The sequence below is a fragment of the Tachyglossus aculeatus genome, chromosome 11, assembly GCF_015852505.1.
Source record: "Tachyglossus aculeatus isolate mTacAcu1 chromosome 11, mTacAcu1.pri, whole genome shotgun sequence".
In the NCBI taxonomy this organism is placed as follows: Eukaryota; Metazoa; Chordata; class Mammalia; order Monotremata; family Tachyglossidae; genus Tachyglossus; species Tachyglossus aculeatus.
Genome location: NC_052076.1, coordinates 15,170,887 through 15,292,782, shown reverse-complemented (window position 1 = coordinate 15,292,782; position 121,896 = coordinate 15,170,887). Strand labels below are relative to the sequence as shown.

Below are 121,896 nucleotides of genomic sequence, written 5' to 3'. Positions count from 1 at the left end.
ATTGATTGATTGTATTTTGTTAGTATGTTTGGTTTTGTTCTCTGTCTCCCCTTTTTAGACTGTGAGCCCACTGTTGGGTAGGGGCTGTCTCTAGATGTTGCCAATTTGTACTTCCCAAGCGCTTAGTACAGTGCTCTGCACATAGTAAGCGCTCAATAAATACGATTGATGATGATGATTTAAGCGCTCAAAGCATCCAACTGACAGGATGACTCTCGGAACCTTTCTCCCCCTCCTCACGAGTGTCGGGGGGTAGGAAGATGGGGGAGCACTTCCGGTTGGAACCGGAAGTGATCCCTGTTGGGACCGGAAGTGCCCCCCGGAATGGCGGTCGGGCGCGGCGCGGGGCGGCGGGTGAACGGGATGGCGTGGGGGGAGGCCCTCCTGGCGGTGGTGGCGGCGGCGGCGCTGGCCTCCGCCTCCCAGGGCGACAGGGAGCCCGTCTACCGGGACTGCGTGCTCAAGTGCGAGCAGCGGAACTGCTCCGGGCTCGCGCTGCGGCACTTCCGGTCCCGCCAGCCAATCTACATGCGCGTGGCAGGTAACCGCCATATCCCTCCGCGAGCCACGCCCCCTGGCGGCGGGACACGCCCCTTCTCCAACAGGCCACGCCCCCTCTTACAAGCCACGCCCCTTCAGCAACCGGCCACGCCTCCTCCGACAGGCCACGCCCCCTTCCAGTAACAGACCACGCCCCTTTCTCCAACAGGCCACGCCCCCTCCCTCCTTCCCCCTCCCCTCAGCACCTGTATAACAATCAATCCATCCATCAATCAATCAATCAATCAATCGTATTTATTGAGCGCTTACTATGTGCAGAGCACTGTACTAAGCGCTTGGGAAGTACAAATGGGCATCACATAGAGACAGTAGTGGGCTCACAGTCTAAAAGGGGGAGACAGAGGACAGAACCAAACATACCAACAAAATAAAATAAGTAGGATAGAAATGTACAAGCAAAATAAATAAATAAATAAATAGAGTAATAAATATGTACAAATATGTAAATATGTAAATAAATACAATCGTATTTATTGAGCGCTTACTGTGTGCAGAGCACTGTACTAAGCGCTTGGGAAGCCCAAGTTGGCAACATCTAGAGACGGTCCCTACCCAACAGTGGGCTTACAGTCTAGAAGGGGGAGACAGACAACAAAACAAAGCGTATTAACAGAATATATGTATACTCAATCATTCATTCAGTCGTATTTATTGAGCGCTTACTGTGTGCAGAGCACTGTACTAAGTGCTTGGGAAGTCCAAGTTGGCAACATATAGAGACAGTCCCTACCCAACAGCGGGCTCACAGTCTAGAAGGGGGAGACAGAGAACAAAACATATTAACAGAATATATGTATATTCAATCATTCATTCAATAGTATTGAGCGCCTACTGTGTGCAGAGCACCGTACTAAGCGCTTGGGAAGTACACGTTGGCTACATAGAGAGACGGTCCCTACCCAACAGCGGGCTCACAGTCTAGAAGGTGGAGACAGAGAACAAAACAAAACATATTAACAGAATATATGTATATTCAATCATTCATTCAATCGTATTTATTGAGCGCTTACATTTTTTTTGATGGCATTTATTAAGTGCTTACTATGTGCAAAGCACTGTTCTAAGCTCTGGGGAAGTTACAAGGCCATCAGGGGGCTCACAGTCTTAATCCCCATTTTACAGATGAGGGAACTGAGGCCCAGAGAAGTGAAGTGACTTGCCCAAAGTCACACAGCTGACGATTGGCAGAGCCGGGATTTGAACCCATGACCTCTGACTGTGTGCAGAGCACTGTACTAAGCGCTTGGGAAGTACACGTTGGCAACATAGAGAGACGGTCCCTACCCAACAGTGGGCTCACAGTCTAGAATGGGGAGACAGAGAACAAAACAAAACATATTAACAGAATATATGTATATTCAATCATTCATTCAATCGTATTTATTGAGCGCTTACTGTGTGCAGAGCACCGTACTAAGCGCTTGGGAAGTACAAGTTGGCAACATCTAGAGACGGTCCCTACCCAACAGCGGGCTCACAGTCTAGAAGGGGGAGACAGAACAAAACATATTAACAGAATATATGTATATTCAATCATTCATTCAGTCGTATTTATTGAGGGCTTACTGTGTGCAGAGTACTGTACTAAGCGCTTGGGAAGTACAAGTTGGCAACATCTAGAGACGATCCCTACCCAACAGTGGGTTCACAGTCTAGAAGGGGGAAAGACAACAAAACAAAACATATTAACAGAATATATGTATATTCATTCATTCAACCGTATTTATTGAGCACTTACTGTGTGCGGAGCACCGTACTAAGCGCTTGGGAAGTACACGTTGGCAACATAGAGAGACGGTCCCTACCCAACAGTGGGCTCACAGTCTAGAAGGGGGAGAGAGAACAAAACATGTTAACAGAATAAAATAAATAGAATAAATATGTACAAGTAAAATGTCAATAGATAGAGTAATAAATATGTACAAACATATATACATATATACAGGTGCTGTGGGGAAGGGAAGGAGGTAAGGCGGGGGGGGATGGAGGGGGAGAGGAAGGAGGGGGCTCAGTGTGGGAAGCCCTCCTGGAGGAGGTGAGCTCTCAGTAGGGCCTTGAAGGGAGGAAGAGAGCTAGCTTGGCGGATGTGTTTATTTATTTTATTTGTACATGTTTATTCTACTATAAACTTATTTTATTTTGTTAATAGGTTTGGTTTTGTTCTTTGTCTCCCCCTTCTAGACTGTGGGCCCACTGTTGGGTAGGGCCCGTCTCTAGATGTTGCCAACCTCGCAGTCTAGAATATATACATATATATGTTTGTACGTATTTATTACTCATTTTATTTGTCCATATTTATTCTATTTATTTTATTTTGTTAATAGGTTTTGTTCTCTGCCTCCCCCTTCTAGTCTGTGAGCCCACTGTTGGGTAGGGCCTGTCTCTAGAGGGTGCCAACCTCACAGTCTAGTATATATACATATATATGTTTGTATGTATTTATTACTCTATTTTATTTGTACATATTTATTCTACGTATTTTATTTTGTTAATATGTTTTGTTTTGTTCTCTGGCTCCTCCTTCTAGACTGTGAGCCCACTGTTGGGTAGGGACCGGCTCTAGATGGTGCCAACCTCACAGTCTAGAATATATATATATATATATATATATATATATATATATATATGTTTGTACGTATTTATTACTCTATTTATTTATTCTATTTGTACATATTCTATTGATTTTATTTTGTTAATAGGTTTGGTTTTGTTCTCTGTCTCCCCCTTCTAGACTGTGAGCCCACTGTTGAGTAGGGACCGTCTCTAGATGTTGCCAACCTCACAGTCTAGAACATATACATATATATGTTTGTACATATTTATTACTCTATTTATTCTATTTGTACATATTCTATTGATTTTATTTTGTTAATAGGTTTTGTTTTGTTGTCTGTCTCCCCCTTCTAGACTGTGAGCCCACTGTTGGGTAGGGACCGTCTCTAGATGTTGCCAACCTCACAGTCTAGAACATATACATATATATGTTTGTACGTATTACTCTATTTTATTTGTCCATATTTATTCTATTTATTTCATTTCGTTAATAGGTTTTGTTGTCTGTCTCCCCCTTCTAGTTTGTGAGCCCACTATTGGGTAGGGCCCGTTTCTAGATGGTGCCAACCTCACGGTCTAGAATATATATATATATATATATATATGTTTGTACGTATTTATTACTCTATTTTATTCTACTTGTCCATATTTATTCTATTTACTTTATTTTGTTTTGTTTGGTTCTCTGTCTCCCTCTTCTAGTCTGTGAACCCACTCTTGGGTAGGGCCCGTCTCTAGATGGTGCCAACCTCACGGTCTAGAATATATACATATATATGTTTGTATGTATTTATTACTCCATTTTATTTGTACATATTTATTCTATTTATTTTATTTTGTTAATAGGTTTTGTTTTGTTCTCTGTCTCCCCCTTCTAGACTGTGAGCCCACTGTTGGGTAGGGACCGTCTCTAAATGTTGCCAACCTCACAGTCTAGAATATATGCATATATATGTTTGTACGTATTTATTACTCATTTTATTTGTCCATATTTATTCTATTTATTTTATTTTGTTAATAGGTTTTGTTCTCTGTCTCCCCCTTCTAGTCTGTGAGCCCACTGTTGGGTAGGGCCCATCTCTAGATGTTGCCAACTTCCCAAGCGCTTAGTACAGTGCTCTGCACACAGTAAGCACTCAATAAATACGATTGAATGAATGAATAAATGAATCCCCATTTTACAGCTGAGGTCACTGAGGCCCAGAGAAGTTAAGTGACTTGCCCAAAGTCACACAGCTGACAAGTGGCAGAGGAGGGATTTGAACGCATGACCTCTGACTCCAAAGCCCAGGCTCTTTCCACTGAGCCACGCTGCTTCCCTATTAAGCGCTTACTATGTGCAAGGCACTGTTCTAAGCGCTGGGGAGGTGACAAGGTGATCAGGTTGTCCCATGGGGGGCTCACAATCTTAATCCCCATTTTACAGATGAGGTGACTGAGGCGCAGAGAAATTAAGTGACTTGCCCAAAGTCACACAGCTGACAATTGGCAGAGTAGGGATTTGAACCCATGACCTCTGACTCCAAAGCCCGGACTCTTTCTACTGAACCATGCCCTTTCTCCTCAGGCCCTGTGGGTCATGCCCCTGCCTCAACATAATAATAATAATAATAATAATAATTAGAATAATAATAGCATTTATTAAGCGCTTACTATGTGCAAAGCACTGGCACACCCCCTCTCCTCGGGCCACGCCCCTTTCTACTCAGTTTCCGTGGGCCATGCCCCCTTCTCCACAGGCCAAAATAATAATAATAATAATAATAATAATAATGGCATTTGTTAAGCGCTTACTATGTGTAAAGCACTGTTCTAAGCGCTGGGGAGGTTCCAAGGTGATCAGGTTGTCCCACGGGGGGGCTCACAGTTTTAATCCCCATTTTACAGATGAGGTCACTGAGGCCCAGTGAAGTTAAGTGCCTTGCCCAAAATCACCCAGCTGACAGTTGGCGGAGCCGGGATTTGAACCCATGACCTCTGACTCCAAAGCTCGTCCTCTTTCCAGTAAGCCACGCTGTATTAGTAATGATAAAAATATTGATGGCATTTGTTAAGCACTTACTATGTGCGAAGCACTGTTCTAAGCGCTGGGGAGGATACAAGGTGATCAGGTTGCCCCACGGGGGGCTCCCAGTCTTCATCCCCATTTTACAGATGAGGGAACTGAGGCCCAGGGAAGTGAAGTGATTTGCCCAAAGGCACACAGAGGACAAGTGGCAGTCAGGATTATGCTGCCAACTTGTACTTCCCAAGCGCTTAGTATAGTGCTCTGCACACAGTAAGCACTCAATAAATATGACAATGAATGAATAAATACAATTGAATGAATGAATGAATGAATTAGAACCCATGACCTCTGGCTCTTTCTACTGAGCCACATTGCTTCCTTAGGCCCACACACCACACCCCTCATTTTCAGGCCCCTCAAACCGACCGTACCTGCTTCTCCTCAGGCACCACAGGTCACACCCCTTCTCCTTAATAATTATAATAATGATGATGGCATTTGTTAAGCACTTACTATGTGCGAAGCACTGTTCTAAGCGCTGGGGAGCATACAAGGTGATCAGGTTGCCCCACGTGGAGCTCACAGTCTTCATCCCCATTTTACAGATGAGGGAACTGAGGCCCAGAGAAGTGAAGTGACTTGCCCAAAGTCACACAGCTGACAAGTGGCAGAGTCAGGATTATGTTGCCAACTTGTATTTCCCAAGCGGTTAGTACAGTGCTCTGCACACATTAAGCACTCAATAAATACGATTGAATGAATGAATACAATTGAATGAATGAATGAATTAGAACCCATGATCTCTGGCTCTTTCTACTGAGCCACATTGCTTCCTTAGGCCCACACACCATGCCCCTCATCAGTCATATTTATTGAGCACTTACTGTGTGCAGAGCACTGTACTAAGCGCTTAAGCCCTCATCTTCAGGCCCCTCAGACTGTGCCCCCTTCTCTTCAGGCACCACAGGTCACACCCTATCACCTCAGGCCCACAGGCCATGCCCCTTCTCCTTAATAATTATAATAACAATAATAATAATAATAATAATAACAATGGCATTTGTTAAGCACTTACTATGTGTGAAGCACTCTTCTAAACGCTGGGGAGGATACAAGGTGATCAGGTTGTCCCACGTGGAGCTCACAGTCTTCATCCCCATTTTACAGATGAGGGAACTGAGGCCTAGAGAAATTAAGTGACTTACACAGCTGACAAGTGGCAGAGCCGGGATTAGAACCCATGACCTCCGGCTCCCAAGCCCAGGCTCTTTCCACCGAACCACGCTGCTTCCTAAGGGCCGCAGGCCCTGCCCCTTCACCTCACGCCCCCTTCTTATTAAATACTATTAATAATGATGGCATTTGTTAAGCACTTACTATGTGCGAAGCACTGTTCTAAACGCTGGGGAGGATACAAGGTGATCAGGTTGTCCCACGTGGAGCTCACAGTCTTCATCCCCATTTTACAGGTGAGGGAACTGAGGCCCAGAGAAGTGACGTGACTTGCCCAAAGTCACCCAGCTGACAAGGGGCAGAGGCGGGATTAGAACCCATGACCTCTGGCCCCCAAACCCGGGCTCTTTCCACTGAGGCACGCTGCTTCCTTAGGCCTGCAGGCCATGCCCCTTCTCCTCAGGCCCGCAGACCACAGCCCCTTCTAAGCAGGTCATGCCCCCTTTTCCTTATTAATAATGATAATGATAATAATAATAATAATAATAATAATGGCATTTGTTAAGCACTTACTATGTGTGGAGCACTGTTCTAAGCACTGGGAAGGACACAAGGTGATCAGGTTGTCCCACATGGAGCTCACAGTCTTCATCCCCGAGGTCATGGGTTCAAACCCCAGCTCTGCCAATTGTCAGCTGTGTGACTCTGGGCAAGTCACTTCACTGGGCCTCAGTTCCCTCATCTGTAAAATGGGGGTGAAGACTGTGAGCCCCCCGAGGGACAACCTGATCACCTTGTAATCTCCCTAGCGCTTAGAACAGTGCTTTGCACATAGTAAGCGCTTAATAAATGCCATCATTATTATTATTATTATTTTCCAGATGAGGGAACTGAGGCCCAGGGACGTGAAGTGACTTGCCCAAAGGTCCAGCACCCAGGCTATGCCCCTTCTGCGTAGGCCCACAGGCCATGCCCCCTTCTCCTTATTAGTAATAATAATAATAATAATAATAATGGCATTTGTTAAACACTTACTATGTGGGAAGCACTCTTCTAAACGCTGGGGAGGATACAAGGTGATCAGGTTGTCCCACGTGGCGCTCACAGTCTTCATCCCCATTTTCCAGATGAGGGAACTGAGGCCCAGGGAAGTGAAGTGACTTGCCCAAAGTCACCCAGCTGATAAGGGGCAGAGGTGGGATTAGAACCCATGACCTCTGGCCCCCAAACCCGAGCTCTTTCCACTGAGGCACGCTGCTTCCTTAGGCCGCAGGCCACGCTCTTTAGTCCAGTGCTCTGCACACAGTAAGCGCTCAATAAATACGATACGATTGATTGATTGATTGATTGCAGGCCCCTCAGGCCACACCCTCTTCTCCTCAGGCACCACGGGCCACTCCCCCTTTGCGGGCCACACCCCCTTCTCCTCATTAGTAATGATAATAATAATAATAATGGTATTTATTAAGCACTTACTATGTGTGCAGCACTCTTTTAATCGCTGGGGAGGATACAAGGTGATCAGGTTGTCCCACGTGGCGCTCACAGTCTTCATCCCCATTTTCCAGATGAGGGAACTGAGGCCCAGGGAAGTGAAGTGACTTGGCCAAAGTCACCCAGCTGACAAGGGGCAGAGGCGGGATTAGAACCCATGACCTCTGGCTCCCTAAACCCAGGCTCTTTCCACTGAGGCACGCTGCTTCCTTAGGGCCGCAGGCCACGCTCCTTAATACAGTGCTCTGCACACAGTAAGCGCTCAATAAATACAATTGATTGATTGATTGATTGCAGGCCCCTCAGGCCACACCCTCTTCTCCTCAGGCACCACGGGCCACTCCCCCTTTGCGGGCCACGCCCCCTTCTCCTCATTAGTAATGATAATAATAATAATAATGGTATTTATTAAGCACTTACTATGTGCGCAGCACTCTTTTAATCGCTGGGGAGGATACAAGGTGATCAGGTTGTCCCACGTGGCGCTCACAGTCTTCATCCCCATTTTCCAGATGAGGGAACTGAGGCCCAGGGAAGTGAAGTGACTTGGCCAAAGTCACCCAGCTGACAAGGGGCAGAGGCGGGATTAGAACCCATGACCTCTGGCTCCCTAAACCCAGGCTCTTTCCACTGAGGCACGCTGCTTCCTTAGGGCCGCAGGCCACGCTCCTTAATACAGTGCTCTGCACACAGTAAGCGCTCAATAAATACAATTGATTGATTGATTGATTGCAGGCCCCTCAGGCCACACCCTCTTCTCCTCAGGCACCACGGGCCACTCCCCCTTTGCGGGCCACGCCCCCTTCTCCTCATTAGTAATGATAATAATAATAATAATGGTATTTATTAAGCACTTACTATGTGCGCAGCACTCTTCTAAGCACTGGGGAGGATACAAGGTGATCAGGTTGTCCCACGTGGCGCTCACAGTCTTCATCCCCATTTTCCAGATGAGGGAACTGAGGCCCAGAGAAGTGAAGTGACTTGCCCAAGGTCACCCAGCTGACAAGTGGCGGAGCAGGGATTAGAACCCATGACCTCTGGCTCCCAAGCCCGCGTGGCTCAGTGGAAAAGAGCCCGGCCTTTGGAGTCAAAGGTCATGGGTTCAAATCCCAGCTCCTCCAACTGTCAGCTGTGTGACTTTGGGCAAGTCACTTCACTTCTCTGGGCCTCAGTTCCCTCATCTGTAAAATGGGGATTAGGGCTGTGAGCCCCACGTGGGGCAACCTGATCACCTTGTAACCCCCCCCAGCGCTTAGAACAGTGCTTTGCACATAGTAAGCACTTAATAAAAATGCCATCATTAAAAAATGCCATCATTTCCAGTGAGGCACGTTGCTTCCGCCATGCCCCCTTTACAGGCACGAGACCCCCCCCGGCCACGCCCCTTCTCCTCAGACCCACAGGCCACGCCCCCTTCTTATTAATAACATTAATAACGATAGCATTTGTTAAGCACTTACTGTGTGCGAAGCACTGTACTAAGCGCTGGGGAGGATACAAGGTGATCAGGTTGGCCCACGTGGCACTCACAGTCTTCATCCCCATTTTCCAGATGAGGGCACTGAGGCCCAGAGAAGTGAAGTGACTTGCCCAGAGTCACCCAGCTGACAAGTGGCAGAGGCGGGATTAGAACCCATGACCTCTGGCTCCCAAGCCCGGGCTCTGTCCACTGAGGCACGCTGCTTCTTTTGGCCCGCAGGCCACTCCCCCTTCTCCTCAGGCCCCACGGGCCACTCCCCCTTCGCGGGCCACGCCCCCTTCTCATCATCATCATCATCATCATCAATTGTATTTATTGAGCGCTTACTGTGTGCAGAGCACTGTACTAAGCGCTTGGGAAGTACAAATTGGCAACATATAGAGACAGTCCCTACCCAACAGTGGGCTCACAGTCTAAAAGGGGGAGACAAAACCAAACATACTACAAAATAAAATAGAATCCATATGTACAAGTAAAATAAATAAATAGAGTAATAAATATGTACAAACATATATACATATATACAGGTGCTGTGGGGAAGGGAAGGAGGTAAGATGGGGGGAATGGAGAGGGGGACGAGGGGGAGAGGAAGGAAGGGGCTCAGTCTCCTTATTAGTAATAATAATAATAATAATGTTGGTATTTTTTAAGCACTTACTATGTGCCAAGCACCTTTCTAAGCGCTGGGGGGGAATACAAGGCGATCAGGTTGTCCCGCGTGGAGCTCACAGTCTTCATCCCCATTTTCCAGATGAGGGCACTGAGGCCCAGAAAAGTGGCGTGACCTGCCCAAAGTCACCCAGCTGACAAGTGGCAGAGCCGGGATTAGAACCCATGACCTCTGGCTCCCAAGCCCGAGCCCTTTCCACTGAGCCACACTGCCTCCTTAAACCCACAGGCCACGCCCCTCATTTTCAATCAATCAATCAATCGTATTTATTGAGCGCTTACTGTGTGCAGAGCACTGTACTGAGCGCTTGGGAAGTACAAGTTGGCAACATATAGAGACAGTCCCTACCCAACAGTGGGCTCACAATCTAAAAGGCCCCTCAGGCCGTGCCCCCTTCTCCTGAGGCCCCGCCCCAGGCCCCGGCTCCCCTCATCTGGCCCTTAGTGGCCCCATTTTTCATTTTATAATAATAGTATTTGTTAAATATTTACTATATTAATAATAATAATAATAATAATAATGGCATTTGTTAAGCACTTACTATGTGCAAAGCACTGTTCTAAGCGCTGGGGGGGAATACAGTGTGATCAAGTTGTCCCACGTGGGGCTCACAGTCTTCATCCCCGTTTTTACAGATGAGGTAACTGAGGCTCAGAGAAGCTAAGTGACTTGCCCAAGGTCACACAGCAGACTTGTGGTGGAGCCGGGATTCGAACCCACGACCTCTGACTCCTAAGCCCGGGCTCTTTCCACTGAGCCACGCTGCTTCTCCAAGCATTGTTATAAGCACTGGGGTAATAATAATAATAATGATGGTATTTTTTAAGTGCTTACTATGTGCCACGCACTGTTCTAAGCACTGGGGGGGGGGGGGGGGATACAAGGTCATCAGGGTTGTCCCACGTGGGGCTCACAGTCTTAATCCCCATTTTACAGATGAGGGAACTGAGGCACAGAGAATTGAAGTGACTTGCCCAAAGTCGCACAGCTGACAAGTGGTGGAGCCGGGATTAGAACCCACGACCTCTGACTCCCAAGCCCGGGCTCTTGCCACTGAGCCACGCTGCTTCTCTGGCATTTATTAAGCGGTTACTATGAGCAAATAATAATAATAATAATAATAATAATAATAATAATAATAATAATAATAATAATAATGTTGGCATTTGTTAAGCGCTTATTATGTGCAAAGCACTGTTCTAAGCGCTGGGGGGGATACAAAGTGATCAGGTTGTCCCATGTGGGGTTCACAGTCTTAATCCCCATTTTACAGATGAGGTAACTGAGGCTCAGAGAAATTAAGTGACTTGCCCAAGGTCACACAGCAGATGTGTGGCAGAGGTGGGATTCGAACCCATGACCAATTGCTGGGGTAGATACAGGAACAGATACAGAGAAGCAGTGTGGTTCAATGGTAAGGGCCCGATCTTGGGAGTCAGAGGTCATGGGTTCCAATCCCGGCTCTGCCGCTTGTCAGCTGTGTGACTTTGGGCAAGTCACTTCACTTCCCTGTTACTCAGTTACCTCATCTGTGAAATGGGGATTAACACTGTGAGCCCCACGTGGGACTACCTTATCACCTTGAATCCCCCCCAGCGCTTAGAACAGTGCTTTGCACATAGTAAGCGCTTAACAAATACCATTATTATTATTATTATTATTACAAGGTAATCAAGTTGTTCCACGTGGGGCTCACAGACTTAGTCCCCATTTTACAGATGATGTAACTGAGGCAGAGAGAAGTTGAGTAATAATAATAATAATGATGATGGTATTTGTTGAGCGCTTACTATGTGCTGGGCACTGTACTAAGCGCTGGGGGGGATACAAGCAAATTGGGTCGGACACAGTCCCCGTCCCACGTGGGCCACACAGTGTCAAATCCCCATTTTACAAATGAGGTAACTGAGGCACAGAAAAGAGAAGTGATTTACCAAAGGTCATACAGCAGACAAGTGGCGGAGCTGGGATTAGAACCCAGGTCCTTCTCACTCCCAGGCCTGTCCTATAATAATAATAATAATAATAATAATAATAATAATGGCATTTATTAAGCGCTTACTATGGGCAAAGCACTGTTCTAAGCGCTGGGGAGGTTACAAGGTGATCAGGTTGTCCCGCGGGGGGCTCACAGTCTTCATCCCCATTTTCCAGATGAGGGAACTGAGGCCCAGAGAAGTGAAGTGACTTGCCCAAAGTCACACAGCTGGCAATTGGCAGAGCTGGGATTTGAACCCATGCCCTTTGGACTCCAAAGCCCGGGCTCTTTTCCACTGAGCCACGCTGCTAATAATAACAGTAATTATTATGATGATGACATTTGTTAAGGGCTTACTCTGTGCTAGGCCCTGTACTAGAAGCAGCGTGGCTCAGTGGAAAGAGCCTGGGCTTTGGAGTCAGAGGTCATGGGTTCAAATCCCGGCTCCGCTAACTGTCAGCTGTGTGACTTTGGGCAAGTCACTTCTCTGTGCCTCAGTTCCCTCATCTGTAAAATGGGGATTAAAAAACTGTGAGCCCCCCATGGGACAACCTGATCACCTTGTAACCTCTCCAGCGCTTAGAACAGTGCTTGGCACATAGTAAGTGCTTAATAAATGCCATTATTATTATTATTATTATTATAGGACAGGCCTGGGAGTGAGAAGGACCTGGGTTCTAATCCCAGCTCCGCCACCTGTCTGCTGTATGACCTTTGGTAACTCACTTCACTTTTCTGTGCCTCAGTTACCTCATTTGTAAAATGGGGATTTGACACTGTGTGGCCCATGTGGGACGGGGACTGTGTCTGATCCAATTTGCTTGTATCCCCCCCCCCAGCGCTTAGTACAGTACCCAGCACATAGTAAGCGCTCAACAAATACTATCATTATTATTACTATTATTATTACTCAACTTCTCTGTGCCTCAGTTCCCTCATCTGTAAAATGGGGATTAAAAAACTGTGAGCCCCCCCGTGGGACAACCTGATCACCTTGTAACCTCTCCAGCGCTTAGAACAGTGCTTTGCACATAGTAAGCGCTTAATAAATGCCATCATTATTATTATTACTAAATGCTGGGGTGAATACAAGCAAATTGGGTTGGACACAGTCCCTGTCCCACATGGGGCTCGCAGTCAATCAATCGTATTTATTGAGCGCTTACTGTGTGCAGAGCACTGTACTAAGCGCTTGGGCAGTCCAAGTTGGCAACATATAGAGACGGTCCCTACCCAACCGTGGGCTCACAGCCTCAATCCCCATTTTCCAGGTGAGGTAACTGAGGCCCAGAGAAGTGAAGTGGCTTGCCCGAGGTCACCCAGCAGGCAAGCGGCAGAGCCGGGATTAGAACCCATGACCTTCCGATGCCCAGGCCCGTGCTCTGTCCACTACACCAAGCTGTCCCTCCCAGCCCCACGTCACCGAGGGAACAGCCCGGTCCGGAGGAGGTCCAAGAACTCTCGACTGTGAGCCCGCTGTTGGGTAGGGACCGTCTCTATATGTTGCCAACTTGGACTTCCCAAGCGCTTAGTACAGTGCTCTGCACTCGGTAAGCACTCAATAAATACGATTGAATGAATGAACGAACTGGGTTTTAGGGACGTGTTCCGATGAACTCTCCTTTCCAGGCTGGACCTGCCGGGATGACTGCCTGTACGACTGCATGTGGCTGACGGTCGGCCTCTACCTCCGGGACGGCTACGGCGTGCCTCAGTTCCACGGCAAGGTGAGTCAATCAATCAATCAATCGTATGTATTGAGCGCTTACTGTGTGCAGAGCACTGTACTAAGCGCTTGGGAAGTCCAAGTCGGCAACATATAGAGACGGTCCCTACCCAACAGTGGGCTCACGGTCTAAAAGGGGGAGACAGAACAGTACTAACCGCCGGGATGGATACAAGCACATGGGGCTGGACACAGACCCTGTCCCCCGGGGGGCTCGCTGTCTCGAGCCCCGTTTTACGGATGAGGAAACTGAGGCCCAGAGAAGTGAAGTGACTTACCCAGGGTCACACAGCAGACAAGTGGCAGAGCCGGGATCAGGACCCATAATCTTCTCTTGATTCCCAGGCCTGCTCCCTAACCCCTACGCCTTGCTGCTTCTCTAATCCCAGCTTTGCCACTGGCCTGATTTGGGGAAGGCCCTTAATCAATCAATCAATCAGTCGTATTTATTGAGTGCTTACTGTGTGCAGGGCACTGTACTAAGCGCTTGGGAAGTCCAAGCTGGCAGTCCCTACCGAAAAGTGGGCTCACAGTCTAAAAGGGGGAGACAGAACAAAACCAAACGTACTAACAAAATAAAATAAATAGAATAGATATGCACAAGTAAAATAAACAGAGTAATAAATATGTACATACATATATACAGGTGCTGTGGGGAAGGGAAGGAGGTAAGATCCTTAACCACTCAGGCCCTCAATTTCCTCATCTGTAAAATGGGGATCAAGTTCCGGCATTCCCTATCCTAGAGGTGGTGTGCAGGAGGGACGGTGTCGGCGCTCATTCCCTGTGTCCGCCCCGGTGCTGAGCACATAGTAAATGCTGAATAAATCATCATCATCATCAATCGTATTTATTGAGCGCTTACTGTGTGCAGAGCACTGTACTAAGCGCTTGGGAAGTACAAATTGGCAACATACAGAGACAGTCCCTACCCAACAGTGGGCTCACAGTCTAAAAGAGGGAGACAAAACCAAACATACTAATAAAATAAAATAAATAAATGCCGCAATGAACTAACTAGGAAAATCCAAATACCCAAATAGCCACTCTGAAGGAAGGCAGAGGACCCTAAGGAGTTGGAGGGTAGGTTGGGGATGATGAGGGTGGCATTTGTTAAGCGCTTACTATGTGCAAAGCACTGTTCTAAGCGATTATCCACGGATTTCATTTATCCAGCGTTCCCTCGGCCTCGTGGTTGGTCATTGAGGATCGATCGTACTTTCCGGCGGAGGAAAGGCCAGGGGTGGAGAGGGCAGGTAGATCCCGCCTCCTCCACTGATCAGCTGAGTGACTTTGGACAAGTCACTTGACTTCTCTGTGCCTCAGTTGCCTCATCTGCCAAATGGGGATTAAGACTGTGAGCCCCACGTGGGACAACCTTGTACCTACCCCAGCGCTTAGAACAGTGCTCGGCAGATAGTAAGCGCTTAACAAATACCATCCTTATTGTTATTATTATTATTCTTATCCCGCCGTGTCCCCGTAACCTGTGTCTCCCTTCCTTCCTTCCTTCCCAGTGGCCCTTCTCCCGGTTCCTGTTCTTCCAGGAGCCTGCCTCGGCCTTGGCCTCCTTCTTCAACGGCCTTGCCAACTTGGTCATGCTAAGTCGCTACCGCACCGCCGTGCCCGCCGCCTCCCCCATGTACCCCACCTGCGTAGCCTTCGCCTCGGTATGTGGGTGGGCCACCCCCTGCCCCCCGACGCTCCTCCGTCCCCCACCCCATTCCCGGCTCCCTAGCGCTTGGCTGCAAGGATGCACGAGTTCGGATTCCGGGGTGGGGGGCAAACGGGGAGGGATAACGGTCCCAAGAGGAAGAGCGGACGGAGTTGGGGGAGTCGGTTCTGAGGAGGAAAAAGCCCAACATCAACAAGTGGGGGGTCATACGCCGACCCTAGTCGTCGTCCGCGCCCACCGAACAGACCTTAACTGCCGCAAGAGAACGGTGAGTGAGACCTAAGGAAGAACTTTCCAACTGCCGTGGGGGGCTGAGCCCCATGTGGGACAACCTTGTGACCTCCCCAGCGCTTAGAACAGCGCTTTGCACATAGTAAGCGCTTAACAAATGCCATTATTATTATTATAAATACGATTGAGTGAATGAATGAATGAAATTCAGGGCACGTAGGACACCCAGGACATCCACAAGCTCAAGCGTGCTCCACTCAGGACACGTTTCACCCAGACCACCTAGGTTTACAGCTCAGGTCCGTCCCACCCACTGACCCCTCTTAGGACGGGGTTCATTCATTCATTATTCATTCAGTCGTCTTTACTGAGCGCTTACTGTATGCAGAGCACTGTACTAAGCGCTTGGAAAGTGCCTTACAACAATAAACAGCAGCATTCCAGCAGCGTGGCTCAGAGAAGCAGCGTGGCTCGATGGGAAGAGCCCGGGCTTTGGAGTCAGAAGCTCATGGGTTCAAATCCCGGCTCCACCAATTGTCAGCCGGGTGACTTTGGGCAAGTCACTCCACTTCTCTGGGCCTCAGTTGCCTCATCTGTAAAATGGGGATTAAGACTGTGAACCCCCACGTGGGACAACCTGATCACCTTGTAACCTCCCCAGTGCTTAGAACAGTGCTATGCAAATAGTAAGCGCTTAATAAATGCCATCATCATTATTATTATTATTATTCCCTGCCCACAATGAGCTGACTATCTGGAGGGGAGAGTCAGACATCAACACAAATAAATAAATGACAGGTATATACATAAGTGCTGTGGGGGTGGGAGGGGGGAATCAATCAGTCAATCAATCATATTTATTGAGCGCTTACTATGTGCAGAGCACTGTACTAAGCGCTTGGGAAGTACAAATTGGCAACATATAGAGACAGTCCCTACCCAACAGTGGGCTCACAGTCTAAAAGGGGGGAAGAAGTGGGGAAGAACAAAGGGAGCAAGTTAGGGTGGCACAGAGGGAGTGGGAGAAGAGGAAAAGGGGGCAGCCTCTAGTCTGGGAAGGCCCCATGGAGGAGATGTGCCTTCAAGAAGGCTTTGAAGGCGGGGGAGAGTAATTTTCTGTTGGATTTGAGGAGGGAGGGCATGCCAGGATTAGGGGCCGCTTTAGGTTTCCATTTGGGTGTTTTGCCCTGCATCCCCTTCCCCACCCTCATCACCTTGGTGTGGCAACGACGGCATCTGTGACACCGTCGTTACCTTGTTTCTCTCTGTCCCGGGCACAGTCCAGCCCGCCCGCGGGCCTAGAGCTGCCCTTTGCCCATTCCCGCTGAAAACACATCGTCCCCTCCCCAGCTGAGGATGTGGGAGCTATTTTTCCTCCAGACGAGGAGGCTGAGGGCAGGCTGCGAGTGTCCACGGGGCCCTTGTCAAGCTTGCCAAGGCCTGAACCGGCTTTGCCCCGCGTTTGCCCGGGGGCAGGGGGAAGGATGAGATGACCCTGAGAGGTCGGGGACCCCGTGCCCCTCCTCCGCCGCCGCCAGTCAAAGCGGTGTGCCGGGCTGGGCCCCTGTGGCCCGCTCTTGACCGCTGAGTTATTAATAACCGCCGGTCTCCGGCAGGGAGATCTGGCAGCTCCCTGGGCCCCATTTTAGCGCCTGGGAATTTCTGACTTCCTTCTGCTGCGGCGGGATTCCCGCGAGTTGGTTCTGCCATTGGCGGCTCCTGGCTTCGGAGTTCCCGTGCCCCACCTGAAACAGTCCCCGCTCCCACCCTGTTCCCCACACTCCCACGCCGCCTCCCAACTCCTGTTTCCTACCCTCCCCGACAACGTGGGAGTGGGGGATTCGAACCCAGAGCTGGGGCAGCTTCTTCCCAAGGGGGCCCAGCTATCTGGTCTCCTGCTGCGCTAGGGCTGACACTATGCCCCATCCTACCCCTGCTTAGCCCCCCCTTCAACCTCCTGCCGTGGCAAGCTGGGGGCCCAGGGAGCTGCCAGATCTAGCCTAACTCCCTCCTAGCCTCCAGACCTCCACTCTCCCCTCAGGCACCAAGCCCCCGGGCTTTGGAGTCAGAGGTCATGGGTTCAAATCCTGGCTCTGCCAATTGCCAGCTGTGTGACTTTGGGCAAGTCACTGAACTTCTCTGTGCCTCAGTTCCACCATCTGTAAAATGGGGATGAAGACTGTAAGCCCCCCGTGGGACAGCCTGATCACCTTGTAACCTCCCTAGCGCTTAGAACAGTGCTTTGCACATACTAAGTGCTTAATAAATGCCATTATTATCTTTTAGACTGTGAGCCCACTGTTGGGTAGGGACTGTCTCTATGTGTTGCCAATTTGTACTTCCCAAACGCTTAGTACAGTGCTCTGCACATAGTAAGCGCTCAATAAATACGATTGATGATGATGATGATGATGATGAGGCTCTCTGGTGCCCCTTGGCTGGGCAACCCACCTGCTGCTAAGTGGCCACCAGACCAGGCCGACAGACAGTCATCAGAGCCTCCCCTCCCCTGCAGGAATGAAATTCCAAAGTCATCGGTTCCCCAAACTGGAGAGTTATCTCATCCCGGCTCCGCCGCTCGTCTGCTGTGTGACCTCGGGCAAGCCGCTTAACGTCTCTGTGCCTCAATTCCCTCATCTGTAAAATGGGGATTAAGGCTGTGAGCCCTATGTGGGACAGGGACCGTATCCAACCTGATTATCTTGTATCTACCCCAGTGCTTAGTACAGTGCCCGGCACAGAGTAAGTGCTTAACAAATACTATTATTATTATTAAAAATACCATGATTATTAATGTTGTCCACTTAGCTGTGTGACTTTGGGCAAGTCACTTAACTTCTCTGTGCCTCATTTCCCTCATCCGTAAAACGGGGATGAAGACTGTGAGCCCCACGTGGGACAACCTGATCACCTTGTATCCCCCCCAGGGCTTAGAACAGCGTTTCAAACATAGTAAGCGCTTATCAAATGCCATTATTATCATTTATTTATTATCCTTGTATCCCCCCCCCAGTGCTTAGAATAGCGTTTCAAACATAGTAAGCGCTTATCAAATGCCATTATTATTATTTATTTATTATCCAACCCCTTGGCTCCATGCAGGGTTGACCCACCCTCCTCTGTGGCAGTGAGCTGGTTGCACGGTTCTCAACAAATTTTTTGGGAGAGGCACCCAGCTACCTTCCCACCACCCTTCCCTAGTCCTGGGGCTCCTACTTTGGGCCTGGGGCCAACCCTTACACCCCTGCACCCCCTCGCTCTTTACCCCTACCCTCCTGAACACCCCAGATTAGGACCACCAGGCCCCAGAGGTTCCCCCTATTTCAGATCTGAGTCTTCGCTTTCTCCCGGGCTGCCTGGCCTTCCAGCCCCAGCCTCTTTGATATAATCTGAAGAGGCGATAATCGGGACTCCTTCAGCCCCTGGCTGGACCTTGGGTTTGCATCTGGTGCCATCATCATCATCATCGATGGTATTTATTAAGCGCTTTCTAAGTGCCAAGTACTGTACTAAGCACTTGGGAGAATACCATACAACAGAGTTGGTAGGCAGGTCTCCTGCCCACTGAGCCCTGTGGGCCCTGCCCTGTGCAGCCTTTTTTTGTCGGCTGGCATTGCTCGACTCTCCCCCCGGGCCCTGGCTGTGCTGCTCCCTATCCCTGCCCCTCTCCTCAGGGCATCCGGCCTCCTTCCAGGTTGGTCAGGCCCAGCGGGGACATTCCGGTCGGCCTGAGGAATGTGGACAAATCACTTCCCTGTGCCTCGGTTACCTCATCTGTAAAATGGGGATTGAGCCCGGGAGCCCCATGTGGGACAAGGGATTGTGTCCAACTCGGTTCGCTTGTAAAAATAATGACGATGGTACTATGTGCAAAGCACTGTTCTAAGCGCTGGGGAGGTTACGAGGTGATCAGGTTGTCCCACGGGTGGGGGGGGGCGCTCACAGTTTTAATCCCCATTTTCCAGATGAGGGAACTGAGGCACAGAGAAGTGAAGTGACTTGCCCAAAGTCACGCAGCTGACAATTGGCGGAGCCGGGATTTGGAACCATGACCTCTGACTCCAAAGCCCGGGCTCTTTCCACTGAGCCACGCTGCTTCTCACTCAGTACAGTGCCTGGCACATAGTAAGTGCCCAACAAATACTGTAATTATTGATTATTATTATCCATCCGCCCTCTCCTGAGCCACGGAGCCCACGGCCCAAACCACCCCTGTCCTCCCGGGCTGAGGTCCCCGGCCCCAGCGGGGCGGGACGGGACTAGAAGACGAGACCGGCTGTTGGTTTAAAGACAGGGTCACGCGGAGACGCCACCGACTGCGCGATCAGAGGGCCCCCTGCCTCTCTCATAATAATGATGGCATTTGTTAAGCGCTTACTATGTGCAAAGCACTGTTCTAAGCACTGGGGGGATACAAGGTGATCAGGTTGTCCCACATGGGGCTTACAGTCATCATCCCCATTTTACAGGTGAGGTAACTGAGGCTCCGAGAAGTTAAGTGACTTGCCCAAGGTCACACAGCAGACGCGTGGCGGAGCTGGGACTCGAACCCATGACCTCTGACTCCAAAGCCCGTGCTCTTGCCACTGAACCACGCTGCTTCTCATGTCTTCTTCCTTCAGCCTAGATTGGGGTGCAGGGCCAGGGACCCCAGCCCGTTTCTTCCCTGGCCCCCCCGAGCTCCACTCAGGGCGGGCAGGACCAAGAGGCTACCCATCTGCACTTGTTCCCCTAGCCCATCCACTCCCTGTCCATCCCTCTACCGCCCTTCCTGCCCCGGGCCCATCTGGGGAGACCCCCAAGCTAGAAGAAATAATCATCATCATCACCATCAATCGTATTTATTGAGCATTTACTGTGTGCAGAGCACTGTACTAAGCGCTTGGGAAGTCCAAGTTGGCAACATATAGAGATAATAATACTGAAGGTATTTGCTAAGCGCTTACTATGTGCCAAGCGCTGTTCTAAGCCGCGGGGTAGACACAGGGTAATCAGGTTGTCCCATGTGGGGCTCCCACTCGTCATCCCCATTTTACAGATGGGGCCCAGAGGAGGGAAGTGACTTGCCCAGAGTCACACAGCTGATAAGTGGCGGAGCCGGGATTAGAACCCACGGCCTCTGACCCCCAAGCCCGGGCTCCTTCCGCTAAGCCACGCTGCTTCTCTATGCGTGGCACGTGGTGAGCCCCCAACCCCTCCCTCCTCGTCCACACCGGTGGAGTGTAGACCAGTCACATCTCTCCTCCCGCCCCCGCAGCCCCATTCCCCTCGCTCCCTCCTGGCTGGAAGAATTTTGGCTCTTTCCCAGAGATCCCGGGACCGTTTCGGCCCTGGAGAGATTAGGCAGGCCCGACCCCACCACCCCCGCGTCCCGGTTTGGGGATGAAGGAGGGGACTGGCAGGGCAGAGCCGTCCCTCCGCCTCCCTCGACCCCCCCAGTGATGGCTCCCTTCGCCCCGACAGGTCTCTCTTAACGCCTGGTTCTGGTCAACGGTGTTTCACACGCGGGACACCAGTCTGACCGAGGTGAGGCCTCTCTCCACCCCCCCGTCACTGCTCGGCCTCTAAGCAGCCCCCCGCGCCCCAGACGACAAGCGGGTCCGCCTCTAATCTCGAAACCCCCCTCTCCACAGAAAATGGATTACTTCTGCGCCTCGGCCGTGATCCTGCACTCCGTCTACCTGTGCTGCGTGAGGTGAGCTGGACCCACGGGGCGGGATGGGGGGACAGGGTCAGAGAGGAGACGGCCGGCCGGGGGGACCACGAGGGTCTCCCCGGGCCCCGGGCCGGTTCTGCCCCCAGGACCCTGGGGCTCCGGAGGCCGGCCCTGGCCAGCGCTTTCGGGGGCGTCCTGCTGCTGCTGTTAGCCGGGCACGTGACGTACCTGACCCTCGTCCGCTTCGACTACGGCTACAACATGGCAGCCAACGTGGGCTTCGGTGAGGCCGGGCGCGCGTGGGGCCGGGGGGCAGGCGGGAACACACATGTCAGTCGTCGTATTTATGGAGCGCTTACCGTGCTGCGTGCAGAGAAGCAGCGTGGCTCGGTGGAAAGAGCGCGGGCTTTGGAGTCAGAAGTCACGGGTTCAGATCCCCGCTCCGCCAATTCAATCAATCATATTTGTTGAGCGCTTACTGTGTGCAGAGCACTGTACTAAGCGCTTGGGAAGTCCAAGTTGGCAACCTATAGAGGCAGTCCCTACCCAACAGCGGGCTCACGGTCTAAAAGGGGGAGACAGAGATAAAAAAAACCCAAACATACTAACAAAATAAAATAAATAGGATATGTACAAGTAAAATAAATAGAGTAATAGATATGTACAAACATATATACATAGATACAGGTGCTGTGGGGAAGGGAAGGAGGTAAGATGGGGGGGACGGAGAGGGGGACGAGGGGGAGAGGAAGGAAGGGGCTCAGTGTGGGAAGGCCTCCTGGAGGAGGTGAGCTCTCAGCAGGGCCTTGAAGGGAGGAAGAGAGCTAACTGTCAGCCAGTTGTCAGCTGTGTGACTTTGGGCAAGTCACTTCACGTCTCTGGGCCTCAGTTACCTCATCTGGAAGTCTGTGAGCCCCACGTGGGACAACCTGATCGTCTGGTAACCTCCCCAGCGCTCAGAACAGCGCTTTGCACATAGTAAGCGTTTAATAAACGCCATCGTTATTATTATTACTAAGCACTAGGATCAGTACTATACAACAATAAACAGATACATCCGCTGTCCTCAACAAGCTTCACAGTGTAGAGGAGGAGACAGACATTAATATACATAAATTGGTGACAGATATGGAGGTAAGTGCTGTGGGGTTGGGAGGCGGGGTGAATAAAGGGAGCAGGTCAGGGTGATAATAATAATAATAATAATAATAATAATGGCTTTTGTTAAGTGCTTACTATGTGCAAAGCACTATTCTAAGCGCCGGGGAGGACACAAGGTCATCAGGTTGTCCCACGTGGGGCTCACAGTCTTTATCCCCATTTTCTAGATGAGGGAAATGAGGCATAGAGAAGTGAAGCGACTTGCCCCAAGTCACCCAGCTGACAAGTGGCAGAGCCGGGATTAGAACCCACGACCTCTGACTCCCAAGCCCGGGCTCTGTCCACTGAGGCACGCCGTGGCAGAGGAGGAGAGAAGGGTTTAGTTAGGGAAGGCCTCTTGGAGGAGGTGAGTGTGTTGGTGCATGTCTGCGCACCGCGGCACGTCCCTGCCGCCCCCAGGCCTGGTGAATCTGGTGTGGTGGCTGGGCTGGTGCCTGAGGAACGTCCCGCGCCTGCCCCACGTGTGGAAGTGCGCCGTGGTGATGGTGCTGCTGCAGGGGCTGGCCCTGTTGGAGCTGCTCGATTTCCCGCCCATCTTCTGGGTCCTGGACGCTCACGCGCTGTGGCACATCAGCACCATCCCCGTCCACGTGCTCTTCTACAGGTCAGCCCGGGCCGGGGGGCGGGGGGCTCCGCGGCCTAGCGGGAAGGGGCCCAGCCCGTGGCCCTCACTCTCTCCCTCCCTCCCTCCCCGCAGCTTCCTGGTGGACGACAGCCTGTACCTGCTCAGGGCAACCGAAGAGGGACTGAAGATGGACTGACGGGGCCTTGGCCGGAGCCCTTCCTCCCCTGCGGCCGCGCCCGGGCCCCGACGCCTGGGTTCCCTTTGGCTTCCTGACGTCGGACTACGGAGGCCGCCGTTCCCCCTCGACCCCCGACTGCCTCCCAGGGAAGACCCCCTCTCTGACCCCCTCTATGCCTTCGTGACGCTTCCGACTTCATCCGTGACCCGCCGACACCGGACTAAAGCCCGGGTCGGAAGAGGCCGGGGGACTTTTGGGGATTCGCGCAAACTCCTCTGCAGGCTTCCTCTGTGCTCTGCCTCCCAACCCCTCTCCCCCTCTCTGCCCACCTCCTGGTCAGGGGAGATCCTGGACCACTGGGGGAGACCCTGGACCATTAGGTGGCTGTAGGCCCTCGTCTTTGCTCCATGGCAGGGCCTGGGGAGGGGGCAACCCTTGGTCCCATCTACTGCCCCCCTCCTTGGGAAGCCCATCATCCCCCCGCTGTCGCCCCCCATCCTATCGGTAAGGCTGTCTGTTAATCGGGGAGACTGGGAAGCAGGTGGGTGTGAAGGGTGGGGTGTATGTGTGCCCAGTGGCCCCCTCCCATCTTGCTTCTAGCACCCCAGTCGACCCAATGCTGGACTTCACTGTCCCTGCGGGCTCCCCAGCACCTGGAGGGTCAGCTGGCACAATGCCAGTCAGGACATTTCCACCCCTGAGCCCCCCGTTTACCCCGCTGACCAGACAGTGCGGCAATACCCACTCCCACCCCCGGCCCAAGATGGGCCCGAGACCAGCTGCCCTTACCCCCTGTGCCCTCTCAGACTGGGCTCTGCCAGGCCCCCCCCCCTCACCGGGTCCCACCATAGTGCCAACCTTCCCGGGATTATCACCTGCCCTCCCCTCGTCCCCGGGCGGGGGTGCTGATTATACCGAGAGGAACACGGGCTCTGTTCCTCCGTGCCCCCAACCCTCCCGCCCGCCAAAGGTCACGTCTGTTTTAAGACGGGTCCAGTGTGGGCACAGGGCCATGCCAGAGCGGCCGGGCCTGGGCCCAGCTCAAGGTGACCCGCTTCTGCCCTCCCTCCCCCCTCGCGGTTGGCACCAAGGTCACAATCCAGCCCTGGGCCCAGGCAGAGGACCAGACGGGGATTTTGTGGGCAGCCACGGGCCGGCCCTCGCAAGCGCTGGAGACGGTTGGCACTGGCCATCAGACGCTAACCCCCTCCTCCTCCTCCTCCCAAGGGCAAGGGGACGGTTCGTCCGTCGGTCTGTCCTTCCCGAGGGCCTCCTGGGGGTCCGCATGGGTGAGAATAAAGGGCAGGACCCGCCGACCCCATCTCGTTCTCAACCAGCGGCCCACGGATCCAGTTTTCCTAGGGTCTGCTCCATCCCATATGGGTTGGGGAGTGGGCTGCGACCCCCGGGGGAACCCAGCCCTCCCCGGCTCGGGACCCCCTCCTTTTCTCCCCCAATCTTGCCCCCCAACCAACGGGAAAGGACAAGGAATAGGCTGGAGCAGAGCACAAACCTGTATTGAAGGATGCGCAGAGGTGGGAGGGGGCACGGCGGGACCCTCTCCCCACCTCAGGGCACCGCCCGCTTCTGAGCCCAAGCGAAGAAGACCCCGCGGACATCGTCGACCCCCGTCAGCAAACTGGCGGGCATCGAATAGGTGCGGAAATCCCGGATGCCATAGCCGCTGCGGGCCAGAGCCTCCCGGACCTCCTCCTCCTTGACGGGCACCACGGCCAGGCGGGCGGCGCCCGCCAGGTAGAAGGATTCCTCCAGGGCACCGATGAGGAGCAGGTGCCCGCCGGGCCGGAGCAGGGTGGTGATGTGGTCCAGGGCCCGCTGGAAGCTGGCCTTGTCCGGGCTCACCGCTTCCAAGCAGAAGGTGGACACCAGGGCATCCACGGGCACCACGCCCGCCCCCGCAGGGCCCAGAGGCTGGTCCTGGTGCACGTCGATGGGCAACACCCTCCTCACCCTCTCCCGCAGTTGGCGCTCCTTGTCCTGCCAGGTCTCACTGCGGAGGGTAAGAGGTTCCGTGAGCAGGGCGTGTGTTGCCGACTCGTACTTCCCAAGCGCTTAGTCCAGTGCTCTGCACACAGTAAGCGCTCAATAAATACGATTGACTGATTGACAGGACGTCCGGCCTCCCCTGGGGCATCACAGAGCTGGGCACCCCCTGCCCTCGGGGCAGTCTACCCTAAAAATAATGGTATTTGTAAAGCCCTTACTATGTGCCGAGCCCTGTTCTAAGCGCTGGGGTAGACACGAGCTAATCGGGTTGCCCCACGTGGGGCCCGCAGTCTCAATATTGGGGGTCAGAGGTCGTGGGTTCTAATCCCGCCTCCGCCACTTGTCTGCTGTGTGATCCTGAGCAAGTCACTTCACTTCTCTGGGCCTCAGTTCCCTCATCTGTCAAATGGGGACTAAAACTGTGAGCCCCACGTGGGAGCAGCTGATTACCCTGATTACACCTGATTACCACACACAGGCACACACTCTCTCCATCTTAACCGGGGCCCGGTGAGGTGGATCCAAACCCTGAACCAATGGCAGTCTCAGCTGGGCCCATGATTTCCTTGTATCCCCGCCAGTGCTTGGCACATAGCGCTTAACAAATACCACTATTATTATTATTATTAATAATAATAATAATTAGCGTGGCTCAGAGGAAAGAGCCCGGGCTTTGGAGTCAGAGTTCATGGGTTCAAATCCCGGCTCTGCCAATTGTCAGCTGTGTGATTTTGGACAAGTCACTTCACTTCTCTGTGCCTCAGTGACCTTATATGTAAAATGGGGATTAAGACTGTGAGCCCCCCGTGGGACAACCTGATCACCTTGTAAACTCCCCAGTGCTTTGCACATAGTAAGCGCTTAATAAATATTATTATTATTATTATTAATCCCCATTTTACAGATGAGGTTACTGAGGCACAGAGAAGAGGCTTGCCCAAGCAGCAGACAAGTGGCCCAGCCGGAATTAGAACCCACATCCTCTGACTCCCGAGCCCTTTCCATTAAGCCACGCTGATTCTCTGATAATGATGGTGCTTATGAAGGGCTTACTATGTGCCAGGCGCTATACTGAGCGCTGGGGGGTGGGAGGGAGATAAAGAAGCCAAGTTGGACACAGTCCCTGTCACCCTTTGGGGCCCGCAGCCTCAATCCCCATTTTACAGATGAGGGAACTGAGGCCCAGAGCAGCAAAGTGACTCATTCATTCAGTCAGTCGTATTTATTGAGCGCTTACTGTGTGCAGAGCACTGTACTAAGCGCTTGGGAAGTACAAGTTGGCAACATATAGAGACGGTCCCTACCCAACTCACAGTCTAGAAGGGACTCGCCCCAGGTCGCCCAGCGGACAAGTGGCAGAGCTGAGATTAATAATAATAATGTTGGCATTTGTTAGGTTTTTACTATGTGCCAAGCATGTTCTAAGCACTGGGGGGGAGATACAAGGTAATCAGATTGTCCCACGTGGGGCTTACAGTCTTCACCCCCATTTTCCAGGTGAGGTAACTGAGGCCCAGAGCAGTGAAGTGACTTGCCCGAAGTCACACAGCTAAGCGGCGGAGCCGGGATTAGAACCCATGACCTCTGACCCCCAAGCCCGGGCTCTTTCCACTGAGCCACACCGCTTCTCCCCGATTAGAACCAGGGCACTTCTGACTGCCAAGGCCGGGCTCTGTCGGCCGCAGGGTGCCGTGCCCACCCTCCCTGCCCGCGGTGCCCGGCGTCGCCCTCTCACCCCTTGCCCTCGATCAGGCAGACGTGGCGACTGTAGGGGCTCCAGTCGAAGGCCCCGGGGTCCTGGCGCAGCCAGGCCCACAGCTCCTGGCGATTCACCTCCAGAAAGTCCGTCATGGTGATGTCCTCGAAGTGGGCGCAGGCGCTGAGCAGCTGGTACACGGTGGGGCCGGAGCCCACGTCCAGCAGGCTGCGGCCTCGGACCTCCCCTGCGGGAAAGGAAGCCGGACGCCTGGACCCCGAACCCACAACCCCGTCCCCCGATAACAAATAATAATGGTATTTGTTAAGCCCTCTAGACTGGGAGCCCACTGTTGGGTAGGGACTGTCTCTATATGTTACCAATTTGTACTTCCCAAGCGCTTAATACAGTGAGTAAGCGCTCAATAAATACGATTGATGATTGATGATGCAAAGCCCCGTTCTAAGCACTGGGGTAGATACAAGGCAATCAGGTTGTCCCACGTGGGGCTCACAGTCCTCATCCCCATTTTCCCGATAAGGGCACTGAGGCCCAGAGAAGTGAATAATAATCATAATTTTGGTATTCGTTAAGCGCTTACTATGTGCAAAGCACTGTTCTAAGCGCTGGGGAGGATACAAGGTGATCAGGTTGTCCCATGGGGGGCTCACAGTCTTATTCCCCATTTTACAGATAATAATAATAATGATGGCATTTGTTAAGTGCTTACTATGTGCAAAGCCTAAGCGCTGGGGAGGTTACAAGGTGATCAGGTTGCCCCACGTGGGGCTCACAGCCTTAATCCCCATTTTACAGATGAGGGAACTGAGGCCCAGAGAAGTGAAGTGACTTGCCCAACGTCACACAGCAGACATGTGGCGGAGCTGGGATTCGAACCCGTGACCTCTGACTCCAAAGCCCAGGCTCTTTCCACTGAGCCACGCTGCTTCTCAGATGAGGGCACTGAGGCCCAGAGAAGTGAATAATAATAATTTTGGAATTTGTTTAGTGCTTACTATGTGCAAAACACTGTTCTAAGCGCTGGGGAGGATACAAGGGGATCAGGTTGTCCCATGGGGGGCTCACAGTCTTATTCCCCATTTTACAGATGAGGGCACCGAGGCCCAGAGAAGTGAATAATAATAATTTTGGAATTTAAGTGCTTACTATGTGCAAAACACCGTTCTAAACGCTGGGGAGGATCCAAGGGGATCAGGTTGTCCCATGTGGGGCTCACAGTCTTAATCCCCATTTTACAGATGAGGTAAATGAGGCACAGAGAAGTGAAGTGAATTGCCCAAAGTCACCCAGCTGACAAGCGGCAGAGCTGGAATTTGAACCCATGACCTCTGACTCCCAAGCTCGTGCTCTTTCCACGGAGCCACGCTGCTTCTCAAGAGAAGTGGCTTGACCAAAGCCACACAGCTGGTAGTGGCGGTGGAGGGATTAGAACCCGCAACCTCTGACTCCCAAGACCGGTCCCTTGCACTGATAATAATAATAATAATAATAATTGGCATCAATTAAGCGCTTACTATGTGCAAAGCACTGTTCTAAGCGCTGGGGAGGATACAGGGTGATCAGGTTGTCCCACGTGGGGCTCACAGTCTTAATCCCCATTTTACAGATGAGGTAACTGGGGCCCAGAGAAGTGAAGTGACTTGCCCAAGATCACACAAGCAGACATGTCTCTATATGTTGCCAATTTGTACTTCCCAAGCGCTTAGTACAGTGCTCTGCACATAGTAAGCGCTCAATAAATACGATTGATGATGATGATGATGGCATGTGGCGGAGCTGGAACTCAAACCCATGACCTCTGACTCCAAAGCCCGGGCTCTTTCCATTGAGCCACGCTGCTTCTCTAAATAGAGTAATAAATATGTACAAACATATATACATATGGAGCCCCGTTGGCAGCCCTTCTCGCTTGGGAAAAGTCCAAGACGATCATCTGTCGTCGCCCCGGAAGGCGGTGACGGTTGGAAGCCGGTCCTTAGCCCCCGAACGGCCCGCGTTCACCCCTAAGCCACGCTGCTTCTCAAACGGGGGGTGACTTTTAGACTGTTGAGCCCACTCTTTTAGACTGTGAGCCCACTGTTGGGTAGGGACTGTCTCTATACGTGGCCAATTTGTACTTCCCCAGCGCTTAGTCCAGTGCTCTGCACACAGTAAGTGCTCAATAAATCTGATTGTTTATGATGATGATGATGCCCAGTGCCCTCCCCGCCTAAGGTCTCACCGCTGGCGAAGGTCTGGGCCAGGCAGCCGAGCTTCCAGGGCCCGACGCCGTCGGGGCGGCCGAGGTCTCCCCGGGGAGGCCGGTAGTTGTTGACGAGGTAGGGCCGGGGCTGGAAGCCCTGGTAGCTCTGGGCCACGGCCTCCAGGCCGCTGCTGACCCCTGCGACGATGCCGCTCATGGTCCCGCTGGTCGCCCACCGACTCCCTGGACCTTTATAGCCCCGCTCCCACCCCCCTCCTGACCCCCGCGGGCCTTAGGCCCTTCCTAATGGGACCATTTCTCTCCCCAACAGCCGGCCCAGAGGAGGAAAGGGCAGCGTGGGGGTGATTTACGGCCTGCCACCGAAGGCCATCCGTCTCCCCTAACCGGGTTAGCGTCAGCGCCCGGACGGCTCGGCCTCCCGCCCTTCCCTGCCCGGGACACTCCGTCCTCTAGGCCCCGGCGCTCGCCCTGCCGATGGCCACCGATAGCCGCCTAATGCGGTTAGGTGGGGCGGGGGCTGGACGATAAGAGACCCCCGGCCGGTCCCTCCGGGCCCCCAGCCGCTTATCTCTGGCAGCGGGGCGGATGATGGATTCGGGGAGGGGGGTGAGATGGGGGACAGACCCCGGGACTGGAAGGAGAAGCGGGGGGGAGTGGAGGGGGACTGGGGACAGAAGCATGGCCTAGTGGAAAGAGCAAGGCCAGGGATTTAGAAAGTCAGGGGTTCTAATTCCGGCCCCGCCACTGTGACCTTGGACAAGTCACTTCAGGGACTTCATCTGGGAAATGGGGGTTGAGGCTGGGAGTCCTAGGTGGGGCAGGGACCGGGTCCAATCCTTTTGGCTTGTGCTTAGTACAGTGCCTGGCACATAGATCTTTAAAAATACCATTATCATTATTATTATCATTACTAATAATATTAATAATTAATAGTACTATTACTACTAATAACATTAATAACTAATAATACTATTACTACTAATAATAATGATGGTATTTGTTAAGCGCTTACTAAAGCACTGTTCTAAGCGCTGGGGAGGTTGCAAGGTAATCGGGTTGCTCCCCGGCGGGGGGCGCTCGCAGTTTTAATCCCCGTTTTCCAGATGAGGTAACTGAGGCACAGAGAAGTGAAGTGACTTGCCCAAAGTCACACAGCTGACAGTTGCTACTACTATCAATCAATCAGTCGTATTTAGTGAGCGCTTACTATGTGCAGAGCACTGTACTAAGCGCTTGGGAAGTACAAGTTGGCAACATATAGAGACAGTCCCTACCCAACAGTGGGCTCACAGTCTAAAAGACTACTACTACTACTACTACTACTACTACTACTACTACTAATAAGGGTTTCTGGCTCTCCTCTTTGTGGGGAGGGGTCGGGGGAGAGACCCCAGAGGGGGCCCCACAGGAGCAGGAATCCCAGAGACCAGAAGAAGAAGGAGAAGCAACGTGGCTCAGTGGAAAAAGCCCGGGCTTTGGAGCCAGAGGTCATGGGTTCGAACCCCGACTCTGCCAATTGCCAGCTGTGTGACCTTGGGCAAGTCACTTAACTTCTCGGAGCCTCAGTTACCTCATCTGTAAAATGGGGATGATAACTGTGAGCCCCATGCGGGACAATCTGATCACCTTGTATCCCCCCCCCCCCCGCCCCCAGCGCATAGAACAGTGCTTTGCACGTTCTAAGCGCTTAACAAATGCTATCATTATTATTATTATTAAAAAGGGTCTTTTCTCTGCCACCCCGTCCCCCTCCCACTCCCAACAGATCAAAATGCCTAGGTCCTAACTCTGGCTGCGGCCCCCTCAAATCTAGCCTTGTCCCCACCCCTCTCCAGCTCATCCACCGCCCCCCGATTTAGCTCTGCACACAGTAAGTGTTCAATAAATACGATTGATTGATTGATAGTAGTAGTAACTGTCAGCTGTGTGACTTTTGATCCAGAGAAGCTGTGACCTCCATCCCCAACCCGGAGCGGTTGGGCTGAGGCTTGGGGTGGAGGGTGGAGGGGAACAGCCAGGCGTGACCCTCCCGTCTCCTCTCTGTTCCCTCTGACCAGCGACTAGAAGAGGATCAAAAGGAGCGGTCCTCTTGAAGAAAAGTACCAGGCCCCCCCAGGACCACCTCGGCCCTTTCTGACCATTGACCCTCACGCTGCAGGCCAAGCCTGGTGGACTGGGAGAGCTGCCCAGGTTCAAGTAAAGCTGCGGAAAAGAGGAGCTCAAACAGGGGCCTGGGAGGGTGGGGGACCGGGGATCTATTCTATTTATGTATATATATATATACATACATATATATATATATATATATATATATATATATATGTATATATATATGTGTGTATATATATATGTATATATATGTATATATATGTATATATATGTATATATATATATAGAATATCTATTCTATTTATTTTATTTGGTTAGTATGTTTGGTGGGGGTGGAGGGGATCTATTCTATTTAGAGAGAGAGAGAGAGAGAATATCCTATTTATTTTATTTGGTTAGTATGTTTGGTGGGGGTGGAGGGGATCTATTCTATTTAGAGAGAGAATATCCTATTTATTTTATTTGGTTAGTATGTTTGGTGAGGGTGGGGGTGGAGGGGATCTATTCTATTTATATATATATAATATCTATTCTATTTATTTTATTTGGTTAGTATGTTTGGTGGGGGTGGAGGGGATCTATTCTATTTATATATATATATAATATCTATTCTATTTATTTTATTTGGTTAGTATGTTTGGTGGGGGTGGAGGGGATCTATTCTATTTAGAGAGAGAGAGAGAGAGAATATCCTATTTATTTTATTTGGTTAGTATGGTGGGGGTGGAGGGGATCTATTCTATTTAGAGAGAGAGAGAGAGAGAATATCCTATTTATTTTATTTGGTTAGTATGTTTGGTGAGGGTGGGGGTGGAGGGGATCTATTCTATTTATATATATATAATATCTATTCTATTTATTTTATTTGGTTAGTATGTTTGGTGGGGGTGGAGGGGATCTATTCTATTTATATATATATATAATATCTATTCTATTTATTTTATTTGGTTAGTATGTTTGGTGGGGGTGGAGGGGATCTATTCTATTTATATATATATATATATAATATCTATTCTATTTATTTTATTTGGTTAGTATGTTTCGTGGGGGTGGAGGGGATCTATTCTATATATATATATATATATATAAAAAATATCTATTCTATTTATTTTATTTGGTTAGTATGTTTGGTGGGGGTGGAGGGGATCTATTCTATATATATATATATATAGAATATCTATTCTATTTATTTTATTTGGTTAGTATGTTTGGTGAGGCTGGGGGTGGAGGTGATCTATTCTATTTATATATATATATATATATAGAATATCTGTTCTATTTATTTTATTTGGTTAGTATGTTTGGTTTTGTTCTCCATCTCCCCCTTTTAGACTGTGAGCCCACTGTTGGGTAGGGACCGTCTCTCTATGTTGCCAACTTGGACTTCCCAAGCGCTTAGTACAGTGCTCTGCACACGGTAAGCGCTTAATAAATACGATTGATTGCTTGATTGATTGATTGCCAACTTGGGCTTCCCAAGCGCTTAGTACAGTGCTCTGCACACGGTAAGCACTCAATAAATACGATTGATTGATTGATTGATCCAGAGAAGCCTCCTAGACATATACAACATCCGTGTACTGACGACTTGACCCCTGTCCACGTGTTTTGTTTTGTTGTCTGTCCCCCCCTTCTAGACTGTGAGCCCGTTGTTGGGTAGGGACTGTCGCTATATGTTCATTCATTTGTTCATTCAATTGTATTTATTGAGCGCTTGCTGTGTGCAGAGCACTGGACTGAGCGCTTGGGAAGTCCAAGTCGGCAACATCTAGAGACGGTCCCTACCCAACAGCAGGCTCACGGTCTAGAAGGGGGAGACAGACAACAAAACAAAACATATTAACAAAATAAAATAAATAGAATATGTACAAATAAAATAAATAAATAGAGTAATAAATACGTACAAACGTATATACATATATACAGGTGCTGTGGGGAGGGGAAGGAGGTAAGGCAGGGGGAGGGGGAGGGGGAGGAAGGAGGGGGCTCAGTCTGGGAAGGCTGCCAACTTGGACTTCCCAAGCGCTTAGTACAGTGCTCTGCACACAGTAAGTGCTCAATAAATACGATTGAATGAATGAATGAATGAATGTACAAGAATACGATTGAATGAATGAATGAACATGTCTATCATTTATTTATTTATGTTAATGTCTGTCTCCCCTCTAGACTGTAAGCTCATTATACGCAGGGAGTGTGTCTGGTACATTGTACTCGCCCAAATAGCGTGGCTCAGTGGAAAGAGCCCGGGCTTTGGAGTCAGAGGTCATGGGTTCAAATCCCGACTCCGCCAATTGTCAGCTGGGTGACTTTGGGCAAGTCACTTCACTTCTCTGGGCCTCAGTTCCCTCATCTGTAAAATGGGGATTAAGACTGTGAGACTGATCGCCTTGTAACCTCCCCAGCGCTTAGAACAGTGCTTCGCACATAGTAAGTGCTTTATAAATGCCATTATTATTATTAAATGCATAGTACAGTGCTCTGCACACCGTAAGTGCTCAATAAATACGACTGACTGACCGGCTGACGGCTACTCTACTCCCAGATCCTCGGTGGCAACTTCCCGCCTCCAAAATGGCTTGTGACGAGCCTTTGCTCAGGGCGAACCCCGGGGTCCTCTTCACCCGCCCTCTGACTGTGGCGCTCAGCTGCCCGAGGGCTCGGCCTGGCCCGCGATAATCATAACGATGGCATTTGTTAAGCGCTTACTATGTGCCAAGCACTGTTCTAAGCTCTGGTGGGGGGGGGGCATACAAAATAATCAGGTTGTCCCACATGGGGCTCACAGTCTTCACCCCCATTTTACAGATGAGGGAACTGAGGCACAGAGAAGTTAAGCGACTCGCCCAGAGTCACGCAGCTGACAAGTGGGGCTGGGAGGGGACTAATGGAGGAAGACAGGGCCAGTTCGGGAGTGGGGAGGACAATGCAAGGGGCCATGTGGAGGGTTTGGTCTAATTTGAGGGGTGGGGGCTCTGGGAGATAAATTTCCCGGGGCGCGGGGGGGAGTGTGCGGGGACTAGGATAAATGGAATAAAAAGGCAATCTCAAGGGCTGGATTAGGCAACAGCCTGCGGCAACAGGGAAGTTTCCATCGTGCCAGGACCCCGTTGCCAGGGCCTCGATCCGCCATCCCCCAAGCCCACCCCCTCCAGCCGCTCAGTCCGGGACATCTGGACAGATGTGTCCCCTATCCTCAACCCAGCTGCCAAGTCCAGTGAGGAGGGGCTGGAGGCCAGCGGTGGCCAGCTGGCCCACTTTCCCCCACCAGTTGGCTGGGAGACCCTGGGAGAACCGGTCCAGGGGTACGACGGGCCCTCTGGGGCTTTGGGTGGCAATGGGGGAGTTTTTGTTTGGGGGGATTTCTACAGCCTGGGCCCTCTGGATCTTTTTTGGAGGGGGTGAGAGGGTTAGGGGCTGGGGTCTCTGCAGTGTGGCTCCCGCGACTCTCCCCATTACCGGGCACAAAACCCGGTCCGGTCGGAACCGATGCAGGCGCCAGCCTCTTGGGCACCAACCTCTTGGACACCAGCTCTGTCCTCTCCGCATCCTTGCAGCAGCCTAGGAGGGTGTTGGCCCCAGTGCCAACCGGCCCCCAGGCACCGCTGGGCACCAACCTCTTGCTCAGAGAAGTTAGGTGGCTTGCCCAAGGTCACACAGCAGACATGTGGCGGAGCGGCATTCGAACCCATTACCTCTGACTCTGATATTGTACATATTTATTACTCTACTTTACTTGTACATATCTATTCTATTTATTTTATTTTGTTAGTATGTTTGGCTTTGTTCTCTGTCTCCCCCTTTTAGACTGTGAGCCCACTGTTGGGTAGGGACCGTCTCTATATGTTGCCAATTGGTACTTCCCAAGCGCTTAGTACAGTGCTCTGCACATAGTAAGCGCTCAATAAATCCGATTGATGATTGATGATGGACACCAGCTCTGTGCTCTCTGCGTCCTTGCAGCAGCCTAGGAGGGTCTTGGCCCCAGTGCTGTCTCCCCCTTTTAGACTGTGAGCCCACTGTTGGGTAGGGACTGTCTCTATATGTTGCCAATTGGTACTTCCCAAGCGCTTAGTACAGTGCTCTGCACATAGTAAGCGCTCAATAAATCCGATTGATGATTGATGATGGACACCAGCTCTGTCCTCTCTGCGTCCTTGCAGCAGCCTAGGAGGGTCTTGGCCCCAGTGCTGTCTCCCCCTTTTAGACTGTGAGCCCACTGTTGGGTAGGGACTGTCTCTATATGTTGCCAATCGGTACTTCCCAAGCGCTTAGTACAGTGCTCTGCACATAGTAAGCGCTCAATAAATCCGATTGATGATTGATGATGGACACCAGCTCTGTCCTCTCTGCGTCCTTGCAGCAGCCTAGGAGGGTCTTGGCCCCAGTGCCAACCGGCCCCCAGGCACCATCCTCTTGGACACCAGCTCTGTCCTCTCTGCGTCCTTGCAGCAACTTAGGAGGGTCTTGGCCCCAGTGCCAACCGGCCCCCAGGCACCGCTGGGCACCACCGATGCCAGGCAGCCAGTCTGCGGGCGGCCAGGGCCAGCCCTGGGACTACGGGGAGCCAGGGTGCCAGGCTGCCGGGCAGCCCCTTTCGCTCCTAGCCCTGAGCCCCTGCCCTGTTGGGCCGGCCCTTGTCAGCTCTATATTTAGACCCTGGCAGGGCTGGGGGCTGTTTACCAAGCTAGGCCCTTGAAGAGGAGGAGGAAGACAGGAGCCGGCGGGCTGGGTTGAGCGGTTTATTTGCAGGACTAACACAGTGAGTGGGGGGCAGCGAGGTCCCTCGTCTACTTCCAACCACCTCCCCCAGCCCCCGGGCTCTGCCAGCCACATCCTCCCTCCCACATCGCATTCCCAGCTCCTCCATTCCCTTCGGAAGCCTCGGGAGAGCTGCTCCCGGCCCCTGCCTCTGCCCTGGCACCCAGCCCCCGTCTCTCTGTCTCTGTCTCCTTCTGTCTCTCTGCAGGCACCAGGTGCCCGGCCCCCTCGTCTGAGCAAACTACAAAGCTTGGCGACCGGCCTCCGCGGCCCTGCTCCCCCAAGTCGGCGCTGGGCCCTGCCACGGCCAGGGTGGGCAGGACAGGGCCTTCTTCACCCGGGCACAGCGGCAGCGGGGCCCCTCCGCGGGGTCCCCCTCAGCCCCTCTGGGCCTCCTGGGACATGGAGCGGGACAGGGAGCGGTGCGGGGCGCCGGGCTTGGCGAAGCCAGGCCGGCTTGCGGGCACCACCGGGGGCAGCTCCTTGGTGATCTCCGCCATCTCGCGACGATCCGGGCACTGCCCGCCCAACGCCGTCTCCAAAGCCAGCAACCCCCGGACCGGCGTCGGCGTCTCCTCGCGCGCCTCCTTGCCCCCGAGGTGAGCGGGCTTGAAGATGGGCAGGGGCAGGAACCGCACGTAGGGCAGCTGGTACTCCTGCAGCCCCTGGCCCAAGAGGCCCAGCCGCATCACCATCCAAGGTGCCCACTGCTCCAGCACTTGGCATTGGCCCTGCTGGTGGTATGTCTCCCTCCGTTGGGTATCCTCCTCGTGCAAAGAACACCTGGGTGGCAGGTTGTGTGGGGGGTGGTAGGAGGGGGAGACAGAGAGAGAGACAGAGAGAGGCTTCAGGACCCCGGGTGGGGGCAACCCCCAAGGCTTCCCACCTCTCCCGCCATGAACCCTGGTTGTGGGGTCTGCCTCCCCAATGGGGAGACGTGGGTGAGAACCGGGCCTCGCAAAGGGGGGTTAGTTGGGGAGGGAGTGTGGGGGGGTTCAGGGGTGCTGCGTCCCGAGGACGGGGGCCCCCGCTCACCCTTCTTCCGGGCGCGTCGTCAGGCTCAGATCCTGCCACTGGGCCCAGAAGGCCTCCCTGCGCCCCGGGTTCTCCTCCGAAACCTGGCAGCTCAGCTCCAGTCCGGCCATGCCTGCTCTCTCGCTCCTCTGTCTGTCCAGCTGGCTGCCCTTCTCTACCTGCCCGTCCGTCTCTTTGCCCTCACCCTGCCCGCCCCCTTTAAATAGTCGCCCCCGCCAGCCCCCTGAGCCCGGTCACTCCCCCCCATCGCCCGTTGCAAGGTCTATTTTGGGGCCTGTTGGCGTCAGACCCTATATCGGCGTCTGGGACTCGTGAGGTGTGTGTGTGTGGGGGGCTCAGTCTGCCCCCCCATCTCTCCAGTCAGGGGTGGGACGGAGGGGGCTAACCCAGTGTCGGACCCCAGGGGTGGGGTGGGGTTCGGAACAGGGGCATTGCCAAGATGAAATGTAATACCGCCCGTGATTCGCTACCCTCTCCCCACCACACCCTGGCAGGCACCATCGTAGCTGGGCCCATGCCCACTTTCTGCCATCTCAAGCATCAGCCCCACTGTGCCCGTTGCGGCCCAGCTTCCTCCCATGACCCGCCCACCCGGCGATCAGGTTCAAAAACAAAGTCTGAAATAGTCATTCCCTGGACTGGCCTTTTTCCACTCTCTGACACCTCTTCTAGCAGCCAGGGCCACTCCTCGTCCCTGACCCCCTGCAAGGACCCAGGTGCTGCCCGTGCCCGTGGTGGAGCCAAGAAGGGGGGGCAGTTTTGCCCCCTGCCCGGGGCAGACTGGAGGGACCTCACCCTAGTTCAGCGATGCCCCCTGAGCAGTGGACGGGGATGGGACAATGCCCATCCTCTGCCCTCAAGGCGGGTTAATCCCCGTCTGGCCTCCGCGGGCACAGACGACCTTTCCCTGGCACTTTCCCTGCCCGGCAGCCAAGTGAGGGGCAGCAGCTGTTGCTCCATGGTGTGCCAGCACTGGGGGCCGCGGGGATTGGGGGAGGACGGGGGGAAGGCCCGGTGCCCAGGAGCTCAGCTTCCAGCCCCTGTTTGGGCGTTGGTGCCCCGGCCACAACCCACCCCTGAAGTGGATACAGCCACAAGCGTCGGCGGTTGGGGGATGGCAGCCTTCGCTTTGGAGGGCAGATAGAAGAGGCGGGTGCCCCTCGCCCCTGCCCCTTAGCCGGTCCCCCGGGCCCGGCCCTTCCTTGGGCTCGAAGCAAAAGGGAGCGCTGGCGGGTGCGTGGGCAAGGACCCGGGGCCTTGGCAGGGTCCAGGGAGAGAATGGGGACAGAGGGAACGTGGGAGGGGGATGAGGAATGGGGCAGTTCGCCCCACCCCCCAGCCACCCTAGTCCGTCCTTCCCCGACTCCCAGGCACGGGAACGAGGGTGCTCCGGGATCCGGACTCCCAGACCGTGCCGGGCCCCCCTCCCCCAGGGTCACCGGATACCTTTTCCGGTGCCGCCGCCAGGAAACGTGGTCACGATTCCCAGAACTAGGGCTCACAGCTGCAGGGGAGGGGGAGGGCAGGGAGGGAAAACGGGCGGGGGAGGGCCCGGCCCCCCCCCCACTGCACTGGCTGGGAGGCAGGAGAGCCGGCCCCATAAGGCGCAGAGTTTTAATCAGGTTGGGTTACAAAGTTCACCGGGACCCCTCCCCGTGTCCATGGAAAAAGGTCCCTGCCTCTTTAAATAATCACGGTAAAAAATATGCTGGTTGCGAGGGTGGGGGGCCGGTACTGAATCCCGCCCCCCACTCACTCCAGGTTAGGGGTTCCACGCACCCCTCCCCGCCCCCCGAGAACCGTATGGCACCGGGGGAACCCCAAATCAACACTGTGCAGGCGTTGGGCTCCAGTTCGGGGCTGGAGGGCCAAGTCTCTGCTTGAGACGGGGGAGGTCGCGGTGCCCACGCGGACCCGGGGTGGTGGGGGGGGCGGAGGATGGGGGTCCCCGGGCGGCCAAGGGGCGAGGAAAGAGCACCCGCAGGGGCGAGGAGGGGCTGGCTACGCCCGGGCACACATCTCGTTCACACGCTGCCGCAGGTGGAAGGCGAATTCAAACATGGTGGCCGCCAGGCTCTGGTGGATGAGATAGCGGGGCAGGTGGCCCTGGGCGGAGGGGGGAAGGGAGGAGGAAGTCAGCGGGCTGGAAAGGGTTAAATGGAAAATTCCCCTTCCCCAGCTCTCTCTGCTCCCCGGCTCCCTGCTAAGGGTGGTGATCGGGGTATTGCCCTGGGAGTAGGCCCGGATGGTAGCGGTAGCCAAAGAGGAAGTAGGTAAAGCCTATTTTGGCCCTATTGTTTAAAATAAATAATTACGGTACTTGATAAACGCTTACTATGTGCCGAGCGCTGTTTTAAGCACTGGGGTAGACACTCTGCACACAGTAAGCGCTCAATAAACACGATTGATTGAATTGATCAGGTTGGACACAGTCCCTGTCCCACAAGGGGCTCACACTCCTATCCCCGTTTTCCAGATGAGGTAACTGAGGCCCAGAGAAGTGACTCGCCCAGGGTCCCACTGCAGACATGTGCCGAAGCCGGGATTAGAACCCGGGTCCCCCGACTCCCACGCCCGTATTCTAGCCGCTAAACCAGGCTCTTTCTTGCCAGGCACTGCACTCGGCGCTGAGTTGGATACAAGATAATCAGGTTGGGCACAGTCCACGTCCCACATAGGGCTCACAGGCTTAAACCCCATTTTACAGAGGCCGTAACTGAGGCCCAGAGAAGGGAATGGACTTGCCCAGTGTCACACGGCAGCCGAGCAGCGGGGCTGGGTGTCGAACCCAGGTGCTTTGCTCTTTCCGCTAAGCCACGCGGCATCTCCTGCCCGTCCCTGGCACTTTCCGCCGCACTCTGCCCCTGCTGCTTGGAGGGGTGGCCTCTGGGTAGCCCCCCTACCCCATTACCTAATGAAGCCCCCTTACCTTCAGGTCGGTGTTGAGGATCCAGAAGAAGCTGCAGACCGAGGGGTTCCCGGATGACTTCAGCACGACAAAGCCTCCCGGGCCGTTCTCGCCCCTTAAGGGAGGAAAGTGGCAGAGCTGGGGGGGCACTGGACACCCCTCCCTCCCAAAGCTGCTGGCTCGGAGAGCCAGGCGGAGAGAGGGTGGTGGTCCTGGGAGGTAGGGGGCCAGCAGACGCCCCCCCCCAAGACACCTCTCCCAGTCCCGTGCGGGTCTGCCCTCGGCTTCAGGGTCACCGGCTCTTGCGGCACCCCTCCTGTTCCCCTAATCCTTGGCCAGACTCCTCCACTCTCCCAAGACGGGCCGCTGAGGATTAGGGGGATTAGGCCTCGGTGGGAGTGGTGAGAGAACACTGAGGCTCGGGGGTCAACGTCTGGGGGCGGAGGGAGGAAAGTGGGGAGCGAGAGGGGCCCGGCTCAGCCACAGTTTCAGGCTCCAACCGGATTCGCCTCCAGGAGCGGTCGATTGGGGAGACCAGACGTCGGGACCTCCGGTCGGACCGGCGTCCCAACTCCCCGCCCCATGGGCTGGAGGGTGCTGCCCAGGCAGGCTCTGCCCTGGGGAGCCGCACGAAGCTGGGTCCGGCCGCCTCACCTGACGTATTTGTGCAGTGGGGGCTTGGAGGCGTGGGTGGTGGCGATGCCCGACGACAGGTAGTGGTCTCGTCGCCTCTCGATGCGCCGCACGTTCACAAAATCCCTGCAGCGGCGTTGGGTGGGGGGAGTGGACAGAAGAGATCCGGACGGTGGGACGGGGGTGGGTCCCGGAGTCAACGGAGACCCTCCTGGGATCGGGTGAGGGACACCCTCCCCACCCCCTGGAGACTCCCCACTGGGGCCACAGCCCAAGGGATCCGACGTGATCTAGTGGATCCCACGCCGAACCAATGGGGAAGAGGCTGGCTGGCCGGGAACCTCCGGCCTTCTTGTGCCAGGTGGGTGGGGGCGGAGGACGAACCTGGGGGAGATGACCCCGCCGGCAGCGCCCGCCGACACGTCGTAGGAGATGAGTGTGTTGTCCTCCACCCGCTGCAGGATCTGGGGAGGATTGGGGACCGTACTGGTGGATGCTTTCCAACGCTCCACGCGGCAAAGCTGGGGCTCCCCGGGGCCCCCACCCCGCTCCCTCGCGGGCTGGGGATGGGCCTACCAACACCGCTGCATCCGACCTCCTGAGCGCTTGGTGCAGTGCTCCGCACACAGCGAGCGCCCACGCTGATGAGGACGATTATGATGCCGCCCTACCCGTGGTGCCCGCTCACCTGGCAGGCGACCACTGTCTTGTTCCAGAGGATCATCTTCTCGGGCTGCAGGATGACCTCTTGGTAGACCAGTTCCGCCGGGCACTGAAGGAAGGCCTGGGAGGGGAGGGGACCGGGAGAGGAGGCCGGAGGGGTCCTGGAGAGGCTGGGATTTGCAGACTCCCACATCTCGGAGAGGGGAAGGGGCCCAGCGCTTGGGTCTCCCCTCTCCCAGGGACCCTCAGAGATGTCCCGTGTATCTGGAGCCGAACGAGTGTCGGGGGAGAGGGCGACCCTGCTCCTCGGACTGCAGCCCACCCAGCCGGCTGGGGGGATGGAGTTGGGGGAGAAATAGGACCCCCCGCCCCATATGCCCCCTCCCGCACTGGGCCTCTTACCTTCAGGATGAAGGTCTTGCCATGGAATGGAACTTCAATGGTGTAAACAGTGTCCCCGTATTCCTGCACGATGGAAAGGGACACTGAACCCCAGGCCTGGCCGACTGCCGCCGTACACACACCTAACACACAAACACACACACACACAGCCCCCAGAACAGGGTGGGCAGGCCAGACAGCCGGCCACTGGGAGGGAAGGCAGGCGGGCTAGCTCAGGACCACCAAGGATCAGGCAAGGAGGGCATTGTGATGTTGGTTGCTCACACTCTCCCTCCATTCAGGGGTGGGCTGAGGGAAAGGGGAGGTGGGGAGAAGGGAGGGGAGGAATCACGAGAGGAGGGGGAAGAGGGAGGAAGGGGGGGGAAGAGAGAGAGAGGGAAGGGGGAAAAGGGAGAGGAGGAGTCATGGCTTGTTCCCTCCTCCAACTCCAGGCATCACCCCCCGGCCCACTCCCCACTTCGGGTGGTGACAATCACATTGTTCTTCTCGAATTTCCAGTTCTCCTCCTGGGCCAGGATCTGGTCCACCACTTCCATGGCCTCCTTCCCTTGCTGGACATATTCCCGCTCCTGTTAGCAAGAGAACCCCCAGCCCCCACCCGGGGGGAATCAGGGACGAGGCAGGAGATGGAAGAGGGGAGGGGGAAGATGAGGGGAACAAGTCACAGCTTCTCTGACACACGGATCCCCTTTCTGGCTCCGGGGGACAGGATGGGGCAGGGTTGGGGGAGAGCAGAGCTGTTTCCCCTGGGATCAGGCTGGGAAGTTGCAAGTCCAGGAGGCCGGAGTAGGGAAGGCTGGTGCTTGTCTGCACGGCTTTAGTAACCTCAAGCTACTCTTCTACTACAATGCAGCCCCACACTTTGCTCCTCTAATGCTAATCTTCTCACTGTACTTCGACCTCGTCTATCTCGCCGCTGACCTCTCGCCCTCTTCCTGCCTCTGTCCCGGAATGCCTTCCCTCCTCATTTCCGACAGATCAATCAATCAATCAATCATATCTATTGAGCGCTTACTGTGTGCAGAGCACTGTACTAAGCGCTTGGGAAGTACAAGTTGACAACATATGATGACTCTCCCCCACTTCAAAGCCTTATTGAAGGCCCATCTCCTCCAAGAGGGCTCCCTGTCTAAGCCCTCCTTTCCTCTTCTCCCATTCCCGTCTGCGTCACCCTAATTTGCTCCCTCTATTCATCCCCTTGCCCAGCCTCACAGCATATCTATAATTTATTTACTTCTACTAACGTCCGTCTCCCCCTCTAGACTGTAAGCTTGCTGTGACCAGAGAATGTGTGTTATATTGTTATACTGTCCTCTCCCAACCATTTAGTACTGTGCTCCGCATACCGTGAGCGTGAAATAAATATAATCGACTGACTGACGGGCTTCCCTGGCCAGCTGGCCACCTGGGCCGGGTAAAGAGATAGGGGTTGGGGATGGAAAATGGGCCACCCACCTTTTCCCCTCTGTCCCATGCCTCGTCAGCCCTCCACCCTCTCCCACCGTGTGAGGGCTGGGGTCTCTAGGGTCCGCGGAGAGACAGGAGTTTGGCCCGCCCCAGCCCCGTACCTGAGCGGTCAAGCTTTTCCTCCCGATGCCTTCGTCTTCGTCTTCATTGTCAGATCCTGGGGGCGAAGGGGAGGGCAGGGTGGCACCCCAGGGCTCAGAGCGGACCCAGTGCCACCCCCACCCGGCCCTTCTGTCCCCCTGAGCTCCCGTCCGGCTCACCTGCGAAGGACTCCGGGGGCGAGTAGAAATGTCCCTCCGACAGGGCTCCGGAGAAGAGCAGGGGGCCCCGGGCCGCCGCCGCCTGGGCCGCCAGGTACCCTGTAACACCAAGCCGCGGCCGCCTCGCTCAGTCACTCAGCCCGTCAGTCAGTCGATCGTATTTACCGAACGCTTGCTTGTACTGAGCGCTTGGGACGGTACGATATAACAACAGAAACGTTGTAGGGGGGGAGACGGGCGTTAATGGAAATAAATCAGTGACGGATACGAGCATAAGCACTGCGGCGCTGGGAGTAGGGATGAATCAAGGGAGGAGATCCGGCGGGATGCCCGAGGGAGAGGGGGGCCGAGACACCCACCCCCACCCCACCTGTGCGCCAAGGCCCCGTCGAGTCTGGGACCCTGGGTGTCCGTTGCCCCCCCGTCTCCCAGCTCACATCGCTCCTCCTCCGCCTCCTGCGTCAAGACCTTGAAGTCGAGGAACCAAGTCTCCAGCCAGGCGATGACAAAGGACACGATGGGCAGCAGGTAGCCGAAAGCCCCTTTGCTGAACAGCTGGGGACAGAGGTGGCCGGGGGCCGCGAGAGGCCTGTCGGTCAGTCAGTCGATCCTACGTATCCAGCGCTTACCCCGTGAAGAACACTATTCCGAGCGCTTGGGAGAGGACGCTATGACAATAAGGGGACACAATCCCTGCCCACAATGAGCTTCCAGTCTAGAGAGGGAGATCATCATCACCAATCGTATTTATTGAGCGCTTACTATGTGCACAGCACTGTACTAAGCGCTTGGGAAGTGCAAATTGGCAACATATAGAGACAGTCCCTACCCAACGGTGGGCTCCCAGTCTAAAAGGGGGAGACAGAGAACAAAACCAAACATACTAACAAAATAAAATAAATAGAAAAATATGGAACGCTTCACGAATTTGCGTGTCATCCTTGCGCAGGGGCCATGCTAATCTTCTCTGTATCGTTCCAATTTTAGTATATGTCCTGCTGTAATTTAATTATCCTAATTATAATTAATAAATTATATTATATACATTATTATATATACTTATATAATATAAATTAATCAATTACAGATTTGGACACAAGTGCTGCACGGATGGGAGCCACCGGAGGAAGCCCGGGGTTATGGGGGGGGGGGGGTCTCTCGGGGCTGACAGGAGAGGAAATGGGCTCAGTTTGCAGCAGAAGGGATGGAGGGTAGACCTCCCAAGACCTTCCTGATGGGTGGTAGGGGTGGGGGGATCCCTAGGGGCGGGTTTGGACTGGGAGAGGGTCTCGACCCGTGTCAGAGGGGCCGGGTGGAGACCCGGGTAGGGAAATCTGGGTTTTTACCCTGGGGGAAGTTGGCACAGTGAGCAGGATTGCGAAGGGGATACGAGAATGTGGAAAGCTGCTGAGCATTACCTCCCTTCTGCTTCCTTCCTTTTCTCTGCTCCCACTCCCTTCTGCATCACCCTGACTTGCTCCCCTCATCCGTCCCCACTCCCAGCCCCACGGCACTTATGTCCACGTCTGTCATTGATTTATTTCTATTAATGTCCATCTCCCACTACAGACTGTAAGCTCGTTATGGGCAGGGACGGACTCAATAAGCACGATTGACTGCCCAACTGTCTTCTGCTCCCAGCTCGTTGTGGCTAGGGAATGTGTCCATTGTACTGTCCTATTCGCCTTCCCAAGAGCTTAGTACAGTGCTCTGTACACAGTAAGCGCTCAGTAAATATGACTGACTCCTGTAATTACTTGCCTGGGCCCCTCCCACCACCGTTCCCACTCCCGGGTCTGCCACCTCCCCCAGGTCCGCCGCTGGGGTCTGGGCGACTTGGTCTAGTCGGGGATGGGGGGGCGGCGGCAAGGTTTGGGGGTCCCACCACCCTACTCGCCTTCCCCTGCCCCAAGCCTGGCCAGGCCCGGGCTCCCCGCCGTCTCTCAAAGCTCAGAGCCGGGCTGGGCCACTGACCTTGGAGAGGATGACCTTGACGATGAGGAAGGCACTGGACACCAGCGTGGTGATCTGGAGAGGGAGAGGCCGGCAGGATGGGCACCCCCAGACACTCCCCCGCAACCCCAGAAGCTGGTGGGGGGGTGGGGATGGAGACGGGGGAAGGGGACAGGAGGGGGGACGGTGGGGAGACGGGAATGGGTGGCAGCGGGAGGGGCAGAGGGGGCAAAGAGGGAGGCAGGGGGAGCAGAGGCAGGCGGGACTTCTTACCGCGATGACCCACCAGTGGCGGAGTCTCAGGACGGCGTACCCCAGCAGCAGGCCGGCGAAGCGGAAGAAGGCCAGGAGCTGGGACGGGACAAACCCCCAGAGAGGGATTTTCCCCCCATCGCGACCCCTCTCCACTCCAGAGACCACCAAAGGTTGAGACTCCCCCCCCACGAGTCTCGGCAAGGGTCCCTCCCCCAAGCCCCCAGCTGAGACTCCCTCCAGTATTCCTGTCCATCCAACCCCCACCCACCCGGTCCCTCCCAGCGGATTCAAGCTGGCCCGCCCTGTGCCCCCTCCCCAACCCGAGGCTCGTACAAAGATGTCGAAGAAGGACGTTTTGAAGTCGTAGCGGATGATTTCATTTTCCAGGTTCTTCTCGATCCCTGAGTTCGTCTGCGGGGATGGGCGTGGGGAGACAGGATGGAGATGAGTCAGTGGGCAGGGAGGCTCAGGGCCAAAGGTTGCCTCTCATTCCCAGCCCATCTCGGACCCCAGCCCCGGCCCTGCTTCCCTCTCCCAGGGTTGCTTACTACTGGCATGGGATGGGCTCAGCGGAAGAGGGAAAGAGGAAGAGAGGGAGAGAGGGAAAGAGGGAGAAAAGGAGAGAGGAGAGCAGGAGAGAGGGAAAGAGGGAGAAAGGGAGAAGGAAAGGGAAAGAGACCCTCATCTCCGGACAGGACAGGCAACGCCGTTCCCGAATATTCCCAGCAAGGGTCAAAGTTGGTGGCCAGGAAGCAGCATGGTCTAATAATAATAGTAATTATGGTATTTGTTAAGCCCTTACTATGTGCCTGGGCTTGGGAGTCATAGGTCATGGGTTCTAATCCTAAACCCAGGGTGGTTTAGTGGACAGCACAGGGGCCCGGGGCGACAGAAGGACCTGGGTTCTAATCCCACTTCACCACTTGTCTGGGTGACCTTGGGCAAGTCTGAGCTTCAGTTCCCTCATCTGTAAAATGGGGACTAAAACTGTCAGCCCCGTGTGGGACGGGGACAGTGTCCAACCTGATGACCTACCTACCCCAGTGCTTAGAACAGTGCTTGGCACACAGTAAGCGCTTAACAAGTACCATAATTATTATTATTATTATTCTACTCAGATCTCCACCAAAACCCTTCCTCCCCCCTCCTCCAGGAAGCCTTCCAAGATGAGCGCCCCGGCCCCTCGGCTACCTCCTAGACTTCAGGTCTTGTTTCAAGAACTATGTGCCTAAGCTCAAATGGATGTGTGTTTTGTGTGTGTTTGTGTGCGCACACACGCGTGTCCCATCTCACGCCCATCGGGCTGGTGGCCCCTTGAGGGTAGAAACTATCATCCCCCCCACCCATTTGTCCCTCTGCCCACGTCCAGTGTCCCTGAGTGGCCTAGTGAATACAGCCCGGGCGTCAGAAGGATCTGGGTTCTAATCCCAGCTCCCCCACTTGTCTGCTGTGTGACCTTGGGCAAATCACATCACTTCTCCGGGCCTCAGCTACCTCATCGGTAAAATGGGGATTTTAGACTGTGAGCCCGCTGTTGGGTAGGGACTGTCTCTATATGTTGCCAACTTGGACTTCCCAAGCGCTTGGTCCAGTGCTCTGCACACAGTAAGCGCTCAATAAATACGATTGATGATGATGATGATGATGATGACGACTGTGAGCTCTATTTGGGGATGTGGACTGCGTCCGACCTGATTACTTTGTATCTACCCCAGCGCTTAGAAGAGAGCCTGGCACATAGTAAGTGCTTAACAAATACCAAAAAGGACTCCTCCCTTCAAGGCCCTACTGAGAGCTCACCTCCTCCAGGAGGCCTTCCCACACTGAGTCCCCTCCTTCCTCTCTCCCTCCTCCCCCTCTCCATTGCCCCCGCCTTACCTCCTTCCCCTCCCCACAGCCCCTGTATATATGTTTGTACATATTTATTACTCTATTTATTTTACTTGTACATATCTATTCTATTTATTTTATTTTGTTAATATGCTTTGTTTTGTTGTCTGTCTCCCCCTTCTAGACTGTGAGCCCACTGTAGGGTAGGGACCGTCTCTATATGTTGCCAACTTGGACTTCCCAAGTGCTTAGTACAGTGCTCTGCACATAGTAAGCGCTCAATAAATACGATTGATTGATTGATTGATTGACTACTGCCTGGGCCACTTTGGGGTGATGCTTGTCCCAATTATGGGCAAGTGGGGATGGGGGGGATGAGAGAATGAGAATGGGAGAGCAGGAGGGGAGGGAGAGTTCTGCTGCCTGCAGTCCTCATCGGGAGGCATTGATTGGAGATGAAGAGATGGAAAGAGCACGGGATCGGGAGTCGGAGGACCTGGGTTCTAATCCCGGCTCTGCCACCTGACTGCCGGGTGGCCTGGTGAAAGTCACTTCACTTCTCCACTTCTCCAAAGTCACTTTGGAGAAGCGGCGTGGCTCAGTGGAAAGAGCATGGGCTTTGGAGTCAGAGGTCATGGGTTCAAATCCCGGCTCCGCCACTTGTCAGCTGTGTGACTTTGGGCAAGTCACTTCACTTCTCTGGGCCTCAGTTCCCTCAGCTGGAAAATGGGGATGAAGACTGTGAGCCTCATGTGGGACAACCTGATCATCTTGCAACCTCCCCAGCGCTTAGAACAGTGCTTTGCACATAGTAAGCGCTTAATAAATGCCATTATTATTATTATTACTCTCCGCCACTTGTCTGCTGTGTGACCTTGGGCAACTTATTTCATTTCTCTGGGCCTCAGTTACCTCATCTGTAAAAAGGGAACCAAGGACCAGTTCTCTTCCGCTTAGGCTGAGAGTCCCATCAGGGACAGGGACTGTGTCTGACCTCACTGTCTTGGGTCTACCCCAGTGCTTGGCACATAGTAAGCGCTTAACAAATTTTCTCAGGGGAAAGAGCACGGGCTTGGGAGTCAGAGGTCATGAGTTCTAATCCCGGCTCCCTCACATGTCTGTTGTGTGACCTTGGGCAAGTCACTTAACTTCTCTGAGCCTCAGTTACCTCACCTGTAAAATGGGGATTAAGACTGTGAGCCCCACGTGGGGCAACGTGATCACCTTGTATCCCCCACCCAGCGCTTAGAACAGTGCTTTGCACATAGTAAGCGCTTAATCAATCAATCGTATTTATTTAGTGCTTACTGTGTGCAGAGCACTGTACTAAACGCTTGGGAAGTACAAGTTGGCAACATATAGAGATGGTCATTCATTCATTCAATCGTCATCATTGCCATCGTTATTAGGCGGACCGATAGCCACCCTCTCGGTGGACATCTCTACAGGCCAGAGGTCAATCAATCAATCAATCGTATTTATTGAGCACTTACCATGTGCAGAGCACTGTACTAAGCGCTTGGGAAGTCCAAGTTGGCAACATAGAGAGACAGTCCCTACCCAACAGCGGGCTCACAGTGTAAAAGGGGGAGACAGAGAACAAAACCCAACATCCTAACAAAATAAAATAAATAGAATAGATATGTACAGGTAAAATAAATAAATAGAGTAATAAAAATGTACAAACATATATCATCATCAATTGCATTTATTGAGCGCTTACTATGTGCAGAGCACTGTACTAAGCGCTTGGGAAGTATAAATTGGCAATGTATAGAGACAGTCCCTACCCAACAGTGGGCTCACAGTCTAAAAGGGGGAGACAGAGAACAAAACCAAACATACTAACAAAATAAAATAAATACAATAGATATGTACAAGTAAAATAAATAGAGTAATAAATATGTACACACATATATACATATATACAGGTGCTGTGGGGAAGGGAAGGAGGTAAGATGGGGGGATGGAGAGGGGGACAGGGGGAAAGGGGGAGCGCTTACTATCATCATCATCAGTCGTATTTATTGAGCACTTACTATGTGCAGAGCACTGTACTAAGCGCTTGGGAAGTACAAATTGGCAACGTATAGAGACAGTCCCTACCCAACAGTGGGCTCACAGTCTAAAAGGGGGAGACAGAGAACAAAACCAAACATACTAACAAAATAAAATAAATAGAATAGATATGTACAAGTAAAATAAATAAATAGAGTAATAAATATGTACAAACATATATACATATATACAGGTGCTGTGGGGAAGGGAAGGAGGTAAGATGGGGGGATGGAGAGGGGGACGAGGGGGAGCGCTTACTATCATCATCATCATCATCAATCGTATTTATTGAGCACTTACTATGTGCAGAGCACTGTACTAAGCGCTTGGGAAGTCCAAATTGGCAACATATAGAGACAGTCCCTACCCAACAGTGGGCTCACAGTCTAAAAGGGGGAGACAGAGAACAAAACCAAACATACTAACAAAATAAAATAAATGGAATAGATATGTACAAGTAAAATAGAGTAATAAATATGTACACACATATATACATATATACAGGTGCTGTGGGGAAGGGAAGGAGGTAAGATGGGGGGATGGAGAGGGGGACAAGGGGGAGCGCTTACTATCATCATCATCAATCGTATTTATTGAGCACTTACTATGTGCAGAGCACTGTACTAAGCGCTTGGGAAGTACAAATTGGCAACATATAGAGACGGTCCCTACCCAACAGTGGGCTCACAGTCTAAAAGGGGGAGACAGAGAACAAAACCAAACATACTAACAAAATAAAACAAATAGAATAGATATGTACAAGTAAAATAGAGTAATAAATATGTACACACATATATACATATATACAGGTGCTGTGGGGAAGGGAAGGAGGTAAGATGGGGGGGCGAGGGGGAGAGGAAGGAAGGGGCTCAGTGTGGGAAGGCCTCCTGGAGGAGGTGAGCTCTCAGTAGGGCCTTGAAGGGAGGAAGAGAGCTAGCTTGGCGGAGGTGCTGTGGGGAAGGGAAGGAGGTCACCCGGTCCAGTCCCCTGTGCCCCCGCAGGAAGGCCCCTCCCCGGCCGCCCACCGCCCCGGGTCCCCCGGGCTCACGTTCAGCTCGATGATCCAGAGCAGCGAGATGAAGAGCAGGTCGAAGGTGACGAAGAGGCAGAAGGTGCGGCGCACGGCGGAGATTGCCTTGCTCTGGGCGGGCAGCAGTAAGCCGCGTGGAGAGAAGGTCCGGCTCTGGCCCTGGGAGTACGAGGTGCCCAGGGAGGCCACGGCGGGCAGGCTCCGCTCCAGGTCCCGCGGCGACGGTGCCCCGGGCGGCTTGCTCATCCTCCGGGCACCGGGGCTCAGCGGCTCATCTGGGCAGGCGACACGAGAGCAGAGGAGACTGGGGTGATGACGAGAACAACAGCAACAACAACAACAACAGACCTTCCTCTCCCCCTCCATCCCCCCCGCCCTACCTCCCTCCCCTCCCCACAGCACCTGTATATATGCCTGCACAGATTTATTACTCTATTTTATTTGTACGTATTTATCATCATCGGTCGTCTTTATTGAGCGCTTACTGTGTGCAGGGCACTGTACTGAGCGCTTGGGAAGTACAAGTTGGCAGCACGTAGAGACAGTCCCTACCCAACAGTGGGCTCACAGTCTAAAAGCCTGTATTTACTATTCTGTTTATTTTATTTTGTTAATGATGTGCAGCTAGCTTTGCTTCTATTTATTCTGATGACACCTGTTCACATGTTTTGTTGCGTTGTCTGCCTCCCCCTTCTAATAATAATAATAATTTTGGTATTTGTTAAGCGCAAGTCACTTGACTTCTCCGGGCCTCAGTTCCCTCATCTGTAAAATGGGGATGAAGACTGTGAGCCCCACGTGGGACAACCCGATTACCTTGTATCTGCCCCAGCGCTTAGAACAGTGCTTTGCACATAGTAAGCGCTTAACAGCTGTGTGACTTTGGGCAAGTCACTTAACTTCTCTGTGCTTCAGTTACCTCATCTGTAAAATGGGGACTAAAACTGTGAGCCCCCCGTGGAACAACCTGATCACCTTGTAGCCTCCCCAGTGCTTAGAACAGTGCTTTGCACATAGTAAGCGCTTAACAAATACCGACATTATTATTATTATTATTAACAAATACCAACATTATTATTACTATGTGCAAAGCACTGTTCTAAGCACTAGGACAACTTGATCACCTTGTATCCCCCCCCGCCCAGAGCTTAGAACAGTGCTCTGCACATAGTAAGCATTTAACAAATGCCATCATTATTATTATTATTACCCCAGTGCTTAGAACAGCACTTGGCATATAATGATGATGATGATGATGGCATTTATTAAGCGCTTACTATGTGCAAAGCACTGTTCTAAGCGCTGGGGAGGTTACAAGGTCAACAGGCTGTCCCATAGGGGGCTCACGCTCTTCATCCCCATTTTCCAGATGAGGGAACTGAGGCCCAGAGACGTGAAGTCACCCAGCTGACAACTGGCGGAGCCGGGACTCGAACCCATGACCTCTGACTCCAAAGCCCGGGCTCTTTCCACTGAGCCACGCTGCTTCTCATAGTAAGCACTTACATGCCATTAAAAAAAAAAAAACAGGCCTAGGAGACAGGAAGAGGGCATGTCCCTTTCACAGTGCTTGGCACATAGTAAGTGCTTAACAAATACCATAATTTTGGGTTTTTTTTTTTAATCTAAGCTTTTGCCCAGCCTCTTCCAGATCCGCACAATGATTTCTTCCGGCCCCCAGGTCCCACCTGATGGGGCAGAAGCATTGAGCTGTGTGGGGGTCAGGGAGAGAGCAGACCAGAGAGGGTCTCGCTGACCGGAGGAGGGTCCGACACCCGGCCCGAGGGTGGGCACGATGCTGTGCTGCAGGTACCTTCCTGCCCCTCTCGGACTCCTTTAATAACAATAATGGCATTTATTAAGCGCTTACTATGTGCAAAGCACCGTTCTAAGCGCTGGGGAGGTTACAAGGTGATCAGGTTGTCCCTCGGGGGGCTCCCAGTCTTCACCCCCATTTTCCAGGTGAGGTCACTGGGGCACAGAGAAGTTAAGTGACTTGCCCAGAGTCACACGGCTGACGACTGTCTCTATATGTTGCCAATTTGTACTTCCCAAGCGCTTAGTACAGTGCTCTGCACACAGTAAGCGCTCAATAAATACGATTGATGATGATGATGACTGTCAGAGCTGGGATTCGAACCCATGACCTCTGACTCCAAAGCCCGGGCTCTTTCCATTGAGCCACGCTTTAGTTGTTTTGTTTACGGTCTGACTCCCCGGAGTTCAGTGCAGCAGCTAGAGAAGTATGTTGCCAATTTGTACTATGTTGCCAATTTGTACTTCCCAAGCGCTTAGTACAGTGCTCTGCACATAGTAAGCGCTCAATAAATATGATTGATTGATTGATACGCTTTAGTTGTTTTGTTTACGGTCTGACTCCCCGGAGTTCAGTGCAGCAGCGAGAGAAGTATGTTGCCAATTTGTACTATGTTGCCAAGTTGCACTTCCCAAGCGCTTAGTACAGTGCTCTGCACATAGTAAGCGCTCAATATGATTGATTGATTGATTGATAGAGAAGGAGGGGGAGCACAGCCCAATCTTCCGCCCCGTCCTCACTCCCCCAGACCTCCCCATGAGGGGAAGGGGGTTCAAGGCGGGAAGCCTTCAGGGCGGAGGAGGGGCAGGATTCCCTTCCCTCACACACTAAGCTCCTCATCCAGCGCTTAGTGCAGTGCTCTGCACACTGTAAGCGCTCAGTAAATACGACTGATTGATCGACTGATTGATCTACCAGGCCCGTGGAGGTGAAACCATCACCGATGGGCCCGGAGAGGTTGAGAAATTTGGTCCGGGCACCTGGGCATCATCATCAATCGTATTTATTGAGCGCTTACGGTGTGCAGAGCACTGTACTAAGCGCTTGGGAAGTCCAAGTTGGCAACATCTAGGGACAGTCCCTACCCAACAGTGGGCTCACAGTCGAAAAGGGGGAGACAGAGAACAAAACCGAACATACTGGATTGCTCCCTGCCCTGCTTCCCACCCAGGTTTCCTCATCGGCTGCCCGACTGTCGCCGCCCTTGGCCCTGTTGCATCCAGGCGGGAAGAGGGCATCTCCCCCAACCCGCTGTGTCCGAGCCGTCTCTTACCTCACCCATTCTAACCGGCAAGCGTCTCTCCCGGGATTCCTGTCCCCTTCCGGGCACCCTGACGGCACGGCACCCTCGGCCCTTCCCGATGCCAACTCCGACCCCCCGGGAAAAGTCAGGGCTGGATGGAGCGGGCTGCCACCCCGGGTCCCGTGACCCCCGTCCCCGGAGGGAGAACAATGCCCGTCTGTGCCCACGCTCTCAACGTCCGGCCTCCCTCCCGCTGGGCTGGGGACGGGAGGGTTCGGCCGGACGTCTCCCCCAGTCAATCAATCAATCGTACTTATTGAGCGCTTACTATGTGCAGAGCACTGGACTAAGCGCTTGGGAAGTACAAATTGGCAACATATAGAGACGGTCCCTACCCAACAGTGGGCTCACAGTCTAAAAGGGGGAGACAGAGAACAAAACCACACATACTAACAAAATAAAATAAATAGAATAGATATGTACAAGTAAAATAAATAGAGTAATAGATATGTACAAACATATATACATATATACAGGTGCTGTGGGGAAGGGAAGGAGGTACGATGGGTACCTGCCTCTCCCTTTGGGGTCCCCAGATGGGACCCCAGAAGCAGGCGAGTTGCCAGCTGGTACCCAAAGAGGGGCACCGCTTGAGTGCAGGAGGATCCCTGAGGGCAAAGCCAAAGGCCCAGGGCTTGGTCACACAGCAAAGCTGTTGGTACGGAGGTCTTCTCTAAAACTACCAGCTTGGAACAAAGCCCAGCCTCCTGTGCGTAAATCAATCAATCAATCAATCAATCGCATTTATTGAGCGCTTACTGTGTGCACGGCACTGTACCAAGCACTTGGGAAGTCCAAGTTGGCAACATATAGAGACAGTCCCTGCCCAACAGTGGGCTCACAGTCGAAAAGGGGGGGACAGAGAACAAAACCAAAAATACTAACAAAATAAAATAAATAGAATAGATATGTACAAGTAGAATAAATCAATCAATAAATAGAGTAATAAATATGTACAAACATATATACATATATACAGGTGCTGTGGGGAAGGGAAGGAGGTAAGATGGGGGGGATGGAGAGGGGGACGAGGGGGAGAGGAAGGAAGGGGATCCTGTTCCCATCCAATCCCATCCCGTGGGAAGCAACCCGGCCTAATGGATCATCGAGGCTGGACTTGGGAGTCAGGAGGACCTGGGTTCTAATCCTGGCTCTGCCACTTCATTCATTCAATCGTATCTATTGAGAGCTTACTGTGCGCAGAGCACTGTACTAAGCGCTCAGGAAGTACAAGTTGGCAACATATAGAGACGGTCCCTACCCAACAGTGGGCTCACAGTCTAGAAGGGGGAGACAGAGAACAAAACAAAGCATATTAACAAAATAAAATAAATAGAATAAATATGTACAAATAAAATAGAGTAATAATTCCGTACAAACATATATACATATATATACAGGTGCTGTGGGGAGGGGAAGGAGGTAGGGCAGGGGGAGGGGGAGGGGGAGGAGAAGGAGAGGAAGGAGGGGGCTCAGTCTGGGAAGGCCTCCTGGAGGAGGTGAGCTCTCAGTAGGGCTTTGAAGGGAGTCAAAGCCCTTTGTCTGCTGTGTGACCTTGGGCAAGTTGCTACGCTTCTCTGGGCCTCAGTTAACTCGTCTGTGAAATGGGGATTAAAACTGTGAGCCCCATGTGGGGCGGGGACTGGGTCCAACCTGATTAGCCTATATCGATCTCAGCGCTTAGTACAGTGCCAGGAACATAGTGAGCGCTTTACAAACACCATTAAAAAAAAAATACAGTTCTCCAGAACCAAGCTCGTTGGCTACCACGCCCTATTGTCGCCTCTCTGACGCCCATCTGCTTGCCTGTCAGTCCTTCTGCCCTCCCCCACTGGGGATGTATGTGTGTGTATGTAATGGCATTTATTAAGCGCTTACAATGTGCAAAGCACTGCTCTAAGCGCTGGGGAGGCTACAAGGTGATCAGGTTGTCCCACGGGGGGGCTCACAGATTTAATCCCCATTTTCCAGATGAGGGAACTGAGGCCCAGAGAAGTGAAGTGACTTGCCCAGAGTCACACAGCTGACAGTTGGCAGGGCCGGGATTTGAACCCACGACCTCGGACTCCAAAGCCCGGGCTCTTTCCGCTGAGCCGCGCTGCTTCTCAATGAGGTACAGTGAGAAAGTTAGCCCCAGAGGAGCGGAGGGAGCGGGCTGGGATTGAGGAGAGAAGGGAGGTGAGGTAGGAGGGGGTGAGGGGAAGGAGGGCTTTGAGGCCAATACTGAGGAGTTTTTCATTGATATAATAATAATAATAATAATAATAATAATAATAATAATAATAATAGCATTTATTAAGCGCTTACTATGTGCAAAGCACTGTTCTAAGCGCTGGGGAGGTTACAAAGTGATCAGGTTGTCCCACGGGGGGCTCCCAGTCTTACTCCCCATTTTCCAGATGAGGGAACTGAGGCCCAGAGAAGCGAAGTGACTTTCCCAATTGGCTGACAATTGGCAGAGCCGGGACTGGAACCCATGACCTCCGACTCCAAAGCCCGGGCTCTTTCCACTGAGCTCCGCTGCTTCTCACGGAGGCTGACAGGCCACCACCGGAGATTTTTGAGGAAGGGGGGGTGAAGAGTCCGGAACCTGGTGACTCCCACCAGGGCCCCTGCCTGACCCTCAACAGGGAAGTGAACCCCGGAGGAGGAAGGAAGATGGGGGCCACGTTCTGGGCGTCCCCCCCACGTCCCCCCACGGGCCCCGTCTGTCCCCTCACCGTTTCCCGCGCCCGTGGACACGGTCCCCGGTCCCCCCCGGGCTCCAGGTTGGGCCAAAGGCTCGTGGGGAGTCACCAGGCTGGGCACGTGGGGGGGACGGTTGGTGGCCAGTACAGAGCCCAGCCCCCCCACTTCCAGGCCACATGACCCCCCCCGCCGCTCCTCGTCTCTGTGAGGAAGCTCGGAGGCAGAGGAATAAAGTCATCATCCCCGCTAGCCCACGGGGCCACCACTCACTTCCCCCCCAGCCCCGCAGCACTTATTCGACTGTATTTACTGAGCGCTTCCTGTGTGCAGAGCACTGTACTAAGCGCCTGGGACGCGCAAGTCGGCAACACATAGAGACGGTCCCTACCCAACAACGGGCTTGTGTCCATATACGTGAGCCCACTGTCGGGTAGGGGCTGTCCCTATATGTTGCCAATTTGTACTTCCCAAGTGCTTAGTACAGTGCTCTGCACACAGTAAGTGCTCAATAAATACGATTGATGATGATGATGGGGCACAGAGGCCAGGGCAGCGGTGGAGTGGCTAGCGGCTGGGACTGGAAACCCCCTTCTCCTGGCTTTTGGAGCCGTCCCTTTGGCCACCACTGGCAATAACTCACTTTGGGGGTGTACACGGAACCCAGATTACCCGGATCCTTTCCCACCGACCTCCTGAGCCCCCGTGGTGGCTGTGTGGAGCTCCCTCCCTCCTCAAATCTGCCAGGCAATGACTCTCCCGCCCTTCCCGGGCTTGGGAGTCGGAGGTTCTGGGTTCAGATCCCGGCTCCGCCACTTGTCAGCTGGGTGACTTTGGGCAAGTCGCTTCACTTCTCTGAGCCTCAGTTCCCTCATCTGTAAAATGGGGATGAAGCCTGTGAGCCCCACGTGGGACAACCTCATCACCTTGTATCCTCCCCAGCGCTTATGTTGTCAACTTGTACTTCCCAAGCGCTTAGTACAGTGCTTTGCACATAGTAAGCGCTCAATAAATATGATTGATTGATTTGCACATAGTAAGCGCTTAACTATGTTAGCTGTTATGTTGTTAGTATGTTTGGTTTTGTTCTCTGTCTCCCCCTTCTAGACTGTGAGCCCGCTGTTGGGTAGGGACTGTCTCTACGTGTTGCCAGCTTGTACTTCCCAAGCGCTTAGTACAGTGCTTTGCACATAGTAAGCGCTCAATAAATGTGATTGATTGATTTGCACATAGTAAGCGCTTAACAAATGCCATTATTATTATTATTCAAAGCCTTATTGAAGGCCCATCTCCTCCAAGAGGCCTTCCCTGACTAAACCTCCCTTTCCTCTTCTCCCACTCCCTTCTGCGTCGCCCTGACTTGCTCCCTTTACTCCGCCCCTCAGCACTCATATACCTATCTGTAATTTATTTCTATTAATGTCTGTCCCCCTCTCTATAATAATAATAATGGTGGTATTTGTTAAGCGCTTCCAATGTGCAAAGCACTGTTCTAAGCACTGTGGGGGGGGCTACAAGGTGATCAGGTTGTCCCACGTGGGACTCACAGTCTTAATCCTCATTTTACAGATGAGGGAACTGAGGCACAGAGAAGTTAAGTGGCTTGCCCAAGGTCACACAGCTGACAAGCGGTGGAGCCGGGATTTAGACCCATGACCTCTGAATCCCAAGCCCGCGTTCCTTCCACTGAGCCACGCTGCTTCCCTCTCTAGACTGCAAGCTAGTTGTGGGCAGGGAATGTGTGTCTGTTTATTGTTATAGTACACTCTTCCAACCGCTTAGTACAGTGCTCTGCACACGGTAAGCGCTCAATAAATACGACTGAATGAATGAATAACAGGGGCTGGAGGGTCTCAGAGTTAGTTGAGCCGCCGAAGAGAGACAATGGCCCCCGGAGAGGGCTTTTTGGGGGAGGCAGAAGGGGTGAATCCAATCTATTTTCACCATTCAGGGGGAGATGGGCAGGGGTAATAATAATAACAATAATAATGATAATGATGGCATTTATTAAGTGCTTACTATGTGCAAAGCACTGTTCTAAGCGCTGTGGAGGTTACAAGGCAATCAGGTTGTCCCACGGGGGGCTCACAGTCTTCATCTCCATTTTCCAGATGAGGTAACTGAGGCCCAGAGAAGTGAAGCGACTTGCCCAAAGTCACCCAGCTGACAACTGGCGGAGCCGGGATTTGAACCCATGACCTCTGACTCCAAAGCCCGGGCTCCTTCCACTGAGCCAGGCTGCTTCTCTAAGGTACCACAAAGGACTTGCCCAGGACCCCCTTCTCCCCCTTCCTGACTGTGAGCCCACTGTTGGGCAGGGACTGTCTCTATGTGTTGCCAACTTGGACTTCCCAAGCGCTTAGTACAGTGCTCTGCACACAGTAAGCGCTCAATAAATACGATTGATTGATTGATTGACCAGCCCACCCAGGCTGGGCACATGGGGCAGCAATTTTTTTAATGGTATTTGTTAAGTGCTTACTGTGGACCAAATGCTGTACTAAGCGCTGAGGTACACAATACTCCCCTTTTAGACTGTGAGCCCACTGTTGGGTAGGGACTGTCTCCATATGTTGCCAATTTGTACTTCCCAAGCGCTTAGTACAGTGCTCTACACATAGTAAGCGCTCAATAAATACGATTGATGATGGTGATGATAGGAGAAGCAGCATGGTCCAGTGGACAGTACAGTGCTCTGCACACAGTAAGCGCTCAATAAATACGATTGAATGAATGAATGAATAGAGCACGGGTCTGGGAGCCGGAAGGACCTGGGTTCTAATCCCACCCCACCACTTGTCTTCTCTGCGGTCCTGGGTAAGTCACTTCACTTCTCCAGGTCTCAGTTACCTCCTCTGTAAAATGGGGATTAAGACGGTGAGCCCCAAGTGGGACATGGACTGCGTCCAAGCCGATTTGCTCGTGTGTACCCCAGCGCTTAGTACAGTGCCTACCACGTAGTCAACGTATAACGAATACCACAATTATTATTATGAAATACAAGGTAATCAGGTTGGGCGCGGTCCCTGTCTCTCATGGGGTTTACAGTCTAAATAGTAAGCGCTTAACAAATACTATTATTATTATTATTATAGGATTGAATGAATGAATGGAGGCACACACACACACACACACTCAAACCCAGAGATACTCTCCTTCATTCAGTCATTCAATCGTATTTATTGCCAACTTGTCCTTCCCAAGCGCTTAGTCCAGTGCTCTGCACACAGTAAGCGCTCAATAAATACGACTGAATGAATGAACACACACATTCACACCCAGATACTCCCCTTCATTCCTTTACTCATTCATTCAATCGTATTTATTGCCACCTTGTCCTTCCCAAGCGCTTAGTCCAGTGCTCTGCACACAGTAAGCGCACAATAAATACGATTGAATGAATGAATGAACATACACACACACACCCAGAGATACTCTCCTTCATTCATTCACTCATTCATTCAATCGTATTTATTGCCACCTAGTCCTTCCCAAGCGCTTAGTCCAGCGCTCCGCACACAGTAGGCGCTCAATAAATACGATTGAATGAATGAATGAGCACACACCCACACACATTCCCACCCAGATACTCTCCTTCATTCCTCCACTCATTCATTCAATCGTATTTATTGCCACCTAGTCCTTCCCAAGCGCTCAGTCCAGCGCTCTGCACCCAGTAGGCGCTCAATAAGTACGATTGAATGAATGAATGAATGAATGAACACGCACATTCACACCCAGATACTCTCCTTCATTCCTTCACTCATTCATTCAATCGTATTTATCGCCACCTTGTCCTTCCCAAGCGCTTAGTCCAGCGCCCTGCACACAGTAGGCACTCAATACGATTGAATGAATGAATGAACACACACCCACACACATTCACACCCAGAGATATTCTCCTTCCTTCCTTCACTCACTCATTCAATCGTATTTATCGCCACCTTGTCCTTCCCAAGCGCTCAGCCCAGCGCCCTGCCCCCAGTAGGCGCTCAATAAGTACGATTGAATGAATGAATGAACACACATCCACACACATTCACACCCACTCTCCTTCATTCCTTCACTCATTCATTCAATCATATTTATTGCCACCCTGTCCTTCCCAAGCGCTTAGTCCAGCGCCCTGCACCCAGTAGGCACTCAATAAGTACGATTGAATGAATGAATGAATGAACACGCACATTCACACCCAGAGACACTCTGCTTCATTCCTTCACTCATTCATTCAATCGTATTTATCGCCACCTTGTCCTTCCCAAGCGCTCAGTCCAGCGCCCTGCACCCAGTAGGCGCTCAATAAATACGATTGAATGAATGAATGAACACACACCCACACACATTCACACCCAGATACTCTCCTTCATTCCTTCACTCATTCATTCGATCGTATTTATCGCCACCTTGTCCTTCCCAGGCGCTTAGTCCAGCGCTCCGCACACAGCAGGCGCTCAATAAATACGACTGAATGAATGAACACGCACATTCACACCCTGATGCTCTCCTTCATTCCTTCACTCATTCATTCAATCGTATTTATCGCCACCCCATCCTTCCCAAGTGCTTAGTCCCGCGCCCTGCACCCAGTAGGTGCTCAATAAATACGACTGAATGAATGAATGAACACACACATTCACACCCACAGACACTCTCCTCCATTCCTTCACTCATTCATTCAATCGTATTTATTGCCACCTAGTCCTTCCCAGGCGCTTAGTCCAGCGCCCTGCACCCAGTAGGCGCTCAATAAATACGACAATGAATGAATGAACACGCACATTCACACCCAGATGCTCTCCTTCCTTCCTTCCTTCATTCATTCAATCGTATTTATTGTCACCTAGTCCTTCCCAGGCGCTCAGTCCAGCGCCCTGCACCCAGTAGGCGCTCAATAAATACGACTGAATGAATCAACACGCACATTCACACCCAGAGACACTCTCCTTCATTCCTTCACTCATTCATTCAATCGTATTTATCGCCACCTTGTCCTTCCCAAGCGCTTAGTCCAGCGCCCTGCACCCAGTAGGCGCTCAATAAGTACGATTGAATGAATGAATGAACACGCACATTCACACCCAGATACTCTCCTTCATTCCTTCACTCATTCATTCAATCGTATTTATTGCCACCTTGTCCTTCCCAGGCGCTCAGCCCAGCGCCCTGCACACAGTAGGTGCTCAATAAGTACGATTGAATGAATGAATGAACACACACCCACACACATTCACACCCAGAGACACTCTCCTTCATTCCTTCACTCATTCATTCAATCGTATTTATAGCCACCCTGTCCTTCCCAAGTGCTTAGTCCAGCGCCCTGCACCCAGTAGGCGCTCAATAAATATGACTGAATGAATGAATGAACACACATTCACACCCAGATACTCTCCTTCATTCCTTCACTCGTTCATTCAATCGTATTTCTCGCCACCTTGTCCTTCCCAAGCGCTTAGTCCAGCGCCCTGCACCCAGTAGGTGCTCAATAAATACGACTGAATGAATGAATGAACACACACATTCACACCCACAGACACTCTCCTCCATTCCTTCACTCATTCATTCAATCGTATTTATTGCCACCTAGTCCTTCCCAGGCGCTTAGTCCAGCGCCCTGCACCCAGTAGGCGCTCAATAAATACGACTGAATGAATGAATATGCACATTCACACCCAGACACTCTCCTTCTTCAATCGCATTTATCAATCATATTTATTGAGCGCTTACTGTGTGCAGAGCACTGTACTAAGCGCCTCATTCCTTCACTCATTCATTCAATCGTATTTCTCGCCACCTTGTCCTTCCCAGGCGCTTAGTCCAGCGCCCTGCACCCAGTAGGCGCTCAATAAACACGATTGAATGAATGAACACACACATTCACACCCAGAGATACTCTCCTTCATTCCTTCACTCATTCATTCAATCGTATTTCTCGCCACCTTGTCCTTCCCAGGCGCTTAGTCCAGCGCCCTGCACCCAGTAGGCGCTCAATAAATACGACTGAATGAATGAATGAACACACACATTCCCACCCAGATACTCTCCTTCATTCCTTCACTCATTCATTCAATCGTATTTATCGCCACCTTGTCCTTCCCAAGCGCTTAGTCCAGCGCCCTGCACCCAGTAGGCGCTCAATAAGTACGATTGAATGAATGAATACACACCCACACACATTCACACCCAGATACTCTCCTTCATTCCTTCACTCATTCATTCAATCGTATTTATCGCCACCTAGGCGCTCCATGAATTCATTCATTCATTCATTCACTCACTCACTCCCGGAGCGCTCACTGTGTGCAGGGCGCTGGGCTGAGCCTCAGCTTGGTGTGTGTGTGTGTGTGTGTGTGTGTGTGTGTGTGTGTGTGTGTGTGTGTGTGTCCGTCCCGCCCGTCGGACCGGCTCGGGGTTCGGGGGGGCCGGAACCTCGGAGGCGGGGGGAGGGGAGAGGCACGGACGGACACACGGACGGACCGGACCGGACCGGAGGTGGGGGGAGGGGGAGGAGGAGGAGGAGGACGGCCCCGGCCCCTACCTGCTCCTCCTCGGGGTGACCGTCGGGCTGTGGTGTCGGTGTCCGTGTCCGTCGGGCGGTGTCCGTCGGCGCGGCGGCCCCGGGCCCCCGGCGTCCGGCCCAACCTCCACCGGAAGTCGCCCCGGGGACGGTGGGCGGGGGGGCGCCGCCGCCGCCACTTCCGGCAGCCCGCCCCTCCCGAGGAACGCGCCCCCTAGAGGACACGCCCCCAAGGGACACGCACGCTCCCTATAGGTCACGCCCCCCGCAGGACACGCCCCCTACAAGACACGCCCCCTGCCGGACGCCCTCCGTACAGGACACGCCCCCTTCGGGGCACGCCCCCTAAGGGCACGCCCCCTACAGGACACGCCCCTCCCGAGGAACACGCACGCTCCCTATAGGTCACGCCCCCCCGCAGGACACGCTCCCCATAGGACACGCCCCCTACAAGACACGCCCCCTGCCGGACGCCCTCCGTACAGGACACGCCCCCTGCACGGCACGCCCCCCTAAGGGCACGCCCCCTACAGGACACGCCCCTCCAGAGGAACACGCCCCCTACAGGACACGCCCCTTACAGGACACGCCCCCTGAAGGGCACGCCCCTACAGCGCATGCTCCCTACGTGACACGCCCCCTGCAGGACACGCCCCCTACAGGGCACGCCCCCGAGGGGCACGCTCCCCGCTGGGCACGCCCCCTGAAGGGCACGCCCCACGTGCCACGCCCCCTACAGGCCACTCCCCCTACAAGACACGACCCGTACAGGCCACGCCCCCTATGGGGCACGCTCCCTTTGAGTCACGCCCCCTGCCGGCCACGCCCCTGCAGGCCACGCCCCCTGCAAGACACGCTCCGTACAGGCCACGCCCCTATAGGGCACGCTCCCTTTGGGTCACGCCCCCTGCAGGCCACGCCCCTATAGGCCACGCCCCCCACAAGACACGCCCCGTACAGGCCACGCCCCCTATAGGGCACGCTCCCTTTGTGTCACGCCCCCTGCAGGCCACGCCCCCACAGGACACGCTCCCTTTGGGCCACGCCCCCTGCAGGCCACGCCCCTAGCCTATTAGCCCTATTGTAGTTCAGGGACTGTGTCCCACCTACGTGTACTGTGTCTGCCCCAGCGCTTAGTACAGTGCATGGTACGTGCAAAGCGCCTAAAAATTATTATTATTATTATTATTATATTTGTCCCAGGTCTGTGCTAAACCACCTAGAGCTAGAGCCTGGGCTGGCTGTTGGGAGAGGGACACAGAGTGAGAAGATTGAATTTGGACCCTGGTAGTAAGGGGCTGACAGTCTCATGGAATGGGGGAGACAGGAGGACAGAAGGAGACCTAAAGGCATAATAATAATAATAATAATAATAATAATAATAATAATAGCATTTATTAAGCACTTATTATGTGCAAAGCACTGTTGTAAGCGCTGGGGAGGTTACAAGGTGATCAGGTTGTCCCACGGGGGTCTCACAGTCTTCATCCCCACTTTCCAGATGAGGGAACTGAGGCCCAGAGAAGTGAAGTGACTTGCCCAAAGCCACACAGCTGAGAAGTGGCGGAGCTGGGATTTGAACCCATGACCTCTGACTCCCAAGCCTACGCTCTATCCCCTGAGCCACGCTGCTTCTCTAAGCATGTGATGCAAAGTGCTATTTTCAGAGAGAAAATACACCAGATGCACACGCGTACACAACACACACACACACACACACACACACACACACACACACACACACACACACACACACACACACACACACACACACACACACACACACACACACACACACACACAACCGAGCTTGTGACACCATTGGGAAAGAGGTCCTAGTTTGATGAGGAGGAGCAAAGGGTGCAATCCAGGCGGAGGGTATGGCTCGCTGGGAGCGGAGCTGAGGGAAGAGCCCAGGTCTGGGAATCGGAAGGACCTGGGTTCTAATCCTGGCTCCGCCTCATGTCTGCTGTGTGACATTGGGCAAGTCGCTTCACTTCTCTGGACCTCAGTTACTTCATCTGCAAAATGGGGATTTATGACTGTGAGCCCCACGTGGGACAGGGACTGTGTCCGACCTGATTAGCTTATCTCTAACTCAGTGCTTAGTACAGTGCCTAGCACGTGGGCAGGGAAAGTGTCTGCTAATTCTGTTGTAATATTTAATAATAATAATGGCATTTATTAAGTGCTCACTATGTGCAAAGCACTGTTCCAAGCGCTGGGGAGGTTACAAGGTGATCAGGTTGTCCCATGTGGGCTCACAGTCAATCCCCATTTTACAGATGAGGTAACTGAGGCACAGAGAAGTTAAGTGACTTGCCTGAAGTCACACAGCTGACAAGTGGCGGAGCTGGGATTTGAACCCATGACCTCTGACTCCAAAGCCCGGGCTCTTTCCACTGAGCCACGCTGCTTCTCTAAGTGTATTCCACTTTCCCAGGCTAATAATAATAATAATCATATTTATAGAGAAGCAGCGTGGCTCAGTGGAAAGAGCACGGGCTTTGGAGGTAGAGGTCATGGGTTCAAATCTCGGCTCCACCAACTGTCAGCCGTGTGACTTTGGGCAAGTCACTTCACTTCTCTGTGCCTCAGTTACCTCATCTGTAAAATGGGGATTAAAACCGTGAGTCCCCCGTGGGACAACCTGCTCACCTTGTAGAGCACCTTTTAGACTGTGAGCCCACTGTTGGGTAGGGACTGTCTCTATATGTTGCCAACTTGGACTTCCCAAGCGCTTAGTACAGTGCTCTGCACACAGTAAGCGCTCAATAAATACGATTAATTGATTGATTGATTAATTGTAACCTCCCCAGCGCTTACAACAGTGCTTTGCACATGGTAAGCGCTTAACAAATACCATCATCATCATCATGAAGTGCTTACTGTGTGCCAAGAACTGTCCTAAGCGCTGGGGTGGATACAAGGTTGGACACAGTTCCTGTCCCACATGGGGCTCACCGTCTTAATCCCCATTTCACAGATGGGGAAAGTGAGGCACGGAGAAGTAGAGTGACTTGCCCAAGGTCACACGGCTGACATGTGGCGGAGCTAGGATTAGAACCCACGTTCTCTGATTCCCAGGCCTGTGCTCTACCCACTAGATTACGCTTGCTACCCAAGCTGCGTATAGTGAGCGCTCAACAAGTACTTTTTAGACTGTGAGCCCAATGTAGGGTAGGGACTGTCTCTATATGTTGCCAATTTGTACTTCCCAAGCGCTTAGTACAGTGCTCTGCGCATAGTAAGCGCTCAATAAATACGATTGATGATGATGAAATACCACTGATTGATTAACAAATACCATATTAAAAAAGGGCAATCAGGTAGTCCTAATCGGGCCAGGGTAGCAGCAGAAAAAATCAGGTAGGAGGTGGGGGCGTCTGGGTTTGGTCCTTCTGTGATGTTATGGGCTCAAGCCCACCGTTGGGTAGGGACTGTCTCTATGTGTTGCCAACTTGTACTTCCCAAGCGCTTAGTACAGTGCTCTGCACACAGTAAGCGCTCAATAAATACGATTGATGATGATGATGACCATTCCCTTCTGCCAACCTTAGGCAGATAGCGGGAGAAGAGGCTGCCAGGTCAGAGGGGCACAACGGAGGTCCGGTGGGGTCGTCTGCTGGCAGACGGATGGCAGTGGTTCCGAGTTCAGGTCTGCACCACGAAGCCGTCTCATCCCAGGCAGAGGCTGTGTCCAAACTGATTACCTTGGATCTACCCCAGGCCTTAGAACGTGTAGTAAGCGTTCCTCACCCTGGGCTTCAAGGCTGTCCATCCCCTCGCCCCCTCCTACCTCACCTCCTTTCTCTCCTTCTCCAGCCCACCCTGCACCCTCCGCTCCTCTGCCGCTAATCTCCTCACCGTTAGGCCTCGTTCTCGCCTGTCCCGCCATCGACCCCCAGCCCACGTCCTCCCCCGGGCCTGGAATGCCCCCAATCCCTCTGCCCATCTGCCAAGCTAGCTCTCTTCCTCCCTTCAAGGCCCTACTGAGAGCTCACCTCCTCCAGGAGGCCTTCCCACACTGACCCCCTTCCTTCCTCTCCCCCTCGTCCCCCTCTCCATCCCCATCTTACCTCCTTCCCTTCCCCACAGCACCTGTATATATGTATATATATTTGTACATATTTATAACTCTATTTATCTTACTTGTACATGTCTATTCTTTTTATTTTGTTAGTATGTTTGGTTCTGTGTCTCCCCCTTCTAGACTGTGAGCCCGCTGTTGGGTAGGGACTGTCTCTATGTGTTGCCGACTTGGACTTCCCAAGCGCTTAGTACAGTGCTCTGCACACAGTAAGCGCTCAATAAATACAATTGATTGATTGATTGATAGTAAGCGCTTAACGAATACCATGCTCATCATCCTCATCACCCTTCCCAAGGCAGGGGGTCCCTTTCATCCAATGTCCCCAGAGCATTGGTCCCTAAAAACGGAGCCCACCTGCCTCCCCTTTCCCCCCCACTCTCCCACTAAAGCAAACTTGAAGGAGGGGGTCGTGGTTATTTACAAAGCTTTATTCCAGCTTCAAGCAGGGGCGGAGGCAGGGAGGAGCCCGCAGGGTTTGGCAGAAGGGCGAAGGCCGCGAGGCCCCGACTCCGCTGCCCCCACGGGCGGGACACGCGCGTCCGCCCCACGTATGCCCACGCAAACACACACGGCAGGCAGCATTCCTAATGTGTAAGCCCTCAAATAGTCCCCTCTCTCCCTCCCTCCCACCCCCCAGAGGGGCTTCGACGGGGGGGAAGTCTTCGGGACAAAGATGGACCTGGTTTGCTCTGGCTGAGGGGGTGGGGGGCGGTGCGCCAGTGGGGACCCCGGGGTTGGGAGTGGAGGCGGCCAGGAGCAAGGGGGTTCGGATCCGGGCGGGGAAGGGGGTTGGAAAGATCAGAGGGATGAGGCAGGGGGGTCTCGCAGCCGAGGGGCAGAGTAGGCCGCGATTCCCTGTGACGGGGCAGAAACTTCCTCCCACCTCCCTTAGAGTCCTGCCCGGCAGGGACCCTCACCCAAGAGGGTGGGAGAAGGGGGAAGCTTGTACAAGTTGTACTTCCCAACTGGTACTTCCCAAGTGCTAACTTTAGTACCTCCCAAGCGCTTAATACAGTGCTCCGCACACAGTAAGCGCTCAATAAATACGATTGGATGAATGAATGAAGGAGGGGCTGGGAGGAATAAAGTCTCCCCCCATCTGGAGTCAGGAGCCGCTGGTCCCCCTGCCTCATTTTAGCCTCCCAAGGGACCAGGAGGTGGGGAGAAGATGCAGGTGGGAGGCTGAGATGGGAAGCGGGCAGTGCCCAGGGGGGAAGAAGGGGAGGTGGAGGTGAGTGGCTGCGATGGGAAGCGGGCAGTGCCCAGGGGACGAAGGGTTTGTGTGTGTGTCGGGCCCGGGGCGGGTGGATGGGTGGGTGGATGGGTGAGTCTGGTGGGGTGCAGCCAGGCAAGCAGACAGACAGACAGACAGACAGACACCGGTGTCAGGCACGGGGGCTGAGGCAGGCAGCCCCTCCATCCCTCCTCTTCTGCCTTCCTTGAGGGGCGGGGGGCGGGGGGCCGAGGGGTCTCTACGTGCAGTGGGCCGGGAGGCGGTCTCCAGGGTCTGCAAGAGAAACGCGTGGGTGGGACCCGTCAGACCCTGATTCTTCCTCCCTCCCGCCCACGTCCGCTGATTCTGTCCTAGTGTACTCTCCCCCAAGCACTTAGTACACTGCTCTGCTCATTGTAAGCGCTCCACAAATACCACTGTTTGACTCGTCGATCGAGTCCATCGGGCTCCTCGGGTGTGCCAGCTTCCCCTCATTCTTTCAATCGTATTTATTGAGCTCTTACTGTATGCAGAGCACTGTACCAAGCGCTTGGGAAGTACAAGTTGGCAACATATAGAGACGGTCCCTACCCAACAGCGGACTCAACCTCCAGAGTGTCATGCCGCCTCACCACTCTGGGAAGGGCTTCCTTGCCCCCCCACACTCCCCAGGTGCCAGTTTCCCCTCTCTAATGCCAACCTGCATTATCACTCTGCGAGGGGCTCCCTGCCCATCCCGGCCCCCTGGGTGCCAGCTTCCTCTGTCGAGTGCCTTATCACTCTGTGAGGGCCTCCCTGCCCACCCCGGCCCCTTGGGTGCCAGTTTCCCCTCTCGAGTGCCATGGGGCCTTACCATTCCTCGAGGGGTTCCCTGCCCCCCCAGCTTCGGGGGCTCCGTCCTCCGGCTCATCCAGTGGAGGTGGGCGACCCCAGGACCCCTCCAGCCCCCGGCCGTAGGGAGTCGTCTGCCCATCTAGGAGGGGAAACGCAAAGCAAGGTGGTAAGACGGGGGTACCCTCTGTCTCTCAGAGACTTTCACCGCAACCCCACTCAACCACTCTGGGCACCCCTCCTTCCTCCGCTACTTCCAGTCAGAGACACCACCCTCCGCCAACTTGATCCCATCTGTAAGGTGGTAAATTCCTTGCGGGCAGGGGCTGTGCGTCCCAACTCCATTGTGCCATGATCACCCAAGCGAGTCTTGACCACGGCGGTGAGTGGTCAATAAACACCAGGGATTGATTGACTGGTGGGCTGGCTGTCCAGGGGAGTTCAGAGGTCCAGATGGTGGGCAGGGATGGCTCTGATCTGCACCGGGTCTGGCCCCTTCCGCAAACCCCCACCCTGAGCCAGTGGGGTGCAGGATCTGTAAGGTGAGTGATCTCCACACCGTTAGGCCTCGTTCTCGCCTGTCCCGCCGTCGACCCCCGGCCCACGTCCTCCCCCTGGCCCGGAATGCCCTCCCTCTGCCCATCCGCCAAGCTCGCTCTCTTCCTCCCTTCAAGGCCCTACTGCGAGCTCACCTCCTCCAGGAGGCCTTCCCACACTCAGCCCCCTCCTTCCTCTCCCGCTAGAACAGCGCTTAGAACAGTGCTTTGCACATAGTAAGCGCTTAATAAATGCCATCATCATCATCTCTGTATTACCTGTATATATGTTTGTACATATTTATTACTCTATTTATTTATTTATTTATTTATTTTACTTGTACATATCTATTCTATTATAGAAGAGATATCTATCTATCTATAGAATAGATATCCATCTATTCTATTTATTTTATTTTGTTAGTATGTTTGGTTTTGTTCTCTGTCTCCCCCTTCTAGACTGTGAGCCCGCTGTTGGGTAGGGACCGTCTCTATGTGTTGCCGACTTGTACTTCTCAAGCACTTAGTACAGTGCTCTGCACACAGTAAGTGCTCAATAAATACGATTGATTGATTGATCTCCCCCTCCTCCCCCTCTCCATCCCCCCCACCTTACCTCCTTCCCTTCCCCACAGCACCTGTATATATGTATATATGTTTGTACGGATTTATTACTCTATTTATTTTACTTGTACATATTTATTCTACTTATTTTATTCTGTTAATATGTTTTGTTTTGTTGTCTGTCTCCCCCTTCTAGACTGTGAGCCCACTGTTGGGTAGGGACCGTCTCTATATGCTGCCAACTTGGACTTCCCAAGCGCTTAGTCCAGTGCTCTGCACACAGTAAGCGCTCAATAAATACGATTGAATGAATGAATGATATATGTTTGTACATATTTATTACTCTATTTATTGATTGATTTTACTTGTACATATCTATTCTATTTATTTTATTTTGTTAGTATGTTTGGTTTTGTTCTCTGTCTCCCCCTTCTAGACTGCGAGCCCACTGTTGGGTAGGGACCGTCTCTGTATGCTGCCAACTTGGACTTCCCAAGCGCTTAGTCCAGTGCTCTGCACACAGTAAGCGCTCAATAAATACGATTGAATGAATGAATGATATATGTTTGTACATATTTATTACTCTATTTATTTCTTTTACTTGTACATATCTATTCTATTTATTTTATTTTGTTAGTATGTTTGGTTTTGTTCTCTGTCTCCCCCTTCTAGACTGCGAGCCCACTGTTGGGTAGGGACTGTCTCTGTATGTTGCCAACTAGTACTTCCCAAGTACTTAGTACAGTGCTCTGCACACAGTGAGCGCTCAATAAATACGATTGATTGATTGATTGATTGATTGATAGCCCGCAAACCCTTCCACATCGGGGACCACTAGAAGAGGGTAATAATAGGGCCCGGGGGAGGAGAGATGCTGAGATCCTCTCCACAGCTAATTCAGGCTTTCTCCAGCCCCCTCCCCAATCCCCCTCCTCCCCTTCTAGACTGTGAGCCCGTTGTCGGGTAGGGACGGTCCCTATATGTTGCCAACTTGTACTTCCCAAGCGCTTAGTACAGTGCTCTGCACACAGTAAGCGCTCAATAAATACGGTTGAATGAATGAATGAATATAGCTCCTTAATGAAGGCGCTCTTCTAAACTCCTTGTGGGCCGGGAATGTGTCTGTTTATTGTTGTACTGTATTCCCCCAAGCACTTAGTACAGTGTTCTGCACACAGTAAGCGCTCAGTAAATATGATTGAGGGAATGATTGGCACTTAGCCTTCAGGACTCTGACGCCTGAAGAGGTTTCAAGGAGACCCCTAGAAGACCTCATGAGAGGTGTTGGAACTGCTGAACTGGGAGAAGGAGAGGGGAAGAGATTGTGACCCTCGCTTCCATGGGATGGCCTCTTCTGCCTGTCCCTACAGCAAGCAGGATGGTGGATAGACTAAGGCAGAACTTGGTAATGGTGGTAGTTGCGGAATAGATGGGGGAGGAAGTTAATAGAAACTCCCACTAGCCGAGAAAGGACTGGTGGAGGGTCTCCCTAGGGCTAAAGACCCCGGAGGGGTAGGAGGAACCCAGATCTAATCTCCAGTGGTTAGCACAGTGCCTGGCACATAGTAAGTGCTTAAAAAATACCATAATTATTATTATCATCATTATAATATATATTATATATTATATAATAATAATTATTATTGTGTTGCCAATTTGTACTTCCCAAGCGCTTAGTACAGTGCTCTGCACACAGTAAGCGCTCAATAAATACGATCGATCATGGTGATTATCACTATTATTTGATCTTTGCTGCCCTCCATCACTTTCCTCATTGAATTGGTGATTTATGGAAATTTACGATTTAGAGAAGCAGCATGGCCTATTGGAAAGAGCACGGGCCTGGAGAGTTCCAGGACCTGGGTTCTAATCCCGTATCCCCCATTTGCCTGCCGTGGAACCTTGGGAAAGTCGGTTAACTTTTCTGGGCTTCCAATTTCCTCATCTGTAAAATGGGAATTCGATGCCTGTTCTCCCTCCTACTGTGAACCCCATATGGGGATTTATTATCTTGTATTCCCCCCCCAGCGATTAGCAGCATGGCTCAGTGGAAAGAGCCCGGGGTTTGGAGTCAGAGGTCATGGGTTCAAACCCTGCCTCTGCCAACTGTCAGCTGTGTGACTTTGGGCAAGTCACTTAACTTCTCTGGGCCTCAGTTCCCTCATCTGTAAAATGAGGATCAAGACTGTGAGCCCCACATGGGACAACCTGATCACCTTGTATCCCCCCAGCGCTTAGAACAGTGCTTTGCACATAGTAAGCGCTTAACAAATACCATTATTATTATCATAAGCCCTAAACAAATAACCCAGTTATTATTATTATCCGACTCCCTGCTGCATAGGCTGTGAGCCTCATGTGGGACAGGGACTGTGGCTAACCTGATGATGATGATGATGGCATTTATTAAGCGCTTACTATGTACAGGGCACTGTTCTAAGCACTGGGGAGGTTACAAGGTGATCAGGTTGTCCCACGGGGGGGCTCACAGTCTTAATCCCCATTTTAGAGATGGGGGAACTGAGGCACAGAGAAGTTAAGTGACTTGCCCAGTCACACAGCTGTCGACAATTGGCAGAGCGGGATTTGAACCCATGACCTCTGACTCCAAAGCCCATGCTCTTTCCACTAAGCCACGCTGCTCCTCTAACCTGATGATCTTGAATCTATTCCAGCGCTTAGAACTGAGCTTGGCCCATAATAAACACTCAATAAACATAGTATTATTCATTCAGTCGTATTTACTGAGCGCTTACCGTGTGCAGAGCACTGTACTGTACTGTGCAGAGCCCCCCCATGGGACAACCTGATCACCTTGTATCTCCCCAGCGCTTAGAACGGTGCTTTGCACATAGTAAGTGCTTAACAAATACCATCATTATTATTATTATTATTATTACTAAGCGCTTGGGAGGTACAAGTCGGCAACATATAGAGACAGTCCCTACCCAACAACGGGCTCACAGTCTAGAAACGGGCTCACAGTCTAGAAATTATTATCAATAGTATTAATAATCGATAATATTAATATCACCAGTTTTACTAGTATTAATAATAATTAATAATATTAATATCACTGGTACATATAGAGACGGTCCCTAGCCAACAACTGGCTCACACTCTAGAAACGGACTCACAGTCTAGAAACGGGCTCACAGTCTAGAAATTATTATCAATAGTATTAATAATCGATAATATTAATTTCACTAGTTTTACTAGTATTAATAATAATTCATAATATTAATATCACCAGTACATATAGAGACGGTCCCTAGCCAACAACTGGCTCACACTCTAGAAACGGACTCACAGTCTAGAAACGGGCTCACAGTCTAGAAATTATTATCAATAGTATTAATAATCGATAATATTAATATCACTAGTTTTACTAGTATTAATAATAATTAATAATATTAATATCACTGGTACCTATAGAGACGGTCCCTAGCCAACAACTGGCTCACAGTCTAGAAATGGGCTCACAGGCTAGGAATTATTATCAATAGTATTAATAATCGATAATATTAATATCACTAGTTTTACTAGTATTAATAATAATTGATAATATTAATATCACTAGTACATATAGAGACGGTCCCTAGCCAACAACTGGCTCACACTCTAGACACGGACTCACACTCTAGAAATTATTGTTACTAGTATTAATAATTGATAATATTAATATCACTAGTTTTACTGGTATTAATAATAATTAATATCAACATCACTAGTATTAATAGTAGTATTATTAATACTATTATTCTGATGAATTATTATTGCCTCCGGGGGATTTGGGTGGTGAGACTGTGAGCCTGTAATAATAATAATGTTGGCATTTGTTAAGCGCTTACTATGTGCGAAGCACTGTTCTAAGCGCTGGGGGGAGGGGCTACAAAGTGATCAGGTTGTCCCCCGTAGGGCTCACAGTCTTCATCCCCATTTTACAGATGAGGGAACTGAGGCTCAGAGAAGTTAAGCGACTTGGCCGAGGTCACACAGCAGACATGTGGTGGAGCGGGGAATCGAACCCATGACCTCTGACTCCAAAGCCCGGGCTCTTTCCACTGAGCCAGCCTGTAGTTGGGTAGGGGCCGTCTCTATCATGTCGACTTGTACTTCCCAAGCGCTTAGTACAGTGCTGTGCACATAGTAAGCGCTCAATAAATACGATTGAATGAATGAGACGGGTGAGATTGGAAGACGCCGGAAGCCTTCATTTCCCCATCTGTCCACTAGAGGGAACCGTTCTCCCCAGAGTGGAGAATGGAATAATAATAATAATAATAATAATAATAATAATGGCATTTATTAAGCGCTTACTATGTGCAAAGCACTGTTCTAAGCTCTGGGGAGGAGACAAGGTCATCAGCTTGTCCCACGGAGGGCTCACAGTCTTCATCCCCATTTTCCAGATGAGGTCACTGAGGCCCAGAGAAGTGAAGCGACTTGCCCAAAGTCACCCAGCTGCCAGCTGGCAGAGCCGGGATTTGAACCCACGACCTCTGACTCCAAAGCCCGGGCTCTTTCCACTGAGCCACGCTGCTTCTCTATGGAAGAGCGAGCGATTATTTTATTAGAGAAGCAGCGTGGCTCAGTGGAAAGAGCCCGGGCTTTGGAGTCGGAGGTCGTGGGTTGGAATCCCGGCTCCACCACAAGTCTGCTGTGTGACCTTGGGCAAGTCACTTAACTTCTCTTAGCCTCAGTTCCCTCATCTGTAAAAATGGGGATTAAGACTGTGAGCCCCACGTGGGACAACTTGATCACACTGTATCCCCCCCAGCGCTTAGAACAGTGCTTTGCACATAGTAAGCGCTTAACAAATGCCATCATCATCATTAATGATGTGCATAGAGCTATAATTCTACTGATCTATTCTGATAATAATAATAATAATGGCACTTGTTAAGCGCTTACTCTGGGCGAAGCACTGTTCTAAGCGCTGGGCGGGATAAGTGCTCCATCCCCACACCACCTGTATATATGTTTGTACGTATTTATTACTCTATTTATTTATTTTATTTGTACATATTTATCCTATTCATTTTATTTTGTTAAGGTGTTTTGTCTTTTTGTCTGTCTCCCCCTTCTAGACTGTGAGCCCACTGTTGGGTAGGGACCGTCTCTATATGATGCCAATTTGGTCTTCCCAGGCGCTTAGTATAGTGCTCTACACACAGTAAGCGCTCAATAAATACGATTGAATAAATGAATGAATGAATAAGCGCTGGAGAAGCAGCATGGCTCAGTGGAAAGAGCCCGGGCTTGGGAGTCAGAGCTAATGGGTTCAAATCCCTGCTCTGCCCAGTGTCAGCTGTGTGACTTTGGAAAAGTCACTTAACTTCTCTGTGCTTCCATTATCTCATCTGTAAAATGGAGATGAAAAGACTGTGAGCCCCACGTGGGACCACCTGATCACTTTGTAACCTCCCCAGCGCTTAGAACAGTGCTTTGCACATAGTAAGTGCTTAATAAATGCCATTATTATTATTATTATTATCATTGGTATGATTACAAGGTGATTACAAGGTGATATTATTATTATTATTATTACAAGGTGATTAGGTTGTCCCATGTGGGGCTCACAGTCTTTATCCCCATTTTACAGATGAGGGAACTGAGGCACAGAGAAGTGCAATGACTTGCCCAAGGTCACACAGCAGACAATAATAATAATAATGATAATAATGATGGCATTTATTAAGCGCTTACTATGTGCAAAGCACTGTTCTAAGCACTGGGGTAGATACAAGGTCATCAAGTTGTCCCATATGGGGCTCACAGACTTAATCCCCATTTTCCAAATGAGGTAACTGAGGCCCAGAGAAGTTAAGTGACTTGCCCAAAGTCACACAGCTGACAAGTGGCGGAGTCGGGATTAGAAGCCATGACCTCTGACTGCCAAGCCCGGGCTCTTTCCACTGAGCCACGCTGCTTCTCTGATGGTACTGACACCCGCCTACTTGTTTTGTTGTCTGTCTCCCCCTTCTAGACCATGAGCCCGTTGTTGGGTAGGGACCGTCTCTATGTGTTGCCGATTTGTACTTCCTTAGTATAGTGCTCCGCACATAGTAAGCGCTCAATAAATACAATTGAATGAATGATGATTCCTCTGCCCTTCGCTCCACCGCATGTGCGAGGCCCTGGTCGGTCTTTTCATCCATCCCCCTGACTCCAGAGCAGAGCTGACTTAATTCGTTCCATCGCATTTATTGAGCGCTTACCGTGTGCAGAGCACTGTACTAAGCACTTGGGAAGTACAAGTTGGTAAACCCTCCCAGCAAATGAGTCTCCTTAATGTGGACGACCCAATCCACCCATTTCACCTCGACCCACAACGCCTCTCCTACCTCTTGGCTAAGAAGTCCTTCCTGCCGTCTAACCTCCCTCCACTTGAGCCTCAGCCCATTTTCTCCTGGCGGATTCTCGGGTTGGGGGATTAGGAGCCCATGGCTAGAGGCGTGGGGGATGATGGAGTGGTATACGATCTCTTTATTCATCCCCCTCCGGGCCCCACAGCACTTATGTCCAGACCTGTAATTTATTTATATTAATGTCTGTCTCCCCCTCTAGACTGTAAACTCGTTGTGGGCAGGGAATGTGTCTCTTTATTGTTATATTGTACTCTCCCATGCGCTCAGTACAGTGCTCTGCACTCAGTAAGCTCTCACTAAATACGTTCGACTGACTGGGTAGGGAGCATCCAGCAAACAGGCCATCTCTGAGGAATGTCAAAGCCCCTTTCAGGCGAACACGGAAACTCCCGGGGCTTTGGGAAAGGGATGGTCCGGCGTCCTCAAGGAAACCCAGGGGTCCCATCTGGCATCTCCCAGCTCACCGGGCTCGCTGCGAAGCTTGATGACCTCTCTCTGGCTGGAGTCATCGTCGTCCTCTTCCTCCTCCTCCTCCTCCTCCTCCTCCTGGCAGCCCCGGCTCTCTGCCTCAAGTTCCTCTTCGTCCTCAGCCGTCAGGGTGCCAATCGACTGCAGGTGCGACTCCGCAATGCGCTGTACGGCTGGCGTGTGGAAAGTATACAGGAGGCATCATGGCTTAGGCCTCGTGCCCTCTCCTTGCCCCTCCCCGGATATCCAGAGCAGGGGTCAAGGCGGGCCCGGTGACCACTTCTGTATCCCCAGGCCCCCGCCACCCTCCCCCTGGCTTCACTCTGTCTCCCAGAATATCAGTGCCAGCAGAGAACGCCAACAGAGTGGCTCCCGGACTTCAGAGAAGTTAGAGGAGGAGGCCGGGGAGCCTGTGTGGAAAACGCTGGGTTATCTCCGGAGCAGCGGGAAGGAGTTGGTCGCTGGTTCCCAGCAGGCCAGGGAAATCTGGCTGTCTGGTCACCTCCCGGTGGGTGACCGCCAGAGAGCCTGTCCTAAGCGCCGTGATCTTAGCGGCTTGAGACATGGATGAATTGAGGGTTACGGTTCCGGGGCCGGAGGCCGGACATCTGGCTCCGGTGGCCCCAGTGAGAGATGGTCTGCTGGGCCTGGCTCTCCCTGCCAAACCCCACAAACCGATTCGTGCTGCGGCAGAGTTGGATGGAGCCTGCCTGATCTTAAATGATGGCATTTATTAAGCGCTTGCTATGTGCAAAGCACTGTTCTAAGCACTGGGGAGGTTACAAGGTGATCAGGTTGTCCCACAGGGGGCTCACAGTCTTCATCCCCATTTTACAGATGAGATAACTGAGGCCCAGAGAAGTTAAGTGGCTTGCCCAAAGTCACACAGCTGACAATTGGTGGAGCCGGGATTTGAACCCATGACCTCTGACTCCAAAGCCCATGCTCTTTCCACTGAGCCACGCTGCTTCTCTAAAGATCTTCTCTGATCTTGCCTCTAAAGTGTCCCCCTCTCCCAGCCCAGAACCAACTGGGCCCAGGGGGGCTGGGGAGACTCTTAGCTGTAGTGTGGGGAGGTCAGGAGCGTGGCTCAGTGGAAAGAGCCCGGGCTTTGGAGTCAGAGGTCACGGGTTCAAATCCCAGCTCTGCCAACTGTCAGCTGTGTGACTTTGGGCAAGTCACTTCACTTCTCTGGGCCTCAGTTCCCTCATCTGGAAAATGGGGATTGAGACTGTGAGCCCCCCCGTGGGACAACCTGATCACCTTGTAACTTCCCCAGCGTTTAGAACAGTGCTTTGCTTATAGTAAGTGCTTAATAAATGCCATCATTATTATTATTATTATTACTGGAGGGGGAGGTCAAGACTCTAGGGCCACTGAAGGGGAGGTTGGAGCCCTGGAGGCACTGGAAGGAAAGATCAGGACCCTGGGACCGTTAGAGGGGGAGGTTAGGACCCTGGGGCCATTAGAGAAGTAGCGTGGCTCAGTGGAAAGAGCACGGGCTCTGGAGTCAGAGGTCACGGGTTCAAATCCCGGCTCCACCAATTGTCAGCTGTGTGACTTTGGGCAAGTCACTTACCTTCTCTGGGCCTCAGTTACCTCATCTGTAAAGTGGGGATGAAGACTGTGACCCCCCCCACCCCCCCCCCGTGGGACAACCTGATCACCTTGTAACCTCCCCAGGGCTTAGAACAGTGCTTTGCACATAGTAAGTGCTTAATAAATGTCATTATTATTATTATTATTACTGGAGGGGGAGGTCAAGACTTTAGGGCCACTGAAGGGGAGGTTGGAGCCCTGGAGGCACTGGAAGGAAAGGTCAGGACCCTGGGACCACTACAGGGGGAGGTTAGGACCCTGGGGCCATTCGAGGGCAAAGTCAGGGCCCTGAGGATGAATCCGACAGATCCCCGAAGCCTCCCCCTCCCCCTTCCCCAACGGTGACCCAGCAGCCTGACCCAAATCCCCAGTCCCCTGGCTCTCTCACCGACCTAGAAAGTGGATGCAGCCCCAGTGGCCTGGTCCCTGTGGGAATGGAGAGGCCGGCAGGGCTGAGTTCTGCAGGAGGTGGGGGGCCGGGAGGAAAAAGCCCAAATCAAGGGCTTCCCGAAGTTGCAAGCCCAGCTCGACACGGGAGGGGTCCAGAGGTGAGTGTAGGCATCGGTGGGGAAACAAGTAGAGAGAGACAGAGACAGAGCTGAAGTGGGAAGAGAGGAGCAGAAGGGGAGATCTTGGGAGGAGGGGGCAGGAGGCCCCTGAGAAGAGAGAGGCAGAAGTGGGGAGTCGGGTCCTGGGAGGAGGGCTCAGAAGCTGGGGCATCCTGGAAGGAGGGGGCAGGATACACCGCGAAGAGGCGGGCAGAAGCCGGGGGACCCTGGGAGGAGAGAGGGAGCCAGAAGCTGGGGGTCCTTGGGGAGAAGGAGAAGAATCTGGGGCTCCCGAGGAGTGGGGTTGGTGTGAGCGCTGTCCGGGCTGAGGATGGAGACAGAGGGGAGGGCCTGGGGTGCTCAGGGCTCCAACACCCCTACCTCACCCAGGGAGGGGAGATTATTGCCACTTTTATGGTGCCAGGAACTTGCAAGCCTCCAGCCCTTGATGAAGGCCACCTTGGCCCCACGGGGCAGGCACAATGTCATGGGGTGGGGGGGGGGGGGAGGGCGCGGTCTGGGGCGAGCGCAGCGGACACACAATGGCCACACTGTTGCCATCTCCTGCGGGTTGGCGCGGGCTGGGGCAACGCGGCTCCTGGGCTCCACGGAGACCATTCCCGGCCAGGATCCTCCCCATCCCCACCCCCCGCTCCCCAGCCTCAGACACTCTGCCAGCTGGGAGAGGAGGGGAACGGGGCGGGATCTGACCCACTCGGCGGGACCCTCGGCTAACTGGCCGAGTTGCTACTGCGCCTGCAGCAGGCCTAGCAGCCGGCCTAGTTGCCGGCCTAACCTCTGGCTCTCTCCCACTGTCCCTCTCCCCTCCACTGCACCCCGACCTCCGTTGAGGGCTGGGTTGGGGGCGAGGGAAAGTTGTGGCAGCCACCCCCGTGCAGAGAGGGGGAAGGGGAGGAGGCGGGGAGCTCGTGCGCTGAATGTACGGGGGCGACCGCCGGCCCGCTGCGGGGTGGAGGCTGAGAAGAAGCCACGAGGGAAGACTGCACACCCCGTGTGCACGGCTCCGGGGGCGGACAGAGGAGGAGGGAAAGAGAGTGAGTGAGGGAGAGAGAGAGAGATGGGATCTGGCCTCGTTTGCTTTTGATCTCGCTCTCTCAATCTCTGCCTGCCAATCTCTGACTGTCTCTCTGTTCTCTTCTTCCTGCTCAGCCCCCTGATTCCTGTCCTCCTCCCACCGCTTAGCCTAGAAGGGCACCGTCCTCTGTACCGGAGGGGGTCACTGAGGTCATCTTGTCCCTCCCCTGCCTCCAGATCCAGGGCCAGATGAGGGTGGTGGGGGAGAAAGGGGGGAAAAAGGGGTGTTTTTCCAGAGGGGGTAGAAGCATATGCTCCTAGTCCCTTCCCCCTCTCCCACCCTGGCCTGCGGGAAGTCCAGCTTGGAGTCCAACCAACATCCCTCCCGCTGCAGCCCCTCCTGATGACTTCTACTCTGCCCCCGAGCTCTGAGGCCTTGATTGAATGTGGGCATAGGGTCAGCTTTCTTTCTAAAGGCAGGAAGCGGAAAGTAGGTGGGGCGTTTGGGGGGAGGGACGGGGGTTGGGAACATTCAGGTTTGGGCAGGGCTGGGAGGTGAGCCCAGTTTTGGGGCTTCACTGATTTCCCTCCTAGTTGGGATATCAGTAGTCCCACAGAGCTGGTGTCGGGGGGCGGGGACCCCAGATCACCCACTGGCCAGCCGGCAGACCCCCTTAGCGGGCAAGTTGGGATGCCTGTTAAACACCGTGGCCTAGTGGATAAAGCCATGGGCCTGGGATCAGAAGGACCTGGGTTCTAATCCCAGCTCTGCCCCCTGCCTGCTGTGACCTGAGGCAAATCTCTTCTCTTTGCCTCAGTTACCTCGTCTGTAAACTGGGAATTAAGACTGAGAGATCCACGTGGGACATGGACCGTGTCCAACACGATTAGCTTGTTTCTACCCCATCATTTAGTACAGTGCCTGGCACATAATCAGGGCTTGATAAATACCATTAAACCCCCCCCCCAACTCACTGGCGTAGACCCTTTCAGGCCCAACCTAGGGCTGCAGGGAGGGAAGTAGGTGAGGAAGAATTTAGAGTCCCTGGAGATGGGGGAGAGAGTGGGAGAGCGGGTGGGAGAGCAGGGAAGCACAGGAAAGGCCCTTCTGCTCCTAAAAACGTTCTCCCTGGACACGGCAGGAATAGCGCTGAGGACGGAGAGGCGGGGGAGGAAAGGGTTTGGGTGGGAGGAGTCAGATCTCCTCCACTGTCCCGTGGGGAGGGGTCTCCTAGGGACCTGGTTCCCAGAAACTCTTTGTCTCCAGATGAGGCAAGACACTCCATTTCACAATCCACCAACAAGGGTCCCGGAGTTTAAGTGGGTCATCATTTAAAGGGACCATCCTGGGCCCCTTTCCACTCTCCACCCCCTTGCCCCTGCTCTTTCCCCCTTCCCTGACCCATGGGTCCACCCCATGATTACCAGGGGACATCTAACTGATTTCTGTCCAGCCTGTTGCCTGATTTCTTTCATCTCCCTGGCTGATTTCTCTCTGACCCACCCTTCCCTCCCCTCCTTTTCCTTCTCCTCCTCTTCTCCAGCTCTCCCGTGCTCCGACTCGTGGGCCTAGAGGCCCGAACGAACCCCAGACGGACGGTTCAGGACAGACAGACCGTGGGACAGACGGTACCTTTCAGAGATGGGGGGGTGTAGGCACAGGGGTTTGGTCTTTTCGACTTGAGGTGGTGACCCTCAGCCACGGTTCTCTGTCAGGGAGGAGCAGTTGGTGAGTGAGGCAAGTCCGCCCCCGCAGCCCTCTCCCCAAGACCCAACTCATCCCTGAGCCCCCACCGCCCCTCCCAACACACAGGGATGATCCTGCCTCCCTGCCCAGACCCCAACAGAGTGGTGGGCATTGAAGGAGGGTTAGGGGTCCCTGAGACCCATGGCATCCCCCCAGGGGCGCAGGCCAGCTGGCGTGGGCAAGAGCGCAGAGCCTCCCAGTAGGAACCTGGGAGGAGAGGATGGTGGAAGCAGACGCAGCGGCCAGCGGAGGATGAACAGCGGGGTATGCCCAAGTTTGCCTACTTCAAACGAGTCTTCAGTTGTGTGCGACCCCCCTCCCACCCTACACACACACACATCCTTCCAGAGTCCTGCCTTTCGTTTTTAAAACTCCCAGTGTGGGGCAAAGACTGTGGATAGACTGTCCCTTCCAGGCTGTCCCGGCACTACCGCACACCCCGGCCCCCTCCAGCCATCCTGCCGGCCGCCCCGTTGATCTTCCCTGCCAGCTCCCCCATTATCTATCACCTCTCGGCCCAGGGGTGGGGGCGGATGGAGAAGAGGATCCCAGGAGACCCAGCCCCTTTTCCCATATCCTCTGCAACCAAGAGTTTCTCAGTGGGCAAAGTTGAGCATCAAAATGGCACCCAGGCTGGTGCTGCCGCATGCTCACGGCCCGGCTCACCTGTCAACTGGAGGTTGGGGGCATGGCAGGGGCATAGGGGAAAAGGGTTGCCTAATTCCAGTAATTTCAACCCCAGGGCACCTGTGACAACAGGGAAACAGACCAAAGAGGCCCGGTGCCCCGAGTCTTCTGTCGGTAGGCTAGTGGTAACTAGGGATCAGTTCAGGGAAAGTGGGGATCAGACAAAGGAAGGGTGAGGGAGAGGTTTCTGTCGCAGAGCTCCCCCTCCCACTCTTTAACCCGGACCCCCGTCCCCAGGAAACACCCACCTACCTGGTAGGGAGATGATTCTTCCTCTTCAGGAGATGGACAGGTGGACCCACAAACAGACAGAAGAGAGATTAAGACCCGCTGAATCTGATAGTCTCCCGAGGGCCGAGGGTGTGGGAGTGGGGACACACTTATGGGAGTGTCCCGTGTGGGGGGGGGGTCAGGGGGTAAGAAGCCCCAAGGCTGAGAGTAGAGACTGGCTCTGGGGATGACCCCTACCCCTGGTCCTCTGCGAGGGCGAGCCGGGCCAGTGGGTGGGTCCCGGTGGGCAAGAGGAGAGGATGGAGGAAGGAGATGGAAGGTGGAGGAGACGGGGGATCCGGGGCTTTGGGGCAGGGGGAGCAGGGCTCACCTGGGGAGGAATGCTCAGACATCCGGAACAGCATGGCCGGGGTCGGCCTCCGGCGGCGGATCTGCGGGGAAACACCAGAGAGGCTCTGGAAGAACTGCCACCCCACTCCGCCTTCCTATCCCCCTCTCCAGGGCAGCAAGACCCATCTCTCGCTTCTCTGAAATGGGTGCCAGCCAGAGCCCACGTGGATCAAGATGCCCAGAGGCCCCCAGCCCTGAGGGGTGTGGGAAGTCTCTGCAGGAGGGATCACCGTGGGCATTCCTTCCCCCCACTTGGCCTTCCGCTCCTGGGGGCGGCAAGCGGACCCCGGAGGGCAGAGGGCAGCCACCTCCGACGACGGGCAGCAACGAAAAAGGAGAGGTTCCTGCTGGGCCAGGCAGGGGTGGGCAAGAAGTAGGCTGGGATGGGATCAGGGGTTAGGTCTGCTGGGGAGAGGAAAGCCGGGTCAGTAGACTAGGGCAGAGGGGACATGGGGTTCATTTTGGCTCTGCGCCTGAGGAATCGCTGGAGATGTTTCTTCAGCGTCCCCAAGCTTCCTGTTGGCCTAGAAATCTTCCTCAGTCCTCTCTTGCCTGGACTCGGGAGTTTTCAGCCAATCCACCCCCAATTCGCCTTGCCTTCCTGTCCCTTTGGGATGGGATCCTCCTCCTCTCTCTCCGTTCCACCCCAGAACCAGCTGCACCCACATGTGGTGGAAGTGGTCCTGACTCTGGAAGTGACCGGGGTGGGGGCTTCAACCACCACCCCCTCCTGCTTTTAGGATTCCTGGGGGGATCAAGTCAGTAGGAGCACCTAGCCAGTCAGGGGGCTCAGAGTGCCACCCCCGGGGATCCCTCGCCATCCCATCATCATCATCATCATCATCAATCGTATTTATTGAGCGCTTACTATGTGCAGAGCACTGTACTAAGCGCTTGGGAAGTACAAATTGGCAACATATAGAGACAGTCCCTACCCAACAGTGGGCTCACAGTCTGGTGACCCTGGGCACCAGAACCAGGGGGAGTAGAAAAAAATTCTGCTCCTCCGTGCTGCCAGGGCAGAAGAGAGGACATAGGGTGCTACCCAGCCTCAGTTTACCCCCGTTAAACGGGTGCTGGGGGGGAAGCTGGGATTCAGCCCCCTCCCCCAGGCAAAACTTTTGTGATTCTGACCTTGGTCTCCCCCACTCCCCGCTCTCCCCCGGCGCTATGGGCATTGCGGGGAAAGGAGCCGGAGAGGGAACCAGACTAAAGTTTGGGCCAACTTGTAAACTCTCCCCTGGCCGCTCCTCCCCCTCTCCCTGCCGCTCCCCTCCCTCCGTCCCCTGGCCTGGCTCGGAAGAGGTGGTGGGGGGCCGGGGGACCCCTCTAAATTAGGAGCCCGTTGGGGACAGGGATGGTCTCTCTCTAGTGCTGTATTGTACTTTCCAGGCGTTTTAAGCGCTCAGTAAATACGATTGAAAGAATGAAAGAGCGGGGGGACCAGAGAGGGACCTGGGAGGGGGGACGAGAGGGGTTGGGGGGTCCGGACAAGCGTGAAAGGAAGGGTTGGGTCCCCCATTCTGCAGCCCCCTCCCCATCCCCTCTCTGCCCATCCTGTTCTGTCCTTACCATCTCCACTTGCCGGGGGTCCAGCTGGCTGGGGGGCGCGGGCACGGAGAACTGGATCTTCTTGCGGTCTTTGGGCTCCATGGGACCGGGGGGCTCCGGGGAAGAGGGACCACTGCTGCTCCGCCTCCGCCTCCGGGCGCCCTCCCTGCCTGCCGAGCGACTACTGCTGACGGCCGTGTGGAGGAGGAGGAGGAGGAGGAGGAGGAGGAGGGAAAGAGGAGGAGGAGGAGGAGATGGATTCACGAACAGATAAAAATACTAGAGCCGGAGACTCTAGTGGGGGGCGTCTCCCTCTCTCCTCCCTTCTCCCACTCCCCCCCTTTTTTTCCCCCCAGTCCCTGCAGTCCCAGAGGACCAGACTGGCAGCGAGGGTTTGCCCAATTCCAGTGGGAAGGGAGGGTCCGCCCCTGGAGCGAGGCGGGGGGCCGGGGGCAATGGAGAAAGGGGTGGGCATTGAGAGGATGGGGGTGGGCGACTAGGGGGAGGGCAGATCAGCCCCCTGCCCTGTCTCCCCAGTAGCCCCAGCTGCATTATTAATGGACTCCCACTGGCCAGCTAATGAGGAGGGGGCGGGGGACCATGTGAGCCCGTTGTGAGCAGGGATGGTCTCTATTCGTTGCTGAATGAATCAATCAATCATCATCAATCCTATTTATTGAGCGCTTACTATGTGCAGAGCACTGCACTTGGGAAGTACAAACTGGCAACGTATAGAGACCCAACAGTGGGCTCACAGTCTAAAAGGGGGAGACAGAGAACAAAACCAAACATACTAACAAAATCAAATAAATAGAATAGAGATGTACAGGTAAAATAAATAAATAAATAGAGTAATAAATATGTACAAACATATATACATATATACAAGTGCTGCGGGGAAGGGAAGGAGATAAGATGGGGGGATGGAGAGGGGGATGTATTTATTGAGTGCTTACTGTGTGCAGAGCACTGTACTAAGCGCTTGGGAAGTCCAAGTCGGCAGCACATAGAGACGGTCCCTACCCAACAGCGGGCTCACATCATTCATCATCAATCGTATTTATTGAGCGCTTACTGGGTGCAGAGCACTGCACTAAGCGCTTGGGAAGTACAAGTTGGCAACATATAGAGACAGTCCCTACCCAATAGTGGGCTCCCAGTCTAAAAGACTCACAGTCTAGAAGGGGGAGACAGAGAACAAAACCAAACATACTAATAAAATAAAATAAATAGAATAGATATGTACAAGTAAGATAAATAAATAGAGTAATTAATATGTACAAACATATATACATATATACAGGTGCTTTGGGGAAGGGAAGGAGGTAAGATGGGGTAAGGTAAGATCATTAATAATAATGATAGCATTTATTAAGTGCTTATTATGTGCAAAGCACTGTTCTAAGTGCTGGGGAGGTTACAAGGTGATCAGGTTGTCCCACGGGGGGGGCTCACAGTTTTAAGCCCCATTTTACAGATGAGGTAACTGAGGCACGGAGAAGTGAAGTGACTTGCCCAGAGTCACCCAGCTGACAGTTGGCGGAGCCGGGATTTGAACCCATGACCTCTGACTCCGAAGCCTGGGCTCTTTCCACTGAGCCACGCTGCTTCTCTTGTACTTTCCAAACGCTTAGTACAGCGCTTTGCACCCAGTAAGCGCTCAATAAATACAATTGAATGACTATGTGAGCCATGGGGGGTGGGGGAGGGGAACACGAAGGGGAAGCAGGGAGGATACATCAGAATCAAGATGTGGGCTTTGGAGTCAGAGGGCATGGGTTCAAATTCCGGCTCCGCCAACTGTCAGCTGTGTGACTTTGGGCAAGTCACTTCACTTCTCGTTGCCTCAGTTACCTCCTCTGTAAAATGGGGATTAAAACTGTGAGCCCCCCGAGGGACAACCTGATCACCTGGTAACCCCCCCCCCCCCCCAGCGCTTACAACAGTGCTTTACACATAGTAAGCGCTTAACAAAGACCATCATCATTATTATTATTATGTGCGGGGTCCTCCGTGCGGGTGTGAGTGTGCCTGTGTGTGCCATTTGGGACTAAACGCGTCTCTGTGTTCTGAGTTTGAGAGCCTGGGAGTGTGGGTCCGTGTCGATCTGCGGGAGCCCCTGGGAACCATCGTGCCTACGTGTGGGACTGAGTTTGTGAATGTACAGAGTGTATCTGGGGGTGTGTGTGTGTGTTTGTGTGTGTGTTTTGGCCGTCCTCCCCAGTTCCGCTCAGACCCAGGACAGGTCCTGCTGGGGGTGGAGGGAAGAAATCCCTTCCCTCTTCCCCCCCTGGAGCGGTCAACTGATCCAGGAAAAATTTCCCTGGCAGCCAGAGGAGAAAGAGGGAGCGGCGCGTGGACATGGAGGCCTGGGGCGTCCCCCCCCACCCACCCACAACACACACACACACACACACACACACACAGACACACACCCTCCCCATCATAACCGGGGCCTAGTGAGGTGGATCCAAACCCTGGACTAATGGCAGTCTCGGCTGGGCCCATAATTTCCTTGTATCCCCGCCAGCGCTTAGAACAGTGCTTGGCACATAGTAAGCGCATAACAAATGCCATCATTATTAAATGGGGGGGGCCCCCCCCCCCCCCCCCGACCAGCCCAGGGTTGGCTGGGCTCCCCACCGGGTTTGTTGACTCTTCCGCTTGTGGCTTAGGGCCGGATCCGGGAACCCGGCTCCATTCATTCATTCAGTCGTATTTATTGAGCGCTTGCCTTGTGCAGAGCACTGTACTAAGCGCTTGGGAAGTCCAAGTTGGCAACATATAGAGATGGTCCCTACCCAACGGCGGGCTCACAGTCTAGAAGGGGGAGGCTCCAGGAAGCGGGCACAGCTTCAGCGGGGCTGGCACTAGAAGCAGCGTGGCTCAATGGAAAGAGCCCGGGCTTGGGAGTCGGAGGCCATGGGTTCAAATCCCGGCCCCACCAATTGTCGGCTGTGTGACTTTGGACAAGTCACTTCTCTGGGCCTCAGTTCCCTCCTCTGGAAAATGGGGATGAAGACTGGGAGCCCCACGTGGGACAACCTGATCACCTTGTAACCTCCCCAGTGCTTAGTGCTTTGCACATAGTAAGCGCTTAATAAATGCCATTATTATTCTCTGGGCCTCAGTTCCCTCATCTGGAAAATGGGGATGAAGACTGTGAGCCCCACTTGGGACAACCTGATCACCTTGTAACCTCCCCAGTGCTTAGTGCTTTGCACATAGTAAGTGCTTAATAAATGCCATTATTATTATTATTATTCTCTGGGCCTCAGTTCCCTCATCTGGAAAATGGGGATGAAGCCTGTGAGCCCCACTTGGGACAACCTGATCACCTTGTAACCTCCCCAGCGCTTAGTGCTTTGCACATAGTAAGTGCTTAATAAATGCCATTATTATTATTATTATTATTCTCTGGGCCTCAGTTCCCTCATCTGGAAAATGAGGATGAAGACTGTGAGCCCCACGTGGGACAACCTGATCACCTTGTAACCTCCCCAGCGCTTAGTGCTTTGCATGTAGTAAGCGCTTAATAAATACCATTATTATTATTATTATTCTCTGGGCCTCAGTTCCCTCCTCTGTAAAGTGGGGATGAGGACTGTGAGCTCCACGTGGGACAACCTGATCACCTTGTAACCTTCCCAGCGCTTAGTGCTTTGCATATAGTAAGCGCTTAATAAATAATAATAATAATAATAATAATAATAATGGCATTTGTTAAGCGCTTACTATGTGCAAAGCACTGTTCTAAGCGCTGGGGGGGATACAAGGTGATCAAGTTATCCCCTGTGGGGCTCACAGTCATAATCCCCATTTTCCAGATGAGGGAACTGAGGCTCAGAGAAGTGAAGTGACTTACCCAAGGTCACACAGCAGACATGTGGTGGAGCGGGATTCAAACCCATGACCTCTGACTCCAAAGCCCGGGCTCTTTCCACTGAGCCACGCTGCTTCTCCCATTATTATTATTATTATTATTATTATTATTCTCTGGGCCTCAGTTCCCTCCTCTGTAAAGTGGAGATGAGGACTGTGAGCCCCACGTGGGACAACCTGATCACCTTGGATGCGTCCCTGGGCTTAGAACAGTGCTTTGCACATAGTAAGCACTTAATAAATGCCATCATTATTATTATTAGAGTCGGGGGCTGGGAGACCCCAGGGGAAGGGAGAGGAGAGGCTGGAGGGCAAGGGGACAGGGGACAAGACCCCCAAAGGTGAGGAGAGGTGGGTCTCCATGCCCTCTCCATGCCCCGTCCCATCACCTCCCAGGCCTGGCTGTGTCATCCAGCGCCGCCCACGACCCCTGACCCCTCGGCCTTGGAGGACCCGAAGACGGACAAGGACAAAGGACCATTCAGGGACCCCTGGGGGTCCCCCAAATCCCTGCCCACAGTGCTTTGCACATAGTAAGTGCTTAACAAATGCCATTATTATTATTATTATTATTATTATTATTATTATTATTATTATTATTATTTACCCAGGGGAGGAGGAAGGGGCCGAAGGGAGGGATCTGGAGGCTCCTGCTCTCTCTGTGGTCAGTTCTCGAAGAGTGGCCGGGATGGTGAGGAAAGAGAGAGACTGGTTGCACGCCCTGAAGCAGCGTGTCTTAGTGGAAGGAGCCCGGGCTTGGGAGTCAGAGGTCGTGAGTTCTAATCCCAGCTCTGCCACTTGTCAGCTGTGCGACTTTGGGCAAGTCACTTCACTTCTCTGGGCCTCAGTGACCTCATCTGTTAAATGGGGATTAAAACTGTGAGCCCCACGTGGGACAACCTGATTACCTTGTATCTACCCCGGTGCTTAGAATGGTGCCTGGCACATAATAAGCGCTTAACAAATACCATCATCATCATCCCCGACGACCCCAAGGATTGAGAGTCCAAGACACATGCCCCCCTCGGAGATCAGAGTCGAGGCCGGTGCCCCCTGAAGTCCTCATTTGCGGGGGCGCAGGCCTAGAGGGTTTTTTTTGTGGAGGGGAGGTTTAGAGGATTTGTTAATCACTAAATCAGTGCCAGCCTCTGTACTATAATAATAATGGCATTTATTAAGCACTTCCTACGTGCAAAGCACTGTTCTAAGTGCTGGGGAGGTTACAAGGTGATCAGGTTGTCCCAAGGGGGCCCACAGTTTTTTAATCCCCATTTTACAGATGAGGTCACTGAGGCACAGAGAAGTTAAGTGACTTGCCTAAAGTCACACGGCTGACAATTGGCAGAGCCGGGATTTGAACCCATGACCTCTGACTCCAAAGCCCGGGCTCTTTCCACTGAGCTATGCTGCTTCTCTAAGAGCTGAGTAGGTTGGACACAGTCAATGTCCCAGATGGGGCTCACAGTCTTAATCCCCATTTTACAGATGAGGTACCTGAGGCCCAGAGAAGTGAAGTAACTTGCCCAAGATCACACAGCAGGCAAGTGACAGGCCCTTCCGACTCCCGTGCGTGCTCTGGGCAGCCACCCCGATGCCAACACTGCCACCTGACTCTGTGCCCAGGCAGGGATTCACCAAGCAAGGGGGGGCAGAGATCTGGGGAGAGGGTCCTGACCGCAGGGACACTTCCTTCCGAAGCAAAGGGCACAGACCCCTGTAGACCTCCCCAAGGTCTACACTGCTCCCCAAATCTCTTGATCTGCTCCCCTGGTACCTTTGCTCAATCCCAGGCTGGTGAAGAGGGAGGTGGGCAGAGTCTAGGGATGCTGGAGGAGAAGGGCCTGTCCACTCCCGCGGACTGAGGTGCTACGGGGGATCCTCTGGGGATGGAGCCCCCTCCCCTGTTGGCCCCCCAGCCCGACTCTGGGGCATCTCAGGCCAATCACAGTCCCTTTTAGACTGTGAGCCCACTGTTGGGTAGGGACTGTCTCTATATGTTGCCAACTTGTACTTCCCAAGCGCTTAGTACAGTGCTCTGCACACAGTAAGCGCTCAATAAATACGATTGATGATGATGAAGCAGGGGATGAGAGTTGTCGTGGAAATGTGTGAGTGCGTGCCCGGCTCACCACACTGTCAGGGGGTGGGCAGGCAAAGGGGAGCACCTGGGCACAGGAAGAAGCAGGCCCTGGGTTGGTGACTCGGGGGGAAGTCTCTATATGTTGCCAACTTGTACTTCCCAAGCGCTTAGTACAGTGCTCTGCACACAGTAAGCGCTCAATAAATACGATTGATTGATTGATTTCCATCCCCCTCATCTTACCTCCTTCCCTTCCCCACAGCACCTGTATATGTGTATATATGCCTGTACATATTTATTACTCTATTTATTTATTTATTTTGCTTGTACATATCTATTCTATTTATTTTATTTTGTTAATGTGTTTGGTTCTGTTGTCTGTCTCCCCCTTCTAGACTGTGAGCCCACTGTTGGGTAGGGACTGTCTCTATATGTTGCCACCTTGTACTTCCCAAGCACTTAGTACAGTGCTCTGCACACAGTAAGCTCTCAATAAATACGATTGATTGATTGATTTCCATCCCCCTCATCTTACCTCCTTCCCTTCCCCACAGCACCTGTATATATGCATATATGCCTGTACATATTTATTACTCTATTTATTTTACTTGTACATATCTATTCTATTTATTTTATTAGTATGTTTGGTTTTGTTGTCTGTCTCCCCCTTCTAGACTGTGAGCCCACTGTTGGGTAGGGAGTGTCTCTATATGTTGCCAACTTGGACTTCCCAAGGGCTTAGTACAGTGCTCTGCACACAGTAAGCGCTCAATAAATACGATTGATTGATTGATTGATTGAATGTATTTATGTAGGGCCTACCGAAATCCCCTCCCCAGACCAACCCATTGGCCAGGACCCCCTGAGCCTCCTGCCCAAGCCCTCCCAGCAGAGTCAGAAAAACAAAGTTAAACTGTTCCTGCGGAGGACAGGGTTGGGGGGAGAAAGAGGGGGAACCCAGAGAAGTTTCTCTGATCTCCTTTTTTCAGCCTCCCACCCCACCTTGGCAGATCATGGGGGACCTAGAATCGGGCTGGGGAGGCCCCGGGGAGCAGCGTGGCTCAGTGGAAAGAGCACAGGCTTGGGAATCAGAGGTCATGGGTTCAAATTCCGGCTCCGCCACTTGTCAGCTGTGTGACTTCGGTCAAGCCACTTCACTTCTCTGTGCCTCAGTTCCCTCATCTGTAAAATGGGGATTCAGACTGTGAGCCCCACGTGGGCCAACCTGATCACCTTGTATCCCCCCAACGCTTTGAACAGTGCTTTGCACATAGTAAGCGCTTAACAAATATCATCATCATCATTTATTATTATTATCAGAGACCCAGATCCAGGTAGACAATGGGTGGGGGAGAGAGACAGAGAGCGATTGAGTGAGAGAGAACAGAAAGACAGTGAGAGAGAGAGAGAGAGCGTGTGCGACAAAGAAGTAAAAATAGCAGAGCATTAGTATAATTGCAGTTCCCAGCTCTACCCTCCGTTAGGATTTAAATGAGGTTTTATTACTTTGATTTTCTCTTCGGAATCCTACGCTGCTCTCAGCCACCCCGAGAAGTTGGGAAAAGTTTGCAGGTGGGAGGGAGGGAGGCGGGAGCTGATGGTGGGTGGGTGGGTGGGTTGTGTGTGTATGTGCTATGGGGGTGCTGGAGACTGGTTTGGGGGGGCTGCTGGAGGCAAGGGGGGCACTGGCTTAGTAGGGGTTTGAGTGAAGGCTGACTGGAGGCTGATTTGGGGGCTGACTCTGGAGGCTGACAGGAGATTGATTGGGGGCTGGCTGGGGCTTCTGGGGGGCACTGACTGGGGATGGCAGGGGAGATGACTGGAGGTTGTACTTCCCAAGCGCTTAGTACAGTGCTCTGCACACAGTAAGCGCTCAATAAATACGATTGATGATGATGATGATGATGAGGTTAGTGAGCAGGGGCCTCGTGCCCCCGCCTGTCCTGCTCCACCCCTAGCTGTGACCACCATACTCACCGGCCAGGAAACTTTCAGGCAGGTCCCACCAGGGATTTTTCCAGTCTGGACCAGCTCAGCAGAGGCCCTGGGGTTAGGCAAGTGGGGCTCCCGTTGCAGGGAGTCGGGGCCGGGGACACTGGGCAGAGTCTCCCCCTTTTAGACTGTGAGCCCACTGTTGGGTAGGGACTGTCTCTATGTGTTGCCAATTTGTACTTCCCAAGCGCTTAGTACAGTGCTCTGCACACAGTAAGCGCTCAATAAATACGATTGATTGATTGATTGAGAGGGACGGGGGTCACTGCCGGGAAAGCAACATGGCCTAGTGGCAAGAGCTTGGGAGTCAGAGGACGTGGTTTCTGATTCCGGCCCTGCCACTCGTCAGCTGCGTGACCTCGGGCAAGTCACTTCACTTCTCTGGGCCTCGGTTATCGCATCTGGAAAATGGGGATTAAGACTGTGAGCCCCATATGAGGCATGGGCTGTGTGGGGCAACCTGATGACCTCGTATCTACCCCAGTGCTTAGAACGGTGCTCGGCACACAGTAAGCGTGGCTCAGTGGAAAGAGCACGGGCTTTGGAGTCAGAGGGCACGGGTTTGAATCCCGGCTCCGCCACATGTCTGCTGTGTGACCTTGGGCAAGTCACTAAACTTCTCTGAGCCTCAGTGACCTCATCTGTAAAATGGGGATTAAGACTGTGAGCCCCACGGGGGACAACTTGATCACCTTGTATCCCCCCCCCCGCGCTTAGAACAGTGCTCTGCACATAGTAAGCGCTTAACAAATGCCATCATTATTATTATTCTTATTATTCTCTGAGCCTCAGCTACCTCATTTGCAAAATGGGGATTGACTGAGAGCCCCACGTGGGACAACCTGATCACGTTATATCCCCCCAGTGCTTAGAACAGTGCTTTGCACTAGTAGGCGCTTAACAAATGCCATCATCGTTATTATTATTAACAAATACCATCATTATTATTACTATCAAGGGGCAGGGGCCAAAGTCACTAGAGGGAGGGGGCAAAGGCTGGGACCTCTAGGAGGAGGGGGGCAGGGGTCACTGGAGGGAGGGAGAGGGGCAGGGACTGGGGTCACTGCGGGGGGGGGGGGAAGAAGCAGGGGGGGGCCCAGAAAACTATAGTACCTCCGTTGCATTTTGACACGGAATGAATCACACGCTAATGAGATGCAAAATAATATGCAGATCATGTTATTTTTGAGTCAACAGTTCAGGCACTTCTTGTCTTAGGAGGGGGGAGCAGGGTGGCTAATTGACTCCCCCCCTCACCGCCCACCCCTCCGCTTTTCTCCCCCTCCCCATCAGGCCCTGGAAGGGAGAAAGTTCTTTCGGGGGTCGCGAGGGGGGTGAAAGATGTTTCTTCGTGACCTTCCCCCCCCCGAAAACACACACCCCAGCAGCAGAAAAGCAGGGCTGGCAGGTTGGAGGCTGGATTTTGTAGGCCCTGAGAAAAGTGTGAAGGAGGTCCCTGCCCCAGAGGGACACAACTGGATGAGGGGGGAGAGGAGGAAAGGAGGGACGCTTCTCACAACCCTCTGGGCATTGGGGGGCTGAAATCGAGTGGGGATCCAGGCCTCCTCCTCCGGCCCCCCAAAACTGGTGCCCACCCACTCGGGCTCGGGGTTCCGGGTGGGCCCAGGAGATGGCAGCAGCCGGCCACGGTTTGGGCAACCTCAATCAGGAGATTCCGGCTGGATGACTGGCACAGGCCTGTTGGCACAGGCCCCGGGCGAAGCTGGGCATTCCGTCCCTGACCTTGGCACGAGGGAACCCGGAGGCAACTAGGGCTGGACGCCTCTGACGCTGCAGCTGCCCAGTTGGCTTGGATGCCCCTCCCGAGCATGGCAGAGGCGAGGGGGGGCCTGGTTACTCAGCCCCCTGAAGCCCTCCCCGTTTGCCCCCCCAGGAGAGATGCTCTTGCCAGAGGACGGACCCGTCCGGGACCCCTAGACAGTGGCTTACAGCAAGATCATGGGTTTGGGAGTCAGAGGACGTGGGTTCTAATCCACTTGCCTTGCTGCATGACCTTGAGAAAGCCGCTTAACTTCTCTGGGCCTCGGGGACCTCATCTGTAAAATGGGGATTAAGATAGTGAGCCCCACGTGGGGCAACCTGATTATCTTAAATCTACCCCAGCGCTTAGACTAGTACTTGGCACAGAGTGAGCGCTTAACATCCGCCAAGCTAGCTCCCTTCCTCCCTTCAAAGCCCTACTGAGAGCTCACCTCCTCCAGGAGGTCTTCCCACTCTGAGCCCACTCCTTCCTCTCCCCCTCCCCATCCCCCCACCTTACCTCCTTCCCCTCTCCACAGCACCTGTATAGATGTATATATGTTTGTACATATTAATTACTCTATTTTATTTGTACATATTTATTCTATTTATTTTATTTTGTTCATATGTTTTGTTTAGTTCTCTGTCTCCCCCTTCTAGACTGTGAGCGCACTGTTGGGTAGGGACCGTCTCTATATGTTGCCAACTTGTACTTCCCAAGCGCTTAGTACAGTGCTCTGCACACAGTAAGCACTCAATAAATACGACTGAATGAATGAACAAATACCATAATAATAATTACTATTATCATTATTAGGCTTCGAGAAGGGGGGGACCTAGGAAACGTGGCTCAGTGGAAAGAGCCAGGGCTTTGGAGTCAGAGGTCATAGGTTCAAATCCCTGCTCTGCCAACTGTCAGCTGTGTGACTTGGGGCAAGTCACTTCTCTGTGTCTCAGTTCCCTCATCTGTCAAATGGGGATGAAGACTGTGAGCCCACCGTGGGACAACCTGATCACCTTGTAACCTCCCCAGCGCTTAGAACAGTGCTTTGCACATAGTAAGTGTTTAATAAATGCTATGAGAAGCAGCGTGGCTCAGTGGAAAGAGCACGGGCTTTGGAGTCAGAGGTCGCGGGTTCGAATCCCGGCTCCGCCACATGCCTGCTGAGTGACCTTGGGCAAGTCACTTCACTTCTCTGAGCCTCAGTTTCCTCATCTGGAAAATGGGGATTAAGACTGTGAGCCCCGCATGGGGCAACCTGATCACCTTGTATCCCCCAAGCGCTTAGAACAGTGCTTGGCACATAGTAAGCGCTTAGCAAATGCTATTATTATTATTATTATTTATTATTATTATTAGTAAAGGGCGCCCTCTGGCGGCCGAAGAAGGCACCACAGGCCTCTCCGTGCCCCCGGGCGTGCCCACCTCCAGAAAAGTGGATAAGGCCTTGCCAGTCTCAGGGAAGGAAGGACCCCCTCCTCCCCATCACCACTTTTCTGTCATTCCCAACTGAGTCCCACTATCATTCATTCAATTTTTAGACTGTGAGCCCACTATTGGGTAGGGACTGTCTCTATATGTTGCCAAATTGTACTTCCCAAGCGCTTAGTACAGTGCTCTGCACACAGTAAGTGCTCAATAAATACGATTGACGATGCTGATGATTCAATCGTGTTTATTGAGCACCTACTGTGTGCAGAGCGCTGTACTAAGCGCTTGTCCGTGTCACTTGCCCCCAGGACCACCCCTGGCCCACTCCCTGTTCTTGCCTCTGCCCGGCTGATGCCCCCAGAGGTACCAGCTGCTGATGCCCACTCCCCCCCACCCGCCTGGAGCCGCCTGCGCAAGCCAAACCTGGTCCACTCCACCGCTTCCAATCCCTGAAGAAGGACCTAAAGTTAAAACAGCTGTTAATTTATAAACCAATTTCTCCGTGACTGCTTAATAAATCGCCAGCAGCTGCTGAACTCCCCACTCCTCCCCTCTCCCCCCACCCCAACCCAGGCCTAGGCCCGGGGGGCTGCTGAGCGAAATCAAACCGGCCCTCCCCGCCTGCTCCCACAGTCCCCTGGCCCCCCAGACCCGGCGGAGGGAGCCCCCCGGGAGCACGACGGCAGGGGCGGCCTGTGGTCCTGAGTTCTAATCCCACACGAGGGAGCGGAAATGGGGAGGAGGCTGGGGGCGAGACCTGACCTATGCAGCAGCACCCCACTATGGCTACCTCCGAGAATTGGCCCATCTCGCCAAGGAGGCCCCAGATTGGAAGGAGGGAAGGGTATAGTAATGATGGTATTTGTTAAGCGCTTACTATGTGCAAAGCACCGTTTTAAGCGCTGGGCGGATACAAGGTGATCAGGTTGTCCCACCTGGAGCTCACAATCTTCATCCCCATTTTCCAGATGAGGGAGCTGAGGCCCAGAGAAGTGAAGTGACTTGCCCAAAGTCACACAGCCGACAATGGGCGGAGCAGGGATTTGAACCCATGACCTCTGACTCCAAAGCCCGGGCTCTTTCCACTGAGCCAGGCTGCTTCTCTAGAGTATGCCTTGGACTCTCCAAAGGACCACTCTCCAAAGGACCATTCTCCCCCTTTTAGACTGTGAGCCCACTGTTGGGTAGGGACTGTCTCTATATGTTGTCAACTTGTACTTCCCAAGTGCTTAGTACGGTGCTCTGCACACAGTAAGCGCTCAAGAAATACGATTGATTGATTGACCATTCTAGAATGATCTCAAAGCCCTTCCTGAGCTCAGTTCCGGGGAGGCCAGAAGAGACAATCTCCCCGGGGGGGGGGACAACTAGGGCTCACAGAGGTCAAAGTCCCTGCCCCAGGTTTCACGGCAAGACCTATGGATGAGCTGGAAAAGGACCCAAGTGACCTGTCACAAGGCTCCCAGACTGAGCCTCCTCCTTCCTCTCCCCCTCCTCCCCCTCCCCATCCCCCTGCCCTACCTCCTTCCCCTCCCCACAGCACCTGTATATATGTTTGTACAGATTTATTACTCTATTTTACTTGTACATATGTACTATTCTATTTTATTTTGTTAATATGTTTTGTTGTGTTGCCCATCTCCCCCTTCTAGACTGTGAGCCCACTGTTGGGTAAGGACCGCCTCTGTATGTTGCCAACTTGTACTTCCCAGGCGCTTAGTCCAGTGCTCTGCACACAGTAAGCGCTCAATAAATGGGAAGCAGCATGGCTCAGGGGAAAGAGCCCGGGCTTTGGAGTCCAAGGTCATGGGTTCAAATCCCTGCTCCGCCCCTTGTCAGCTGTGTGACTTTGGGCAAGTCACTTCACTTCTCGGGGCCTCAGTGACCTCATCTGTAAAATGGGGATTAAGACTGGGAGCCCCCCGTGGGACAACCTGATCACCTTGTAGCCTCCCCAGTGCTTAGAACAGTGCCTCGCACATAGTAAGCGCTTAATAAATGCTATCATCATCATCAATAAATATGATTGAATGAATGAATGAATGAAATGTCTCCCAGCTCAGGCGTGTGGATCTCTGTGATGTGTGGGTGTCTCGCTAGTGGTTTATCTATAGAGTTAGTTCACTTCCCACCAACTCTTGGCTTTCTTTACCACCCTTTGTGGCAAAGAATCCCACCGAGTCCTTATAATAATAATAATAATAATAACAATAATAATAATTTGTGATATTTGTTCAGCTCCTACTATGTGCCAGGCACTGCACTAAGCACTGGGGGTGGATCCAAGCAAACAGGGTTGGACACAGTCTCTATCCCACGTGGGGCTCACAGCCTCAATTCCCATTTTACAGATGAGGTAACGGAGGTGCGGAGAAGTGAAGTGACTTGTCCAAGGTCACACAGCAGAGGAGTGGCGGAGCCAGGATTAGAACCCCAGTCCCATGCTCTCTCCACTACACCGTGCTGCTTCTCTCAGCACTTAGAACAGTGCTTTGCACATAGTAAGCCCTTAATAAATGCCATCATTATTATTATTATTACCCTCCGGTAGGGCAGGTTGGAGAGAACCAGAGACAGAAGAGAGACGCCGCGAGATACGAAGAAGTGGAGAAACAGAAAGAATCAAAGGCAGAAAAAGATGCAGAAATAGACAGGCAGAGAGACTTTAGGGAGGTGACAGAGATGGAGATGCTAAGAGAGGGGCAGAGGGAAAGCAGAGATAGGAAAGAGTGTGGGTGGTGTGAATTTGGTTGTGAATGTCTGTGTGTGTGTCTGCAAGTGTGTGTCTGTAGAGCAGCATGAATATCTACTATATGTGGGTCTCCAGGTATGTGTGTAACTGCGAGGGTCTATTTGTGCACCTGGATCTCTGTGACACGGGGGTGTCTCACTGGTTGTGCATCTGTAGAGTTATTTGTGTTAGCGGGTGTTATACGTAGGAGTGCGTTTGACCTATAAACCGCTAAACCCTCCCCTTTCCACGTTCCCCATTACGTGTCCCTGAAAGTGGGGCAAGACCAGAGCGAGGGGTTGTGTAGCCACCTCCATGTTGAGAAGCGGCACGGCCTAATGGGTAGAGCAGGGACCTGGGACTCAGCAGGACCCGAGTTCTAATCCTCGCTCTGCCACTCGCCTGCCGGGTGACCTTGGGCAAGTCACTTCACTTCTCTGGGCCTCAGTTCCCTCGACTGTAAAATGGGGGTGAAGACGGGGAGCCCCACGTGGGACAGGGACTGTGTCCAACCCGAGGAACTTGTATCCATCCCAGGGCTCAGAACAGTGCCTGGCACAGAGTAAGCGCTTAACAAATACCAGATGAGAAGCAGGACAGTCCAATAGGTAGAACACGGACCTGGGCTTCAGAAGGGCCTGCGTTTTGTTCCCCGCCCTGCCGCTTGTCTTCTGGGTGACCTTGGGCAAGTCACTTCACTTCTCTGGGCCTCAATTACCTCAACTGTAAAATGGGGGTGAAGACTGTGAGCCCCCCAGGGGACGGGGACTGTGTCCAACCTGAACTTGTATCTAACCCTTCTAGACTGTGAGCCCGATGTCGGGTAGGGACCGTCTCGATATGTTGCCAGCTTGTACTTCCCAAGCGCTCTGCACACAGTAAGTGCTCAATAAATATGACTGAATGAATGAACCCAGTGCTTAGACCAGCGCTCGGCACATAGTAAGCGCTTAACAAGTCCCACAGTAATAATAATTATTATTATTACAACGCAGCAGCGTGGGTAGACATGGTCCCTGCCCTCAAGGAGCTTGCCGACTCAGTTCATCCGGATCTAGCGGCGCTCAGTCGTGTGAGCATAGACATGTGTGGGAACACATGTTCCCTCCTGACCTTTGACAGCAACATTTTTCACCTCCTCTCTCCTTTCACCCACTACTCCCCACTTAGCTCTGCACCATCTTCTAACTGCACCCTACTTGCATTTTTCCCACCCCCAGCTCTTTGATCACACCCTGCTCCTATCTGGACCTCTCCCCCCAACACACACACACACACCCCTCAGGGACACACCCACTCAGCTTTCATTCATTCATTCAATCGTATTTATTGAGCGCTTACTGTGCGCAGAGCACTGTGCTGAGCGCTTGGGAAGTACAAGTCGGCAACATACAGAGACGGTCGCTACCCAACAACGGGCTCACAGTCTCGAAGGGGGAGACACAGAGATCCAGGTGCAGAAACATGCATGCACAGACACACAGTTACACATATACGTGTAGGCACACACACAATACTGACATACATGCAGTCACACGGAGCCCCAAGGACACGCATAGATTCACAGACATTTGTGTGCGGACGCACTCAGACATTCACACCCCAAATCCACAGTGCCCACGCTCCTTTTCTATCTCTGCTTTCCCCACCTTCAAAGTCCGCCTAGTATCCCACCTCCTCCAAAAGGTTTTGCCTCATTCATTTTCTTTCTCCAAGCCATGTTCACAACAATAATAAATTCATTCATTCAACCATTCAATCGTATTTATTGAGCGTTTGCTGTGTGCGGAGCACTGTACTAAGCGCTTGGGAAGTCCAAATTGGCAACATATAGAGACGGTCCCTACCCAACAGCGGGCTCACAGTCTCGAAGGGGGAGACAGACAACAAAACAAAACATAGTAACAAAATAAAATAAATAGAATAAATATGTACAAGTACAATAAATAGAGTAATAAATATGTACAAACATATATACATATATGCAGGTAAATACAAGATAATCAGGCCCCACATGGTGGTTACAGACTAAGTAGAATGGCCTACTGGATAGAGCTCAGGCCCGTGAGTTGGAAGGCTCTGGGTTCTAATGCCGACTCGGTCACTTGTCTTCTCTGAGACCTTGGGCAAATCGCTTAACTTCCCTGGGCCTCAGTTTCCTCATCTGTAAAAGGGGGATTAAGACTGTGAGCTCTGGAACAGGAAGTATGTCTAACCTGATTAGCTTGTATCTACCCCAGTGCTTAGTACAGTGCCTGGCACGTAGCACTTAACAAATACCTTTTTTTTTAATAAAAAAAAAAGGGAGAACAAGTATTGAATCCCTATTTTGCAGATGAGGGAACTGAGGCCCAGAGAAGTTAAGTGATTTGCGCAAGGTCACGGACAGTAGCGGACAACTAGCAGAACTGGGATTAGAACCCAAGTGCTCTGATTCCCAGGCTCATGCTCTTCCCACTAGGCCACACTGCTTCCCATCATCCAAGTAAAATCTCAACACTTATCAATCAATCGATGGCATTTATTAAGTGTTTACTATGTGCAGAGCACTGTGCTAAGTGCTTGTGTACTAAGCGCTGAGGTACAGCCACGGTAGCACAGATGTATACTTCTATTTATGTATATATTCTACTAAATAAGTTCTTACTCATAATAATAATAATAATATTGGTATTTGTTAAGCGCTTATTATGTGCCAAGCACTGTTCGAAGCGCTGGGGAGATTACAAGGTGATCAGGTTGTCCCACGGGGGGCTCACAGTCTTAATCCCCATTTTACAGATGAGGTAACTGAGGTCCAGAGAAGTCAAGTACATATTTGTACATATTGATTACTCTATTTATTTATTTATTTTACTTGTACATATCTATTCTATTTATTTTATTTTGTTAATATGTTTGGTTTTGTTCTCTGTCTCCCCCTTCTAGACTGTGAGCCCACTGTTCAGTAAGGACTGTCTCTATATGTTGCCAACTTGTACTTCCCAAGTGCTTAGTACAGTGCTCTGCACACAGTAAGCGCTCAATAAATACAATTGATTGATTGATTGAAGTAACTTGCCCAAAGTCACACAGCTGACAATTGGCGGAACCAGGATTTGAACCCATGACCCCTGACTCCAGTTCTCGTCTGTTAGATTGTAAGCTCCTTGAGGGAGGACACTGTACCTTCTACCTCTATTTTACTTTTCTAGGAGCTTAATAAAGTGTTCGACACATGACAACCTCAGTAAACACAACTGTTCAGTGCACTCTCCCAGGTGCTTAGTACAGTGTCCTGCACACTATCAGTCAATCATTGATACTTATTGAGTACTTATTGTGTAAAGAGAACTGTCCTAAACATTAGGGAGAGTCCAAAATAACAGAGTTGATAGACACAGTCCCTACCCACAAGAAGTTTACTGCTATTAATAAGCGAACACTCAATAAATATGATTGATTATCCGACCTTCCTGGCTTTCCCAAGGAGAGGTCTGCTTCCCAGCTGGGAGCGGAATGGTGACTATGTAAGGGCTCTGGGCCAATGCAGTTTGTGGAAACAGTGTGGCTAGAGCCCAGGCTTGGGAGTCAGAAGGACCTGCGTTCTATTCCCGGCTCCTCCAGTTGTCTGCTGTGTGACCTTGGGTAAGTCACTTCACTTCCTCTATTGCTCAGTTACCTCAACTGCGAAAAGGGGAATAAAACCGTGAGCCCTATTTGGGACAAGAACTGTGTCCGACCTGATTGATGGTACCCACCTCAGCACTTAGTACATTGCCTGGCACATAGTAAGCACTTAATAAATACGGCTAAAAAAAAAAAATGCAACCGTACTCTTGTGGACACGCTCCTGGAAATGAAGGCACCCTCAGAGTTGCAGGTAGCCCCCCAACCCTCCCATCATCATCATCATCAATCGCATTTATTGAGCACTTACTATGTGCAGAGCACTGTACTAAGCGCTTGGGAAGTACAAATTGGCAACATATAGAGACAGTCCCTACCCAACAGTGGGCTTACAGTCTAAGGAAGTAGAGTGGAGGGTTTTGAGGGTGGGCGGGTGAAGGGGTGAAGTAGACTCTAAATTGTCTCCTGGGTTCCAATGTGGCATCGAGTCCTATAATCCGAAGCCACTTGGGCTGGTCAGGCCCTTTCCCTCCAAACGTCTAACCTAAATCCTTCACGCTGCAGCTTCAGCCAAATGCTTCTTGTCCCTGGGAGGAAGCCGAGGCCCAGATGGAGGCCTTAGCCCGGCCTGGAGCAGTTGTCCCGGCTCCCAGGAGAGGTCCTGTCAGACCTGGAAAGGGAAAAAGACTTTTAGACTGTGAGCCCACTGTTGGGCAGGGACTGTCTCTATATGTTGCCAATTTGTACTTCCCAAGTGCTTAGTACAGTGCTCTGCACACAGTAAGCGCTCAATAAATACGATTGATGATGATGATGATGGTGATGAAAAAGGAAGAGGAGGAGATACTGGCATGAAGACTCTTCCTCCTCCTCTTCCTCCTCCTCCTCTTCACCATTCAGCCTCCCCTGATTTACCAACACTTCACCCTCCTGGCCCCCTTCTTGGGATCTCAAAGCACTCTTCCTCAGCCTCGCTCGCCATCTTGGGCTCCGGACTGCAGCTGGCTGGGCCTCCCAACCCCCTGACCCCTTGGTAGGCCCCTTCCGTTGCCCGTGGTGCCCACTGCAGACCCCGAGCCCTCACCCCCTCCTCCCTCCCTCCTCTGTGGGGGACAGTGACGTGGAAACCCCCAGGACTTTGCTCAACGCCGGGCCGCTCTGCCAGGCCTGCCAGGGAGAGGCCAGCTGGTGCCAACCACGGCCAGTGCCTCTGCTCGATGGCGTGGAAACCGGGGAGGGGGGGGGAGATGCGAGGCTCCTTCCTCCTCCCCAAAACACACACACACACCCCCGAGGGGTCAAGGCGGGTTCACTCTCGCTCTGCCCTCCCCACTACCTCTCTAGCACCTCTGGCATCTCCGTCTGTCCGGCTCCGGGCCACCTTGGCGGGCCTCATCTTAAAGAGACAGCACTGGCCATAATGGCGTAGTAGAAAGAGCACAAGCCTGAGAGAAGGTCACGGGTTCTAATCCCGGTTCTGCCACTTGTCTGCTGTGTGATCTTGGGCAAGACACTTGACTTCTCCGGGCCTCAGTTACCTCATCTGGGATTGAGACCATGAGCGGGGCACAGGGATTGTATCCAATCTGATTTACTTGCATCCACCCCAGTGCTTAGTACAGTGCCTGGCACATAGTAAGCGCTTAACAACCGCCACAATTATTATTGTTATTATTATTATGGTCCTCTCTGGTTCTCTCCAATCCTTCCCTCTCTTCTGCGGCAATGGCGCCCAGAAACAGGGCCTTGAGGGGTGGGGGGCCTGAGGTGAGAAGGGGATGCTTCCCCACCCCAACTGTGTACCCCCTCCACCTTTCCCCACTTCACGTTCCTCGCGCCCCAACCTCCCTCCTCCTCTGGCCCTTTAAGGCGCTGCTGTCCCGAAACCGCCGAGGAGACCATTAAAATTTTATGCGGAGTGAAAATGGGCCAGGTCTCCAGCTTCCCCGCTCTCATCCCATGATTTATTACTCGCAAATACCACAGAACTAATTAGTATAGTAATTAATTAATACGCATTTGCATATTTGCATGTGCAATTAGTGCAGTGGAGTGGTTACCCGGAGAATGAGGGCCCGGGATTGTCAGATGTGAGTGTGAACTCGACTGGAAAGAGCCGGCAAATGAACTGCGCCGCGCGCTCTGCCTGGGAAGGGGAAGGGCCTGCTGTGGGGGGGGCTTGGGGGCTGGAGCCCCCTTCCACCCACCCGGAGAATGGGCTCGGACGCTTGGGTCCCGGGAACGGCCCTGCGCCTGGCAAGGTGCCCTCCCCGAGTGGGCGAGCGGCATGGAAAGGCGTAAGCCAGTGACCGGGGTCGGAGCCACCTTAACGGGGCCGGGGGACCCTTCCCGAGCCCCCTCCCCATTTCCCCACCTGCTCCCCGACTCTCTCTCTGCTCCCCCTTATGAAGGGGAGAGGGAAAAAAAAATCCAGAGAGGTGTCGGCGGCGGGTGAGGCCTAGGCCAGGCGTGACCGTGTGCAGCCAGGCCTCAGGGAGCGTGTGCGATTGTGAGAATACACATGCGTTGGAGGGTGAGCGAGCACGCGTTGCGGGTGTGCACGTGTGCAAGAAGCTGGGAGGGGGCAGGGGCGAGGGGGATGTGAGGGACCGTATGTAGGAGGGTGTGAGTGAACACGTGCGGGGCAGAAGTGTGCGTGAGCCCGGGTAAGAGAGAGTAAACATCTATGGGGATCCTAAGGCAGAAAGTATCCAAGCGACTCTATGTGTTGCCAACTTGTACTTCCCAAGCGCTTAGTACAGTGCTCTGCACACAGTAAGCGCTCAATAAATACGATTGAATGAATGAATGACTCCCCATCACCACCACCGTAGCCTCACTTCCCGGTGCCTCCTTAACTGCATGAATAATGATGGCACTTATTAAGCGCTTACTATGCGCAAAGCACTGGTCTAAGCGCTGGGGAGGTTACAAGGTGAGCGGGTTGTCCCATGGGGGGCTCACAGTCTTAATCGCCATTTTACAGATGAGGGAACTGAGGCCCAGAGAAGTTAAGTGACTTGCCCAAAGTCACACAGCTGACATTTGGCATGAATGAACGCTTCTGACCGGAATAATGATAATAATAATGTTTGTTAAGTGCTTACTATGTGCCAAGCACTGTACTAAAACGCTGGGGGTAGATACAATAATAACGATGGTATTTGTTAAGCTCTTCCTATGTGCCAAGCACTGTTCTAGCGCTGGGGGGGATGCAAGGTGATCAAGGTTGTCCCACGTGGGGCTCGCAGTCTTAATCCCCATTTTACAGATGAGGGAACTGAGGCCCAGAGAAGTTAAGTGACTTGCCCGAGGTCACACAGCCGCCAAGATTGTTCTCTGTCTCCCCCTTCTAGACTGTGAGCCCACTGTTGGGTAGGGACCGTCTCTATATGTTGCCAACTTGTACTTCCCAAGCGCTCTGCACACAGTAAGCGCTCAATAAATATGATTGAATGAATGAATGAAAAGATGCAAGATAATCAGGTCCCACATGGATCTAAGTAGGAGGGAGAACAGGTATTCAATTTCCATTTTGCAGCAGAAGGAACGGAGGCCTAGAAGTGAAATGAGTTGTCCAAGGTCACACAGCCGGCGAGTGGCAGAGCCCGGGATGAGAACGCAGGTCCTCCTACTCCCCAGCCCATGCTGCTTCTTAGTAGAGTGCTCTGCACACAGTAAGCGCTCAATAAATACTATTGAACGAATGCTTCTCCGGAGTGGCCCGGCCTCTACGCCGCAGACCTGCCTACCCTGCGGAGAGAAAGCCCTGGTTCGGCAGGCGAGCACGAGGCCTCCGTATCTCCGGCCTAATGCCAGCCTGATTCCCAGCAACCGCCCCCTTCCTCCTCCCCGATACCCGCTCCCCGCCGGGCCGGGGGGCAGTGCCAGGCTCTCTGTCCGGTTTCCCTGGGCACGGGCCTGGAGGTGATCGGACGTGAGCATCGGGCAGTGCCACCGGTGGCCATGCCCTCCCTCTTTCCCAGGCTGATCGGGGTGGGGTCGGAGGGACCATCTGCAGAGGGAGAAGGGGAGGGAGAAGCGGGGGTGGGAGCGGGGGGGATGGGCTGTTTAGCACTTGTTCTTCTCCCAGCAGACCCGAGCGGGCACGAGCCAGCTCTCCCGTTAATCTGAGACGCGGAGTGCTTGTCCCCTGGCCAACTGCACATTTGGCTTCTGACTGTTTCCCTTCCCGAGGCGCCTGCCTGCTCCCGGAGGGGGGGTGTGCCCTCTTCCTACCCAACAGCCTGCGGTGCCCCCCGCCAGGCCCACCCCCTGCCCGAGGCGGGGGAGAAGGGAACTCCGGATCCCAAGCCGCTAGTTGAGGGAGGCCGGGCCTCTGGGGTGGCGAGACGCTCCCGACACCCCCTTTAGGGGTTAAAACAGACTTGAAGATAAATCCAAAATTTACCAGCCCACTTTAATTCAGTTGAATTTATTGAGTGCTTACTGCGTGCAGCGCTTGGGAGAGTATAGAACAATGAACAAACACATTCCCTGCCCCCAGCAAGCTTACACTCTGGAGGACCCAGTTTACGGTCTTACTCTTCCATTCCATCTCTCTACCCCGGAAGCCAGGCTGGGGATTTAGGATTTTGGACCATTCGTACGTTCATTCATTCAATCGTATTTATTGAGCACTTACTGTGTGCCGAGTACTGTACTAATCAATCAATCAATCATATTTATTGAGCGCTTACTATGTGCAGAGCACTGTACTAAGCACTTGGGAAGTACAAATTGGCAACATATACAGTCCCTACCCAACATTGGGCTCACAGTCTAAAAGGGGGAGACAGAGAAAAAAAAACCAAACATACTAACTAACGTACTAAGCGCTTGGAAAGTACAATTCAGCAATAAAGAGAGACAATCCCCGCCCACACAGGGCTTACAGTCTAGAAAGGGGAAGGCAGACAGCAAAACAAGTAAACAGGCATCGATTTAAATAAATAAAATTATAGATAGGTACTCACCACTTGCCTGTGTCCAATTCTCCCCCTATGTAATTCAGGTTGGTGTCCGTCTCCCCTGCTAGACTGTAAACTCCTTGAGGGAAGGGGTTATATCCACTAATTCGACCTCACTTTCCCAAGCACTCAGTAAACGTGCTCAATAATCAGGTATTCAACAAATATTAGTCAGTCAATTGTATTTACTGAGCCCTTACTGTGTGCATAGCGCTGTACTAAGTGCTTGGGAGAGTATCATATAGCAATAAACAAAAACACAGTCCCTGCCCACAACGAACTTACAGTCTAGAGGTATTATTGGTTGATTGACTCACGCGAGGCCCGTGGGTGGGTCATGTCTTGCCCCTTGAGGGAAGGGGTTATATCCAGTAATTCTACCTCACTTTCCCAAGCACTCAGCAAACGTGCTCAATAATCATGTATTCAACAAATATTAGTCAGTCAATTGCATTTACTGAGCCCTTACTGTGTGCATAGCACTGTACTAAGTGCTTGGGAGAGTACCATATAGCAATAAACAAACACAGTCCCTGCCACAAGGAACTTACAGTCTAGAGGTATTATTTGTTGATTGACTCACAAGAGGCCTGTGGGTGGGTCATGTCTTTCCCCTTGAGGGAAGGGGTTAGATCCACTAATTCTACCTCACTTTCCCAAGCACTCAGTAAATCAATCAATCAATCAATCAATCATATTTATTGAGCGCTTACTGTGTGCAGAGCACTGTACTAAGCGCTTGGAAAGTACAAGTTGGCAACATATAGAGACAGTCCCTACCCAACAGTGGGCTCACAGTCTAAAAGGCTCACAAATATTAGTCAGTCAATTGTATTTACTGAGCCCTTACTGTGTGCATAGCACTGTACTAAGTGCTTGGGAGAGTATCATATAGCAATAAACAAAAACACAGTCCCTGCCCACAACGAACTTGCAGTCTAGAGGTATTATTTGTTGATTGACTCACGCGTGGCCCGTGGGTGGGTCATGTCTTTCCCCTACTCCATCTTCCAGCTGCCCGGTGAACTCTCCAGGGGCCAGATCCGTCCCCAACTTCTCCCGTCTCTGCACACGCTTTCTCGGCTCCAAAAACCTGCTGTTACTGGCTAAATAAATGCAATTGAATGAATAAATGTTCACTCTGCTAAGCCTTGGGCGGTTTGCAGGAGGTGACACGGCTCAAGGTCAAAGGTCAGAAAGACATCAGGGTCAGGAATCATGACTACTTCAACCCCACTTTGAGGGACTGGAGTTAATGCCTGTCTCCCCCACTAGACTGTAAGCTTCTAGAGGGCAGGGATCACCCCTACCAACTTTCCCAAATGCTTGTTCTGGTGCTCTGCCCACAGGAAGCCCTCAACAAATACGACTGATTAAACCGATTGATTAATTGACTGGGGATGGTTCTGGGACCCAGCAAGACTGGTTTACTGCTGGTGGAGGCGAAGACAGTGGGGGCTGAGGAGGAAAGACGTTAGGGGAATTAAAGTGCGGCCTCAAAGGGCAGCAAATAGATGCAGAAACCTAATGGAAAGAGCCCCGGCCTGGGACTCAGCGGGCCTGTGTTCTAATCCCCATTCCACCACCTGCCCGCTGCGTGACCTTGGGTGAGTCGCTTCACTTCTCTGTGCTTCAGTTTCCTCATCTGGAAAATGTCAGTCTATCGTATTTATTGAGTGCTTACTGTGTGCAGGGCACTGTACGAAGCACTTGGGAGAGTACAATAAAACAATAAAATGGGGTATTCAGTATCTGTCCTCCCTCCTACTCAGATTGTGAGTCCCATGTAGGACAGTGACTGTATTGCCAATTTGTACTTCCCAAGCGCTTAGTACAGTGCTCTGCACATAGTAAGCGCTCAATAAATACGATTGATGATGATGATGATGATGATGATCACCTCGGATCTACCATAATAATTACTCTGGCTGGCCTCGGGGGAGCAAAGATTTAATTCTGGCGAGTTGACACTAGGCTGTCAGCTCGTCTCCAGACTGAAAGCTCACTGTGGGCAGGGAATGGGTCTATTATATTGCTATATTGTACCCTCCCAAGTGCTCTGCATGCAGTAAGTGCTCAATAATTACGGTTGATTTTTTTGATTGATTGAGTGAAGAGGACTTTCTGGACTCTCTGAGTCCCCATCAGCCCTCAGGGTAAGGTGTCTCACTGACAAGACTGGGCGAATGGTGCCCTGTCAGCGACTGGGCCCCACGAGGCTCTGGACAAGGTGAGAGGCTGCCACCTTCCAGGCACTTGAGCCCAGAACCGTGCGAACCCCTGAACCCTTCAGAAGGAGCCCAGTCAATCCATCAATCAATCAATCAATCCGTAGTTCCCCAGCCCGTGAGGGGTGGGTCCCGGGCTGTGCAGTAAAGGCCACCTCAGGGGGGTCTAGGGAAAGGGGCAGCGAGGAGAGACGTCTAGTGGGTAGAAAAGGGGGTCTCGATGGCTCTGTGGGAGGGAGCGGGGGAGACAGAAGGGCCAGGGCGTGGGCCTCCTCCTCCTCCTTCTTGTCGTCCTCCTCATCCTCATCCTCCTCCCGCTCCTCCCCATCCAAGCCTCCTCCCTGTGGCACCATCAAGCACGTGACTGCGTCGCTCCCGCGCCAGCCCCTCGCCTCCCAGCAACGTCGCCACGTTCCCAGCCGCGCCATCTGGCGTGCCCGCCGCTCCCCGGCACACTGCGGCTGGCAGCGAGGGAGGCGGGCAGCGAGCTGGGCAGACGCCAGCCCCAGAGCGGAGCAGGGAGTGGGGCTCGGAGGGTCGTGGGGCGAGCGGGGAGGAAGGGTGGGGGGGACCCTGCCCAGAGGAAGGGGGGCAGGAATGCCGAGCGTCTTGAGTGGGCCTGTTCTGGGTTGTGCCAGCTTCCATCCCTTCCCCTACTGACCCATGCCTCAGGGAGGAGGGCACGAGCATGTGGGCAACTTAACATCATGGTCCTCTGACTCTCTGAAGGGCCTCAGGTCTGATTCCTGGGAAATTTTGTGCGGAGGGGTGTGTGTGTGTTTGTGTTTGGAGGTCCTTCTGCTGAACGGTTCCCTACTCCCACCAAGGCCCCTCCTTTGCCCTCTCCCTCCCTGCCAACCCCAGTCCTCAAAATGCCCCTCCAGGGAGAAGTTAGAGCAGAGAAGGGCAGGTGCTGGGATGCCCATATCCTGCCGTCATGGCAGCTGACAGTGGCCCGGGCCCCTCAGCCTCTCTGGCCTCTGCCTTCCTCTTCCTCCGGAAGGGGAAACTTCCCTCTGGCTCTTGCCCCATTCTGGAGGGTGGAGAGGGGTATGGAGGTGGGATTCTGGTCGCTAAATCCCAAGCGACTGAGGAATGGGAAGGCCCCCTGACCCCCATCTCGTTCCCCCCCCCCCCGCCCCAGCCCTTACAAAATGGCCACTGCCCCTCAGTCGGCCATTTTAGGTGCTTGCTCCTACCAAGTCCCTGGGGGAGGTCAAGGGGATGGACTGGGAGGAGAGCAGAGGTATCTACTGAGAAGTTTCTTAGGAGAGGGAGTGGTCCTCAGAGAAAGAGTGGGGGCATCCTCCATGGTCCTTCTGGGTTCCAAACCCGGCTCCGCCATGCGTCTGCTGTATGACCTTGCATAAGTCACTTCTCTGCCCTTCACTTACTTCATCTGTAAAATGGGGATTGAGACTGTGAGCCCCACGTGGGACAGGGACTGTGTCCAACCCGATTTGCTTGTATTCACCCCGGCGCCTGGGATGGTACTTGGCACACAGTAAGCGCTTAACAAATACCGTCATCGATTAATTAATTTCAATTTGAGGCCTGAGCCAGCTGCCTCTCCTGAGACCCCCAACTCCTTCCCCCAGGAGCCCAACACCTCCTCCCCATGTCTCCGTGGCCTATTCTGTCCTCAACTCTATGTCTCTCTTCGAGGATGGCTTTATCCTCAGGGTAAAAGGGGCAGCTGGCCCAGGCTCCTGGCCCCTGGGGCTGTTCTAACTGCCAGCCCCTCCTCTCCCCCCTTCCCAGTCCTGTCTGGGTGTGGGGACCGTGCCTGCTCAGCGGATAGGGGCAGGGGGCCAGTACAGTGCTCTGCACACAGTAAGCGCTCAATAAATACGATTGATGATGATCTTTGGTATGGGAGAGGCAGCCCTTTGGATCGCGTCTGCCTCTGCTTGCCCCATGACTCTGTCCATCTTTGGGTCTCTCTCTAAGTGACCGGGTCTCTCTGCCTCTGTCTGCTCTTCCGTCTCTCCCAGTCCCTGGCCCGTCTGTGTTTATGATGGAATATGAGGTCAGCACCACCGAAGCACATTGCCCGGGCATTTGAGGACAAAAGAAAATCTTCACCCACGACCCATGAGTCATTGAGGCCCAAGTGTAGGTTTGATTTGGCTGGGCTGGCACATAGTAAGCGCTTCGCAATACTGCAATTATTATTATTATTATTATTAATTATTATTATTAACACACCCGGCAGTCCACCCTTAGGGCGGGCAGTGGTAATATGGGGGTGCCAAAAAATGAGAGACAGTGTGTGTGTGTGCGTGTATGTATGCACACGCACTCCAGTCACTAGTCGGGTGTGTGGGGGCACGATTGTTTCTGTGCGTGTAAGAGTGACTGGGCGTTCAGGTGTATGCATCTGTGCCTGACACATATGTGACTATATGGGGATGGCAGGTGTCTTTGTTTACGTGCTACAAGTGTGAGTCTATGTACTCTGTGCAAACATGACTGCCCATGTGTGTTTCTGTGCGTGTGTGTGTCCAGATTGCCCCTCCCTCCTCACAGCCAGTACCATACATAGTTTTTTTTTCCCCCTCTCTTGGCGCCAACCCCTCTCTGGGATTCCATGTTTTTCTTTTACCTTTTTAAAAAAGGGGGACCGGGTCAAGGAAGGGGGGAAAAAAATCCATTTTTCTGTAGGAAAGAAAGACGGAGGCAGTGAAAGAGACAGAGAGATGAAGACAGAATTAAAGACAGGGAGGGGTGGAGAGCTAGAGCTGGAGCTGGAGATCGAGAAACGGAGACGGGGAGCTAGAGATGGACACAGATGAAGAGATGAAGCTAGAGACGGAGATGGAGAAAGCAACGTGACCTGGTGGATGGAGCATGGATCTAGAAGTCAAAAGGACCTGGGTTCTGATCCCGGCTCCGCCACTTGATTGCTGTGTGACCTTGGGCAAGTCACTTCGCTTCTCTGGGCCTCAGTTACCTCATCTGTAAAATGGGGCTCAAGACTATGAGCCCCATGTGGGACAGCGACTGTATCCAACCTGATTAACTCGTATGTACCCCAGAGCTTAGTACAGTGCCTGGCATAAAGTAAACCCTTAATAGATACCATTTTCTCTAAACTATAAGCTCCATATGGGCAGAGAGCATGTCTGCTAATTCTGTTTTATTGTTCTCTCCCGAGCGCTTAGTACAGTGCTCTGCACATACTAAACACTCAATAAACGCCACTGACTGAGAGATGGAGTTGCATGTGGAGCCAAAGAGAGAGACAGAGACAGAATCCCCAGACCGAGACAGGCCCAGGGGCCCAATGTGGTCAGTCCAGTGATGATGATGATGATGATAATGGCATTTGTTAAGCGCTTACTATGTGCAAAGCACTGTTCTAAGCGCTGGGGAGGTTTGTAATCAGGTGTGATCAGGTTGTCCCACGGGGGGCTTACAGTCTTAATCCCCATTTTTACAGATGAGGTCACTGAGGCACAGAGAAGCTAAGTGACTTGCCCAAGGTCACACAGCAGATATGTGGTGGAGCAGGATTCGAACCCCTGACCCCTAAGTCCATGCTCTTTCCACTGAGCCACACTGCTTCTCGTGCTTGGGGGCCCCTCCCCACCAGGGCACCAGGGGGTTCTTCAGGCTCCTCCCCCCGACTTCATCCATCAATCAATCAATGGTATTTATTGAGCACTTACTGTTTGCAGAGAGCTGTATTAAGCAGTGAGTTGTCCTTAGAGAAACAGTGTAGCCCGGGAGGCAGAAGGACCTAGGTTCTAATTCCGGCTCTGCCACTTGTCTGCTGTGTGACCTTGGGCAAGTCACTTCGCTTCTCTGGGTCTCAGTTTTTCAGCTGCAAAATGGGATGAGATGGCGAGCCCCATGTTGGGCAGGGACTGTGTCCAACCCGACTGGCTTGTGATCACCCCAGAGCTTAGAACAATGCCTGGCACATAGTAAGCTCTGAACAAATTCATTCATTCATTCAATCGTATTTACTGAGCGCTTACTGTGTGCAGAGCACTGTAGGAAGCGCTTGGGAAGTATGTCGGCAACATATGCCACGATTGTTAACAAATAACAAATATCATAATTATTATCATCAAGCACTTGGGCGAGGACAATAGAACAGAATTAGCAGACATGTCCCCTCCCCACGACGAGCTTACTTACAGTCCAGAAGCAGAGTTCATGGTGAGTTCTGCCCGGTCCACCCTGACTTACATCCCGGGGAGCATACTGAGCGGCAGAGGGGCTTAGACCCTGCCCTGAACAAGCTGAGAAGCAGCGTGGCCTAGTGGATAGAGCAGGGGCTGGGGAATCAGAAGGTCAAGGGTTCGAATCCCGGCTCCACCACTTGTCTGCTGTGTGACCTTGGGCAAGTCACTTCACTGTGCTTCAGTTCCCTCATCTGGAAAATGGGGATTGAGACTGTGAGACAGCCAATGTGTCCAACCTGATTTGGGTGTATCCACCCTAGTGTGAAAATATAGTGCCCGGCATATAGTAAGGGCTCAATAAATACCACTATTATCATCATTATTGTTATTATTATCATTGTTATTTACTTTGATTTCTGTCCAGGCCCCTCTGAGCTCAGCGTGCCAGGGCTCCAGGGAACCACCCGTCCACTATTGCACCCATTCCTACCCACCTGAGTGTGGGTAACTAAGGGACTTCAGCAAAGCCACTGGTAAGAGATGGGGCAGGACTAAGGGCAGGGAAGTTCAGGGGGTCATTTGTCCTGGTCTGGCCTGGGGGATGTGGTGGGGGGAAGAGAAGGGGAAGGCAGCAAAGGACCTTAGTTCCTGCTTGCCTGCCCAGCCCAGAGTCCCCAATCCAGGAATCCAGGACTGAGACGCCCAGGGCAATGGTGTGGGCCAGGCAAGAAACCTCTGCCAGTCAAGGACTGCAGCGCATACACACCTGGGCACCCACAGGCCAAGGACACAAAACTCAGGACATTAACATCTGCTATATGGTTCTGGCCAGGTCAAGTGCTTAGTACAGTGCTTTGCACACAATAACTGCTCAATAAATACATTTGAATGAATGGATAAATGACTGGGGTTAGATGTGGGGTCAGTGGGGTGGAGAGGAGATGGGCAGTGTGTGTGTGTGTATGTGTGTGTGCATTAATTGACCACACAGGTGTGCAGGTGGGTGTGCATTATCATTATTATTATTATTATTATTATTGTTGTGCTTGTTAAGTGCTTACTATGTGCCAAGGACGGTTCTAGGTCCTAGGATATTCATTCATTCATTCAATCGTATTTATTGAGCGCTTACTGTGTGCAGAGCACTGTACTAAGCGCTTGGGATGTACAAGTTGGCAACATATAGAGACAGTCCCTACCCAACAGTGGGCTCACAGTCTAGAAGGGGGGATAGGAGTTAATCAGGTGGGACACAGTCCCTGTCCCACGTGTCTCACTGACTAAGTAAAAAGGAGTAGGATTGAACAGTTGAGGAAACTGAGGCCCAGGGAAGTGAAGTGACTTGTCCAAGGTCACACAGCAGACATGTGGCAGAGCCAGGATTCATTCATTCATTCATTCAATCGTATTTACTGAGCGCTTACTGTGTGCAGAGCACTGTACGAAGCGCTTGGGAAATCCAAGTTGGCAACATATAGAGACGGTCCCTACCCAACGGCGGGCTCACGGTCTAGAAGGGGGAGACAGACAACAAAACAAAACATATTAACAAAATCAAAGAAATAGAATAGTGAATCTGTACAAGTAAAATAGAGTAATAAATCTGTACAAACATATATACAGGTGCTGTGGGGAGGGGAAGGAGGTAGGGCGGGGTTTAGAACCCAAGTCCTCTGACCCCCAGACCTGTGGTCTTTCCAGTAGGCCACACCGGGTTTTTGTGGGCACCTGAGCAGGGGCAGTGTCTCCCTGGTAGCCAGGGATTTCCCAGGGGGTGGTGAGGGCGGGAGAAGGGCAACCCAGTCTGCAGGAGGTTCTGATCGGCTCCCTTTGGGGCCTAAACTTTGCCTGTGGCCCTGGGCATGAGTCCTGGCCATTCGGAGCTGGGGGAAAGAGGGTGGAGGGAGGGTCGGTTCTCTTGGCCCCACCCCTGTCCTCAGCCAGCCCCTCCAAAACCTGGGATTGGGGGAGTCTCTGGAGACCAGCTCAGGACAGAGAGCCCTGGGGCTTGGCTGGGAGAGGAGGCCCAGGGGAGCGGTTGAACCTCAGGGGTCAGGCCCCAAGAGCCAGAGGCCTAGACAGAGGCCGAGCTGCTCTGATGGAAGGGCAGAGGCCGTCTGTCCAGACAATGGACTCAGACAGACACACGGATACAGACGGCTGCGCACACGTACACTCAGAAATCCAGACCCAAACACACACAGGCCCAGACACAGAGAGGCGAATCTCTCCCCTCCCCCTGCTCCGCTCCCTCTTCTGCCTCTCCGGGTCTCTGCCTCTCTCGATCTGTCTCTGTATCCTCATCTCTCCATCTCTCCTTGTCTCTCCCCCCGCCCCCCGCCCGGTTTGATTTTCGCTGAGTCCCATATGTTGTGTGTGAGGGAGGAGGGTGGAGGAGGGGCGATTAGGGAGCGGGGTTGGCAAGGGGCCAAACAGCCACCTAGGTGGGGGGGCTGGAGGAGGTGGGGCCCCCTCTCTCGGTCCAGGGACTCCCACCAGCGTGGGGAGGGGGCTGAATCAGAGGTGGGTGGACTCTCGGCCTGGGGGTCCGGGGGTGAGGGTCTGCTCTAGGCCTAGGCCTGCCTATCCTGACCCCGGCGGGGATGGGACGGTGCGAAAGGAGGGTGCTGGAGGAGGAAAATGGGGTGGTGGTGGGGGGCAGAAGCCCCCTCACCTCCCACCCTTCTCCCCTCGGCTCCATCCATTGTTCCAAAGGGGGTGGGGGGGCAAAACCCTAAGAGAAAGCTCCCCCAACCCCCCGCCCTGCAAGGAGTCGGAGGATTCTGCGGAGCAGGCGGGGATGGGGATATTTATTTAATTTATTTTTTTTTAGGGGGGGGGGGGAGCGCGGAGTGACAGATGGTAGCCCCTTCCCCCGGGATCTGGTTCTTCCCGAGTGGAGACGCATGCCAATCACAGTCCCTCATGTGATAGCCCGGCCCGGTGACGTGCCGCCATATGGCCCTGGCATAGGGGCTGGTACTCTCGCTGGTGGAGATGCCAGTCGATCTCCTCCTGTCGGATGCCTCACGGAGGGAGCCGCTGCCCCCCGGACCTTGAGGAGCCCCGGGTCCCCGGCGATGGGGGCGGCGGCGGAATAAGGAGGATCCCCCCGCCCCGCGACCCCCGCCCCGCCCCGCGCCCCGGCGCCGGCTCCGGAGGTGAGTTTGGGGCTCGGGGAGAGGCGGGAGGGAAACTTGATGGCGGGGCTGCAAGTCGGGTTGGCTTTAAGTTTCGGGGTTCGGCGCCCCCTCCTCCCTCCCCTCCCCCCCCTCCCGCCCACCCCCGGACCAGGCGAGGGGCGTAGGGGACGCCCACCCCTTCGCCCCGCCGCCCGCCCCGCCGGAGGGTGCGGGTTTGGATGGCACAAAAGCTCCGAGGGGGGAGGGGATTTGAGGGGCCCGAGACCCCCAAGGCGGAGGGGGCCGTAGGGGTAAGGGCTCGGAGGGGGCGGATCGCCCCGCCTCTGTCCCGGAGCGAAAAATCCGTTTTCGCCGAAAATAAAATGGATCCAAAAAATTGATGATTTTTTTTTTCCTCCCCCTGAAAGCGAATTTTCCTCTCTGAGAATCCAGGATGGGGAGGGGGGAAAAGGGGGGTCCTGGGGGCTGGAAAGGCGCCCACATCCTTGACCCCCTCATCCCGGCCGGGCTGGTGCCCAGGGGTGTGGGTGGGGGGGTGGGGGGAGAAGGAGGAGGGGGGTCCGTCCCTCTTTATTGAGCCCCTCGCCTTCGTTTCCCCGCCCCGCCCCGATCCGCCCGCCAAGGAGCCCCAGCAAGCGGGGAATCGGGGGGCTCCGGGCCCGGGGCGGCTGGGGGTGCCGAGGGCACGGAGAGCCAGGTGGGCAGCGCGGGAAGGGGAGGGTCCCGGGGGGCGGACTGAGCCCCCCTCGGGGGGGAGAGGAGCCCGGGCCCGCTCCCCGGAGGAGCCAAGTTGGAATGATAATTGGGGAAGGGGCTGGAGGATAATAGTCATGATGGCATTTGGGAGGCGCTTACTATGTGCCAAGCACTGTTCTAAGCGCTGAACGGGAAGGGGGGAGGGGATGCCAACGGGAAGGGGCCCCAGGGCGGGGACAGGTGGATGGAGGGGTCTAGTGGACAGAAGGAACGGGAGGGTGAGGCGGCCCCCCGCGCGTCTCCGCCCAGGGCCCGGGAACATAACGGGGTTGGGGGGGCGGGGGGTGGGCGACTCCTGTTTCCCCGCCCCCTCTGTCCACCCCCAACCCACCCATCCCTCCCTCGGGGGTCGAGGGTGGGAGGGACGATCCCGGCCCAGGGCGGCCTGAGGCAGTGGGATGGACGTTCCCTAGCCTGGAGGGAGGGAATCGCTTCCCAAGCTCCTGAGAAAGGGACCGGTCAGGAACAGACCCCTTTAGGTGGGGGGCGGAGGGGGAGGATAGACCCCACCCCAACCTCCCAGAGAAGCAGCGTGGCTCAGTGGAAAGAGGCTTGGGAGTCAGAGGTCATGGGTTCGAATCCCGGCCCCGCCACTGATCAGCTGTGTGACTTTGGGCAAGTCACGTCGCTTCTCTGGCAAAATGGGGATGAAGACTGTGAGCCCCAGGTGGGAAAACTGATCACCCCGTATCCCCCCAGCGCTTAGAAACAGTGCTTCGCACATAATAAGCGCTTAACAAGTACCATCGTTGGGATAGTAAGCGCTTAACAAACAACATCATCATCATTATCGCCTCATCTGTAAAATGAGGATGAGGACTGTGAGCCGCACGTGGGGCCAGCTGATGACCTTGTATCTCCCCCAGCGCTTAGAAACAGTGCTTCGCACATAGTAAGCGCTTTGTAAGCACCATCGTTGTGATAGTAAGCGCTTAACAAATAACATCATCACCATCATTATTATCACCACCTCATCTGTAAAATGAGGATGAAGACTGTGAGCTGCACGTGGGGCCAGCTGATGACCTTGTATCTCCCCCAGCGCTTAGAAACAGTGCTTCGCACATAGTAAGCGCTTAACAAGTACCATCGTTGTGATAGTAAGCGCTTAACAAACAACATCATCATCATCATTATCATCACCACCTCATCTGTAAAACGAGGGTGAAGACTGTGAGCCGCACGTGGAGCCAGCTGACGACCTTGTATCTCCCCCAGCGCTTAGAAACAGTGCTTCGCACATAGTAAGCGCTTAACAAATAACATCATCATCATTATCATCGCCACCTCATCTGTAAAACGAGGGTGAAGGCTGTGAGCCGGACGTGGGGCCAGCTGACGACCTTGTATCTCCCCCAGCGCTTAGAAACAGTGCTTCGCACATAGTAAGCGCTTAACAAATAACATCATCATCATTATCATCGCCACCTCATCTGTAAAACGAGGGTGAAGGCTGTGAGCCGGACGTGGGGCCAGCTGACGACCTTGTATCTCCCCCAGCGCTTAGAAACAGTGCTTCGCACATAGTAAGCGCTTAACAAATAACATCATCATCATTATCATCGCCACCTCATCTGTAAAACGAGGGTGAAGGCTGTGAGCCGCACGTGGGGCCAGCTGACGACCTTGTATCTCCCCCAGCGCTTAGAAACAGTGCTTCGCACATAGTAAGCGCTTAACAAATAACATCATCATCATTATCATCGCCACCTCATCTGTAAAACGAGGGTGAAGGCTGTGAGCCGCACGTGGGGCCAGCTGACGACCTTGTATCTCCCCCAGCGCTTAGAAACAGTGCTTCGCACATAGTAAGCGCTTAACAAATAACATCATCATCATTATCATCGCCACCTCATCCGTAAAACGAGGATGAAGGCTGTGAGCCGCACGTGGGGCCAGCTGCTGACCTTGTATCTCCCCCAGCGCTTAGAAACAGTGCTCGGCCCCTAGTAAGCGCTTAGCAAATGCTAACACCGGTCCGACAGCCGTCCCCGCCCACTCAATCAATCGATCGTATTTATTGAGCGCTTACTGTGCGCAGAGCACCGTCCTAAGCGCTTGGGAAGCACAAGTACATATACAGAGACAGTCCCTACCCGGCAGTGGGCTCACAGTCCCTGGCTAGGGAGGAAGGGGTCCGGCGTCTCTCCTGCCTCCCTCCCAATCAATTAATCGTATTTATTGATTGATCGTATTGGAGCAGCGTGGCTCAGTGGAAAAAGCCCGGGCTTTGGAGTCAGAGGTCATGGGTTCAAATCCCGGCTCCACCACTTGTCAGCTGGGTGACTTTGGGCCAGTCACTTCACTTCTCTGGGCCTCAGTTCCCTCATCTGTAAAATGGGGATGAAGACTGTGAGCCCCACGTGGGACAACCTGATCGCCTTGTAAATTCCCCAGCGCTTAGAACAGTGCTCTGCACATAGTAAGCGCTTAATAAATGCCATTATTATTATTATTATTATTATTGAGCGCTTACCATGTGCAGAGCACTGTACAAATCGGCATCACACAGAGACAGTCCCCACCCAACAGTGGGCTCACAGTCTAAAAGACTCCCAAGCCCCCGGGGCGACGGGGGGGACGGCAGAGGGGGCCGGGGTGGTTCGGCGGGGTCTCGCCCTTCCCTGCTCACGTGTCTCCCCCGCTCTGTCTGTCTCTGTGTGCGTCTCCGTGTGTCCTCGGGTGGTCTCCCCCCGGCCGCAGCCTCCACCATGCTGACCCGCCTGTTCAGCGAGCCCAGCCTCCTCCCCGACGTGCAGAAGTTCTCGGGCTGGCCCGACGGCGGCGGCGGCGGCGGAGGCGGCGGAGGCCAGGAGGACGAGGAGGACGACGAGGAGGAGGAGGCCGAGCCGCGGGTGGGCGACCAGGGCGAGCCGGCCGCCAAGCCCCCCGGCCCCCTGCGCGACGAGGCCCCGGCCGGCGGGGCCCCGAAGGACGAGGGCGAGCCGGGCGGCGAGGAGGACGACGAGGAGGAGGAGGAGGAGGACGGGGGCCTGGACGAGGCCGAAGGCGAGCGGCCCAAGAAGCGCGGGCCCAAGAAGCGCAAGATGACCAAGGCCCGGCTGGAGCGGTCCAAGCTGCGGCGCCAGAAGGCCAACGCGCGGGAGCGCAACCGCATGCACGACCTCAACGCGGCCCTGGACAACCTGCGCAAAGTGGTGCCCTGCTACTCCAAGACGCAGAAGCTGAGCAAGATCGAGACGCTGCGGCTGGCCAAGAACTACATCTGGGCCCTGTCGGAGATCCTGCGCTCGGGCAAGCGGCCCGACCTGGTGTCCTACGTGCAGACTCTGTGCAAGGGGCTGTCGCAGCCCACCACCAACCTGGTGGCCGGCTGCCTGCAGCTCAACTCGCGCAACTTCCTCACCGAGCAGAGCCAGGACGGGGCCCGCTACGCGGGGGCCAACGCCTCCTTCGCCGTGCACCCGTACCCCTACCCGTGCCCGCGCCTGGCCGGGGGCCAGTGCCAGGCCGGGGGCCTGGGCGCCGCCTCCCACGCCCTGCGGACACACGGCTACTGCGCCGCCACCTACGAGAGCCTCTACGGCAACGCGTCGCCCGACTACAACAGCTCGGAGTACGACGGGCCCCTCAGCCCCCCGCTCTGCCTCAACGGCAACTTCTCCCTCAAGCAGGACTCGTCTCCGGACCACGAGAAGAACTACCACTATTCCGTCCACTACTCGGCCCTGCCCGGCTCCCGGCCGGGCGGCCCGGGCCTGGTGTACGGCTCCTCGGCCATGCGGGCCGGGGTCCACTCGGAAAATCTCTTGCCTTACGAAGTCCACCTCCACCACGACCGAGCCCCCATGTACGAGGAACTCAACGCCTTTTTCCATAACTGAGAGCGGAGGCGGGTGGCGGCGGGGGCCCGGGCGCGCCACCCCAGCTCCTCTGCCTCTCCTCCCCTCCGCCCCGCGCCCCCTTCCCACGCGTCTCCCCTCCGGAGACTGGGAGGCGGGGGCGGAGGAGGGGGTTCCCCCCGCTTCGGTGGAGGGGGACGCTTCGAAGATGGGGGAGGGCCAGTCCTCGGTCCCCAGATCTCGGGCCGTCCCGCCGTGGCTCTTCTGTCCGTCGCCTCTCTCCAGCCGGAGACACCCACATCCCTGAAAAACACAAAACCACACTCGAGGAGGGGAACCTGTCCTGCTCCACTCCCCCCGACCAAGCCTTGTCCCTTGATACCCAGGTCCCCGGGGCCTCCAGGGTGGAGGAGCGGAGCCGGCGGATGAGGGGGAAATCGGGGCTCTTTTATTTATTTTTGACGAGAAACCAGGCAGGGCCGGAGAGGGATGAAGTGGGAAACGGCCTCTCCCCTCCCGTCCTCTCGCCCCTCTCTGAGAGGTCAGTGTAGGAGCCGTGGGACTCGCCCCCCCATCCCTCCCACTCCCCACTCCGTCCCAGGATGCCGGAGCCGTGGGGGGAGGCCGACCCCGGATCCCCGAGAGGGCCCGGGAGCGCTTAAACCAGATCGATTCTTGTTTGGAAAGCAAACCCGAAAAACGCAAACAAATGCGGAAGCCCGAGGCCACAGCGAGGAGCGCGGCTGGGAATAAGCGAGAACTTTTAGAAGCAATAAAAGGCAAAAAAA

The 121,896-nt window shown here is 53.2% G+C and overlaps 6 protein-coding genes and 1 non-coding gene across 11 annotated transcripts in view; 2 read left to right on the top strand and 5 right to left on the bottom strand.

Moving 5' to 3' along the window:
- Positions 1 to 358: 358 nt before the first annotated feature.
- PGAP3 (post-GPI attachment to proteins phospholipase 3) lies at positions 359 to 23,227 on the top strand. Of its 4 annotated transcripts, none has more exons than XM_038753651.1 (8): positions 359 to 541; positions 13,550 to 13,647; positions 15,164 to 15,316; positions 21,016 to 21,078; positions 21,186 to 21,247; positions 21,420 to 21,491; positions 22,769 to 22,973; positions 23,067 to 23,227. In XM_038753651.1, the coding sequence occupies exons 1-8, from the start codon at positions 364 to 366 to the stop codon at positions 23,205 to 23,207; spliced, it is 972 nt and encodes a 323-aa protein (XP_038609579.1). In that variant the 5' UTR covers positions 359 to 363; the 3' UTR covers positions 23,208 to 23,227. The 4 variants fall into 4 exon arrangements, with proteins under 4 accessions (XP_038609579.1, XP_038609580.1, XP_038609581.1 ...); XM_038753652.1 differs by having other exon boundaries at positions 21,355 to 21,491; positions 23,067 to 23,205; XM_038753653.1 differs by lacking the exon at positions 15,164 to 15,316.
- A 1,385-nt stretch (positions 23,228 to 24,612) lies between these two features.
- On the bottom strand, positions 24,613 to 29,507 carry PNMT (phenylethanolamine N-methyltransferase). Its single transcript, XM_038753655.1, has 3 exons — positions 29,058 to 29,507; positions 26,855 to 27,062; positions 24,613 to 25,123 (listed from the first exon to the last, which is right to left on the bottom strand). The coding sequence occupies exons 1-3, from the start codon at positions 29,233 to 29,235 to the stop codon at positions 24,682 to 24,684; spliced, it is 828 nt and encodes a 275-aa protein (XP_038609583.1). The 5' UTR covers positions 29,236 to 29,507; the 3' UTR covers positions 24,613 to 24,681.
- Positions 29,508 to 35,876: 6,369 nt separating this feature from the next.
- Positions 35,877 to 37,114, bottom strand: LOC119934231 (titin-cap). The gene is made up of 2 exons (XM_038753656.1): positions 36,945 to 37,114; positions 35,877 to 36,692 (listed from the first exon to the last, which is right to left on the bottom strand). Exons 1-2 carry the CDS (start codon positions 37,052 to 37,054, stop codon positions 36,287 to 36,289), a joined length of 516 nt encoding a protein of 171 aa, XP_038609584.1. The 5' UTR covers positions 37,055 to 37,114; the 3' UTR covers positions 35,877 to 36,286.
- A 1,430-nt stretch (positions 37,115 to 38,544) lies between these two features.
- STARD3 (StAR related lipid transfer domain containing 3) lies at positions 38,545 to 62,842 on the bottom strand. 2 transcript variants are annotated; one of them, XM_038754456.1, is made up of 15 exons: positions 62,746 to 62,842; positions 50,422 to 50,678; positions 45,819 to 45,896; positions 45,504 to 45,581; positions 45,252 to 45,305; positions 43,715 to 43,832; positions 43,278 to 43,376; positions 43,119 to 43,174; positions 42,027 to 42,119; positions 41,551 to 41,613; positions 41,174 to 41,269; positions 40,870 to 40,949; positions 40,507 to 40,611; positions 39,874 to 39,967; positions 38,545 to 39,050 (listed from the first exon to the last, which is right to left on the bottom strand). In XM_038754456.1, the coding sequence occupies exons 2-15, from the start codon at positions 50,647 to 50,649 to the stop codon at positions 38,946 to 38,948; spliced, it is 1,347 nt and encodes a 448-aa protein (XP_038610384.1). In that variant the 5' UTR covers positions 50,650 to 50,678; positions 62,746 to 62,842; the 3' UTR covers positions 38,545 to 38,945. The 2 variants fall into 2 exon arrangements, with proteins under 2 accessions (XP_038610384.1, XP_038610385.1); XM_038754457.1 differs by lacking the exon at positions 62,746 to 62,842 and adding an exon at positions 53,493 to 53,573.
- On the bottom strand, positions 44,182 to 44,287 carry LOC119935419. The gene has a single exon (XR_005453303.1). It is a non-coding gene; the product is annotated as a U6 spliceosomal RNA (small nuclear RNA).
- A 4,980-nt stretch (positions 62,843 to 67,822) lies between the features above and the next one.
- PPP1R1B (protein phosphatase 1 regulatory inhibitor subunit 1B) lies at positions 67,823 to 85,043 on the bottom strand. Its single transcript, XM_038754030.1, has 7 exons — positions 84,610 to 85,043; positions 83,018 to 83,078; positions 82,669 to 82,718; positions 81,616 to 81,691; positions 76,797 to 76,973; positions 68,884 to 69,003; positions 67,823 to 68,324 (listed from the first exon to the last, which is right to left on the bottom strand). The coding sequence occupies exons 1-7, from the start codon at positions 84,688 to 84,690 to the stop codon at positions 68,290 to 68,292; spliced, it is 600 nt and encodes a 199-aa protein (XP_038609958.1). The 5' UTR covers positions 84,691 to 85,043; the 3' UTR covers positions 67,823 to 68,289.
- A 31,334-nt stretch (positions 85,044 to 116,377) lies between these two features.
- The window catches only part of NEUROD2 (neuronal differentiation 2), a 5,714-nt gene continuing 195 nt past the window's right edge, over positions 116,378 to 121,896 (top strand). The window contains exons 1-2 of the mRNA XM_038754072.1: positions 116,378 to 116,567; positions 120,009 to 121,896. The exon at positions 120,009 to 121,896 is cut by the window's right edge and continues 195 nt beyond it. Of these exons, the coding sequence (XP_038610000.1) occupies positions 116,429 to 116,567; positions 120,009 to 121,150 (1,281 nt within the window). The 5' untranslated portion in view covers positions 116,378 to 116,428 and the 3' untranslated portion in view covers positions 121,151 to 121,896. The remainder of the gene's footprint in view (positions 116,568 to 120,008) is intronic.

Bases quoted from the DNA above. Each gene is read 5' to 3' on its own strand.
- PGAP3 (XM_038753651.1), top strand. From the start codon at position 364: ATGGCGTGGGGGGAGGCCCTCCTGGCGGTGGTGGCGGCGGCGGCGCTG. The intron at 13,648-15,163 runs GTGAGTCAATCA...CTTCCTTCCCAG, and splicing joins TGCCTCAGTTCCACGGCAAG to TGGCCCTTCTCCCGGTTCCT. The intron at 22,974-23,066 runs GTCAGCCCGGGC...CCCTCCCCGCAG, and splicing joins GTCCACGTGCTCTTCTACAG to CTTCCTGGTGGACGACAGCC.
- PNMT (XM_038753655.1), bottom strand. From the start codon at position 29,235: ATGAGCGGCATCGTCGCAGGGGTCAGCAGCGGCCTGGAGGCCGTGGCC. The intron at 27,063-29,057 runs GTGAGACCTTAG...CCTTTCCCGCAG, and splicing joins GGCCCAGACCTTCGCCAGCG to GGGAGGTCCGAGGCCGCAGC. The intron at 25,124-26,854 runs GTGAGAGGGCGA...TACCCTCCGCAG, and splicing joins TGCCTGATCGAGGGCAAGGG to TGAGACCTGGCAGGACAAGG.
- LOC119934231 (XM_038753656.1), bottom strand. From the start codon at position 37,054: ATGGCCGGACTGGAGCTGAGCTGCCAGGTTTCGGAGGAGAACCCGGGG. The intron at 36,693-36,944 runs GTGAGCGGGGGC...CCTGCCACCCAG, and splicing joins ACGACGCGCCCGGAAGAAGG to GTGTTCTTTGCACGAGGAGG.
- STARD3 (XM_038754456.1), bottom strand. From the start codon at position 50,649: ATGAGCAAGCCGCCCGGGGCACCGTCGCCGCGGGACCTGGAGCGGAGC. The intron at 43,833-45,251 runs GTCAGTGGCCCA...CTCTGTCCCCAG, and splicing joins TCAAGGTCATCCTCTCCAAG to CTGTTCAGCAAAGGGGCTTT. The intron at 41,614-42,026 runs GTGATTGTCACC...TCCATCGTGCAG, and splicing joins GGAAATTCGAGAAGAACAAT to GAATACGGGGACACTGTTTA.
- PPP1R1B (XM_038754030.1), bottom strand. From the start codon at position 84,690: ATGGAGCCCAAAGACCGCAAGAAGATCCAGTTCTCCGTGCCCGCGCCC. The intron at 76,974-81,615 runs GTACCGTCTGTC...TCCACACGCCAG, and splicing joins CACCCCCCCATCTCTGAAAG to CCGTACAGCGCATTGCGGAG. The intron at 69,004-76,796 runs GTGAGCTGGGAG...TTCCCCTCCTAG, and splicing joins CAAGCTTCGCAGCGAGCCCG to ATGGGCAGACGACTCCCTAC.